A 144,179-nucleotide genomic window follows, 5' to 3' on the forward strand; every position below is an offset into this window, starting at 1 on the left:
GACGATGAAGACGATGGTGTGGTGATGGCTGTGGGCGATGAGATGAGCTTTAAGCAAATAAGCGCCCAACACCACCCCCCGGGATGAAACTATCCAAACCGATGTAGGGGGCAGTGCGGTTTATGAACGGGGGTATATTGAAAGCTCGTTGGATGGTATATGAGGAGCAAATTAGTTTCGTTGAAGCAGTTTGGTGTTGTATGTTTAGATAACGACTTATTTTACACAATTTTAATTCATAGAAAAAAGAAATATGCGAGAATCATTGGTTGAGTCATATGCTTGCAAAATATGTTTATATTTTGCATCGATTTTTATACCTCGTTTCGATTCAACCCCAGTTTACGGAAAATTCATGTACATTAGGGTGGTCCAAATCCGGACTTTCTCGGGGCTACCGCCTGAAATCAAAGATTAATCCATCACTAGGCTAAATTCCACATTTGAGCTCATTCTGACCACGGAAACCCCTCTCTCTAAGTCGTTGAAGTTTGTATGGGAAAAATCGTCAAAATGTACTCCAGTGCGCATATCACATATTAAAAAAGCAAGTCTGAAATTTTGATATAATGTTAAAAAAAAGGTGAAGCATTTGAGAAAAAGTTTTTACATTATAAATCCTATTCAAAATTCATAGTGGAAAAGCCAGTTTCGACAGTAACCAAACAAGCCCTTGGATATATTATGACTTGACCGGAAACTAAAAATAACTGACTGCTCTCGCTTGATTCTTTGTAGTCTTAGTATTGATATTTTCTTTTATGTTTTTGCTTATAATAATCACATAAATCATTTATTCCTGTAGTTTTCGACACTAAATCAAAAATTTGAATATAAGGTAGATGGATTTATAAGTGAAACTCACTGATACTCATGCATAATTTTATATCTGGAGCTTTTGTTTAAAATTTCCCATGTTTTTTTTTTTTTGCTTTTAGTATTTTTTAATTGGCTTTGAGTCAGGGATATTCAAAAACATCCAAAATGCAAAAAAATAAAAGTTTGTTTATTTTACTTGAGATATATTGGTGTTGGTGTAATTAACAATAATTAATTTTAACAAAAAGTGATTTGTTTGAAAAATTACGATGATCTTATAAAGGGGTTACACAAAAGTTAATTTGACCAAAAATTCAAATTTCTGAAGTTTGATTATAAATGTGTATTATACACTGTATATCTACTACTCTAAAAGTAGTTACAGGTGCTACGATGTCTCACGACAATATTGACCGAAATATGTAATATTTGCAGTTTTTTAAGAAAAAAAAATCTGACCTAGTGCTAGTAATCTTTAAATTGTCGCATCTCAGTTAGATTTTGACCAAATAACCCAACATTTATATCTTCAATTGGACTGGCGGCATATGCTTTTTTCGACTTGGTTTAGCCTGCACTGCTTTATTTAGGATGAAAAATTAAATTTATAGTTTTGGTGAGTTGATATCGGATATTTTTATTCGCTTCCAAAACATGTCATGACTAATGTCAGCACATTAACAATATCAACAAGGGTTTAAAATCTAGAGTTTTTAAAGGGTTTTAAAGATGATACTTTGTAAAATCATTTTTATTAAATTATTTTTATCATGAACGAAATGTGCACAAAAAGTATAAATTTGATAAAACTGTATACATTAGAGTAGTTCGAAATTTGAGTTTTCATCTTCCATTACTGTAACAGGGCTGTATTGTCTGTGTGTACTGATATGTTTTGATTTATCTCAAGCTCGGCCCTTTGAGGATAACAAGTACGGCCCCAGCATTGTTGTTTAAAAAAAGTTACTTTCCACATATAAAATCGCATGGAAAATTGTTTTTTACTTGGGTCGCTCGAGTTTTCGTCAAATCGAGCTCATAATTGGGATTTTTGAAGCTTAGGTTCAGCCCTGTAATGTAAATCTTTTCGTCCCAAGTAAAGGCCTATTAAGGCGCGACTATTCGGCACAAATAAAACTCACCGTTAAGTACTCTACTGTATCTTTATTTGTAATATATATATATGCTTTATATACGTGCTAGATGCTATCCGTGATTAAAAACTTTTAGAAACTCAGCTAAAATGGGGATTATTAGTTTATGTTGATCATAACAAATAAAATAAATATTACGCTAAGGGGGTAGCTAGTAGTGTTGAGTTTTCTTGTGCACCGACAAATTGCTCGCATGCAGGAAGGATTTAGTACACATGTTACATTTGTATGGCCGCACCTTTTGAGTGGCATGGATTCGCATGTGGACCTTCAAATTTCCACTGGTGGCAAACGCACTGGTACAGAATTTGCATTGGTACGGACGTTCTCCGGTGTGGACCCGGTAGTGGATCGTTAGATACGAGGGGTGGCTGAACGTTTTGTTGCAAATTTTGCACGTGCTAGAGAGCTCACTTCCGCTGGCTTCGTTCGACATGCTGCCCATCGGATAGGAGTGGGATTCGACGTGGGACCGGAGGCGGGTTTCACTATTGAAACTCTTGTGACAAAGATGACATTTAAAGGGACGATCCTGCGAGTGGACCACATTCATGTGAGTTTTCATATTGCTTGAGGTGGAAAACGCTCTTCCACAAATGTTGCAAGGATAAGGACGCTCGCCAGTGTGGCTACGACGGTGAATAATCAAGTTTCCGTACAGTTTAAATGTAGCATCGCACAAATCACATCTGAACCGACCGTCTGGAAGAGTATTTTTGATCTTGTGTTGATCCATGTGGTGTTTTAATGTACGCGGGCAAGTAAAGTTTTGGAGACAAAAATTGCACTTTAAGGAAGCATTGGAATGTAGCGATTCGTGATATTTTAGTTCTTGAACATTGTTGAAACTCTTCTGACAAATGTAGCAGTTCAAATCCGCTGAATTTGATGCCAGTGAGGTAACGTTCGACATTTGGAAGTTGAACGGATTCGGTTTCATTCGTGCTGGACAGTACTCCATGTGTTGGTTTAGTTCAAATGAGGATGAGCACTCGGTACCACAAGCAGCGCATCGGGCCGAACTGGAACTCACGGCTTCTTCGGAAACCATTTGCTGTTCCGCCTCATAACCTAGACTGATCTTTAGCAGATCCTCTGGCTTTACTTCACTTCCAAATGTATCATCGAATGCGGATGGATCAATGTCCCCATCCTTTCCCTCCAACGCTCGCAGCAGCGTTTCGTCCAGTTTATCCAAGTTAATTTCATCGCTGTCGGGTATTGTGGAATTATCCTGCTCGGATTTAGCACTTTCTGCTACCGGTTGCTTCCGCTTACAGTATAGTAAATTGTTCTTCTTACATCTAACACGAAACTGGAAGAATTCGTCTAATTTTGTAGTACAATCTTTGCAAACCTGCGAGGCTAAATCATCATCGTCGACCGGCAACTGTAAGGGAAACAGATAATTGTACCATAAATAGGTCACACTAAAACACATCACATAGGCAGCATTCCCAAGCCACAAACGAATCTTACCTGCAACGAGGTGCATTTGAAGATTTTTATTGCCATCTGGGACTCGTAGTCAATGTCATCTTCATCGTCGTTGTCCGGAAAAATTCGCTCCATCTCGGAACGCTCCTCGAAACACAGTCTGCAGCGCGCCTCCATTTTGTATCAAAAGTTCAATTAATTTTAATTTATTATTATTATATTCGACGCCAACTGGAATGGCAAGAAACGTAGAAGAGAAAATGTGTATAAAAATCCGAAAGCAGCAAAGTCATTATACGAATGGAAGTTTCGCTCCCTTCTTTGTTCGAATAACATGAAAAAGTGATTAATTATCTTGTGATTATAATTCCAATGATCAAGATACAGCTAAAGCAGCATACCGAGGCAAAGTTCGGGCACTTTTTTCACTGAAACTTACCACTTTACGTAGCCAGCAATCGGATCGATGCGCCCGTAATCCCGTAGTCCCGTTACATTGGGCAGCTATTGATTTCCAGATTAATGGTAATAAATTGAATTAAATTGTAAATTATACGACCGAGGGTCTCCAACACTACGATCTTTGCTGCTGCTGGCGCTGCTGTTATATACAATCCGTACCCAGCGCTGTCCGATGACAGAATGAAGTGAAAAAAGAGAAACTTCAAACTACCATCACTGAACGCCATGAATGGAGGAAGGCAGAAAAAAGGGCGAAAAAGACTATGAAGCCAGTGTGGTAGCAAGAAAGTTGTGAATGGAAGGAGAGCTGGGGTCAGGGTTATTTCTTTATTTTAAAATTCACATACATTTATTTGAAAAAAAAAAATATTCTCACATCAAATTTGGCATCATTTCAAACCAATTTAACCACCCCTCAACCACAAGGAACCTCCGAATACATCATCGGATCAACGGAACAACATGCCTGCCCGGAACCGTTGTTGCAGGCAGCAGCATTGGCGGCACACATCATCTCCTGGCAACGGCGCCTGGCCTTCAGGTCGATTCCGCAATGGTCCACCTTGGCCGGAATGCAACGGAACTGCTTCAGAATGAACCGGGGCTTGGGAGGTTGCTCCGAACATTTGCAGTAGGTGCCCCGTATTGGGCACCTTCGATAGGGCGAGAATTTCTTCTTCGGTGGCCTAACCTGCGACGCCTTCCAGCATTGAAACCGCTGGTGTTCCTGCTGCCAAATGCGCAAATAGTCGTACCGGAGCAGACACGGCAGGTACGGAGCACCTTGCTGTAATTGGTAGGGTTGTTGAGGATTTTGGAAATTTTGATTTGTTTAAATTGTTGTACCAATTCATACGAAGGTTTGAATGGTCGCTTTCGGAGCGCATCCGGATGGGATATGATGTTGTCGATCGGGCGGAGAAGATAGGCCTTGGTCCATTTGTACTTGGGAGGGAAAAGCTGGAACGGACGTCGGTTTTTGCAGCACATTTTAATGATTTTGATTTTTTACAAATGCCATTGAGAAGTTTCAAGTTTACATAACTTTCAAAAGGTTCCTTCGATTAGCACGTGTTTTTCTCATAAACCGTGTAAAATGCACTTTTTTGACGATACAATCGCATATCTCTGATACAACCCATCCTCGTTATAAAGATTTGCCGAGCTTCCGTGGCCGTGAGGTTACGGGTTTCGCCTTGTAAGCGGAAGGTGATGGGTTCGATTCCTGTCTGGCTCGGCAAAGTCAGATCCCTTAAAAAGAGTAAATATGCTCACTGGGAATACTGACCGGTAGGGGATGGGTTTCGACTAGCGGCGTGCTGGGTTTCCAATCCAGAGGTCGTGAGTTCGATTCTCGTACCGGGATGATGAAGTTTAATAAATGTATAATCGAAATTGATATTCTAAACCAAAATTGTCTAATCCAAATTTCATGTACAAATGCCCTTAGAAATTTTAATAGTTTTCGAGTCATCGAATGTAGAAGATCTTTTTTGTCTAACAGTTCCGGATAGTTTTTTTTTTTTTTGAAATTAAATATGTCTTTATTAAACATTCTTATAATAATTACATTTCTTTTACATGATAAATGGTATGGCCTAATGCTCTTCATCTTTGTTGTATTTTTCGTTTTATTATTACCTGATAACATTTATTTATTTGCTTCAAATTGTTTTACATTATTGCATTATTATTGAATTGAATACATTTGGGTAAAAAAGAAAAAAAATCACTTTAACAACTAATCCTAACCTAAAACTAAAAAAATATGAATCCATTGAAATATTCAAAATCACTAGAACGAGTAAACTACGAACTGTATTTTAAGATGAATGCTCCAAGAGTTCTTACTTGTTCCTGGCGAGTTTTGCACCCACGCAGAGTTGTTGTCATCTCGATGAAAATGTTCAGAAGTTCTTGTGGTGATAACAGGTCACTACTGCCTTCACCCGTTGATGTTGGTTGGTTTTCCCTCGGTTGCTGACTGAAGCCTGGAGGTGTTGTATGCTCTGCAACTCTTTGCCGCTGATTCAACGGCAATGGCTGCAGATTTGGAACCACTCGAGTAGATCCTGCTCCTGGTGACGCCAAAGCCGGAAAATCCACGTCCGTGTATGCTGGTGGTGTTTTGCGACGATTTGGTTGGTGCCTCGTCGTCGCTTGCTGCCGAATTTTCACAAACTCAGCACGTTTTGGGCAGCTTCGATTCTTGGTCGAATGGTCGCCGCCGCAATTGAAGCATTTGGCTTCAATGTTCTCGTTGATTGTGTTGCAAGCTTGAGTTTTGTGCTCACCTCCGCAGGTTGCACAACGACTCTTGATGAAACAGTTCCTTCCACCATGTCCAAACTGCAAGCAGTTCGAACATTGCGTCACGTCACGGTGCACTGAACGATAACGTTCCCAAGTCACGATGATGTTGAAAATTGCCCGAACTGGTTTCAGCTCAGACGGCGTTGTCGATCCTTTCACGAGATGAACCAGGTACAGTTGATCACGATACTTGATGTCCTTGTTGTGTCTCGTCATCTTGAAGACTTCGATCACGTTCAACTTAAGAGTTTTGAGCTCTTCTTTCAGCACACTCACATCCATGTCGTACAGGCCTCGGAGGACCTGTTTCATGGGGCGTTTACCTGGATCGTCATGGCTGTAGTATTCAATCTTTGTGTTGTTCAAGAAATCCCGAACGTAGTTGTAATCCTTTCTGCCAGGTAGCAGAATTTTGAGTCCATCAGCACACAAGCGAATGGAAGCTCGTAAAGCACCAGATTTGATAAATCCGGTCAGCCACTTTCGCACCGAATCCGATGACGATGTTTTCACAAAAATGGGTGGCAACTTTTCCCGTCGTTCAAATTCTTCCTTCTCGCTCACGTCCACAGGGAGGGTAGCGAACTGGTTTCCAGACAATTTTTGAGCGTCCTTGCTCAAACTGCCTGGCTTTGCAGGTAGCGCTTCGGCATTCTTTAGCTTCTTCAAATCTGCCGATCCTGCTGGTGAGGACCGCCTCTTTTTCTTGCCCTGAGGCATTTTTGCACCTTTGAAGCACTTTTCAGGAGCTAAAATCCAGGAGTACCTCACTGAATGATGGTCCACAAAGGAATGCGTTCCGGATAGTTATTTTTCTTGCACAGCTCTCACTAGATTGCTGCTGGTTACTTTTTATAAATATAAACCATTTAAACTACCATGCGTCTCCATTGAATTCCGTATTTCAAGAAAAAAACGTTACATAATCCACCTTTAGGTGGTTGGTGCCTTCCTCTCATTTATAGAGTGATTCCAACCCGCCTAAAGTGTCCACATGGTTTATGGATCTCCCCTAACGTGATCGCAGCACCTAAGAGGTCCTAATAAAAATAACAGACTACCTACATACTTTTCGTCAAGATTATATAGACACGGCCTTTGAGGAAAATGGCATCCCTCTACGCGGCTTTTTCGTGGCGATCAGACCCGACCAGTTGAAGTTATGTAAATTCAGACCATTTTTTAAACTGCTTGTAATTTTTGATAGGTAAGTCAGATCTTGAAAATTCTTACTCCACCTAAAATGTCTTCTCATATGCTTTCTAAAAATATATAACGTGTGATGGTTTCATGAAAAAACCACCCTTTTTACCATAATTTTAATTTAATATGTAACAATTTTTTAACATAACTTTTTAAATACATGATAAAACTGCATGAATCAAAATAGCAACTTAGGGGACGTTAAGACGGATCGATTAAAACCATTCCGGCCAAAATCGGTTGAGCCTGTGGCGAGATATTCCAGTGACATTGATTTGGTACACATGTCTACATACAGCCAAACACACAGACATTTGTTCAGCTGGTGATTCTGAGTCGATATGTACAAATGAAGGTATGTCTAGGAGGTCTAATTAAAAAGTTCATTTTCCGAGCCTTTCTTCAGTAAGGTGAGGAAGGCAAAAATGAAGGAATTGAAATTTATATTTAAAATGGCACATTCTGAAGGAAAAGCACGCCTTTTATTTTGTTTCCTCAATCCAAGTTAAATTTAGGTTTGTTCGGTAAATGTCTAGCATAATTCTCTTAAATGCTTTTTTCCATTTCAAATTGAACATTAAAATATTTATTTTTAAAATCTTAAAAACAAATTTTATTTAGCATCCTTAAATGATTATATGATTATAACAGCTGCCTCGAATCTCCACGTCACCTTCCCCAATTCTCCCTGTTGGCGGTACATTTGTGTTTGTCACATAATAATGGAGACGCATGGTTTTCCTAAAAAAGACATTTTAATATAACATCCAAAGTCATTTAATGATCGTTTAAAGGTATATTTTCAATCGGTTTATTATGTTATTCTAATACCCTGCGTCTCCATAATTATCTCCATAATTATCAGAAATTCAGAACTGTTGTTCAACAAGTTTGCTTACCTTTTTCCTCGTCGTGGGCCTATTTTAAGATTCATATGAGATTAACAGCTATATAGCTGTTTCAAAAGTGGATTTTATGAATAATTTTTCAATCACAACTTGAGGTTGTTTTTTTTATAAAATTTTATCAAAATGAAGAATTGAAACCCAACCTCCAACTTGAATACGGGTACATGCTGAAATGTGCACAACCCAAAAGGACATGCGCGAATCCTGCGAAGCTTTTTTAACTAGTGTCAGACGATATACACAACATACAACATATCTTCACAAATTAGTCAATCTGTTGGTTCTTAATAATTGCTCTTCTACACATACACTATCATCAATGGTTAGAAGAAAAGTAACGAAATTAGAGCCCGAGCATCGTAGATAACTCGTCCTCTGGACCAATTGCTGTGAAAATCTTTAGTATTTAAGTAGTTAATCGAAATATTTTGAGGATCAACACCAATAGTTTGGAATTATTTAAAAACCGATGGCTAAAATACGAAATGTGTTCAAGTTAGAATTTTCTGCTACTGGCACTGATTGGAAGCGATTTGCATTATTCATTCGTAACTATTTTGCAGAAAGCACCTCATTCCGAATCTGGAGAGCAAATGTCGGCTGTGCCTGTCGGACAAGGCGATCGTCCAGTCCATTTTCCAGTGCGAAAGCAAGGAGACAACCGATACGTTGGTGGAGAAAATCTTCGAATGTACCGCAATCATGGCAAGTCGTTCTGTCGTGTGAGTGTTAATGAGTGGTATGCTAATTAGCAAAGCTTTTCAATTACAGCTCTCCAAGGACTTTGACTTTCCGTCTCCGATCTGCGAGGACTGTGCGATCAAGCTGGACGAGTTCTTGCTGTTTAGAGCGAAATGTCTGAGAAGCAACGAGATTTACAGGTTCAACAAGTTGCACAAAGCCAGACTGTTCAGCGCGGGCCCGAAAGCTCCGCAGCAAAGTAATGGCAGTGTTGGGGGTCTCGATGGAGACGGTGAAGGTCCGAAGGAGCACAAGCCACCGGACGAATCGCCCAAGGACCAGCAGAGGCATTCGTTGCCTGTGACTCCACAGCTGGTAATACCGGAGGAGCAGCAGGTCGATAAGGAAGCCGTCGTCATCACCACAAGCAGTAGTAGCGAAGGTGCTAACGTAACCGTTGTTACCGATGTGATACAGGAGGAATTCAACGGAAAGGACGAAGAAACTGTCACACTCGACGGAAGAAAATCTACCGATTTATCCGTTATTGACGATGCGGATGGTAACACTGGACTCTAGAATAATAGCCCTAATTTTAAGCAACTGACCAACTTCGCACTTTCAGTAACAACCGTGAGTGAACCACTGCCCTCGAGAAGCACGCCGCGACCAATTACGGATGCCGTCGCAGGATTTACGTTCCCGCTGGCATCGGTCGAGGACATGGACGCACTGGAACGTCGCGTACGCACGTGTCCCCCCAGCAGAGATCGATTCGTAAAGCACCCCCACCGCGTGGATCACGTCTTAGCCCAACCGTACTTATTTGATACCCTTTTTCCAGATAACACTGCTTAAAACGTTGAAAACGCACGATACCTCACTGAGCGATACATATCAGCGAATCTTCACGGACGCGCTCCTGATACACTACAATTACGACGGAATTTCGCCCAAGTACAACAAGCGACCGCTCAAGAATCTTGCCATCTTCACCGACTGCATGCTGGGTGAGTAAGTTGAAGAGCTTAATTCGATTAAAGGAGACGCATGGTACTTCAAAGTATCGTAAAGAGGACGCCCAGTCAACGATTAATATTTAGGAATTCCGGAAATGAATGATATTTGTATTTTATGGTTTAGCCCAGACGGTCCCGGTGGCATTTTTCGAGACGAAATTTATCTGACCACGCCTTCCGTCGCACGGGGAAGTAAATGTTGGCCCCGGTCTAACCTAGAGGGTTAGGTCGTTAGCTCAATCCAGGTGTAGGAGTCGTCTCCCTGGGTCCTGCCTCGATGGAGTCGCTGGTAGGCAGTTAGATTCACAATCTAAAGGTCGTCAGTTCGAATCCCGGGGTGGATGGAAGCTGAGGTGTAAAAAGAGGTTTGCAATTGCCTCAACAATCAAGCCTACGGACACCTAGTTTCGAGTAGGAATCTCGCAATCGAGAACGCCAAGGCAATGGTGTTGAGCGAATAATTTGATTATTTTTTTGGTTTAGCTAAAAAATATGTAGGGGCCTTCCATAAGATCAAAATAGTAGTTTATGCAACAAGTTGCAAAAAGAGGATTTTTTCAGCACGAGTCGTACATTTATCCAACGAGGTTCACCGAGTAGGATAAATACGAAGAGTGCTGAAAAAATCAAGTTTTGCAACGAGTTCCATACAACATTTTTTGCAATTCCAAAAAACACACTCTGAGTGAAATTTTATGTCAAATTTTCATGTTTTTTGTCAATAAATCGTTCACATCAAAAAAATGTTGAAAAGTGTTACTTTTCGAAACAAGTGCTGAAAAGTTCAACTTTTCAGCACTCATTTGAGTGCTGAAAAATAGAACTTTTCAGCATTTATTTTGAAAAGTGTTGCTATTCGATTCTGTTATTTTTGGTACAGAAAAGTAGGCTATTTCGTCGTTCAAGAATGACAGGAAAAGTAAGTAGTTTCACGACGGAATTGCAAAAAGGCCATTTGTGCCATTGGTTCGCCCATACAAGGCTCCAACAAATTTTGGATGGATGGATACGTAAGCAATAATGGACTATTCGACTTATAAACGTGTATCCCAGGAAATATTCAATTTACTCCAAAACAGTACCAAAAGTATTATTATGCAACTAATTTGAGTTGCAAAAAGTTCAACTCATCAAGCTAAAAAAACAATAGAGCATGCTATGTGTGTATGTATTGCGTGTACCTACACGAAAATAAAGTGAGGTTAAATTTTGTCAGCCAGCAAAACCAAATGGTGCGCTAGTGTGCGTACGCGAAACGTCATAATGCTCTATTGTAAACTTTCAAAACAATCAATCCGCCATGGGTGACATATGACATTTTGATAAAGTAAGCGAGAATTGTAAAGCGTTGAACTTTTCACTATAATACATTGCCAAGACTCTTGAAAAATATTTTTTTCACTGAAAAATCACATTCAAAGGGTGTTTTCGGGGTTGCAATAAAATTATTCGGTAGAGACTCGTTGTTAAAATGTACAACTCGTGCTGAAAAAATCTTCATTTTGCAATTCCTTACATAAATTCAACGGTCCTGATTGCTCAAAATCAACCACTCCATTCGCAAGCACAAACAGCAGGCGACGCGATACTGCCCTGATGAATTCCCACTGTTTGTCACTTTCACACCATTCGTTCCCGAACACTCTCTCTTCTACTCTCCTTCTCTCTCTGATCGGCTCAGTCTCCGAACGGCTCAGGCAGGCCGAACGTCACCGATCACTCTGAACTGAAAACATTTTTTTCTCTGATGCGCTACGTTACACTCATTGATTTCGGTTGCCTAAAATCAATGTTATCAATCAATTTGTGCATTTATTTTGATTTTATAACATTATAGACACCATTCAAAGAAACTTCCACCAAGAAAAAATCAAATTGTACAAACTGGGGGCGTGCAGACAAAAAGACTGCCGCGCTGGCATTTTGTGAGAATGGCTCTTCGCTGAGCATGGTAGTGGGTGAGTGTCGTCGAGCGACGGAGTAGACAAAAAATTTCACGATGTATTTGTTCGCTGAGTGAACAGTTCGGGTCACTCCAGAGTCTCGGCCCGAAACTTCAAACACGAACAAAAGCAGCGAATCGAAGATTGGCAATGACGTTTTGGAATTTTGACAATTTGGAACGCATGAATTACTCCTAGAGAGCCTATATCTGGAGTTTTTTTTGAAAAGGTCCAATAAACCAAATTTCCAGTTTTTGCGTTTTGGGTGTTTTTGAAACCGCCTTGAGTCAAGGGTATTAAATTTGAATGACTTTGGGTGTTTGAAATTTCTCCCAGAACATTTCGTTTCCCTATGTAGGTCCCTAATTACTCCACTATCGGTTTCCCGCATGGGTGATGTGGAAATTGTTGCACATGGCTGAAGTAGAGAATTTTGCAACTAATTTTAAATTATGCTAAATTTCAAAATTTAACTCGAATCTACAGCGAATCGATGTGAAAACTAAAGATACACTTAAGGCACGATGATTTGATGTGCATTCTTGATCAGAATCGCGATAAAAGCGGTTTAAATTGAAAAATAATAATAAAACAAATTGTGGTCTAGAATTTAACGAAATTGTGTCTGTTTTGTAAGACTTAATGTTATTGCACAATGGTAATAGAATTTTTTTATAAAAAAGTAAATTTTTCGGTTCGTCCACAAACATTCTCATGTTTGTAAACAAACGACGCCATATTGCCCATGTTGTTCGGTAGCTCATATCAGGCCATCGCCGGGGCCCTGGGTCACTCGCTGGCTGCTTGCGAGTATCATTCGCTTATGAATGCTAGCGGATTAGAATAGGCGACGATTGGATAGGCGATGAGTGAGTGGATTCTGTTCATTGAACCGAACATCAGGACCCTTGCATAAATTACTAAATTATTGTTTTCAACTTATTCGTGTGACGTAAATTTTGAAGTTTTTAAATCTATTTCAAAACATGGCTGAAACTTGACGCTCCCGATTAAAACAAACAAATTAGTTCAAAAACACCTTCAAGTGAGATCGAGTTTTGGTGACCACTGACCAAATTCAACAATCCTTTCAGCTGCTTGGGACGACCACATGGATGCTGCCATGGTACGCGAAGCAATAATCGAGGCTGTGAAAAAATCCCACAATCGGTACAACCAATGTTACCATCGCAAGGTAGGAAATTTGAAATAAATTTCGAAGTGCTTCAAATATTTTAAAAATCTTCCATTTCAGCGCGCCAGGCAGGTATACCTCTGAGGGAAACAATCATTTACTGTTTAGATAAAATAATTCTTATCGAATTGCCATTATTAAAGAACATAATATAGACTTCCAGCTATGAATGGTTATAGCTGGTTGGTTCAATTACAAACAGTACACAAAGTATTGCTGAAAGCAATCAGATAGTGATCAGTTGGCGTGTTTAGAATTAAAAAAAAAACATTCATGCATCAGTACTATAGATTAGAACATGATACGAATAAACAAAAAGAAAATAGATTAGAAAATGAAACCCTACTTTAAATTGAACTATTGACCCAGAGTTTTAAGCAACAGAAATAACTACCAAATAAAACGATTACAACCCAGCAATTGAAATGATAGCAAAACTAACGATACGAACCGCGAAGAACCAAAAAGTAAGTAAAATTTTCTCATCGAACAAACAAAGAAACGGAAAAAACGTAGCGTCACAAATTAAGCAACACACAGCTAGTGCACACTAGAATTACCGGCACAAGATTGTCATAGAAAACTTTTAAGAATTGTTGTGAATTGATTTTTTTATCGTATTTAAAGAGCATAAGCGAGCCGGTAGCTTCTTTCGAATTCGACTATTTCTTATCGAACGTTTTCCATCTATAAAAGCAGAGACACTGGAGAGAACTGAAACGGGCCACAGAAAACATATGAGAGAGAAAATTTGCCAGCAAACAAATCGGTTGAAACGCTTTAAAGAAACATTGAAATAAATAATCACGTTTACTAAAAATAAACAAGTTGGGTTGCGTTTCGGATCAAGTGATATCACCCATCAATTTCCTGCTGCTTGTAAACTGTTTTCCCCTTTTTTTTATTTTTCAAATCGACAGTAATGTTTAAGTAGTTTGAGAATGTTACTATTCTTTGACATAGGAATCTACACTTTCCATTACTATAACAATTTTGTTTATGTTTATTATGTTTATTTTGTTTTATTTTTTGCTTATCTGATGTGACAAATACATTTTTTAAGAAGTTGATTTTTTATATTGAAAAAGTGTAAGCACTGTTTTTTACACAAACATCTTGATCAAGTTGAGTTTAGTTTTATCTCAGCGATTGGCATTGGGATTGTAAAAATAAAGACTCACGTAAAAAAAACTAAAAAAAAAATCTGAAAAATCCTGTTTCTCATTTATACCATTCCACAGGTTTTAAGTCTTGCCCGTTTCCTTACCGTCCATGTTCCAAAATAAAACATTTGATGCGCGACGACGTTTCTGTCGCCGCGACCATTTTTGTTTGCTATCGCTCAGTATGTTTTTGTTTTGTTTTGTTTTGCTTGCTGAATTATACTGCTCCATAGCTGGGGTGTGTGTGACGTGGGAGTGCCTCTCGCGCGTGTCTTCCATGCTCTCATGCTTAACCGAAGCGGAATGTAAAGTTGTTGCCGCCGCCGCCACCGCCACAGCCGCCGGCACCTCCAAAGCCACCGCCAAAACCGCCGTCCGCGCCCTGGAACTGGAAGAACTGGCGGAACATCTGCTGCGGGTCAATGTCGCCTGTAATATGAAGCAATCGTTAGAGAAAAGTTGGTCATCTTCGATGGTCTTCAATCTATCTTACCCGACTGCTCCAGATCCTCAATGTCGCATCCGTTGTCGTAGCGTGACTTCTTGTTGGCATCCGACAGAACCGTGTACGCCTCGCCGACCTCCTTGAACTTCTTCTCCTGTTCCTTCTTTTCCGCCTCGGTGGCGTTTGCGTGACGATCGGGGTGGTGGACCAGCGCTCGCTTGCGGTACGCCTTCTTGATTTCGTCCTCGGTGGCACTCTTGGGCACGCCCAGGATCTTGTAGTAATCCTTACGCTTTGACTTTTTCAACTGGAGCTTAGCGTCCTTAAGCAGGTTTTTGATCTCCATGGTTTTCTCGTACTTGAGTGCTTTTTCGTAGTCCTTGACGGACTCTTCAAAGTTCTCCAAACTGTAGTGCAACTTGGCGCGCTGCAACAGCGGCTTCATGTACTTATCGTTAATTTCCAACGCGCACGTACAGTCGGTGATCGCATCGCGAATGTTGCCCAATCTCGAGTTGACCAGTGCGCGGTTGTAGTACAGTTTGCTGTTGATGTCCTTGTTCAGCGGGTCCAGGGCAAGGGCCTCTGAGTACACTGCGTGGGCTTCCCGGAATTTGCCTCCCTTGAACATCTCGTTGCCCTTCTCTTTGCGCTCCTTCAGCTGTTTGGCCTTCACCCGCATTTCCTTGGCCTTTTTGTGGTCGGGATCCAACTGAAGGGCTCGCTCAAAGTGAAGCAGACCCTTGTCCAGATTATCACTGTAGTATAGCGTCAGACCGCGCACGTAGATGGCGTCCGCGTTGGTCGAATTACTCTGCATAATGCTGATCGCGATGTCGCCGGCCTCTTCGAACCGTTCCAGCATGGCCAAACACTCGGCCTTCAGCAGCTTGTAGTGTATGCTGGCGGGGGCGATCTTGATGGCGTTATCACAGTGGTACAGACACGTCCGGTAGTCCTTTTTGTCGTAGCAAGAGGCTGCCTTCTCGTTCAGCTCGCGCAGCTGCTTCAGACCGAGCAGCTCCGGCCGGAGGGCCTGGTTGGCCGGGTCCAGCTCGATGAACTTCTTGATGGCCTGCTCGGTAGCAATCAGGTCGCCTGCAATGGGATTTAAACGTGGTTGTTATATTATTTTAATTTCTTTATAAATTTTAGCTTGAGAGAGATTTATTTTCATCGATTTGATGCTTTGCAAAAAAAAGTAGGAACACGTGAGTGGCCAAGATATGTATTAAGATTTTTGAATTCACAGTTTTTTTAGAGTTTCTGTTGAGGCCCAAAAAAGTCAGGAAAATTGTCTCTTCAAATTAAAAAGTTTTTAGAATCTGAGTATCAAAATGACTTTAAAGATTAAATGGGATTTAAACCGTGGCTGTTTTTGCCAGTTAAGAGCCCCTTATTTTTTGCATTTTCAAAAACCTCACAAGCTCAAAGTTCGTGTCCCAGGGAACAACTATGCTGTAAAGTGCAAAAAGACTCGTCCACTATTGAAAATGTTACAGAATTATAACTCCATCGCTGAAAACTTCATCTTTTTTTCACTCTCTTCTGGCAGCACTTGCTGCTACTGCAGAAAAGAATGAGGAGGGCCTCGCGACGCTTAAGCAACCAAGCAAGCTGATGGTTGCCAGAAGAGCGGAAAGTTGAAGTTTTCAGCGGTGGAGTTATAAATTCTGTAACATTCTTAATATTTGACGAATACTTTTGCACTATACGGCAAAGTTGTTCCCTGGGACACGAACTTTGAGCTCGTGAGGTTTTTGAAAAATGCAAAATGCATTAAGTCGCTCAAAACTGGTAAAAACTGGTTAATTCGCATTTAAAATTCAAAGTCAAAGCGCGAGGTTCTGTCGCAACCAATCAAGCTAATATTTGGGAATTGGGCTCAGTACTCTGCTAGGGGATCATGCCCAGAAATGCTAGCAAAATTGACCTAATCGTTAGCGAGTGTATGAATCCAGACAACACTTATATAGGACAAACAAGAAGACTTGGGAAACCAAAGAGATATGTATAGAAACTATTTGAGTGATGAAAACGCTTCAGTACCAGATGGTGTAAACAGACAAAGTTTTAAATGCTGACTTGTCTGTTTACATAACAAAATACGATTGTTTCAAACAACGTCTACTTCAAGCAACAACATCCTTAGTCTGCAAGGTAATATGAAGCAGCTTTATTTCTTTTTGGCTAGAAATTGTTTAACAAGCTGGCATTGTTATACACAAACTTTTAGGAATGACACTTAGAAAGACAACCTAAAATTAAGTTTTTCTAGATTTTTCTCAAAAATTATGTTAATTCAGACCAAAGCATAGCACGTGCTTTGGCTAGCTCCCATTTTTAAATAGCATCAAATTAGCATTCTTCCCCCAATTCCAGCTAATAAGCCCACCACCATCCATATTCCACCTGCCGCTAGAAGAGCAGTAATTGGCCACATATCTTGAGACTCCCGTCCTCACACATATGTGCGATACCCGCGCTCCAGATCAATAAACCCAACTGGGTTAAGTGACCCTCGGAGGGGTGTTCGATTAATAAGCGAGACTCTTCTTCAGCTTACGAATTGCTCGTACCACCACCATGCATGTGCACAGGTGTAGATGCAAGAGGAAAACGCAAACATTAATTGTGCTGGCAAAAAGAAGACGAAAGCTCGTGTGTAGGCAAATAAAACCAACGATAGCGCAGCTACCACAACTGCTGGCGGCTGCTGTTTTGGTGGTTATTTTTAGTTCCCTTCCCAAAAAAAAGCACGACCTGATGGTCGGTCGGTCACACATACAAACTCGGAAGTGCAAACAGAAAACGACGGCTTTTGATTAGGCATGAAAAGTTATCTTGAAAATAGAGATTTTTTGTAATGCGCATTTTGATTTCAAGAATTTGCATTTTCCAGTGGTGCATTTTCTGTTTTACATAAGAGTTGGCTGGGTTTGTGCATGCCTTGGCGATGGAACTTACCCAACAGCAGCGAGCATTTGGCGATCCGGATGTAGCCCTTCTCGAACTGTGGATCCAGCTGGATGGCCTGCTTGGCGTCGCGAATCGCGGACCGGTAGTCGCTGAGCATCATGTAGGTGGCCGCCCGGTTTCCGTAGTAGGCCGGAACGTCCGGGCAGAGGTTGATCGCTTCCGAATACGAGTTGAGCGCCGCATCGTACCGTTTGATCTTGTACAGTTCATTGCCAGTGTTCTTCTTCTCCTCGGCGAGACTGCAAAACAAGGAAAAGAAAAGACATAACAGGAATCAGAGCTATGATAAAGAGCGCGACCGCAAACAACTCGCAAACAGTTATCTTTGGCTCAACTTATGGATATTTTCGCCACCAGTCTCCGGCAAGATCCGGAGAAATTCAAGTCCAATAAAAAAACACGTCGGTCGCCATATCAAAGCAACCACAGCAACAACACAAAACCTGCAGTACCAGAAAAACCCAACTTTTTTCTCCTTCCTTTTTTAAATGTCGTCTCATGTCTCATGTGGTCGACTTTCTCGAATGACCCCGATCGGAACCGGGGCCCACCAACCTTATTCTTATCGAACACCTACCTGACGTTCTCAATCTCCATTGCGATGTGATGTGGGAAATAATGAGATCACACTTTGCGTAGTACGGTTCTCCGGCCAAGGGCACGCACCGAATTTTAAGCAGTGGAAATGGCCACACGCAAATGGTGGGTGACGAAATTCCCCTTGCGCGAGCAGCAACAGCAGCAGAGAAGGAAGAAAAACACAGTCTGCCTGCGGTCAATCCTAGCAACCAACAGCCGAGCACGGGGTGGAATCTATGCTCTTCACCACAGAGCGCAGGGGCCACAGTCAGCAACGCAGAGAGGGAGTAATTTATATGCTCTCTGTTCTGGGTTTTGGCAGTGGTGCCGGTGTGGACAATATTATTGATAATAAATACATAAATTGCGATCAAATATAAATTAAATTTTCAAAACAACCTATCCGTCATGGGTTTCCTATGCAGATAGGACCTTTTGAAAATTTAAGAGCGAGTACACGAGCAAAGCATACTCATCTCGCATTGACCTCAGCAATCTGCCTGAAATTTTCAGGGATTGTTTGTAATATAAAACTAGCACCTGGCCATAATATGAGCAATCTTAGTCAACGGAAAGTAGAGCAAATCGGGACACAAAGACATAAAATTCAAAATTCGCGCTTAAAAAATGCAACAAAATGCAGGGAGAAGCTTCCCAATTGGTTAAATCTAAAGGGAGTTATTGGCATTTTAGTGAAAAAATAACAAAATTTTCAAACTTAAATTAAAAAGTGTTCCATCCAGATATCAACTCGGTTCGACCTGCAGCTTGTAGGGGACATTTGAGACTACCATCTGAGACAGAGAACGCTTTGGGTAAGGCAGTTTAACATATTAAATAGACACTTTTACTTTTAGTGATTTTTTTAGTTGTAAATTTTTGCTCGGAGGGCCCCTTAGATCCCATTTTCTGGTGATAATTTAATAATAATAATGAGCCCTTTCAGATGCATTTTGAATTTTTTGATCATTGGTGCGCTGGAAGTGGGGACGCGAAGTCGTGATTATTCAGGTAAATTTTTTGGTGTGCTTTTGCGTCGCTATTCTTATGGAGTGAGTGATTGTGGTAATCGAATAATAGCATCATTGGTGCGCTGGAAGTGGGAACGCGAAGTCGTGATTATTCAGGTTAATTTTTTGGTGTGCTTTTGTGTCGCTATTCTTATGGAGTGAGTGATTGTGGTAATCGAATAATAGCATGACTTACTGAATAGTTTGTGTCTTGAGCGTAATTTTCGTTGAGTAGGGGAAAAGCACCTAATTCCAGCGTGCCTCTAATGTTGGCAGGTCAGAACTTTGACACTCAATTAATGCTAATTAAAAGCGTTTTCAACTGAAATCGAGTGATAAATAGATCAATAAGAAGTGAGCAAGCAAGTTTCTATCAAAAGTTTTGCAAAATTAGCTGTTTAAATAGTGAAAATCAGCAAATTGGATGGAGTTAGGAGCGAGTGCTTAACCTGCCAAACATACGAGAATTTCCCCTAATTGGTGTGTTTTGTGATTTTTTTGTGATCTTAATTAATTGTTTTGTGATTTTCAAAGCCCTTCCTATATCATCGTTGATCGGAAGGCGCGGCGTCGGGTAAATTGTGTATATTTTTTCGAATAAGGATTTATTTTTTATGGTAAAAAAGTCATTTCTATATAATGATCGAAAGACGCACTGACATTTTGGATTAATTAATAGTGGAGTGAAATAATTGTGTGTGAGTGACTTTGTTTGTTAACCAAAAAGACCTTCCCATAGCATAGTTGCTCGGAAGGCTCGCCGACGGGTTTGTTATGAAAGTCTTCCCCATAGCATCGTAGCTCGGGAGGCATCGAAAAGCCAATACCTTATCCTACTAACCCAAAAAAATAATAATCATGTGATGCTTGAAGGAGATGCTGTGGATTCAACGGTCTCAAGCGGTGTCAACAAGTATATAGCGAAAAACTGTGTGCTTGATGAGTCTGCAACTTCAACTATCGGACTAACATTCCTCCCTTTCGTTGAACTGCAGGCTTCTTGGGAGGGCGCCGGTATTGACTAATAAAGTAGGGATTTTCAGAGGTTAAACAGTGAACGGATGGTTGGCTCCCACTGATCATTTTTGATTCATTGTTTAACTTCAGCTGATCCGTCAATAACGGAGTAGCAGCTCATTGGCAGTCAACCATGCTCATGCTCATGCTCATGCTCATGCTCATGCTCAATTTTTGCTCGGAGGGCCCCTTAGATCCCATTTTCTGGTGATAATTTAATAATAATAATAAGCCCTTTCAGATGCATTTTGAATTTTTAAATTTAATTGAATTTTGCCAAAGTAATAGCCTTTTTTAAGATTTTTGACGTTAGGCCAGATGCTAGTTTTATATGTACAAACCATCCCTGAAAATTTCAGGTAGATTGGTGAGGTCCAAACGACATCCCATACAAAGGGGTATGACCTGTTCATGGACTCGCCCTTCATAAAATACAAAAAAAAAACATACGTTTCAAAGCATTAAAGTGCATCCATAGCATCAAGAGACGGTGTTTTTTTAGATATCTTAAAATTTAATACTCAAACAATTTATTTTAATAAAGAGTTTTGCAAATCAGCAACAGTGCAACTAGCAGCACTGACACAGGGTGAGAGCAGAACACGTGAGAGTGGTGAAATTGTAGACTGGTTGACGTTTAGCAAAGACACATGAAACCTACCATGACGTAGGGTCGATGTCCCTTTTTTGTCACTGAGGCATAAAAAACAGATTTCTACTCTTTAAATTCGGTAGAATGTGTTTGGCTCAATTTTCACATTTTTTACCGTCTGAGCGAGTTGTGGCGCTATAACCACGGCAAATAGTGTCCAGGGCATTTGTGGAAATACAATGTCCCATCCCCGAGGGTCCCGGAGCACGCCTACACTTCTTAGCATAATGGCTTCCGAATTGTATTGCTGTTTGAACATTCGTGTTCAGATCGTCGAATCACGAATCATCTTTGCGGTTAACTTTACGCAGTTGCCTTTAACGTTTGTGCTGTTTCAAAGCAATTTATTGCATTGAGGCAGCTAATGTTTTTCATATGTTATTAGGACCTTTTCAAAAAAATCTCTAGAAATGTTAATAATGACAAGAGCTAGGCGGGCAAGGACAAAGCGTTACTCAACCTAAGGCATTTTCCAGGATGCCCTCGACAGACTACCTGCGGTATGGTTAGATTAGATGAGATTTTCTCATTTTTGACCGTCTTAATGATAGTAGAGCTTTATGACGTTTCGTGTACGCACGAATATATTCGTGTACGTACACGCAATACATACGCACGTAGAATGCTCTACACTGAGCAAAATCACACAGCTCATCGAAGTGTTTCGCACATGATCTGACCCTGCAGTACAGAGCACTCAAATATCAATCGCAAAACACTCGAAATTGCGGTGATTGGTCATGAAATAATTTCAATAGCCAAACACTTGAATTTTAAATGGTGTTGAAAAATAATAGTACGTACAAGCGATATACAGGTTCTCGCTTGCTAGTCGTGCACGCTACCACTGCGCCGGTTGGCCAGTTGAAAACGGGAGAGATTTTTGTGCTACTCGTTCTAGCCTCGCTTCTAGCCATCGATAAAAGTCGCGCTAAAATCAATCAGTGAAACACATTAAATTCAAGTGGAAAATCACGTTGACTTTGAAAAGTGCTTGTTTTGTGTAGATCTTAAGATCAATTTCAAGTGTTTTCCTCATCACTTTGAATAGTTCAAGACAGTAGGACAAATTCATGAGCAAAACACTTGAAAAGCTTGAGCCACCCGAATGACAATAACGTGTCAAAAAATACCAAAAAGTTAATCGCCCAAACACTTGCATTTGATAGTGATTTGGATTGATGTTGAAACACAAACCAATTAGATCTATGATGTGGCTTTATTCAATCATTCATGTGTTTGGGCACTTGATTAAAAAGTGTGGCGTATTTTCAATGTATGGCTTACCCGATTCTAGTGGTAGTTTAACAGTTTGCTCCATTAGAAATACTTTTTTCATCGCGTCGGGTACTCCATTGCCCATTTCTTGACTTTTTTTTTGTAAGGTCCTATAAACAAATGTAAACAATGTCGTTGTCCATCAATGTTATCGGAATACATTCCAAGTTTACATTTGTTTATAGGAACTAATAAAAAAAAACCTTTAAGGCTAGTACAATTTCGGAAAGAACGCAAAACTCCATAAAAATGGTGAAGAAACGGGTCACGAAAAGATTTTTACTAAGCAGTAGGGCCAATACGCACCTCCCAAGAAAAGGGGTCAAAAAATGGCTTTACGAACAGCAGAACAAAGAAGACGGAACAATTTCTTGGCTTGCCGTGAATTGAAAAGATAATTTACTGGCAAAAAAAAACTTTTTTTTTTTTTTGGAAATTGGGTATTAAAGCCCTTGTTAATTTTTATATACAACGGTAAAAAAATATGATCAAAAACCATTTCTGATTACTTTTTTCATTTTAATGCAAAAAATAGGAATATAAAATAAAAATATCCAACAAATCCAAAATTGAAAAAATATATTTAAAAATTTTAGAATTGTAAACTCAGATTAAGAATTTAAGATTTGGTTATGGAAAGGTTTTTGAAACGAAAGCTATTATGTTTCATATGTTTCTAGGACCTTTAAAAAAACTATAGAATTCAAGAGTTAAAAACGCATTCTGAAACATTCTAAATCAAATTAATTTTCAACAGGGACCTACGGGACCCAAGACGAATCGAACAAGACCAAAACGGTTAAAATCGGTTAAGCCAGTGCTGAGATATTCGAGTGTATATTTTTAGTGCACAGACCAACTTCCCACAGAGACATTTGGTCAGAATTTGATTCTGAGTCGATAGATATCGGCCAATATGCGGCTCCAAAGGAAAGGGGTCAAGAAACAGCTTTACGAACGGCAGAACAAAGGAAAGGAAGCGATTTCTTGGGTCTTTTCTTCACCCTCTCTGGCTTGCTCACTCTGCCGCTGCTGCCCATTTGAAATATTCCTTGACCGGTTCCAAATTTCAAATGGGCAGCAGCGGCAGCGAAAGCAAGCCAGAGAGGGTGAAGAAAAGCCCCAAGAAAACGCTCCCTCTCCTTTGTTCTGTTGTTCGTAAAGCTGTTTCTTGACCCCATTCCTTCCGATCTCCATACTAGCCTTAAGGTGAGGATGGCAAAAAATTAGGGTTTTTAAAAGTTCAATTACAGTTCGTACTCGATTATCCGAAGTTCTTTTATATATTTTTTTTAATGTTTAGGTCTCTAACCAAAAAAACAACTCCAAAAATAAGGCTTTCTAGGCCCAGTGAAAAAAATATAATTTAACTCAAAAATGACGAACTCCTCGTCACAGTGTCCTGATGCAAACAAAGATCGAGCTGTAGCTGTCACAGCCCAGCGAAGTATGTTGGCTGACATATCGGGCAGTCAGTCAAAAAACCCAGCTAGAAGTCGCCTGACAAAAAAAATTGCTAGAAAGAGATAGGAAACCTGATGCAAACAAACGTCCAGCTGTCATGTTAACATACTTTGAATGTGTTGGTAAATTTCTGACTAGAAAGCCTTATGCTCCAAATTTATCTGATTTTCTGAAATCTGATTTTCATTTTTTTATTCATTTTTAGTTAAGATTTTCATAATTTAAGAACTTTGGAATTATAGAACTTTAGAAAAATTGTTGTTATATCGACGGTAACATTTCAAAAGGCATCATGTACATTTTGACACTTTCTGGGTTATTGTATATTCTGAAAGTACTTCTAATAAGCTACCTCTCCACCAAAAATGAGCAAAAGTTACTTCAGTAAAGTCTGTTTAATCATGATTTTAAATAAAGTAACATAAACAAAATCTCTGCCATCAGCAGTCCCTGTTTATATAGCCCTGTCAACCTGTCAAACAAAAGGCTACATAAACCTCGTGACGAAAAAAAAGCAACATGAAAAAAGCGCCATGTACATTCGACGAAGAAAAACGAATCATAACAAAGCGCCCCCCTCAGTGACAGCAGGGTTATATCGACGTTGGTGATTTCAAAAGAAGTTATGTTTGTTTTTCTCAAATAAAATTATGGAAATAATGTTTTATTGAATATGGATGATCAAGTATCAACAAAAGCAACGTTTTTCATCGTTTGTTATCATTAGAACAACTTATTTTGCTTTTATATAAAAATGGTAATCATCTTATTTTGCTTTTATATAAAAATGGTAATTGAAAATGGATGCTCAACATTCAAATGCGTTTTTCTCAAAACGCATGGTTTGTACATGATGCTTTTTGAAATGTCGGCATCGATATTTGAATTCATAAATATTTCCTTCAAAAAGTTAAAGGTTTCTGAACTAAAAAACAAAATTCAATGTTCAAACTACCCCACCTTGCGTTCACCACCACCTTGCTCCTTTCCACACACAAGAAAAAAGTGTGGTGAATTCACCACAGTGCTCTGGCGAACCCTCTCGCTCCGTCTCTTTCGCTCCCTTCCCGACGAGTCGAAAGCTGGCTGTCATTTCGCGCAGTGGAAAAATTTCGTGGTTATGTTCATCTAAATAAAGGAAGAAAAAAACACAACCAGTGACCGAAAGTGGCAAAAGTCGATCGCCGTACCGTGGGAGCTCGAAACTTCACAAGTGGCCGGAAGGGACTCGGCCCGGATCGTCGGAACCTGTTCCAAGGCTCGAAAAACGTGGTGATGTAACGTCATTCGTGTTAGTGAGGCGCTCTCGCAAAAACAACACCAAGAAAAAGAAGTGTTCGCTCTGGCTGCTGCTCGGTTCGTTTTGTACGTTTCAGAGGGGCCTCTTTTGCCTGCTCAAGTCTGTGCGGCTCCTTTTTTCCATCGATTCGCCGTCTCCTCTAATATGGCGCAGTAAATTCTTAGCGCGGTGATTTTGCGATTTTTTCACGGTAAGATGTTTGTTTCTTTTCCAGCGCTAAAGTTGGCTCCCTCCAACAGCGGGTTTTGTTTACAATCAGCTGATGCGGGGCTGTTTGTTTTGATTCTGCAGTGCAACTGGCACTAACCTCATTCTTGGACCATAACCTCAGAAAAATGTTCCTCCGAGTCGAGAGAGTGAGCCTATCGGGAAGGCAGAAATGCATCGGAACGTCCACCATCACCACACCGATGCTGGTTGCTGCTGCAAGTGTGTTAAAGCATATTTACCCACACAACTTCACCTCAAAACACGTGTACGATACGAAACAGATGGGTTCACACCACTAAACCACGGCTCAGTCTCCTCGGATGGCGTAGCGCTAGAATCAACGCAAATATAAATCTGAGGCAGTAATTTTATTTTGGTGCGAATTTGGACGAAAATAATAAAACTGCACAGACAACAACCCCCTCCCCAAAACGGGTAGGATATTTTTGGGGATTGTGCATTGTTCAACTTTGTTTGAAAAATTTAGCGGTTTGGAAAATTTGTTCACTAGTCATTTTCATAAATAAACAAATTTTGTGAAGAAAGCGTGTCAAGAACTTTTCACAAACCATCCAAATTTTAATACAAAAAGGAGAATATTTTTAAAATGAAATAAAACTAGCCTTCTCTGCTCTTTTTTTTTTTTTTTTTTTTTAAAAGGCTTAGTCTCACAAGAAGGTTTTGCCTTCCTCACCTTACTGAGGAAAGGCTCGAAAAACGAAATTCTCAATTAAATTTTGACCTCCTAGACCCAGCCTAATGTATACATATCGACTCAGAATCAAATTTTGAGCAAATGTCTGTGTGTGTGGTGGGATGTTGATAATAAAAAATTGCACTGGATTATCTCGGCACTGGCTGAACCATTTTGAATCAATCAAGCTATTCGAAAGAACTTTTCAACGAGTTCAAAAAATTGAAGATCTGCCGACCCTATCAAAAAGTTATAAGCACTTAAGCGTTATTTATGAACTTTTTGGAGGCCGGATCTCAGATGTTTTAACAGAAACGTTGTCCGGATCTATCATGCGACCTGTCGTTGGATAGGTTATCAAAAGACCTTTCCGACGAGTTCAAAAGATTGAAGATCTGAACACCCTTTTATATCTATTTTGGATAGCATTACCCTCTAAATGTGAGGAAGGCACCAACAACCTAAGGGTGGATTAAGTAACGTTTTTTAAATGTCTTCAAATCAAACATATTTTTCCCTGCATTGTTTAGAGCACATTTTACCATACCGTTGCAAATATTTTGAAAAACTTATGTCTTCTCCAAACAACCTCAATCAAGCCAAGAAACAAAATTTCAATAAGCGTGCAACGTTCACTTAAATTTTCAAATTAAAAACAACTTTAAGACCAAAATCACCAAATACACAGAAATGAAAACATACCTATGATCCACAGCTCAAAACCTCAACCGCCATGGACCACACGACGTTCACGATATGGGATCCAACGCAGCCGAACGCCAAGATGAAGATCATCAACATTGCCGGCGAGGCGTCTCAATCTCAGTACATAGAAACTGTCACCACGGCCTCAGCCCAAACCGAACAGATCATTCTGCAGACGCACGACGGCCGGGGCTTTCTGATGAACGAAAACGAAATCAGTCGGATCGATCAGATCCCACCCGAAAACCTGATCTACATGGCCGCCGACGACGGGTCGCTCATCCAGGGCGAGGTGGTCCACGTCCAGCCGGAGGAACAGCACCAAACGACCGAAGAGTACATGGAGTGTGAGGTCACCGAGGAGGTCATCACGGACGACTGGGTGCAAACAGATGGCCAGGAGTGCGTCCAGGTAACGGTCGATCAGCTGGGAGCGACGGCCGTTGTAGGAGCAGAGGACGACATGACGGTTCCGCTGCCCACCGACCAGGACGAATACACGGCTTCGCGACCCTATCCGTGCGATTTCTGCAGCCGACGGTTTCGCAAAAAGGTCAACCTAATGAACCACATGGTGGCCCACTCGAACGATCGGCCGCACATGTGCAACCTGTGCGGAGCCCGCTACTTGCGACGCTGTGACCTGCTCAACCACCTGAAGCTGCACGCGTACGTTCCCGACGACAGCGAGGAACCGATTCGGAGCGATCCGGAGGACGATTGTGAGTTGGCTGATTTGCAACACTCTTAACTTTTACTTACTGCAACGTATTTTCTTTTGCTTTAGACCAGTACGACATGGTGGAACAGCAACCTGGGCCCATCAAGAGGCGGTCGCCTTCCGTGGACGACGAGCCGGGAAGCCTCCTGATTCCGGCACCAGCCCCGTACAAACCACCCAAACCGGCTCGCGCCAAAGCACGACCGAAAGCTTCCCAAAGCAAATCCCACAAGAAATCATCTACCTCTTCAGCGGCCCGTGCTCGCCAGGCTCCACCCCAAACGGAGTCCAAGTTCAACGCGTCAATCGAACCGTTCGTCAACCTTCCGCCCCGGTACCCGGTGATGGACGATCGCAAGCCATTCGTGTGTCAAAAGTGTGGAGTTTCGTTTGCGCGCGAAAAAGCTCTAGCGTCCCACTACCGAATACACGGCGGCGATTCTCAGTACGAGTGTGAAACGTGCGGCGATCGGTTCTGGGATCGTTCACTGCTGCAGGATCACATCCGGCAACGTCATGCGGCCTCGTTGGTGGCAGTTGAACCACCTACGCTGGACAATAGTGTCGTCGGTGGTGGCGGTACAACGATAGTGGAGGAAGTGGCCGCGGATGTTCACGAGGGAGAATTAGTTCAGGAGTCAACGGACGATGGCAAGTGGCACCCGTTTTGTGACAGCTGTGGGATGGTGTTTCAACGCCAGGAACAACTGAAGCGACACATCAAGCAAGCCCACGCAGTTGTCGAGCAGAAGCACGAGCCAATCAGCCAGATTGTCCGCCAGCGGCAGTTGAACCAGCAGAAGCGACTTGCCGAGCAGGACGAGGAAGACGAGAAAACGGAGGACTCCGACAGTGAAACCGACGACGGTGACGAGCAGTACGTGGACGACGCGGAAACTCAGTCGCTGTCGTGTAACGTTTGCGGGGAAAAGTTCGCAGAAGCGCTGGATTTGCTTGCGCACGCGGAAATTCACACCCGATTTGAGCCGCACAAGTGCAACCTGTGCAAGCGATCCTTCCTGGACGAAATCACCATCAAGGAGCACGTCCAGCAGTTTCACAGTCTCGAACTTACCGAAACGTCGTGCGTCGTGTGCGGGAAGCTCTGCAAGAGCCACAACGCACTGCTCAAACACGCCTGGGAACACTCGCGGGAACGGGCCAGCTACGGAACGCACTGCTGCTCCAAGTGTGGCAAATCGTTTCACAACAAGGCACGTCTCAAGCGGCACATGGTCTCACACCGGAACAAAACCGTGAGGTGCGAGGTCTGCTCGGAAGAGTTTCCCGACGGGCGCAGTCTCATGAACCATCGGCACTCGCACACCAAATCGCGCCAGTTCCCGTGTCACGAGTGCGGCAAAACGTTCGGCTCGCGCTCGTCCCAGCAGATCCATCTGAGAATTCACTCCGGCGAGCGACCTTACGGATGCAGGTTTGTACTACGATTTCGTTGGTGGGTTATCAACACGATTCTAACTTTTTCCCCTGCTTCTTGTAGATTCTGCTGGAAGGCATTCGCCGACGGGGGGACGCTGCGGAAGCACGAACGTGTCCACACGGGCGAGAAGCCGTACGGATGTTCCGTATGTCCTCGTGCCTTCAACCAACGAGTTGTTCTACGAGAGCACATCCGGTCGCATCACTCGGCGCCCGATCTCAAGCGGGGAACTCAGGCCGAGCCTTACTACTGTTCGGTATGCACCGCCCTGTTTGCCACATCCATGGACCTCATCCAGCACTTGATTCAGCACAGTGACGCGAATACGGCCATGAAGCGCCAGCCGCCAACGTTCCCACGGAAGTACAAACGCCGGAAGAAGATCAAGCAGGACGAGTTGGACAAAGCGGAGCACACTGGCAGCAGCAGGGGCAAGAAGAAGACGTCTGCCAACGAGACGTACGCCGATAGTGATGATCAAGGCGGGGAGGACGATGAAGATTTGCTGAAGAACCCGGCCGAGATTCTGCTCGAGTACGGCGCCGGCAACTCCAACAGGAAGCTGATCGCTTCACCCAAGTTTATCGACTCGTACGAACTGCTCGCCTCAACCGCTCGCGGCAAACCACCCGGGCTGGACGACAGCGGAATCAACCTGTTGAGTAACGTGGTCCTGGTGAACAGCTCCGAGAGCAACAACGTAGAGAAAAAATATAAACCCATCAAGACGGAATCTCCGAAGCGGCGCCACGGAAAACAAACCTCACCAACGGCTGGCCCCGCCCAGTCCGGATCGCGACCACGGATGATACACACGCAGAAAACACGCGTGGCAGCGACGGACGGGAAGCGCAAAACCAAAACCGTCATAACCAAGGACATCAAGAGTCAACCCCTCAACAGTTCCGCCGAGGCGTACCCGGCGTTGGAGTTCAAGCGATCGCGCAATCGTACGGTGCCGACGTACCGGGAAATTCCCTCGGACAAGATTTCCTCCGAAAGCTTCCCCCTGCTGGACGACGGCCAGGACGAAGACGAAGATCCGCAAGATCAGGCTGCGCTGGACGCCCTGTCGAATAGCACCACCCAACGGAACCAGCAGGAGGTTCCTTCGTACGAAGATTTACTCAACCAAAACCTGCTGATGGAGATTTCGCGCAAGGACCGCTACATGGACAAGTTCAACAGCGACATCGTCAACGACCTCGAGGAGATTCTCCGCTCGCCGGTCAAGTCCTCCAACAGCCACGTGCCACCCGCGGACATAATGGCCACACCACGAGCCACTAGTCAATACGACGACGACGCCGCCGCTAGTTCCTACAGCAAATCAAGTCGCAAGTCGTCCCGCAAGCAACAGTTCAAAAAGACCATCAAAGATGCCTCTCTCACGACGGAACTGCGCAGCCAACGGCTCACCCGCCGCCAGCTGGAGCGCGAAGTCAACTTCCTGCGCGAAGCGTACAACCCGCAGGACTACTCCCAGGTCACCGTCAAGCAGGAAAAGGGCAGCCCGGACAAGCTGTCCGCTATGCTGCTGAACGACATTCAACCGGCGGCTTCGACGTACGTGCCGCCGCTGATTAATCCCAAGCTGGAAAGGGAAACTACACCGGAGCCGGAATCTGAACCGGTGCTGCTGCTGCCACCGCCGCCGCCGCAGCTGTTCCAGTGTGAAATGTGCTCGGCCGTGTTTCCAGATCGTTCCCAGCTGTTGCTCCACGTGCCGATACACATTTGAGGGCGACACAGAATAAGAAAACACGTTAATTTGTTATACTTTTTTGCAATAGAAAAAAAAAGTTTCACCTTCTAAACTGGCTAGCGATAAACGTTTGGAATAAAGTTTAGTTATGATTATTTTGTTGTATTTTGAGTGCTCCGAACAAAAGGTTGTTTAGTAATTAGGAGCGCTAAATTGGATTGAAATGAAGAAACGTGTTTCCAGAAGAATACATTGTGTATGTATGTTACAATTAAAGAAATCAATAAAATTATTAATTTTCAAAAAATTTCAGTTTTCATTACTAGTGGTTTTCTTAATTTTCTTAACGTAACATCATAGTTTCATAGGCCAAATGCAATTTAAAAATCAAGCGAAAATTAACGGTTTAAACAGTTTGGACAAAATTCATAAAAGAGAGTATTTATATTATGCGATAACATTGCGAAGCACTTTTTAGATAAGTACGCTTCAGATAAGATTTGAGAAGTGCGCCAATTTTTGAATTTGTAATTCTGCGAACTGATAAGACGTTCGGGATTCCAAGATGGCACAGTTCTTGTACCAGCTAATCAATTGTAGAAAGCCATAACTACAGACAATTATATGCCAAATCGGTTAAGGTTTTGGGGTCGCTATTGATCCTTGAAGTTTTCATGAGAAAATTCGCAAAAATGTATGAGGAAAAACATCGCTTCAAAATTTAGCCGCAAGTCTCGCCCAAAACTGTAGTATGAGATTCTTGTAGAAAATTCAATTTTGAAAAAAAAAGTTTTTACGGAGCTGTACATCAGAATCTATTCTATTTTCTTGGATTAGGTTATGAAAACATGAACAAAAAAATAGAAATTGCAAAAAACCAAGAAATGCTGAGTTATTGATAAGTCAACATTGATTCAAAAAATTAATATCAAAATTTACAAAATCCAAAAGTATTTTCTTATAAACTTCCCACGGTGGCCACTCAAGTTGGGAAAAAGTCAAAAATTCGACAAAAATCGGGAAAAGGTCGGGAATTTGTAATATATTTGTATATTTATCATAAAGTCTAGAAAATTCCAATCATATTTGTTTGAAAATAATGTTTAACTCTTGAAAAATTTTGCAATATTTTTTTACAATTTCCATATTAAATTCACTCAATGCTGCTAAAGTAATTTACTTTAAATTAAATGGTCTTTTCACTATTTCAATATATTTGAGAATGAAAAGGCTATTAAATAGCATAATAGCATAATGCCTTTTTTCTTCAATTTTAATTTTTGTATTTTTTAATCCGACTGAAACTTTTTTGGTGCTTTCGGTATGCCCAAAGAAGCCATTTTGCATCATTAGTTTGTCCATATAATTTTCCATACAAATTTGGCAGCTGTCCATACAAAAATGATGTATGAAAATTAAAAAATCTGTATCTTTTTAAGGCATTTTTTGATCGATTTGGTGTCTTCGGCAAAGTTGTAGGTATGGATATGGACTACACTGAAAAAAAATGATACACGGTAAAAAAAATGGGTGATTTTTTTATTTAACTTTTTATCACTAAAACTTGATTTGCAAAAAAATACTATTTTTATTTTTTTTTTCATTTTTTGATATGTTTTAGAGGACATAAAATCTGGAGCAACATTTGAAAGGGGCGGTACGACATTGCTCTTACGGCCTTTCATTACACGCGTTTAAATGGGACGAAAGGCCGTAAGAGCAATGTCGTACCGCCCCTTTCAAATGTTGCTCTGGAAATGCCAACTTTTCAGAAATTTCCAGGTTGTGCAAAAAATCTTTGACCAAATGAATTTATGAATCAATACTGATTTTTTCAAAAAATCGAAATATAAATATATACAAATTTTCAACTTCATTTTTCGATGTAAAATTGAATTTGCAATCAAAAAGTACTTTAGTGAAATTTTGATAGAGTGCACCGTTTTCAAGTTATAGCCATTTTTATGTAACTTTTTTCAAAATAGTCGCAGTTTTTCATTTTTAAAATTAGTGCACAAGTTTGCCCACTTTTGAAAAAAATATTTTTGAAAAGCTGATAAAATTCTCTATATTTTGCTTCTTCGGACTTTGTTGATACGACCTTTAGTTGCTGAGATATTGCAATGCAAATGTTTAAAAACAGGAAAATTGTTGTTTTCTAAGTCTCACCCAAACAGCCCACCATTTTTCAATGTCGATATCTCAGCAACTAATGGTCCGATTTTCAATGTTAAAATATGAAACATTTGTGAAATTTTCCGATCTTTTCGAAAACAATATTTTCAAAATTTTCAAATCAAGACTTACATTTCAAAAAGGCCAAACATTCAATATTACGCCCTTTTAAAATGTTAGTATTGATTTGAAAATTTTGAAAATATAGTTTTCGAAAAGATCGGAAAATTTCACAAATGTTTCATATTTTAAATATCAATAAATAAAAAAATTAAAAATAGTGTTATTTTGCAAATCAAGTTTTAGTGATAAAAAGTTAAATAAAAAAATCACCCATTTTTTTTACCGTGTATTATTTTTTTCCAGTGTAGTCCGTATCCATACCTACAACTTTGCCGAAGACACCAAATCGATCAAAAAATGCCTTAAAAAGATACAGATTTTTGAATTTTTATACATCATTTTTGTATGGACAGCTGCCAAATTTGTATGGAAAATTATATGGACAAACTAATGATGCAAAATGGCTTCTTTGGGCATACCGAAGGCACCAAAAAGTTTCAGTCGGATTAAAAAATACAAAAAAAATCGAATGACCGAAATCCTAGAGAACTGCTCTGAGTCAATTATTATTATTATTTTTGTTTATCAAATACGAGGTACAGTTAATGAAAACCTAATAGAGCCTAATTTAAAAAATGGTCAACGTAAATAATCTTATAATTATTCTGTTTCATTTTGACACATTGACTGAAATTTAAAAAAAGTAGATTCAAATTGTTTTTTTTATACATATTTTCAATTGTTCAACTAAGGCCGTTGCAAATATTTTTTGAAGTTAATGTCCCACGACTCTGACTAATGTCGAGGAGGGGGGAAGGGGCGAAAAAAAATAAAAATATAAAAATTGATATAAGGAGCCATGGTTTCAACATTTTAAGTGTTTTTAGTGTTTAAAAATACATTATACACCTGTACAGTTGTTTTGCAATCATTAGTTGCCAAAATATCTAAGTAGGGGAATAGCATCGAGCATTTTCGACTGAAATTGAGTGATGAATAACTCAATAAGAAGTGAGCATGCTAGTTTCTATCACAAGTTTTGCAAAATCAGTTGTTTAAATAGTGAAAATCAGCAAATTGGATGAAAAAAAGAAATTGCAAAAAAACCAAAAAGTGCTGAGTTATTGATAAGTCAACATTGATTCAAAAAATGAATATCAAAATTTACAAAATTAAAAGGGTAATGGGAAATCATACATATTCTTAATCAGAAAAAATAACCTGAGTCAAATTTTATTACTCGGTGGTTACTACACCTAACTACTGAATGGCTCAACAGATGCGAGTTTTGTCCCCTAACACATATCAAAAATAAAACTTTATACAATGTATTTTAAAAAGTTTACAATTCATTATAAAAGTTTTTCAATTAATTAATTATACAAATTTTTCAATTAAAATTAAATTGTTAAAATCGATAAAAACATAAACTGAAGATAACACTTGCACTGGCTATTTTATATATTATCTTTTGAATAACTCTCATCAATACTAACAACTTTGCCGAAGACACCAAATCGGACAGAAAATACCTCCACAGTATAAAACTTACATTCTTTTCAGGACAGCTGCCACTTATATGGAGCCTTAAATGGGTGAATCAATGACACAAAATGGCTTCTTTGGCCAAAGGCTCATAGGAAAGCCCCAACAAACTTTGAACCAAATATAAAAATACAAGGAACCCGGTATGGTGGAAGATTGCTCAAATAGTTGTACATATTAAGACTTTTTGCAAACTTTGAATTTTAGGACCACAGATCGAAAAAGGACTTTTTGCTTAAGTGATCATTCCAACATCCTTCCTTAAGCTGATACAATGTGTTATACTAACAGACTATTTTTCCAATAAATTAAATATTAAATCCAAATTATTAAAAACAAAAACAGTTCAAATATCCAAGCTTCGATAATATAAAGTTAGATGCGTTTCAAAAGATTTTATCATAAAATTTGCAGTTCATATCGTCAGCTTTTGGAGGTCCATGACGTGAGCCATGAAACGTGACTAAACCAAAATTCTTCACGTTAAAACTCGTTTCAACATGTACCAAGTGAAGCGAAGATCCTCCGACACATGTTTTCTGCAAAATAGTATTCTATTTTTAGATGGAATCAAATTTACAATCTTTTCAAAATGTAATGCATTATAATTCTTAATCCTCCAGCAAATTAAATTCTAGTAGGAGTTTTAACCGCACCTAGTTTTCCAATTTGATTCGACTTCTGATTGCAATGCAATCAGCTGGATTCCGCTCAGAACAGCTGAGACCGATGTCGAACAAAAGAAGGGGTGTGCTCGTTCATTCACTATTTAATGCCTTATATGCCAATTGGAAGGTATAGTAGCATAATGTTGTGGGCGAACGGTGCATTAAAGCATAAGTCCGGATAAACGCAAGAGAAAACGGTGCTCGTATTAGTGTGTTATTAAGGTTAACTGTTTGTGCGGGAAGTTTTGCGTGTCTTAACCTCTTAGTCCGATGGGTTGCTTCTTTTAGGTTATTTGGCCTGTACCAAAATCATCAGAAGCATTTTTACCAAATTGCGTCACAATGTTCGATCGATTGAACCGTCGCCTTTAGTATTTTTTCCCCAGGATTATGGGTACTCACGTTTGATTGCTAATCGGAATAACTTCGTCAATGTCCATGTCCACGACCATAATCGGTACCTCGTCCGCCGCCGCAGGCACTTCCTCCTGCTTTACGGGTGAATCTTCGGAACAACTGGTCTTGGGACTATCGTCTATGACGATAACCTCCTCCTGATCCTGGTCTCCGTCACTAATCAGATCGATCACTTCCGACGCCATTTCGTACCGCAACTACAGAGACCTCACGGGAACCGATAACGACACAATGCACTCGCGGCCACCTGGATTGCAGAGACGGAAAAAACTTGACGGAATTCCGATTCCAACCTCTATTTTTTTCCTCTTCAGCGCCTGCTGATCCGAGCGACACAAACAGAAAGAGTAAAGGAGAGCTTTGTGTATGTGTTTATATTGCGCGGATCTACTGACAGGTTTGCGGCAGAGCTGTGCTGTGGTGAATATTGCACAAAAGCTCTCAAAGTTCTCTGATGGAAGATGTTTACAGGCAAACCCCGATACTTAAACAGTGGGAAAATCGGAATACTCTACCGATACTTAAACAGTGGGAAAATCGGAATACTCTGTGAATCAAACTTGGAATCAAGTCGACCTAAACAATATAATACCAGATATTTTTTTAAAGGTTCTATAAACTATGAGGTTACCCAAGAAGTATCTTTAAATAACTTTTTTAAAACAAACTTTAGAATAAACCTATTCCCGTACCTGAATAATTGGGTCCTATACTTAAGCTTAAATTTATGATTCTATCGTTTTTGTGCAAGTAGTAACATAATCAAACTTTCGGCATCCTCAGCAAACGTCAAAACCATACAATTTGATGCCGGATCTTTTCCGGAAAAGGTTACTTTTATCTGACACTGGCAATCGGCATTATACATTATCAGTTCAGTTTTATACATTCGCATGGGGTTTTCAAGCTTGACTAGTGTAGTTTGGGCAGAACTTTGTCAAAGAAAGAGGCAGTAGCTGCTGCAAATCAATTCAACTGAAAATTTAAACAAAATTATAAAAATTCAAAAATACAAAAAAAAAACTAAAATACAAAAATACAAAAATACAAAAATACAAAAATACAAAAATACAAAAATACAAAAATACAAAAATACAAAAATACAAAAATACAAAAATACAAAAATACAAAAATACAAAAATACAAAAATACAAAAATACAAAAATACAAAAATACAAAAATACAAAAATACAAAAATACATAAATACAAAAATACAAAAATACAAAAAAAAACATACAAAAATACAAAAATACAAAAATACAAAAATACAAAAATACAAAAATACAAAAATACAAAAATACAAAAATTACAAAAATACAAAAATACAAAAATACAAAAATACAAAAATACAAAAATACAAAAATACAAAAATACAAAAATACAAAAATACAAAAATACAAAAATACAAAAATACAAAAATACAAAAATACAAAAATACAAAAATACAAACATACAAAAATACAAAAATACAAAAATACAAAAATACAAAAATACAAAAATACAAAAATACAAAAATACAAAAATACAAAAATACAAAAATACAAAAATACAAAATACAAAATACAAAAATACAAAAATACAAAAATACAAAAATACAAAAATACAAAAATACAAAAATACAAAATACAAAAATACAAAAATACAAAAATACAAAAATACAAAATACAAAAATACAAAATACAAAAATACAAAAATACAAAAATACAAAAATACAAAAATACAAAAATACAAAAATACAAAAATACAAAAATACAAAAATACAAAAATACAAAAATACAAAAATACAAAAATACAAAAATACAAAAATACAAAAAATACAAAAATACAAAAATACAAAAATACAAAAATACAAAAAAACAAAAAAACATGTACATGTGAAAAAAACAGCTAGAAGTTAAATGGCAAAAAAACTTTTGCCTGAAAGAGATAGCAGATATGATGCAAATAAACCCATAGCTGCTATGTAAACATACTTTGAACAAGGGGAAAACCACTCTGCTCATTGCCCGCGGGTAGGCTGTGCCCGAAAATTGCCCAAACGTGCCCGAGGGTGCCCGATTGAGCGATGAAGCCAAGATAAAAAAAAACATAGCTTAGCAACCGTGTTAAAATGTTTGTTTGTAAATTTTGTCAATCCTGTCAGTGTTGAGTTATTGGTTTGGCTTAGATTAAATTAATTTCCAGTTTAAAATCACTGAAATAATTCTAGTATTGCAAACATTTCTTATTTCTTAATTGGTAAGAAGCATTATGTGAGCTAAAGAATTTATTTGATCGGAAACTTTGTCTTTCCAGGAAAAAAAAATGAAGCAAGTCATTCTACTACTATTAAGAACTGATCCCAGCCAGCTCACCCTTTTACTAAATATCTTGGTGATGACCAAAAGCTGGTTTCAGATCTGTTCCGCGCGGCCGAAAAGCCCTAGACAGATCCTGGACATGGTCGAGTTCGGCATCAAGCAGTACAAAAGCCTGCAGGACTTTAAAAGCGAGAAAATCTCAGCCTTCGTCAAACCCGTGATCGTGTACAAGTGGAAAATCACCGAGGAATTGCGCCGAATTCGGAGACTGCTCCTGGTTCCACATTGACAACGTGTCCACGATACGGCTGCTGGGCCTGGAACACGTGCCAAGAAAAAAAAAACAAAATCACCATCATCGATACTATCAATAAAATTTTAAGAAAAAACTCGTGTTTATTAGAAATAACAAGAATATTGAAATTTTACTTGAATCAAAGGGCCGATTTTACAATATATGGCAATGTTCTAATGATCAACAAGGTTACATCTATTTCATCATATTCAACACAATGTAATTAAATCGACGATCTCCAAAATTAAAATTTGAAGTCGATATAAGATCATTTTGACCGAAACCCGTGGTGTAGGAATAAGCGTGGTTGCCTCTTAACCAGTCGGTCTGGGTTCGATCGCAGAAGGTCCCGGTGGCAAATTTCGAGACGAGATTTGTCTGATCACGCCTTCCGTCGGACGGGGAAGTAAATGTTGGCCCCGGCCTAACCTAGAAGTTAGATGATTTTAGCTCAGTCCAGGTGTAGGAGTCTAGGTAGGAGTCGTCTCTATTGAGTCGCTGGTAGGCAGTCTGACTTACAATCCAAAGATCGTCAGTTAAAATCCTGGTGAGGATGGAAGCTTAGGTGTAAAAAGAGATTTGCAATTGCCTCAACAATCAAGCCTTCGGACACCTAGTTTCGAGTAGGAATCTCGCAATCGAGAACGCCAAGGCAATGCTGTAGAGCGAATAATTTGATTTTATATGATCATTTGCTGGACTATGAAACGATTCGCACAGACAAAGCCAGTTTCAAAACCATAAACCTCGTTCTGACTCTTTTTCAGTTTTCGTTAATGGTACACCTGAAGCTTGCCATTGATATATTTATGTTTGTACAATTTAAATACATTATAAAATATTAAAGATTAAGCTCTTCCGCAGCCGGATTTTGAATTTTGAAGTTTTGCTTCAATCGAACTCATCCTTAGGCACGAGTTTTTCTTCCTGCATCTAGAAAACAAAGATGGGTTTAACAAGTGTAAAGTCATGATTAAGAAATTATTTTCCTTTGGCCTATAAACAGAATGTCCACATTAGCAATTTATCTCAAATCTGTATGAAATTTTCTTCTTTCGAAGAATACTAATTTTCACTACACAGGATTTCACAACAAACTCAAATGTTATTGCTCACAAATCAGTTTAATTGAACAAAATGCACTTGAACCAGTTTAATTGAACAAAATGCACTTGAAACAGTTCTCCGGATAATTTGTAATGTTTGGGACAGAATCCTGATTACTTTGATATTTCGAAAAGATTTTTTCGAATGTCAAAGTCAGTGTGAAAGGTGCCCGAGCTTGTGCCTGAAGGTGCCGAGAACGTGCCTGAAGGTGCCGAGAACGTGCCCGATGGTGCCCAGGGCTCTTTGATCAGAGTGGTTTTCCCCTTGACTTTGAATGTGTTGGTAAATTTTTAACTTGAAAGCCTCATAAGGGTTTGTTCAAATATTACGTCCAATGATTTTGGGAATTTTTACAATAACACAAAAGCGTAAAAGTTTTATTTTTCTGCGTGTTCCATATTTTAGAAACAAGTAATCATTCTGATTCTTTTGATTTCCTTAACGTGAAGACTTCCATCATTGCAAAGATTTTTCGTTCAATGATATCGAGGTTTTTAAGCGAAGATGGCGTTCGAATGGTGAACGCCCGAAATGTCAAAATCACGCAGTGGTACCAACATTACGGAACAAGTGTGCCATGTCATGCCAGGCACACTTGTTCCTAATGTTGGTGCTACTGCGCGATTTTGACATTTCGGGCGTTCACCATTCGAACGCCATCTTCGCTTAAAAACCTGGATAAATTTTGCGTCGCTATCAATATTTTGACAAAATTCCTTCTACAAGTTGTTTAGAATAGTGCCCTACACATGCTGATTCCTTGCGAAGTTATGGAAATCGTCATTAATCAATGATTGCCAACTAGGACGTCAATGTTTGTTCCACAAAATTATATAAATTTTGAGACACATTTGAATTAGATCAAAAATTCCTTCAGTGGCTTCAAGAAGGCAACAACCGGCGCATGCTGATTCATTTTGGTGCAGAAATTCGTTAAATTGAATTTTGTTCAGAATATTTTCGGTTGATGATCAATTATCTCCGAAAATGATCAACGGCTTCACGCTGTTGGAAGAATTATTGTTCAATCGAGATCGTGAATTAAAATGAATGAATCTGAAACGTGCCCAAACCACCGAGCTTCTGCTGTACTGCTGGAAACTCACCACAACTGCCGTACGGATACCTCCCAGCCCTACAGCGCGAGCTTTTTCCCTGCCCGCGAATGGTTTCGCTTTGCTACCGCTGGCTCGCTTTGTTCAGAAATCTTTTAGCGCTTGGTGAGTTATGACGTGTTTTTTCTCCGCCGTGAACATTTTTCCTGCAAAACAGAAGTAGATTTTTGCACTGCGCTGACACCGTCGTCCATCTTGAATATTGGGTTCGCTCTCAGCGACGGTTCAGCTTGCTAGGACTTTTTCCGAGCATATTTTCCGCTCTGCATTTTCCTGCGAGTGACCTCCCAGTATTCGTGTGGTTTTTCCTGCAGATTGCGACTGCGACGACACCCGCGGGGGCGCCACGATCGATTTTTCTGCTGGTTGGTCCGTCGTCACTGCAGCCGCCGCCATCTTGGAAGAGCGTGGAATAAAAAAATCGCACGATATTTGGCCGAGAGACAGTTTTGGAAGGAAAATACGATTTGAAGCGTCGCGTGGCTGTAAAGAACAAGTTTAGAAGCTGGAAGCTGGCGGATTGTTACGTAGGGCATGTGTCCGGGGAGTAGTTGAAGGCATATTTTTTCTTACCACGCCCTGGTTCGGCGCTGAATTGAGCGCGCTCCGCTGAGAAGAATTAAAAAGGATTTCGAGTGAGTTGCATTTTAATTAGTTCGTAAGGATAAGTGAATGGTTGGTTTAGTTTTAAGACGATAAATCGAAGGTTTTCTATGAGGGGTGGGGGACGCTGAAAATTTTCTTTTGAGAAAAACGACCTTGGGAAGGGGACCCAGGGCGTAGCGCTAAAGCATTTTTCATGAGGGCACGCTTGGATCAAACGGATATGACAACCCTGCTGTAAACATTTGACAGCTGACAGTTGCGTACCTGGGGGAGGCAAAGCTTCTGCGGAAAGCTTTAGTTCACTTTCCGTTTCATTTTTAATTCGAGCGCGCTAGAGTGCAGATCGGAATCGGATGATAATCTGTTATTTTACTTTATTTTTTACCTGTTAAGCGTTAAATTTAGTTTTACCCGATAAGCAAACAATTGACACGGTTGTTGTAGCATTTCGAGTAGGTAGATTAAACTCAGTGGACGGTTTAGACACGTTTAAGTAATTCCAACGTGGCAAATTATTACTGCGCAGTATCCTTTCGAGGTCATTTGAGCATAAACAAGGTGAACTGCTAGTAGTTTTCTAGAAGCCTTCGATTTACCGTTTTAGCTAACATGATTTAAGTGAATAAGTGAGACCGTAGAAAAATTGCGGGTGTGATAATCCTTAATTAATCATGGTTTCGTCTCTCTCTGATTAGTTAAGATGAAAATGAAAGCATACGCTAAGAAGAAACCGTAAGGAAGAAGAAAACAAAGTCGTCGCTCCGCGTGAACAAAAAGAGAAATCGTGAGCGCAAACAGCGCGAAAGCTCTCGCGAAGAAGCATAACAAAATCGTCGATAAAGTAGACTAGCAGTTTGACAGTCAAAATGGTGAGTTTGTTTGGCACCGTGTGCGTGTCTCAAGGACTGTTTTCTAATCGTTGTTCGTTTCTTAATTTGTTTACGAAACAGCCACGGATTGACCCACTGAAGCTGCTCACGTGTCTCAGCGTGTTGCTGGCACCGAACGGCGGAATACGCAGTGCCAACGAGGTGAAGCGGCTTGCAAAGTAAGTAGCTAGCGATTTATCTAGGTTTATGTTTTCAAATAAAAAAAAAACAGTGGTCGTGTTTTTTTGCAAGAAAGATCCCAACTCACCACCCCATTCATCATCAAACCCCTTCATCCAAACATGCCATCGCCCAAATTCACCACGGAACGTTACAAATGTTTTTCTTTCTCTTCCCCTCCCCACACAGTCTGATGGCCAAGTTCTCCAAAAAGCTCGTGTCCAAGTGTATCTACATCCAGATACTCAAGTGCACCGAAACGGACCTGCTCGGGCAGTTTATGGCCGCGGGCGGGTGGTCGCTGGTGCACATGTGGCTGGCCGACGGCATCACCACCAAGAACTGGCCCCTCATTCAGGAGCTGCTCGAGCTGCTGCTGTGCTGCCCGGTGGACGTGGAGCGGCTCAAGAGCAACACCGCGCCGAAGCTGGTCAAGTCGCTGTCCAAGGACAGCAGCCACGAGGGTGAGTACAACGGGATAGAGAGTGTTGCTGTTTTCGAACAGTTTGGTTCATTCTGTTTTCACCACACAACAGGGAGCTTTCGTGGAGGGGGGAAGCTTTTATGCTTTGTTCCGTTACTCTTAGCTGTTATACATACTTCGTGAAGGGAATTTCATGAATGGAATGAACGCGTAGTAATTTCTTTTAGAACTGACGATTCATTCGAGATGAACATTTTTGGCTGCTTTTTCGAACTCCGCCAGCTAACGTCAAACCATACAGAATGGTAGCAGCAATTTTGTACTGTTATTTTGTGAAATTTTGTATTATTGTACGGTCATTCCCTTACTGGACCGGTGGAAACTAGAGAGCCTATAGGTCCCTAGTCGAAACAGTTGGCGGGTCAGATGCGGAATCAAGCTGGACTTTCGTTGATAAACAAAAGGAGCACGTGGTCGCAAAATGGCGGCATCGTGCTAGGAGCCTTTTTTCAAAATTAAAAAAGGTTTTTTTTCATTTGATTTTTATTATTATAATTTTTTTTTGCAAAGTTGTTCGTACAATTATACTTGATATTGAAAAGTATTACAGTTACTGATATCTTTTATAATTTTAATACCAAAGAGTTAAAGACAAAACCATTTAAAAAGATGTCAAGTAAGAAACATGCTGTCATGAAAGTATTTCTGGAGTTTTTTTTTTTGAAAAGGTCCAATAAACCAAAATTTCAGTTTTTGCTTTTTGGTTTTTTTTTAATACCCATGACTCAAGGCGGTTTCAAAAAACACCAAAAACGCAAAAACTGGAAATTTGGTTCATTGGACCTTTAAAAAAAACTCCAGATTTGAAGAAAATTATTAAAAATCGATTTTTAAACTCTTTATGTTTATAAAAAATGGCACTGTGTTGATAAGAATAATTTTTATTTATGTGAACAATAATATCAAAGCGTTCCTTTACTGCCCATGATTGCCCAATATTTGTACTTAGTTTTAAGCACACCATTTGGGCATGTGGTGCCTGTTGGTGTTAAACAAATAAACAAACAAATAAATTTCCCAATGCAAAAACTGCAAACTGAGAAAAACGAAAGGAAAGTTTTTCACACTATGACGGCAACGCGATAAAAACTGGATTTCCTCCAGACTTTGTAATTGTAACGACAGCCTGTTAGTTTACCTCCCCGTAAACTTGGCAGTTTGAAATTTTCGTATGTTTGGCAGGTTAAGCACTCGCTCCTAACTCCATCCAATTTGCTGATATTCACTATTTTAACAACTAATTTTGCCAAAAAAATTGATAGAAACTTGCTCGCTCACTTCTCATTGAGCTATTTATCACTCGATTTCAGTTGAAAACGCTTTTAATTAGATTTAATTGAATGTCAAATTTCTGACCTGCCAACATTAGAGGCACGCTGGAATTAGATGCTGTTCCTCTATAAACCCTATTCAAGAAATTAACAAATGATGCCATAAATCGCGTAGTTTCAACTCCGGATATTCGAATCATGAAACCGTGGAGAGATCTGGAGAAAAAAAAAATTTTTTTTGCAGAATTCGGTAAAGTTTACCGAATTTTCAACTTTGGAACAGTGGTATTCGGTAAAATTTTGTTATTTTTGACAGTTGGTTTACCGAACTAAACTTTACCGATTTTTCAACTACCGAATTCGGTAAAAACGTCTAAGCGTGTAGAAAACAATAAAATTCGGGAAAAAGTCGGAAATTTGTAGGCTATTTCAGAAATTATTAAGGCCGTTGTAAATATTTTTTAAGGTGTAAATCGTCGACACTTTCAGGATCAAATCGAAAAATTTAGCGAAACATTTTTTTTTTCGAAATATTTCAAAATTATATTGTATTAAGAAGTCTATTCAACTGAATTCTCCCCTCTTTGATCAGAGTCGAAAATCTCCAATTTCTTTCCAAAGATTAAAATTTTATTTTGATTTTTTTGAACATCTCTGATTGGAAGTTATTGGAGCTTAATTTTCCAGCCTTCTTTCCGAAATATTTTCTCAAGCTTTGTTTTTACCAGTAGTGTCAAAATTTTGACTGTTTTTATTTAGCCCAATATTGTATCTAACACAAACATGTTGTTCAACTGAGAACATCCGTCAAAGTATTACAATAATCAAAGCGGCCAGCCCTACTGCGTTATATTTACTGCAGAGAGGATTATTTGAACGGATCACATTTTACAGATCCTACGGGGGAGGAGGGATGCGTGGACATACCGTATCGTTTTTTTGCATTATTTGTTGTGTGCATTGTGAATGTTGCGTTTAGTGTAATAATATATGACTGAACATAATATAAATATTAAATTATTATAATCAACAAAATAACCTTCATTACCATCTAAAAACACAAAAATTTTATAGTTTATATTTAGAAAAAAAGAGTGTGCTGGTTGGTATTTGAATAAATAGTTTTTAATGATTTGCCACCATCCTTTGGGTAAGAATGACCTATTATTATTTGGAATTATTTAGCCTCCCTGTACCAAATGATTGTCACTTTGGGCTATTTTTGGGGTCATGTTTGCACTCAAAAACACAAAATAACACCACAAAAATGTGTTTTTTGTGTTTCGAATATCCGAAAGGAAGTTTTCTAAAAAAAAATTACATATATTATAACACACAACCATTTTGTTAAAATCGGAAACAGTTTCTGAGTGTTTCTTTAACCTTAGAAAAATAAATCGCTTAGAGCTTTTAATGCCACTAAAAGTGGGGTATTCTTGAATAAATCACTAAATTGTATTATTTTCTGTTTTCTTGTTAAATCATAAAATTAATCAATGCGTAAATTCCTTATACTATTTTTAAAAGGTATCTTAAGCTTTCTCAAAGGCAGGCTAAAACAAGTATATATTCGCACAATCCCAAGAAACTAAAAGAACACTAAAACATATTTTTAATGCGATCGCATTGAGTAATATGAAAAGTTAAGTTATTTTGCCTCCAATATATACATTTTCCGACACAAAAACAAAACAAACTCATTTCATTTGTAGAAATTTTCTATGAAAGGGTGGTGTGTTTTGAATTATGAAAAATGTTTTGCTGTGTACCTATTGAAACTTAATTTTATTTATTCACTATAAAAAATCACACCATAATCACTTGAAAACATCAACTAATAACTCCCATTCGCTTCTCATTTGTTCACAGGAGTGCGACTGCTGGCCACCAAACTCGTCGAGCAGTGGCTGAAAATCGCCCGCAACGATATCCGTTCGGGACAGGTTACCGTGCCAGCTTCGGCCACGGTCGCACCGCCCGCATCGGCGGAGGCCGAAAGTTCCAACGACGAACCGGCCGAAGAGCAAGCAATCGCCGACCAAAGCCAGGAGGAGATCGTTAGCGAGACCGTGGTTGACGAGGAGGAGGAGGAGGAGGAGGAGGGCGGGGAAACAATAGTTCCGGACGTGGTGCCGGCTGAAAACGGCGGAGATGATGTGTCCGAGGAGGTTGACGAAAGCGTGCGCGAGGATGATGACGGTGATCACGAGGAGGAGGAAGATGTCGAGGGTGCGAAAGATGATTTCAATAAAGCCGTTGCAGACAGCAACGCTAAAAAGGCGCCCCTGTTGTTTAAAATAACGATGAAAAATGGAAAGCAGGTGCTGGCAAAGGTTGAGTCGCCAACAAAGAAAAGCGCGGCGGAGCTCGAGGACGTTGCCACTAAGGGTGAGGAAGATGCGGCTGAAGACGTTTCGAAAGTAGAGGATGCAAAGAAGGAGGTGGCGGATGGACAGCTGGACCAAACAGATTCCGTTGAAAGCGTAGACAGTGTTGAGGCCCAGAAGGTAAAGGACGAGAAGAGCGAGAAGAGTAAGGATAAGGATCGTCGAAAGAGTGACGAGAAGGACCGAAGCCGTGATAAGGACAAGAGCTCTTCAAAGGATAAAGATAAACACCGAGACAAGGACAAAAAGTCCAGCAGCAGCAGCAGTCACAGGTCATCGTCTAAGTCATCTTCGTCGTCATCTTCAAAGCATAACAGCAGCAGTGGCAGCAGCAGTAAAACAAGCAAAAGCTCAAGCAGCAAGAGTTCAAGTAGCTCTAGTTCAAAGGACAAGGACAAAGATCGCCACAACAGCAGCATCGGCAGCAACCACAGCAGCAGTAGCAAACACAAGAGCTCGTCGTCGAAGTCATCCAGCAGCTCGAAGAGCAGCAGTAGCAGTTCCAGCGACAAGCATCGGGATCACAAGGATAAAGACAAGTCGAGCAGTTCCTCGAGCAAGGACAAGGAGAAGGAAAAGGACGGTCAGTCGAAGGGTTCTTCGCCCTCGGTTAATAAACTGCCAAAAATTCCGAAAAAGCCGCGAAACGATAGTGTGGATGAAAAGTCCGATTCTTCTGCCCAGAAAATGTCACCATTGGCCAGCAAGAAAGCTTCCATCTCCATTGAGATGCGCAACCTTGACAACAGACCAAAAACGGTGAAAACGTACAACGCGAACTTCCGATCGCACGGTTTGACTGAGGAAGCTCCGCCTCCACCCTCGCGTAAAGGTCTGAAGAAGCCATCGTCGGGGACCACGACTGCCCCAGTGCAAGCTGTGGGTTCGACCGCTACGGGCACCGTTCCGACAAAACGCTCATCGCCTACGCGTTCCTCGAAGGATGGTCCACCGGAGAAGAAAACGCGCGAAGAGCCCACCGAACGGCCGGGTGCCATTAAGCTGATACCGGCTAAGCGACAACGTAAGTACCAAACACTGCACAGCGCTATTAATGGAGTTCTGCTGAGTTTCGTTTCAGATCGTTGGAATAGTGCATTCGGAGCTGCGGCTGGGTAGAATCTGTGCGTGTGTTATTTGTTTGCGTGACGATTTGTTATGCAATATTTTTGTATGTTGAATTATGGCGCGCTCAGCGGGTTGAATTATATTCCCATGTTTTACGGGTCTCTCGGCGGCGGGAGCTCGTAAAATTAGGACGAAATTTTTCAACTTCATCTGACCGCCCAGTCATACAGGTTTGCTGCCAGGCTTTACCGAGGACATCGTGGGATTGTGCTTCCGATGGAGACAAAACTATCCGCGCCGATGACGAGTAAGATTGACCCATTCTTTCATTACACAAACCGAACACTGACAGTGAACCTGCGTCGTGTCATGGGGATCAACGGGCGAGAAGCCAGGAGTGCGATTCCCCTTCCCTGAGTAGCATTTAAGTGCCTTGCGTGTGTGTGTGTATGCGTACTCGCGTCTCCACTTTTGTAACCAAATGCCCCTAAATTGACAGGTACGTGTGTGCGTGTGTAACATAACCGGCGATTTCTTGTGCTTCTTGTACCCATTGTAACTCTCGAATTGGTGAACTTTTTTGATTAACCTGAGAAAGAAAGAAAAAAACGTTCCACCTTCGAGAGCCACAAGACACATGAATGAAAGCCGGCAAATAAATGGTTTATTGTGAAAAGAAAACAAAAAAACAATTCGAGCAATAAAAAGAAATCGAAAAACCATAAACCGCACGGAGTCCTCCAAATCCATGGCCGAACTAGCAAGCAAGGGTGCATCTTCCGGGAGAGGGTTATTCCTGTTTGGTGTAGCTACTAATCGGCAACACATCTCTTTTTATTTATTGTTAATTTTTGATAATGTTCAAGTATTGTTTCTTTATTTTTGTTTTTGTCTGACTAGTTAAAATATTTCACGATATAAATAATTTTGCTTGAAAAAGCTTGAGCGCGATTAAAAATCATCCGCGATTAAAAATCATCCTTTGTAAATTTACACAAAATGAGATGATTTGATAAAATTTAAAAAATGCTTATGTCAGCGTTCAAAATATTTCCAATTGTTAAACACGCAGATATCATTCCCTGCACGAATTAATTACAATACAAAAAATGTCGAGCTTGGTATTAAAAAGTCAGTTATTTTAAAGTAAATTATCGGTCATAAGCTTATTAAAATTTAAACTTATATTTCACTCTCGCAACAAAGTTATTACCGATCACCATTTTAAAATTCCTCTCGTTACTTGCAAATTACACTTCCAGATCAAACAAATCGTGTGGGAATATTTTAATGTCCTTCTAATTAAATAGGAGAAACTCCCATATGTTCGGCATGTTTAAAATTCGGGCCTATTTCTATCAAAATCACAGACTTTACGCACCTCTAAAGAAAAGGGGTAAAGAGATGGCTTTACGAAAAGCAGATAAAAGTTGAGGGAACGATTTCTTGAGGTTTTTCTTCACTCTCTCTCTGGCTTGCTTTCGCTGCCAGTATGCTGACATTATATGATCGATGGAAAGACATTTCGATAATTTTGGTTTTTTATGATGTTTTCACGTGACGACATCCGTCATTACCATGATTTTTCGTTAGACGATATATTTTTTCACAGTATTTTCTCAAATTGGGTTCTATAATGAAGCTTAGATTGCCGATATTATTGTTTACAACGATAAAGCTTATTTTTCTGAGGACAATGACCCTTTGTACAAACACAAAGAGTTTAAAATGGATTTTTAATTTTGAAAAATTAACCTCGCGGTCCTTTTTGACAGAAAAGGTCCTTTTTGACAGCTCGTTGCAAGGGGATCATAGTTGATCCATCGAAAAAATGGTGTCTTGACAATTTTTTTTTGCATTGAAATGAAAAAAAGTGATCAGAAATGGTTTTTAATCATGTTTTTTTACCGTTGTAGATAAAAATTGACATAGGGCTTTAGCACCCAATTCCTTCTACAAGTTGTTTAGAAAAGTACCCCGCACGATTGTCCTCGTTCTGAAATAATAAAAATCATTATTTAATTGCTTTTAAAAATTATAATTTTTGAGATTCATATGATTCAAAAATGCTTCTGGGTACAACCAGCATATCGATGCCTCTGTACTCTCTTATGCTGACTAGATAGGAATCCCAGCAAACTTAGTACAAGAGAGCACGAAGGCATCGATGTGCTGATTGATTTTGGTGCTAAAATTCTTAAAATTGAACTAATTACAGAGCATTATAGAGTGATGATCAATTTTCGTTAAAAGTAATTGGCGACTTTACATTAAATGCGTAATGTTGAAAAACTGAAACATAATTTATATAAGCTCTATGTTTTAACGTATATTGAACATTATAATATTATAACAAAGTTATCAAACAAAAAAGGTTAAATCTGTCTGCTTTTCATGAGCACAAATTCACAGAAAATTCATGTTTCATTAAGAAGGGTCTACATGGGGCATGGTTTACCCACCCACTCTCAAAGTTTTACCATTTTTGTGAAATATCAAATAATATAATCATCCGAGGCTAACAGTTTGTCCGAAACTTTTGATCAAAATTAGAAAAAAGCTAGTTCAATGTATGCTCAAATTATTTTTCTTCAGAATAAACGCTAGAAAGTTTTTGACAATTAGTTCATTGCTGGCAACACGACTACGGTTTACTCCGGGAGCATTTTTAAATTTGGTCGTTTTTGTAAGGGTAAAGGCATTTGTATTTAGTAAGCTATGAATTTGGCCCTACATGTCTCTACCCTTTTTTGTGGTTTTTTTTTGCATCATGTTAAATATTGCGTCCAACATAAATTGCAGAAGCAAAGTACATTTACTGAACCTTTTCCAATGAAATGAACATCTAGTTCCTTTTTTTTTCCATATTTGTAGGGTTTATTTGAGAACAAGCATGATTTCGTTACTGCTACCGCGCAATTTTGTGGAAGCATGGTACATTTTACCATATTTGTGTTTACTTTTATCGAAAAGCCACAGTTAATTCAATTAGGCAGCACTTTTAGCAAACATTTTTAAAATTACCATGTTATTCACAGAACTTTCACAGACAAAGAGATATCGTTTTTTGTGTATTGTAAATAATTGTCTAGTTGCTGTGAAATTTACACTTTTAATTTTGCGATATTCAAATTAAATTTTAAAGGGATACGTGAGAATGAAAGGGACCCTTTACAGTCCAGACCCGATTATACGAAGTCTCGATTATACGAAGTGAAATTTTGCCAAGGCCTTCGGATAATCGAGCCTGGACTGTATAAGAAGCCTGGGCAATTTGAATTTAACGTGACCAGCTTCTGAAGTATGAAGCCTTTAAGCCCAGCAAAACATGACAAAATTGCCACACTCAATACATGGTTGCCAGCTGTTTTCAGCCAATTCTGTTTAGTATTGGGTCTCTCGAGAGGGATTGTATGAAAGTCACACGCTTCGTTATAAATGAATGTTCCCTAATTGAAGAATTATTTCGATATGTTTGTTTTTGCAACAGATTTGGCTAGTTTTTGGTCGAAATTGAATGCCCGATGCTTGTTTTCATAATTTGGTACAAGATTTTTACCTCTGTTTGTCCAAGAAGTTTCTTCAGACTGTAAAAAAAAGCTTCATGTTTCGATGTTAAAGTACGTTCAATACAGTTTCTCAAAAAGTAAACCGTCAATGCAGTGTGCGCAAAGTATGCCACCATCCGCCGTGTGTTATCTCTTGACGCGCAAGCGCACTTCTTGCTGGTTCGGCCTTCGATGAGGCATTTTTTATTTCCCCTTCTCGCGCCCATCCCTGTTGGACTAGATTAATACCACGAGTATCCGAAAGGGGAGACGGGGTTGACTAGCGCGGTTTCAATCAATGAAGATGACAGTTGAATAGATAACGTTGCTCTAATTTGTAGACTCATTAAAGTTCAACGTAAGCAAATCGAATAGACGACAATCCATTTCAATTAAGGGCCATACGCACCTCCCAAAAAAAGGGGTCATGAAATAGCTTTACGAACAACAGAACAAAGGAGAGGGAAAACATTATTGGGGCTTTTCACCAACCTCTCTGGCTTGATTTCGCTACCGTTACTGCCCATTTGATTTTTTTTTCTTGACCGATTCCTTACCAAGTGTAAAGCTGCCTGAAATAAATCAACCACCACCACCTTACCAAGTGCGTACACTATTTAACTCGGTAAAGTTGAAGTCAGTTGTGACAAAACAACTATAGTACCGTCTGGGGGTGAGATTAGGTCATACAAAAATACTGAAATTTGTATGACCCAATCTCACCTCCCCGACCCAATGTCACCCCTGATGACGGTAATTCAATTTAATTAAGCGTTAAAGCTCGTTCAATTTAAAACTTTTTGTTATTATTTTTTTTTTAAATTGATTTGGGCCATCTCAAATTGTAACTCAATTATTTTCTAGTTATTTATTTTAACGGAGTTGTTTCAAATTGTTTTTTTTTTACTTTTGGGCAGTCCAAAACATAATTTTTATGTTCAATTAACGAGTATGACGTATGCGACTTACAAAGATAAAACAAGGGCTGATAGTTTTATTTATTTTATTTTATTTTATTGATCTTGCGTTTATAAAAACTAAAGAGCTTTTGCATGTTAGTCGAAAAAGTTTAATTTCATTTGCATTCTAAAAGCATACAGTCTGTTCTCGGTTGTCCGAAGCCAAAAATTAAATTTAGGCTAATCGAGTCACGAAATTTTATTAAATATTTTATAGCATACTATGACATTTTATTTTGTTATGCATCAGGCAACCATCAAGTCAAATTCAAATGATTTTTATATCGCTGTATTCAAATTATAAAAAATAGATATTTTTTTCATTGGTTGATATTTCCATGTATTCACGTGATTCTAGAGTAAATGTTCAAGACAACCTATGAGTCATGGGTTTCTTATGCAGATAGGACGTTTTGAAAATTTAATCTGGAATTCTTCGGATAATCTGGCTTTTGGATAATCGAGAATGGACTGTTTTGAATGTTCAACCTCACGGTGATTGGAAGTTACTAGTTAGTTTAAGGGTGCAAACAAGCAAGGAAATTGTAGTATTTTTGTTCCAAAATTGTAAAACGATTTTAAAAATAGTCTAAATCCCTTGTAAATATTTTTGTATGCACTACTTTTTGGGTTAAATGCAAAATTATATGGATTGTATTCGCAAATTTAGTAAAAATCGCGGTGCAAAATGCTCTGGTTAATTAGTAATAATTCGTTATTTGGCAAAACATTTGGTTTGGATGAGAACATTAAATTCATAATTGCACTAGTTTATTTTGAGCTGAAAATACTAGTAGTGTATTCCTTGTTAAACTGTACTTGTAGCCTATTTACAACAAATGAAAACGCAATTTTTGCATGGTTATTAAGGTTATTCTGCAATAAAACCGCACTCCTAAAATTGAAAAAAAAAAAACTCAAAATTCATATTCCGAGCCATGTTTTCAACATATGAATGAATTTTTTTGTTAATGCATTATTCATCAATCCAGTTGTTTTGAAATCATTAGTTTTCAACATAACTAAGTTTGATTGAACTTCTATTTCTTTAAGTCGATTGAACTTCTATTTCTTTAACATATTGATGTTTTTTCAACAGAAAATCTTGAAAATATATGCAACAGACTAAATAATTTAGCATTTTAGCAAGTTGGAATCAAAACTTTGAAATGTTCAAACTGAAATTGCGTATGGTTCTCACAGTTTTTATCTTGCCGTTGTTTAGAAATATAATCATTCCATTTCGCTTCGCTTCGCTAATCATTTCATCTCAAATATGAAAACACTAAATTTCAAAAACGGAATTTATCATGCTTTCAAAAATTTAATGATATCGCGTTCGTCATGCGTCAAATATACCAACCGGACTGCTAAAGGTTCGATATATTAAGATTTTTAAAGGATGCATAAAACAGATTCATTCTAATACAGTCTAGGTTTGATTATCCGAAATTTAAATTATCTTGAAAGAGACTTTAGATACTCAAAGTTCAGTGATCTGAAAATCAAATTTAGTTGATTGATTGCTTGTTAGATTATCAATATTCGTTTCTCAAATCTCACTAGTATAGTTCTGGGGCATATTTTAGTTTAACGATCCAAATTAGGACGATTTAAAAATTACGATTCGGTTATCCAAAGTGACATTTTAGAATGAGTTCTGGGAATCGAGTCCGGACTGGAACTGGAAGAGATTTTCCATGCGATCTTTTTTGTCTCTAGTTTTCATTCAAAAACAAAACAAAATCGTCTTCTGTTTATCGAACGTGTGCTGTGTTGATCTTTTTGAATCAAATTATTGAATTATTAGTTATAATGTGCACATTTGTTTCAATTGATATTTGCTCTGCGCTGTTGCTGTTATTCTATCTTGGTACACGTCTGAATAAACTTGTATGTGCAAATGTCAGAGAGCACTACGACGATGATTTGCCAATGTTTAATTGTTATTTTTCAAGGTTTAGTGCAAATCATTCAAATAAAATTCATTCCAAAATAATTGTTATAAAAAAGATTATAATATTTTTTCTCTGTTAACAAAATCAAGCAAAACAATGTTAATGGTCCTAAGGTTCCTCTGATCATTCGAAAGGGGATTTTCTAAGAAAACCGTTTAACGTCTGGCCCGATTTTTGTAAGAGAAACCGAAAAACAACAGTATGTATGTAGGTAGCGTAATGCTAGATGAATTTTAAATCTTTAAAAAGCCACGTGTCATTTAACAATTGATACACGTGTCATTTAACAAGTGATACAATTCTATTGTGATCCATAAGTTTTGCTGTTTTCCCTCTATCTATTCGGATTTTTTTTTATCTATTAACATGCTATCGTTTCAGATCACAACAAGCCGCACACTAGAAATGCACTATTCCAGCGATCTTACTTTTTGTTTTTTTTTTTTTAATAAATATGAAAGTTTCTATCCTATCTTACTTATGATATATTTTTGTTTTCTTCACTTCAGCCTCGCTCGTAGAATCGGACATGTTCATGGACGCGCTGTCTGCTACACTCAAAAAGGACGTTAAAAAGCGAAAACGACGCCACAGCGGGTCGGAGGGAGGTGCCAAAGGGACAGAAAAACCTGCGTCCACCGCTACCACTCCGACAACTGAACTGGACAAGAGCATTACTGAGCCGGCGTCGCCGGAGAAAACCGAAAAAGCAACACCTCCTGCCAGTCCAACGTCCGACCGGCCCGAATCACCCGTCGTCGCTCCGGCAGTAACCGCCGCTGTAAAAGAAACACCCTCCCCGGCTGTCCCAGCTCCGGCGTCACCGGAAAAGGTCACCGTGGCGCCGATGTCTTTCTATCGGGATACCTTGGCCGATTCCGACGAGCCGTCCGAAGCGAAGAAGGAAGACGGTGAGGACGGCGATGCCAAGGTTAAGGAAGAAAAGGCTGCAACCGATGAAACGGCGGCATCGGAGGACGTTGAGATGAAGGCTGAAGAGATCCCGGACACTCCAGCCGAGCCGGAGGATGATGACGAAGAGGTCATCAAGAAGCCCAAACGGCTCAAGTCGGAACTGAACGATGACGAAGATGTCGATGACAAGAGCAGTCTGCTGGATGCTGTTAGTGATGATCTGTCGAAAAAGATGGCGAACATCGAGGATGGAATTGCTGACGTGCCTGAAATACCGGTCAAGAAACCTCCGGGTCCAGGCTGTGGTCCAGACGGTCCGCCGGGAGTGTTGGTGATTCACCGACGGAAGGGACCGAAGAAACAGCTCAAATGGAAAGCTCAAGATGATCTGGAGGAAGTTCGGTACTTTGAGCTGGACGTTACGGAACGATGCAACGTGACGAAAACGTTCACCGACCTGAAGCACATGGAACGCGTGGACGAACGTAACAAGTACATGTTGTCGCGCAAGCTCCCGTCCGAGGATATCATGATGGAGAGAACGGCTTGGCTGCCGCTGATCGAGGTAGACAATGTTCCGCCTCATCCCGATGGCGTCAACAGTCAGGAGAGAAACCTTCAGCGCAATCGGGAACGAAGTGTGCTGCAAGCGTTGTACTTCAACCGTCACATGATCCCGGACTCACCAGCCGAGCCAGACGTTGAGGTTTACTCCATTTCTGAACCGATTCACATTCCTATGGATGATGTTACCGGCAATCCCGACTCGGTTAACGATTTCACCAGCATGCCATGGCCGGAACCAAAGTCAACGCCACCTCACGAATCGGCTGGATTCAATTCGCCATTCTTCCCTGGTTCTGGAAATGATTTCCCACCATTCGGCAACGCTGGTAGCTGGGACATGCCTGGATCGAGCACTGGGCCGTTTACGGGAATGTTCCCCACAGGTCGGATGCCTCCTGGAGTGCCACCACCAAATGTCGGCGGGCACGGACCACCGAACGGTAATCCCAACATGATGCGTCCGATGAACATGCCTCCCAACATGCCGCCAATGGTTCCTCCAAATATGCCTCCTCACCCCAACATGTTCCCGAACAACTTTGCTGCACGTGGACCACCACCACCGATTCAGCAGCACATGAACGATCGTGACATGGACGACAACTTCCGGAATGGACCTCCACCGCCGCCAGCATGGATGAACAATAGCAACGGTGGACCAGATCGCAACCGAGGACCTCCGCCAGGCCATCAAGGCAATTTCAACAACAACAACCGGGGCAACTTCGGTGGCGGACGAGGTGGAGGTGGGGGCAACTGGAACAACAACCGAGACAACGATCGGAGTGGACCACGTGGGGGCAACTATCGTCCACCGTGGCTGCAGAACAATCGTGGAAATAACCAGAATCACGGCAGCAGGGGCCGAAAGTGGTAAATTTTGATGCGAGTTGTTTTTTTTTCCTCCGACACAGTGACATGGCAGTGCCTAGTGATACCTAGCAATAAGTGTGGCATTAACTAAATGACTGAAGCTTGTTTCAAAGCCCACAATGTTTGAGTTTATTGTGTGCAGATCTGCATTCTTAAGCATTTTGATTCGTTTTACTTACCATTAAGAGTGAAAAGCTTAAAGCCTTGAAGGTACAAATATCTTAAAGAAACCCCTAGTTCATAGTTTTTAATTTCACATGCATTATTTTATGTTTTGCGAATTGGATTAATACTTACTGTAAATTTGTGTAAATAGTATGAACTTACCGTGTGTGACTAAAATAAAGTCGGTTATGTTATAAAAACACTTGTATTTTGTATGCCTGAAAGAAACATGTCCATTGAAACTTCTCTCTGTAAATCACAAAAAAATATGCGTCGGAAGGTTAGTATTTCTTAAAAGTATCTATTGCTAAATTTCTTTCTTGTGTGTAAAAGTTAGTGGGAGGGGAGCTGATTACGCGCGGATTACTCGGGGTTAGTAGGGTTGAGGGACAAGACGTGTAAAATAAGGGGGTTGTGTTGCAGGTTGTTGTTTCATTTGGTTGGCTTTGCTAGCCTCTATGGTTGTCTTCTGCTGAAACTGTCCAGGTGCTGGGGCGTAAAATAATTTCTAAAGAACATTTGTTCGTTGGACATTTTTTATTTTACCCAAAAAAACTATTAAAATGTGAGGAAGGCATCACATTAGGAAGGATTAAGTATTTTTTTTAATAGTACCCTACACGTCGTGATGATTTTTGGAGATGCTTTTCCTATTCTTTGTATTTAATCATTAATCAATGATTTCACATTTGATTTAGATTGATTTTTTTTTTCACCTGTTTCAAAAAGGCGACAACCGGCAGATGCTGGTGCAATAAATTATTTTTGGTGCAATGAAACGAAATCAATTAAGCAATTTGGAGCATTTTAGAGTGATAATCAGATTTCAATTGAAATGCTAAACGGGTTCAGCTTAACCCTCTACAACCCAACCCTGCCTCTAGACTGGTAAAAAAAGCAAAGCAATCCACTTTAACGACCCCCGGGTCTTTTGTGGGCTCTGTTGCAAGTTTCTGCTCATTTCTAGGCGTCCGAAGGTTATGTGTGGTGAGTCACCCAAAACCTCTTTTACGCAAATGGACCGACGTTTTACTTCCCCATCCAATAGAAGGCCAGGAGGATACGGCGGGAATCGAACCCGCGCCCCAAAGCAACTTGGGGATCGGCAGCCGAAGCCGCTAACCACCGCGCCAAGAGGCCCCTAGACTGGTATCGATCTAAAAAATCGCAAAAAACATGTTTCAACCAATTTTTGATCTTTAAAATGCATTTTAACGAAGAAATCTTAAAATTAGAGAAAGTTTTAGGGTAGTTTCAACATTTGCATGGAAAAAGTGTTTTAAAAAGCATATTACACAAGTTCAGTTGTTTTGCAATCATTAGTTTTCAAAAACTGTAAGATTTGACGATAACAAAAATTTCAGCGAAAAAAGATTTTGCAATAATATATTAAGTTTTAGCTGTTTTTGGCGTGGCGTACTTTATTGACTTAGATCTAGAAATTTCATCCAATACAATTTCACAAATAATTATGTGGATAATATGATCTTTAAAAAGCATTGGTAAAAATAACTCTTTAAATTTGAGAAAGTTTAAGGTTTGGAAGTTTGTTTTGCCAATGTTTTTTTCAAAAGATATTTTTTAGGGATCAACTGTAGCGGTGTCTTTTACTAACATTTTCTATATTTTAAGCAAAAAAAGTACCTATGCAATAGTGTTTTGACTATGCCTCTTCGCCTTTTTATATCTTTATAGTAGAACTAGAGCGCCTAATTTCTCGGGATTACAAATTTCTCGGGAAACGGGAAATTTTCAACAAATTTCCCGGGAAATCACAGAAATTCCCGGAAAATTAGAAAACTTACAACAAAAACTTAAAACAACAAAATTGCTATTTTAAACACTTAATTGGTCAAATTAAATGTGAGGATCCATGAGTGCCTTGACTGCTTGTAAAAAAAACGTACCTATACAGCTTCAGGAAAATTTATAATTTTTCTAAATTTATAAGATGTCTTTCAATTCGTTCAAAATATAAAAAAGTGATTATTATTTTTGTTAAGAAGTAGCTATTAACACCATTAAATTGCTTTTAAATTTGTCAGTTGGAGAGAAAAGAATGATTTTAAAGAATAATTTTGATAATTAAGTTGAAATTCGAAAAAAATAATGCAGTTAATATGTTTTTCATGGCAAATATTTTTTCTAGAACAATTCTTACTGGTTTGAGCTCATGAATTAATAGATAGACATTGAATATAAGTTAAAAATCTGCTTTTTAATTAAAATACCATTTTATGCAATTACAACTCACAGTTTTCAAATATTTGGAGCGATTTAAAAAAAAATATGTTTGCCGTTTTCGGACGCCCTGCATATAATACGAAGTAGATTTTTATTGATTTTTTAATGATTCAGCCTTATAAATGACTTCGGTTAAAATAATTTTTGTTGCAAAAAATGTTTTTGAACTAATTAACGTAATTCTTCTCTTTATTCATTGGTACTTATTCAATTTTCATCCATAGTAAAAAAAAAACAATTTTTAAACTTTATTTTGATCATGGCGGAAAGAGGTACCTTATTTTCAAATGATTGATAACATCAATTTTGGTTTAAACAGCTTACCAAAATTACAATAGCTTATTTTCATTCAATAATATCGTAACTTGTGATGCCCCGCAAATGAACATGATCTATTGCCAGTTGTGAACGCCTCTAATAAATATCATCTGAAATAAACCATGAAATAATGTAACAGTAAATTGAATTTAAAAAAAATAAAGTTGAATTCTTTCTTTATTCTTTTTGTATTTAAAAAAAATTCCAAATAGATACAAAAATGTTCATTTCCGCTTGAATTTCGGAAATTCCCGGGAAATTTACAAATTTCCCAAGAAACGAGAAATATATTTTTTGCGAATTCCCGGGACGGGAAATTGGACGCTCTAAATAGAACATGTGAAAACAAGCAAAAAATTGAAAGAGTGGCTTTAGAGGACCTTAGGACCTTAAGAAGAGGAGACATGAAGAACCCAAAAAGCAATGTTAGCTATAGGAGGTGGTAGATTAAAAAATTGAAAGAATTATTAATAAGTAATTAATAGCAATTTATATTGACTACCATTTTGTAATAGTTATTTAACTTAAATAAGTTTAGTATGGATCAAATATCAATTACTTTGTGGAATACTTACAACTGTTTGAACAAGCTTTACAAATCTGCTAGTAAAAATTTAATTCAAGGGTTTGTACTTATATTTTTTTCGAATGTAGATTCTCACTGAATGATTTATCCTGAGTTTAATGAAACTGTATATGTTGTACTTGTTCGTTGTAGACATCAACTCAATATTTATTTTCCAAAACTTTAACAATAGTTTAAATATTTGCAAGATCGGGATTTTTACCATATTACAAATAAGTATTCTTTGCTGAATTTGAATGTTTTTTAACTTACTTTGTCATTTAGTGGTGTTCTTTTTTATATACATAGTGGAGCTGGGGGTCAGACGGCCAGGCGGGGTAAGACGGCCACCCCACTGTTTTACTAAGTATACTAATTAATATTACACTCAACCCCCGGTGGTTGGTCACTTTTTCGTTTGACACTTTTCTAGTTTGTACCCCGTTGGTTGGTCTAAGTCAAACTAAAAAGTGACGAACTGTCACTTTTTACACGGCGCTCACGCACACTATCAAAACAAACGTTTGGTAGTGTGTGTGAACCTCGTGTAGAAGGGGTGTCAAACTAAAAAGTGACCCCGTTCGTTTGACAACAGTTGGTGTCAAACCATCGGGGTTTGAGTGTACTAAAATGTTTAGCAATACTGTTCCTCATGCTTAATAATGCATATTGAGTCACCTTTGCCAAACATATTGCTTGAAATAGTATAAAAATAGCTCAAAATAAGCAAATAATGTTTGAACCTGAAGCTGGATGTAATTTGTTTGAATTATAACTTAGGCATTTTTGTTATATAACAATATGTATTCCTGTCTTCAAATATTTTTTCATGTTAAATTGAAGTTTTCCCTAGATTATGCCCCTCGGAAAAGTTTAAAAAATGCGATGAGCTATTTGCAGAAAATGTTTTAAAAAATAAGTTATTTAGGGGCAAGACGGCCACCTCCTCCGGGGGTAAGACGGCCACCAGTAATTTGTAAATTTTATTTGATATAGGTTATATTTTTGAAGGTTTTTTTTACTATTAAGGCATATTTGTAGATAAAGAAAAGCATTTGGGTCATTCCATCTCAACTGTGCACGAAATAGTGCAAATTTGAAAATTACCCTCTCCGATCCTACTCAAATTTGGCAGGGTTGTTGATACTATCAAAACATGCAAGAATCCCAAATTTCATCCAAATCGGACCACCCCCTCCATTTTTGTACCTCCCCAAAAAATCGACTTTTTGGCGATTTTTGTGCGAAACCCCTATTTTCAAACGGTGATAGCTCAGGAACCACAAATCTTAGAAGGTCGGTCTTAGACTCAATTTTGAAGGAAATTGGACGTAGAATCCATTTCCGAGATCAAAATTTGGATTAATTTATTTTTTCTACCTGTATTGCGCAATTGAAAACTTTAAACGGCCGTATCTCAAAACACCCCATCTTATTTTTTTGATTTGACCTCACCATCGTGTTCCCCGGCCAATTTTACATAAGAATCACTTATCGACAGAAAGGAATATGTTTCGTTCCAGAGATATCGAATTTTAAAGTTTTGAGTATTTGAGATTACCTACATTAGCTTCATTCGCCGCATATACTAGAAGCACTCAGGAGCACTTTTTAATAGTTACTACCTGATGTTGTGAAAAATGATTAATTTATTTTTTATTTTTATAATTTCACGCAATTTTCAAATAGCTAATACCTTAATCATTTTTTTGTTCAAGGAATATTTATTGGGTTATTTTGAATGTACCGTTTTTTTACGAGTTGCTAACCGTTTTAGAGCACCCCGAGGCCATGACTAGGGCCTTTGTCATGAGCGGTAGCATAATAGTGCCATTCAGCAAAAACTCCAAAATCTGCTTTATGGTTCAAAAGATGGATTATATTAAATCGATTTTTATATTGTGAGCCAGCTCCATTTCATTAATGGATGGTTTTGGTCAAAGTACACTTAGTAGCCGTATTGTGTTCCAAGAATCCGAAATGATAGAAGAAAAAAAAAACATTATTGTTCGGACGGTGTCTAAATCATCGCTACTAAATTTTGGGAACTAGCTGAACTTTGTGATTTTCTTACATTTTTCAGTTTTATACTTTCCAGAAATCCTTTTCCTACTCCTTGTGATCGTTCTTCACGAGAATACAACGTATCAACAAATTTTATTCATTTTAATTCATATTTTTTACTCAATAATGTATCGTGCACTTATTGTTCAGTAAATCTTGCAAGTAACAAGATCAATTGCATTTTTCTGCTCGCTGCATCTGAATCCAATTCTGCCCTGTACTGTGTGTCGTTATTGCTCTATCCTGTGGGTTAGCACAGAAATTCAGCTCATTTTTTTAAGCGGAAGCCTTTGATAATTTTCGAAGAAAATTGATCATCACTCTAAATTGTTCTGTACTGAATTCAATTTAACGAATTTCTGCACCAAATGTAGGGGAGAGTGGGGAGACTTGATCCCCGGGGACACTTGATCCCAAGCCTGTATCTCGTCAGCATGTGGGTAAAACAATTAGCTTTGTTCTAGAAAGTTGTGCGAAATTAACTATAACTCATTGTAGAAAACACAGAAAAAAAATAAAAAATGTTTATATTGAGTTACACACATTTTTCTGAAACGAGCTGCAAAAAACTTCCAAGAGATCTTTTTTTCTTTGTTTTGATATGTATAGTAAACACTCAAAAATTATTCAAAAAAATATTTTTCATACATGAATTGTTTGATAAACTTATCAACTCCAAAACCCTTACGCATTTGATGTTAAATTTATCGTCATACTATTTTTACAATCAATTGTTTAAAAAAGTGAGTTTAGGGAGACTTGATCCCTGCATTTTTATAGTCACTGGAATCTGCCTCAAGATTAAATAATTGGGCTGGGTTTTCATACATGGTTTCCTTTAGTATAGTTGTACATAACTTACTGCAGTTTGTACCTTTTTTCAAAAAAATTGTAAACAAAAATTTCCAGCTTTTGTTAACATGCTTAATTTTGGTCGAAAAAATAATATTTTAAGTTTTTAAATATTTTACATACTAAACTTGTTATATTTTGAACATAAACGTACAGGTTTTATGTGAAATTGCTGTAACTTATAGAGAATTAAAAGTTTGGATGAATAAGAAACATTTTGCTTAAGATTTCTTCAGAATGTTGAAAGGGGGATCATGTTACCCCTAACATTTTTAAAATGCCCGTTTAAAATATTTTTTTAAAACGCTTGGCATGATTCAAAGAGTTAATCTGATGAAATACCCTCATTAGCCAAACATAGATGAATGTTTAAGCTTTCAACTCATGCAAAAAGTTTATAGTTTTGTGAGAAATTGACAGAGTTATGTGCGATACAAAAAAAGGGGATCAAGTCTCCCCACTCTCCCCTAATCAGCATGTGCCGGTTGTTGCCTTCTTAAAGCGACTGAAAGAATTGTTGGTCTAAATCAAATGTGTTTCAAAAGTTACATAATTTTGAGGTACAATCATTGACATCCTAGTTTGCAATCATTGATCAATGGCGATTTCCATAACTTTGCAATTATTGGGATAATCGTTACCAAAAGGAATCAGCTTGTTTAGGGCACTATTCTAAACAACTTGTAAAAGAAATATTGTCAAAATATTAATAGCGACGCACAATTTATATCCAGAACGAAAAATCATGGCAAAGATGGAAGTCTTCACGTTAACGCCAGATGCCTACAGTGTTATACAGTTATTTTGCCCAATTTGCTAAAGATTATTTAATATGAAATCTTATTCCAATAAATGACCAGGTAGCAGTTATTGAACAGCGCTTATGAGTGCTTCTAGCAGATGCGGCGAATGAAGCTAATGTAGGTAATCTCAAATACTCAAAACTTTAAAATTCGATATCTCTGGAACGAAACATATTCCTTTCTGTCGATAAGTGATTCTTATGTAAAATTGGCCGGGGAACACGATGGTGAGGTCAAATCAAAAAAATAAGATGGGGTGTTTTGAGATACGGCCCTTTAAAGTTTTCAATTGCTCAATACAGGTAGAAAAAATAAATAAATCCAAATTTTGATCTCGGAAATGGATTCTAAGTCCAATTTCCTTCAAAATTGAGTCTAAGACCGACCTTCTAAGATTTGTGGTTCCTGAGCTATCGCCGTTTGAAAATAGGGGTTTCGCACAAAAATCGCCAAAAAGTCGATTTTTTGGGGAGGTACAAAAATGGAGGGGTGGTCCGATTTGGATGAAATTTGGGATTCTTGCATGTTTTGATAGTATCAACAACCCTGCCAAATTTGAGCAGGATCGGAGAGGGTAATTTTCAAATGCTGTTCCGCTTCAGCTGGAATGACCCATTTTCAATAAAACTATCAATTTTTAATCAAAATGCTTTAAACTACCGACAACATTCCTTACTGTGATATAGCAATACTCATTGAATAGTATGAAATCCTATCAAACTTTTCATAAAAATCGCTAATTTAATACTGTTTACATAATTTTGGTTTACTTATTCTAATCGAAATACACAAACTAATTATTTTGGAACAAATTTGTGTTTGTCACAGTTTTTCATCAAATGTTGTCGCAATAATATGAAATTCACAGAGCCAAAATATGAAATTTTTGAAAATGCATGTTTCTTCATCTAATCTAATCTAATCTAATCTAATCAAACACAAGCGCAGCCAGTCCGAAGAAAGCATCCGGGAAGAACTTATGGTTAGATTACGCCTCAAGTTCCTTCTTGTCATTACTAACGATTTTAATTTTTTTTTGCCGAGCTTCCGTGGCCGTGAGGTTATGGGTTTCGCCTTGTAAGCGGAAGGTGATGGGTTCGATTCCTGTCTGGCTCGGCAAAGTCAGATCCCTTCAAAGAGTTAATCTGCTCACTGGGAATACTGACCGGTAGGGGATGGGTTTCGATTAACGGCGTGCTGGATTTCCAATCCAGAGGTCGTGAGTTCGATTCTCGTACCGGGATGATGAAGTTAACGATTGCAGTACTTTCGAGAACCCGCGAAATGTATTACACTCATTAAAGCGGCACGGCCTACTGCGTTGCATTAACCGCATGAGACAGATTCTATGAACGGATCCCACATTTCATAGAACCATCAGGGGAAGAAGGAGCCGGGTACATACCGTACCAACTGGTTCGAGTTATTTATAGATTTTAATGGTGTGTGGTGTGTAGGGGATCGTTGGGGAAAAGATTGTTGTATTATATAGTAAATGACCTTGTGACATTATTTCACCACTACGGATTAATTCACTCATGGAGTATTAATCCCTCGGTGGCCAAATGGTCAGAGTGCACCCGACTTCCAGACTTCCAATCCAAAGGTGTGATGAGTTCAAGCCCCACCTGATTCTATGCGTTTTTTGTTCATAGTGAAAATTCAATTACAGTCGAAAATTTTCAAGGAGACCAGTCAAGAGTCGAACTCTGAACCTTCCGCTTATGAGGCGGGAGCCGTAGCCATTAAGCCGGTCTTTACAGGTACCGCACTACTGATACCATTATTTAATTATAATGGCCAATCACCCCATGCACTCGAACAGCGACACAAAAGAGAAGGAAAATAACATGAAAAAAACAGGACTGCGCGTCCCCACAGGCACCGCACTACGGATCTTTGAAAATGCATGTTTCTTCACATTTGAAACTTGTTTTTCTTCAACCAAAATAGTTATTATGTTCAGAGAAATCTTTTCAACCAACCATGTAGGTTTTTGGATGGATTTAGCGAATTTATTAAGTTAATTTATAGCACTGACCGTCTTACCTCACATGGGTGGCCGTCCTACCCCGCGTAATTTATATATATATTAGGGTGGGTCATTTTTTTTCGAAAGTGCTCGGATCCGGCTGGAATAAAGACCATCTTGTAGAGGGAGCCCATAGGGACTCTCACACCAAATTTGAGCTCATTTGGTTAAAAACTGGCTTGTCGCTCGGAGATTAAAGTTTACATGGAAATTACTATGGGAAATGCGCGATTTTACTTCAAACGCTCCTACAAGCTAAGCGACAAACTTTAACCCACACTTACACTAGGTAGCCGTGTCGGGGGTGGTCCTAGAAACATTTTTCTCTAAGGGTTCATGGTCATCCGTTCAACCCTGAGCTATATATACTATATATAGCTATATATATTATAAATAAAAATTGCTGAAAAGTAATGAAAATTGTTTTTTTGACCATCTAATTTATGTCATTTTTATAATGGACTTCTAGTCGGGTCCGGTGGTTTAGTGGTTAGCGTGGTAGCCTCCAAACCCCAGTATGGCCTGGGTTTAATCCCAGACGGACCCGGTGGCATTTTTCGAGACGAGATTTGCCTGACCACGCCTTCGATCGGATGGCGAAGTAAAGCGTCGGTCCATTCGCGAAAAAGAGGTTTTGAGTGACTCACCACACATAACGTTCGGACGCCTAGAAATGAGCAGAAACTTGCAACAGAGCCCACAAAAGACCCGGGGGTCGTTAAAGTGGATTGCTTTTTACTAGTAGAACAATATGTACGTAATTAGAGATCAAAATAATCTGTTGTGTAAATTTTATGAGACTTCTTCCTTAGGGTGGCCGTCTTACCCCCATCTCCCCTACATTCATTCATGCTAGATATGTTTGAGTGTCCATTCACAATCCGAGATTTCTCAGCACAAAATATTTGAAAGATGCCTTTTCGTTCTCAGCTGTTAATTAAAAGGTGATTAATGTTTAAAATTGATTTCCTAAAATTTTTAAACCAATTTCAGAGTTTCTCTAAAATAACATGATCCTTGGTGCCTTTTCGAAATTGAAAATTACTTCGGTCTTACTCAGGACAAAGATGTAAATATTCATCAAGATTTCAATTTTTAGATCCTAAAATATATTCCTGACACAGCACACCTTAAACCGATCCATAACTTTAGCCCCAAAGTTAACTACGCATAGGCTTTTGCATCTATCTTCGGGTTCAAACCAGCGAACCCTGAATTGAAAGTCTCGTTAGTTTGAAGCCAGAGTTCAAAAGGGTTCGTAACGTTTATTTCAGAGTATAAAATATAACAAGCTGCAGATAAAATAAAATAAAACACTAATAAATGCTTTATTTAATTTAAAGATTGACGCTTTCGTCACTTACCACAATAATTCAAGAAATGTGCACATTTTATGTTTTTCTTTTATTGTTTTCTCTAGGAAGCCATTAAATATTAGTTTATGCAACAAGTTGGAAAAAGAAGATTTGTTTAGCACGAGTTGTACATTTATCCAACGAGGTTTACCGAGTTGGATAAATACGACGAGTGCTGAAAAAATCAAGTTTTGCAACGAGTTGCTTGCAATATTTTTTTTTTGCAATTTCGAAAAACTCTACTTGAATGGAATTATAAGTCAAACATTCATGTGTTTAGTCAATTCACCGTTCAGAACACAAAAATATTGAAAATTATTACTTTTCGGTACTAGTGTGGAAAATTTCAACTTTTCAGCACCCATGTCAGTGCTAAAAAGTAGAACTTTTCAGCACTGGTCTGCCGTTCTACGCATAATTGTCCCATGTCATTTTTGGACGATTCTTTTAATCATTTGTAAGTTTAGTTTTACGTATATTTTCAGAAAAACACATAAAATCTAGTACTTTGTTCAGAAAATCATTGAAAACAACACCAAGTCTGTTTGTCCCATCGTTGAACTTCTACGCATAATTGTCCCACGAAGTATTTTCTATCACGAAATCTTGAGTTTTACGAAGCATTTTATCTTGTTTACCTGTTTATCTGCAAGAGGATTACAAATAAGGGCGATTAAATGTTAACCGGGGTCATAAGGGACATATAGGGCGAATAGGGACCCACGGGACAATTATGCGTAGAAACCAAGGGGCTGGAAACTCTAATATTACTTAGGAATACTGAGTATACTAACGATATTCCAGTATACTTGTTAGTATACTAACCGAAAAGCAATAAACTGTTAGTATATTAAAGATACTCTCAGTATATTGGTAAGTATACTGGCGATATGTAAAGGAAATAATAAGTATACTAACATATATTTTGATATACTGGTGAACATAATAAATATAGCTCTAAGAGTTTCCAACCCCTTGGTAGAAACACAGAAAACGATCGAAAAATTTCAATCGCGTTTTTCTCAGTTGCCCTTTTTTGAACATGGGACAATTATGCGTAGAACGGCAGTGGTATTGAAGGGTATTAATTTTCCGTTCAGTTATTTTTAGCAGGGAAAAGAAGGCCGTTTTATTTCTCCAGAAGGACAGGAAAAATTGACAGTTTCACAGCGGAATTGAAAAATAGCAGTTTATGCAACAAGTTGCAAAATGAAGATTTTTTCAGCACGTGTCGTACATTTATCCAACGAGGTTCACCGAGTTGGATAAATACGACAAGTGCTGAAAAAATCAAGGTTTGCAACGAGTTCCATACAACATTTTTTGCATTTCTGAAAAACACCCATTGAGTGAAATTATAAGTCGAATGAATGTTCATGTATTTTGTCAATAAATCGTTTAAATAAAAAAAAAATGTTGAAAAGTATTACTTTTCAAAACTAGTGCTGAAAAGTTCAACTTTTCAGCATTTGTTTTGCAATGTGTCTCTATTCGATTCTGTTATTTTAAGTAGATAAAAGAAGACGGGTTCGTCACGCGAGAATGGCAGGAAATGTAAGAAGTTTCAAGACGGAATTGCAAAAACATTTATTTGAGATAATTTTCTCAAATATTAAACTTGTCAGTTTTCCTTACTCCTTCTAAGATTTTCATCTAATAATCAACTTATTAATTTGACTTATTATTTTGCTTCTTAAGTACCGAAGTTAAGAATTAATTGATTTGATTAATTATGGTTTCTTTAGTATTAATAATTGTCCAAAAACACCACTCAGAATGCGTCCAAGCCATTGCAAGAGAGCCGATCTTCAGCAGTAGAGCGGTCCGTTCATTCAAACGAACCAGATCTCCACCAAGTTTCACGCTCCAGGCTAGACACTCCTTCTCATCATCGTGGGTGGGAAATCTTTTCCTTTCGGAAAAAACTTGTGGTGAAAACTTGCCTACAGAAATGATCCTGTGAAGCACAGTCTTAACTTGGATTAGGTTTCTCCCAGCATATGAGCTCACGGCACTGTGTTCCGATAGTGATGAGTATGACTCATACAAAACGTCTCTGTTCATGAATTGAGAGAAGCTTTTTGTCGTTTCTATGCGCGGGTACGGGTAGGACAGTTTACGAGCACGTGCTCGCCGTGAAGACGGATGAACGCAAACCGGTTCATTTGGCTGTCAGCTCGAAAGAAGTGAATGTTGTTTTGAATGAGTGAATTTTCGGTAACAGTATTGAACAGCCACGTTTTTTTTTGTTTTGGTTGATAAAGTTAGTTAATGCTGTGTAATTACGTTGTTATTTCATGTATTAATTTATGAATACCTTGTATTTTTAGGTAGTCATCAGTTTGCATCATCATGGTTTCATAAATTCCGTGTGCTATATGTCTACGACTAACCGTAAAAATGGAGTCATCTCCAGTAGGCACTTCGGCCACGACTTGCCGATTCAGGAAAACAACTTCAAATTTAAATGACAAGTAGTTGGCATTTTTATGACTTTTTTTTATTATGTCCTTTTCAGTGCTGGGACCTGTTTAGGATCGAGTCGGCTTTTGTAATTACATTTTTATTTAAATTATTAGAATAAACGCTGGATCGATTCCTGAAGTCTTGTTCTTCCTCTAGGTTCAAAAATCAACTTAACTGGCCAGTGGTTACTTACTGGTTTGGTTAGTTGATCATCTTTTAACTTAAACATTTATCACCAAGCCCGTTTATTTTATAAAAATATATATTATGTTTAAAGGGAATGCTTATTAGTCATCAGATAGGATTCCAGCATATGTCATTTGAGAAAAACTGAAGTCTCAGGCTTGTCTGTAACTTTTTCTACATTATTGTTTAATTAGTTAATACAATGAGATCACAAGTTATTCAGGGGTTTTCGAATGATATGTTTAAATAAACATTAAATAGATAGTTTTAGTCTGACTTTGGTAATGATTTATTCTTGACATTCCCTTCAAATCACTATGTATGTGCTGTGTAGTATTCCTATAAAAATATGTTCTTTGTTTGTTTCGAAATTTGTTACAAACAGTTCATTTACATGCACTTTAAAAAGATGATAAACAATGTTCATTATTTACGATGTGAGAGAGCCAAAACACAGCCAAAACGTAAAAAAACTTTACGTACATTTGGCACCAAACAAAGAATTTGTTATATTCTGCCTGATAAACTTGTTTGAAATGTCTGTTGCCCGTTCGAATGATCGACTGTTTGGCCAACGAAAAGTTGTTTGCATTTTTTGTGGGGTTCATTTATTAGGCCAACGTTGAGTTTTTGCCAAATTGATAATGCTATCAGTCTAGAATAGGAAGTTGAACTATTCATACCATACTTACTCCGTAAAAAATGGCAAATTTAGGCGAAGAACAAGATTTGCTCTCTAAAATATTTGATATTCTAAAATCAGAACGAGTGTTCGACCCAAAAGCTGGAGATTTGGTGTTTCCTTTCAAGCATCCGCAAGAATTGAAAGTAAGACTGATTGTAATATTGGCTCTAGCGTGCAAATTGATATTCTAGAAATTTTAGAGTTTGCTTTGTCTGGATTTATCAACCGCCGTACCGTGTGCTGGTTCTGCGGAGCGAGAAAACATAGTTCGTATGGTGATTCAATATTCTATCAAAACTGCTCATCCGAATTACCACAATGAGATGTACGCTGCACCGGATCTATACGGGCTAGCTGCTTCGTGGGTAACCGATGCGCTGAACGCTTGTCAGTAAGTGTTTTGGGGTTTGTTTAGTAAGCAACTAATAAACAGTTTATACATTTAAAATTACTTCACAGATTTACATTTGAAGCCGCCCCGGTGTTTTCGCTAATTGAATCGATGGTTTTGGAATATTTTCTGAAGCTTTGCGGCTTTGAAGATGGTGAAGGTGTTTTTACTCCGGGTGGATCGATGGCCAATATGTATGAAGATTTTCTCATTTGAACAAAAACTACATCACTTTAACAAATTGACAAATTTTATATGCTGCTTCAGGTATGCGATTTCGATGGCAAGGCACAAAATGCAGCCAGATATTAAAATACAAGGAATGTATGGGCAGCAATGCTTGAAAATATACACCTCAGAAGATGTAAGTAATAGGTTCATATATAAAATGGGATAGTAACTAAGACAATAATACTTTCAAGACTTGACTATCCAAAATTTCACGTTTAGAAGTTTTATCAAACCACTAAACATGTTGATTAGAACAAATTAATCGTACTAAACATACCGAAAAGGACTGAAAATCAGGTTGTACCATGCGTTTCCATCTACTTACTCGTTAAGTTTTAGCTCTTTTTTCCTTGCAGCAATAACTTTCACCGTTATATCATTATAATTATTTATTAATTATTCAACTATTCAACGCGATGTCTTTCAAATGAGAGATACATTTTTAGATTTTTCCAATACACATTTTTTTTGGCTTTCCTTTTCCACCCAGGCTCATTACAGCGTCACCAAGAGTGCCAACTGGTTGGGGCTGGGCGAGGCAAACGTGCTGAAAATCAGCACGGACCATTTGTCCCGTATTGATCCGGGTGCGCTGGAGGCCGCACTCCAGACGGCAACGGTTGGCCAGGACGGATCGAGGCCTCTCATCGTATCGGTTACGGCCGGGACCACGGTGTTTGGGGCGTTCGACGAGCTCGACAAGATTGCCGACATTTGTGCTCGGTTCGGCACGTGGATGCACGTTGATGTAAGAAGATATACCGCGATACGGCACGTGACTGCACGAAAACGTCGTCCATTTTGTGGGTTATCCTGGGTGGTTGGGTAATTTATGTCTTGCATTTTTTTTTGTTTTCGTCAGGCCGCATGGGGTGGGGCAGCGCTGTTTTCCGACCACTATAGAAAGTTGTTGCTGAACGGATTGGAACGGGCAGATTCAGTTGCTTTGTGTCCCCAAAAATTACTTGGTGCCCCTCTTCAATGTGCCATGTTTTTGTCACGGCACAAGGGTTTGCTGACTAGCTGTAATGCGGCATGTGCCGAGTATCTGTTCCAGACCGATAAGTACTACGACATTTCCTACGACACGGGTGACATGAGCGTCCAGTGTGGCAGAAAGGTGATAATTGGTAATTTAATTAATCAGATTTAATGTTGTCGTTTGTGTGTTTTTTTTTTCGTTACGCCTCATAGGTCGACTCATTTAAGCTCTGGTTCATGTTGCGTGCCCGAGGCCCCGAATGGTTCCAGCTGGCCGTCGAGAATGCCTTAAGCTGTGCACAGTATTTTCTGCGGGCAATAACCGAAAATGCCTTCTTCAAGCTCGTTCGGACAAAGTTTGAGTTTACCAATGTTTGCTTCTGGTTTGTTCCAAAAAGACTACAGCTGGCTTCCCGCAGCGGCCAGGATGAAACCGACGATTGGTGGGCCGAGGTTCAGAAGGTGGGTGTGGGTGGGTTCGTAGGCTGGCCAATTCCGAGTTGATTAGTTTTGCTCTTTATCTGTTTCAGGTCACACTTATACTGAAGGAGCGAATGGTCAAAAAGGGCAGTCTGATGGTCAGTTATGCTTCCCATCCCTGCAAAAAATTGGGCTATTTCTTTCGGTTGGTGGTCAAGTGTGTGCCACCCCCGACTACGGAAAGGATGGATTATATCATTCAGGAAATGGTGGCAATTGGCGGCGAGCTTTGAGGGTTTGCTTGCGTCATTTGATTGTACGATTGTTTGTGCCATTTTTAAAAGCTAGAAGATACGTTATATTTTTGCATGGATAAAATATTTTACAAACTATTACGTGTTACATTATTCTTCCTAAGAAACCCTCAAAACCCCACGTTTGCCCACGTAAATTTGTGCAGCAAGCTTGACCATTTTTAAAAGGAAGTCATATCACCCAATGTCTTTCTCAAATTAACATTATTCGAGGTGCTTTTAAAAGATTTGCTGCACAGAAAAAACTGATGGTAATAATATTCATCAGGAAATGGTGACAGATTTTGTGGCATAAGAATGATCAGTTTTACTCCAGAAAATGAAGAATTTTCAACAGTTTTTGATGAATATTCATCAGGATCACATTTTTACACATTTTTTATGTAATATTACTCAAAAAACGTTACATAATCCACCTTTAGGTGGATGGTGCCTTCCTCTCATTTATAGAGTGATTCCAACCCGCCTTAAGTATCCACATGGTTTATGGATCTCCCCTAACGTGATCGCAGCACCTAACAGGTCCTAATAAAAATAACAGACTACCTACAGACTTTTTGTCAAGATTATACAGACACGGCCATTGAGGAAAATGGCATCCCTCTACCTACACGGCTTTTTCGTGGCGATCAGACCCGACCAGTTGAGGTTATGTAAATTCAGACCATTTTTTAAACTGCTTGTAATTTTTGATAGGTAAGTCAGATCTTGAAAATTCTTACTCCACCTGAAAGGTCTTCTCATATGCTTTCTAAAAATATATAACATGTGAAGGTTTCATGCCAAAACCACCCTTTATACCATAATTTCAATTTAATATGAAACAGTTTTTTTGACATAACTTTTTAAATACATGATAAAACTGCATGAATTTAAATAGCAATTTAGGGGACGTTAAGACGGATCGATTAAAACCTTTCCGGCCAAAATAGGTTGAGCCTGTGACGAGATATTCCAGTGACATTGATTTGGTACACATGTCTACATACAGCCAAACACACAGACATTTGCTCAGCTGGTGATTCTGAGTCGATATGTACAAATGAAGGTAGGTCTTGGAGGTCTAACTAAAAAGTTCATTTTTCGAGTGATTTTATAGCCTTTCCTCAGTAAGGTCAGGAAGGCAAAAGAGGTAATATTCAACCTACCAAATTTTCAACATTTCAAAATTCAATTTTTTTTCTGTGTGCAATAGGTTATTAACCTCATGACATCAACTCAACTTTCGAAGAGTTTCAATCTAAAATTTCGACAACAACCCTTCTACAACTTTAGTATTATGTATTATATCCAATTTTTCAACTTTAATATTTAATAATATATAATATTAAAGTTGAAAAAAAGGATTGTTGTCGAAATTTTCGATTGAATCAGATTGAATTATTATCTATTATGATTTTTTATGGTGATATTTTATTCTTTAAATAATGAGAAGTTTTTTTAATGTAATAAATATATTTTATTTTATTTCTATCTTCTACATTATTTTCATTTCAACATGACTTTTCGAATGGAGTTTAATTTACTCGATTTTTTTGGTAATGTTTGTTTAAACCAGGGTGTTTTTCTAGTTAAAATATTTTGATTTAGTTTTTATTGTTTCAAGTTTCTGCATTCTTCAAACCATGAGCAGTTCTCTTGTATTGTTTTTTTGTGAGGTTCTGCATTCATGCGCATAAACAGTTCTTTTTCACTTTTTTCATTAAATCATCATCCTTTCATTGTATTTGTTTATTCTTTTGTGAGTGTTTACATCTATGAAAATAGAACTGCTATTCTAATTTTATGTGATTCAATTAAATTGTTATTTGTTATTTGAGTGTGAAATAAAATAATTTTTAGAAATAAATTTAAGTTGACTTTTTACTGCTTGCTTCTTATTCATCATTAAACTTTAATTTAATTTAGTTCAAATCGATATCCTGAGCAAGATATGAATAAAATCTAATCGAAAAAAACGTAAAACAATTCTGTTCTACTTTTGTCCGCATTCCTCAGAAGAGCTCCCGGGAACTCTCCCAGATGACGCCTACCTACTCTCCCTCTCTTAGAATTACCAGATGAGACTAAAAGAATATGAAACTCTGTTTTGAATGAAGGATTGGCGGTCAAGGATTTGTTTTTCAAATTTTTCTCCAGACGATTATTGTTTTTTTTTCTATCTCGCGGGGTCACAATATAACTTCATCTTGAAAAATTATATGCATGATTGAATATACGATGCATTCTCTGTTTATTATTGTTTTATGCTTATGTTTAGTTTTTAACAATTTATGCATGATCATTTCCGTAGTAAAAACGAAGACAAGTTCAACTGACAAAATTAACACAGTTTTAAGTATTTCTGAGCGAATTAGTCCCATCATATCTGCCCAATTCAACCCACTCACTTAGTTACAGTCTTCAAAGCGTCGTCGTTGTTTTCGTTTGCCAAAATACCAAAACAGCTCGAATCGCACAACGCTGCTAATCAGCCGGCGAGTCCGGAGGGGTATCAGATTCTCACACTCTCCCCTTGTCGGTTAATATTTTTTTCGGATGTTTATTGAACAGGTCGCCAGATGAGTACAGTGTGTGGCGAACTTTGAGTCACTCTATATAATGGCATTATTTAACAGTTCTCGCAAAAACACATTCAAATAAAATCATGTATCTTAACGGCTGAATCAATTTCAGCTCGCCACATTTCTAGAGAAAAGTCATGCTGTGATGTTAATGAAGACATTTTAAAAATATAGCTGAATACTCTTACAGAACAAATTATAACCTTGTTTGCTAGTTTGAAAGTCTTGCTACCAAAGGGCTCACAGCTGAACTTATTTTTGTATGATTTTGCAGGATGTTTATGGAATCGGATTTCGGTATATCCATTGAACTTAATGTACCATGCTTCTCCATCAAATTAAGTTCTTTTTTTGGAGACGCATGGTGTTTTATGCTCAATTAATGTTCCGAAAGTATTTTTATTACAGGCAGACCTATAGAAGTGACAACCACCAGGCTGCTCAAAGGTTTATTTATATTTTTCCACACGCAGAAAAATAAGCCATATTTGAATCAACAAAACGTTTTGTTGTTTTGAAAATCAAGATTTTTATTGAATCAACGCTAAACGTCAAAGCCACTTTTTCAAAACAACAAAAGATTTTTGAGGAATTGAAAAAATCAAGGTTTGTTTCAACGCAAAATCGGCGTTGATTATATTCAACAAAAAAATTGTTGAATCAAGCCTCGTTCAGGCTGATAATACAAAATATTTTTCTGCGTGCACAATCCACATTATTTACAAATCGGGAACCGTGATGTAGGGGTAAGCGTGATTGTCTCTCACCCAGTCGGCTTTGGTTTGATCCCAGACGGTCTCGGTGGCGTTTTTCGAGACGAGATTTGTCTGACCACGCCTTCCGTCGGATGGGGAAGTAAATGTTGGCCCCGGTCTAACCTAGAGGTTAGGTCGTTAGCTCAATCCAGGTGTAGGAGTCGTCTCCCTGGGTCCTGCCTCGGTGGAGTCGCTGGTAGGCAGTTGGACTAATAATGCAAAGATCGTCAGTTCGAATCCCGGGGTGGATGGAAGCTATGGTGCAATTGCCTCAACAATCAAGCCTTCGGACACTTAGTTTCGAGTAGGAATCTCGCAATCGAGAACGCCAAGGCAATGCTGTAGAGCGAATAATTTTATTTTGATTTGACATAATTTACAAGTGCGAAAGTTTTTCAGTGAATGCTTTCAACAGTGTGTACCTATTTTTCCGAAAAGTCCTAATCATAATTTACTACTTTGCGCAAGCCACCAAATCGATCAGAAAATCTCTTCTCAAGATAAATATTTTCACATGCCCGTTTTGTATGACCAGCCGCTACCTTGTATAGAAAAACTAGTGATGCAAAACAATACCAGAGGAAACCCCATTTTGTATTAAAAAGGATTCCTTATTTTGACTGCTTCATGTTCCATGCTGCACTATACAAACGACGCTCTTGTTATGCTCTCACACTCCACACTCTGCTTGTGTGTTCCAAGTCGCCGCGCGCGGATTCTCTTTGCTCAGTCTCCTTGCCGTTGCCTCGTTGAGTTCTATCAGCGCGTTGATACACAGAGGTTTAGTTACCGGTGAGAGTTCGTAGCGAACGGTTGACGCTTTGTGAGGTCCCGCGATTTTGCTCTGCCCTGCCCCAAAATTTGCTGCCTAAATTTTGGTCAATTTGCGCCTTTTGAACAAGTGGACATTTTAAGGATTCCTCAGGGATTACCGCCAGGATTGCTGTTTTGTTTGTGAAGGGGAAGTGAACTCAACACCAAATCAGGAGTCGTAGCAACACCTCAGCACATGGTTGAGCAGTCAGGCTGCTGATTGCCGCCACAATCCCGTGTGACGAAGACCCGTGAAGGGAAGTGTGACATCGAATCAAAACAAAATTGATGATTCGGCCAATGCAGTCAAGTGGCTTCCATCGACGGGCATAACCAGTGCCAGAGTGGCGGTCTGGAAAAGGGCGGCAATTTTTGAAAAATCTACGAAATTTCGCTCTATTTCTGGGTGCAGGATAAATTGAAACGGCGCGCGCGATGGGATAGAAAAGGCGACATTTTTTTTTGCGTTCGTCTGTGTCTGGCTCCTGAAATATCATCTGATATTCCGCCACATATTTACAGTCGACGGGCGGGCAGACGTTGATATAAAAATGTGTGTTTAAAAAATTGTCTGTGACCAGAAATTATCGGAGGGGCCGCCGCTGTGAGAAGAAAATAATAAAACAAATACAACAACGGCGTCAAGTTAAAGCGAAAACCCAACGGCTCAGAAGAGTACTACAGCTGTACTGTGTACCACATAACAGCACAAGAGTGATAAGTGTAAACCAGAAAAAAATTGATTCAGGAATATAAAAAAATACCCCATTTGAGCGTATCCCGAATTTGCCAGTCGAAAAAAAAAAAACGAGCGAGGATGTTTTTCCCTGTTCCTTCTCTACTAAGTTTAAGAGAAAGTCAGTGAAGCAAAACAAACGACGGGAAGCCTGATAAAAAAGGTGTCTCTGATACTGATATCGTCGTGGGAGTTTGTGATTGTGCTGTGCTGAGCTGTGGATTGTGACAAACAAGCCAAGCGAGAGAGGTAGATAGAGAGAGAGAGGGTTCATTTGAAGTGCGTTTATTTACTCATATGTTTGATTGGTGGTGAGGCAGGAAGAAAAAACCCGTGTTTATTGGATTGGATTAAAGTACTTGGATTTCATGATAACAGAGCCACTGGTAGGTTATAATGTAATATAGTTTTTGTTTTTAAGAGAATTAATCATCAACCAAATGAAATTGTGTTTAGTTTCCATTCAACTGCTTAAAAACCTGGGTGCGGAATAGTGGTTTGCAAAACGGCCTCAATTTGGAACTGTCAAAGTGGAACCAATTTACTGTTCGCCAAAAGTAGAGAGTATTGTTATCGATCATTAAAAATTGTTTGTTTTTTTTTAAGAATGAAAAAATGTGTGGCTTTTGAGGACCTGGAGTTTAAGTCAAGAAATCTTAAGAAAGTTACAGGCGAGATCGTCATTTTTTATAATTATGAATGGAAGTTGTTAAAGGAGTCGATGCAGTTTTATCCATCCAAAAGTTGTCTTTATTGCTTGATTCCGTTTGAAAACCTGGTTTACTGAAAATCTTCTCTGTTTGTTGGAACAGTTTCGCTAGAATTAGCGATGTTTTTTCGCTGGATCAGAAAGAGCTGCAGGATTAAAAAATCAACCAGGGAATTTATCTGCAACATCGCAGAATGACACTCTCGCCGCAGTTCTTCGTCACCCGTAAAAAAAAGAAAACTCTTCTAACCGATCGATTTTTGAAAACACACACAATTTTCCAGCAAAATATGTAAAATACTAGAAAAAATGAAACACAAGCTATCGATTATAAAACAGTTCATTTTCCAGTAAGAAAAAAGTCTTGCTTGTGCTTGAACAGCCTCCTACTTTGTGGATGTAAACAAAGTAAGACCATTCGAAAATCACGTTACGCATTCTCTCTATTCATCACCCAGTTAAAAACTAGAGATATAAAAAAATATCTGAACATTTGAGATTATTGCAAATTTTCAAAACTTGCTGCATGCATTTTTTGTGGAAATTTCGTAATACTTAACTTTCTTAACATTACGCTAGATGTTGAGGGATAAGATTGGGTCATACAAAAATGCTGAAATTTGTATGACCCAATCTCACCCTATAGATCGGGATGCATCTCGAGAGTTTCAACATTTTAATCAAGCAATTTTGGTCCATCAAGTATTGAGATATCAAAACATGCGCGCAAGGATTTGGTAGATTAGCCTATTTCAAGAAAAATGCCCGTAGACACGAAAGCTTGTAATTATATTTTAAGTAGCAATAGAAAGTCAGAATAATAATCAAATAAAGCAATATGTTTATAGGCTTAAAAAAAACTCGAGAATTTAAAAATAAAATAGGCCGTTTGAACTTTAAGGTCATCAATTCGACAATCTCCTTTCATGGGAACTAAGTTAAAAAGTATAGGTTCAGAATTACGGGATTGACTGAAAATCGATATTTAAGTTTAAATTGGTCAAATTTGATTAAAAATATTCATGGCACCTTCAAAGAAACATCACAAAAACATTTGATTTGCTTACATAGTAATAACTTGCAAAAAGTTCATTGCTTCATAACTGTCACATCGTTTCTGTCAAGTGCACTAGCGCGCCCAGCTCTTTGAGGAAGGTGGGGCAATAATATGCACTAGCGTGCACAGGGTGGAGCAACATGGGGCAACTGCCCCACCATCCTCAGAAATTTGTTCTGAATTTGGTCAGGGGGGTCCGCAAATGATGTATTTTTCAAAACGTTCATATTATCACTAGCGTGCCCAACTCTTTGAGGAAGGTGGGGCAATAATATGAACGTTTTTAAAAACACATCATTTGCGGACACCTCCTGACCAAATTCAGAACAAATTTCTGAGGATGGTGGGGTAGTTGCCCCATGTTGCCCCACCCTGTGCACGCTAGTGGTCAAGTGGGTTTAGAATGAGACAGTGAAATAACTATGGCAGTGAAGGTTGGATCGATCTCATATATTGGTTAATATCAGGACACTTTTCAAGAAAGTATCATGGAGTCCATGAAACAAATGCCTGTGTGAACATTTATTTAGATAAGAATACCAGCATGCTTAGAACAAGAGAGCATACGATCGTCGAAATTCTGAAAGGAAATTAAAACAATCTTTAAATATTTAAAACTCATAGTGTCTCTTTGATGACTGTTCGACCAAACGACCAAACATTTCAACTGCTAAGGATTTTTATCTGAATTACTTTTTGTGCTAATCTACTTGAGTTTGGCATTTGTTGGGTCTATGACAGAGCAATTTACCTTCATCATCTAATATTTTTTACTCAACTTATTCTACATTTTCCAACCCTCAGAGCGGTAGTCGCATCAAATTTCAGCCTCCTTTGCTTCCACATATCGTCACTTCTGTGCTATCTTGTGACAAACGCCATTTAGTACTTTTCGAGTAAATCGATTTTTAAAGTTTAAAGTTGAATATTTTCACATCAGTTACTGATAGAATCATTCTGAATGAAGCGATCGGTTCGTACACTATCACTCAACAAACGCTCCAAGTATGAACTCATTTAGTAACACCTACTAAAAGATATAGTACAGAAAGTATACAAAAATCAGAAAAGCACGTGTCACAAGTGTGCCCTGAAAGTAAAAAATGTACTACGTGTCACAAGTGTGCCCCAAATTCCCATACAAACTAAGTTAACATTAAATTGATGTTTTTATGAACTTAAACAATATTATTTTTAAATCCAATGTTGTCATTCATCAGAAACTATTTAAATTTTTATTATTTGGAATAAAAGGTTAAAATTTTCCCGATTTTCTTGGATTTTCCAGCTATTTTCGTGATTGCTGGTAAAATGGCTCTATAAGCAATTTTAATCAACTAAATTAATACAAAAATTATTGAAAAGTACAAAAAATCAAACCATTAACACGCTTTAAACAAATACAATCAAAAGAAAGTTGGAAAAATCAAGAAAACCCCTGAAAATCAAAGGTTTTCCCCCATATCCGAAAAGCACAGACAATAACCCCGGATGGAAAATTATTTCATTCTAGACACGAACCTTTTATGATTTATGGCAGATCAACGTGTAACAAGATAGCACAAAATTTTCGAATTGAAAATGTACTACGTGTTACAAGTGTGTTCCTAAGAATTAATTAAAGGGCTCGTTGAATGTTGATGGCGATTTGTATGGCGGTTGTCACAAGTGTGCCACCAATATTTTGATGGTGATTTGTATGGCGGTTGTCACAAGTGTGCCACCAATATTTTGATGGAGTTTTGTATGGCGGTTGTCACAAGTGTGCCACCAATATTTTGATGGAGTTTTGTATGGCGGTTGTCACAAGTGTGCCACCAATATTTTGATGGAGTTTTGTATGGCGGTTGTCACAAGTGTGCCACCAATATTTTGATGGTGATTTGTATGGCGGTTGTCACAAGTGTGCCACCAATATTTTGATGGTGATTTGTATGGCGGTTGTCACAAGTGTGCCACCAATATTTTGATGGAGTTTTGTATGGCGGTTGTCACAAGTGTGCCACCAATATTTTGATGGTGATTTGTATGGCGGTTGTCACAAGTGTGCCACCAATATTTTGATGGAGTTTTGTATGGCGGTTGTCACAAGTGTGCCACCAATATTTTGATGGTGATTTGTATGGCGGTTGTCACAAGTGTGCCACCAATATTTTGATGGTGATTTGTATGGCGGTTGTCACAAGTGTGCCACCAATATTTTGATGGAGTTTTGTATGGCGGTTGTCACAAGTGTGCCACCAATATTTTGATGGTGATTTGTATGGCGGTTGTCACAAGTGTGCCACCAATATTTTGATGGAGTTTTGTATGGCGGTTGTCACAAGTGTGCCACCAATATTTTGATGGAGTTTTGTATGGCGGTTGTCACAAGTGTGCCACCAATATTTTGATGGAGTTTTGTATGGCGGTTGTCACAAGTGTGCCACCAATATTTTGATGGTGATTTGTATGGCGGTTGTCACAAGTGTGCCACCAATATTTTGATGGTGATTTGTATGGCGGTTGTCACAAGTGTGCCACCAATATTTTGATGGTGATTTGTATGGCGGTTGTCACAAGTGTGCCACCAATATTTTGATGGAGTTTTGTATGGCGGTTGTCACAAGTGTGCCACCAATATTTTGATGGTGATTTGTATGGCGGTTGTCACAAGTGTGCCACCAATATTTTGATGGAGTTTTGTATGGCGGTTGTCACAAGTGTGCCACCAATATTTTGATGGTGATTTGTATGGCGGTTGTCACAAGTGTGCCACCAATATAACATTCATTACACCGTAACATTCGTTACACCGTTACATTCGTTACACCGTAACATTCGTTACACCGTAGTATGGTTACACCGTAACATTGTTACACCGCAATATTCGTTACACCGCAGTATGGTTACACCGCAGTATGGTTACACCGTAACATAGTAACACCGTAGTATGATTACACCGTAACATTGTTACACCGCAACAATCGTTACTTCGTAGTATGACTACACCGTACACTTGTTACACCACAACATTCGTTACACCGTTACATTCGTTACACCGTAACATTGTTACACCGTAATTAAAGGGCTCGTTGAATGTTGATGGCGATTTGTATGGCGGTTGTCACAAGTGTGCCACCAATATTTTGATGGTGATTTGTATGGCGGTTGTCACAAGTGTGCCACCAATATTTTGATGGAGTTTTGTATGGCGGTTGTCACAAGTGTGCCACCAATATTTTGATGGTGATTTGTATGGCGGTTGTCACAAGTGTGCCACCAATATTTTGATGGAGTTTTGTATGGCGGTTGTCACAAGTGTGCCACCAATATTTTGATGGAGTTTTGTATGGCGGTTGTCACAAGTGTGCCACCAATATTTTGATGGTGATTTGTATGGCGGTTGTCACAAGTGTGCCACCAATATTTTGATGGAGTTTTGTATGGCGGTTGTCACAAGTGTGCCACCAATATTTTGATGGCGATTTGTATGGCGGTTGTCACAAGTGTGCCACCAATATTTTGATGGTGATTTGTATGGCGGTTGTCACAAGTGTGCCACCAATATTTTGATGGTGATTTGTATGGCGGTTGTCACAAGTGTGCCACCAATATTTTGATGGAGTTTTGTATGGCGGTTATCACAAGTGTGCCACCAATATTTTGATGGCGATTTGTATGGCGGTTGTCACAAGTGTGCCACCAATATTTTGATGGTGATTTGTATGGCGGTTGTCACAAGTGTGCCACCAATATTTTGATGGAGTTTTGTATGGCGGTTGTCACAAGTGTGCCACCAATATTTTGATGGCGATTTGTATGGCGGTTGTCACAAGTGTGCCACCAATATTTTGATGGAGTTTTGTATGGCGGTTGTCACAAGTGTGCCACCAATATTTTGATGAAGTTTTGTATGGCGGTTGTCACAAGTGTGCCACCAATATTTTGATGGCGATTTGTATGGCGGTTGTCACAAGTGTGCCACCAATATTTTGATGAAGTTTTGTATGGCGGTTGTCACAAGTGTGCCACCAATATTTTGATGGCGATTTGTATGGCGGTTGTCACAAGTGTGCCACCAATATTTTGATGGAGTTTTGTATGGCGGTTGTCACAAGAGTGCCACCAATATTTTGATGGCGATTTGCATGGCGGTTGTCACAAGTGTGCCACCAATATTTTGATGAAGTTTTGTATGGCGGTTGTCACAAGTGTGCCACCAATATTTTGATGGAGTTTTGTATGGCGGTTGTCACAAGTGTGCCACCAATATTTTGATGGAGTTTTGTATGGCGGTTGTCACAAGTGTGCCACCAATATTTTGATGGTGATTTGTATGGCGGTTGTCACAAGTGTGCCACCAATATTTTGATGGAGTTTTGTATGGCGGTTGTCACAAGTGTGCCACCAATATTTTGATGGAGTTTTGTATGGCGGTTGTCACAAGTGTGCCACCAATATTTTGATGGAGTTTTGTATGGCGGTTGTCACAAGTGTGCCACCAATATTTTGATGGTGATTTGTATGGCGGTTGTCACAAGTGTGCCACCAATATTTTGATGGAGTTTTGTATGGCGGTTGTCACAAGTGTGCCACCAATATTTTGATGGTGATTTGTATGGCGGTTGTCACAAGTGTGCCACCAATATTTTGATGGAGTTTTGTATGGCGGTTGTCACAAGTGTGCCACCAATATTTTGATGGAGTTTTGTATGGCGGTTGTCACAAGTGTGCCACCAATATTTTGATGGAGTTTTGTATGGCGGTTGTCACAAGTGTGCCACCAATATTTTGATGGTGATTTGTATGGCGGTTGTCACAAGTGTGCCACCAATATTTTGATGGTGATTTGTATGGCGGTTGTCACAAGTGTGCCACCAATATTTTGATGGTGATTTGTATGGCGGTTGTCACAAGTGTGCCACCAATATTTTGATGGAGTTTTGTATGGCGGTTGTCACAAGTGTGCCACCAATATTTTGATGGTGATTTGTATGGCGGTTGTCACAAGTGTGCCACCAATATTTTGATGGAGTTTTGTATGGCGGTTGTCACAAGTGTGCCACCAATATTTTGATGGAGTTTTGTATGGCGGTTGTCACAAGTGTGCCACCAATATTTTGATGGTGATTTGTATGGCGGTTGTCACAAGTGTGCCACCAATATTTTGATGGTGATTTGTATGGCGGTTGTCACAAGTGTGCCACCAATATTTTGATGGTGATTTGTATGGCGGTTGTCACAAGTGTGCCACCAATATTTTGATGGAGTTTTGTATGGCGGTTGTCACAAGTGTGCCACCAATATTTTGATGGTGATTTGTATGGCGGTTGTCACAAGTGTGCCACCAATATTTTGATGGAGTTTTGTATGGCGGTTGTCACAAGTGTGCCACCAATATTTTGATGGTGATTTGTATGGCGGTTGTCACAAGTGTGCCACCAATATTTTGATGGAGTTTTGTATGGCGGTTGTCACAAGTGTGCCACCAATATTTTGATGGAGTTTTGTATGGCGGTTGTCACAAGTGTGCCACCAATATTTTGATGGTGATTTGTATGGCGGTTGTCACAAGTGTGCCACCAATATTTTGATGGTGATTTGTATGGCGGTTGTCACAAGTGTGCCACCAATATTTTGATGGTGATTTGTATGGCGGTTGTCACAAGTGTGCCACCAATATTTTGATGGAGTTTTGTATGGCGGTTGTCACAAGTGTGCCACCAATATTTTGATGGTGATTTGTATGGCGGTTGTCACAAGTGTGCCACCAATATTTTGATGGAGTTTTGTATGGCGGTTGTCACAAGTGTGCCACCAATATTTTGATGGAGTTTTGTATGGCGGTTGTCACAAGTGTGCCACCAATATTTTGATGGAGTTTTGTATGGCGGTTGTCACAAGTGTGCCACCAATATTTTGATGGTGATTTGTATGGCGGTTGTCACAAGTGTGCCACCAATATTTTGATGGTGATTTGTATGGCGGTTGTCACAAGTGTGCCACCAATATTTTGATGGAGTTTTGTATGGCGGTTGTCACAAGTGTGCCACCAATATTTTGATGGTGATTTGTATGGCGGTTGTCACAAGTGTGCCACCAATATTTTGATGGTGATTTGTATGGCGGTTGTCACAAGTGTGCCACCAATATTTTGATGGAGTTTTGTATGGCGGTTGTCACAAGTGTGCCACCAATATTTTGATTGAGTTTTGTATGGCGGTTGTCACAAGTGTGCCACCAATATTTTGATGGTGATTTGTATGGCGGTTGTCACAAGTGTGCCACCAATATTTTGATGGTGATTTGTATGGCGGTTGTCACAAGTGTGCCACCAATATTTTGATGGTGATTTGTATGGCGGTTGTCACAAGTGTGCCACCAATATTTTGATGGAGTTTTGTATGGCGGTTGTCACAAGTGTGCCACCAATATTTTGATGGAGTTTTGTATGGCGGTTGTCACAAGTGTGCCACCAATATTTTGATGGTGATTTGTATGGCGGTTGTCACAAGTGTGCCACCAATATTTTGATGGTGATTTGTATGGCGGTTGTCACAAGTGTGCCACCAATATTTTGATGGTGATTTGTATGGCGGTTGTCACAAGTGTGCCACCAATATTTTGATGGAGTTTTGTATGGCGGTTGTCACAAGTGTGCCACCAATATTTTGATGGTGATTTGTATGGCGGTTGTCACAAGTGTGCCACCAATATTTTGATGGAGTTTTGTATGGCGGTTGTCACAAGTGTGCCACCAATATTTTGATGGAGTTTTGTATGGCGGTTGTCACAAGTGTGCCACCAATATTTTGATGGTGATTTGTATGGCGGTTGTCACAAGTGTGCCACCAATATTTTGATGGAGTTTTGTATGGCGGTTGTCACAAGTGTGCCACCCATATTTTGATGGTGATTTGTATGGCGGTTGTCACAAGTGTGCCACCAATATTTTGATGGTGATTTGTATGGCGGTTGTCACAAGTGTGCCACCAATATTTTGATGGCGGTTTGTATGGCGGTTGTCACAAGTGTACCACCAATATAACATTCATTACACCGTCACATTCGTTACACCGCAGTATGGTTACACCGCAGTATGGTTACACCGTAACATAGTTACACCGTTATATGATTACACCGTAACATTGTTACACCACAACATTCGTTACACCGTTACATTCGTTACACAGTTACATTCGTTACACCGTAATATTGTTACACCGCAACATTCGTTACACCACAACATTCGTTACACCGTAACATTCGTTACACCTTAACAATCGTTACATCGTAACATTCGTTGCACCGTAACATTCGTTACACCGTAACATTCGTTACACCGTAACATTCGTTACACCGTAACATTCGTTACACCGTAACATTCGTTACACCGTAACATTCGTTACACCTTAGTTTGGTTACACCGTAACATTGTTACACTGCAACATCCGTTGCTTCGTAGCATTCATTACACCGTGGCATTTGTTACACCGTAATAATGTTACGGTGTAAGACTATTACGGTGTAACACTGTTACGGTGTAATCATATTATGGTGTAACTTTGTTACGGTGTAACGAATGTTACGGTGTAACGAATGATGCGATGTAACGGTGTAACGAATGTAACGGTGTATTGAATGTAACAGTGTAACGAATGTAACGGTGTAACGAATGTTGCGGTGTAACAATGTTACGATGTTACAATGTTACGGTATAACAATGTTACGGTATAACAATGTTACGGTGTAACAATGTTACGGTGTAACGAATGTAACGGTGTAACGAATGTTGTGGTGTAACAAGTGTACGGTGTAGTCATACTACGAAGTAACGATTGTTGCGGTGTAACAATGTTACGGTGTAATCATACTACGGTGTTACTATGTTACGGTGTAACCATACTGCGGTGTAACCATACTGCGGTGTAACGAATATTGCGGTGTAACAATGTTACGGTGTAACCATACTACGGTGTAACGAATGTTACGGTGTAACGAATGTAACGGTGTAACGAATGTTACGGTGTAATGAATGTTATATTGGTGGCACACTTGTGACAACCGCCATACAAATCACCATCAAAATATTGGTGGCACACTTGTGACAACCGCCATACAAATCGCCATCAAAATATTGGTGGCACACTTGTGACAACCGCCATACAAATCACCATCAAAATATTGGTGGCACACTTGTGACAACCGCCATCAAAATATTGGTGGCACACTTGTGACAACCGCCATACAAAACTCCATCAAAATATTGGTGGCACACTTGTGACAACCGCCATACAAATCGCCATCAAAATATTGGTGGCACACTTGTGACAACCGCCATACAAACTCCATCAAAATATTGGTGGCACACTTGTGACAACCGCCATACAAATCACCATCAAAATATTGGTGGCACACTTGTGACAACCGCCATACAAATCGCCATCAAAATATTGGTGGCACACTTGTGACAACCGCCATACAAAACTCCATCAAAATATTGGTGGCACACTTGTGACAACCGCCATACAAAACTCCATCAAAATATTGGTGGCACACTTGTGACAACCGCCATACAAATCACCATCAAAATATTGGTGGCACACTTGTGACAACCGCCATACAAAACTCCATCAAAATATTGGTGGCACACTTGTGACAACCGCCATACAAAACTCCATCAAAATATTGGTGGCACACTTGTGACAACCGCCATACAAATCGCCATCAAAATATTGGTGGCACACTTGTGACAACCGCCATACAAAACTTCATCAAAATATTGGTGGCACACTTGTGACAACCGCCATACAAAACTCCATCAAAATATTGGTGGCACACTTGTGACAACCGCCATACAAACTCCATCAAAATATTGGTGGCACACTTGTGACAACCGCCATACAAAACTTCATCAAAATATTGGTGGCACACTTGTGACAACCGCCATGCAAATCGCCATCAAAATATTGGTGGCACTTGTGACAACCGCCATACAAACTCCATCAAAATATTGGTGGCACACTTGTGACAACCGCCATACAAATCGCCATCAAAATATTGGTGGCACACTTGTGACAACCGCCATACAAAACTTCATCAAAATATTGGTGGCACACTTGTGACAACCGCCATACAAATCGCCATCAAAATATTGGTGGCACACTTGTGACAACCGCCATACAAAACTTCATCAAAATATTGGTGGCACACTTGTGACAACCGCCATACAAAACTCCATCAAAATATTGGTGGCACACTTGTGACAACCGCCATACAAATCGCCATCAAAATATTGGTGGCACACTTGTGACAACCGCCATACAAAACTCCATCAAAATATTGGTGGCACACTTGTGACAACCGCCATACAAATCACCATCAAAATATTGGTGGCACACTTGTGACAACCGCCATACAAATCGCCATCAAAATATTGGTGGCACACTTGTGACAACCGCCATACAAAACTCCATCAAAATATTGGTGGCACACTTGTGACAACCGCCATACAAATCACCATCAAAATATTGGTGGCACACTTGTGACAACCGCCATACAAATCGCCATCAAAATATTGGTGGCACACTTGTGACAACCGCCATACAAAACTTCATCAAAATATTGGTGGCACACTTGTGACAACCGCCATACAAAACTCCATCAAAATATTGGTGGCACACTTGTGACAACCGCCATACAAATCGCCATCAAAATATTGGTGGCACACTTGTGACAACCGCCATACAAACTCCATCAAAATATTGGTGGCACACTTGTGACAACCGCCATACAAATCACCATCAAAATATTGGTGGCACACTTGTGACAACCGCCATACAAATCGCCATCAAAATATTGGTGGCACACTTGTGACAACCGCCATACAAAACTCCATCAAAATATTGGTGGCACACTTGTGACAACCGCCATACAAATCACCATCAAAATATTGGTGGCACACTTGTGACAACCGCCATACAAAACTCCATCAAAATATTGGTGGCACACTTGTGACAACCGCCATACAAATCACCATCAAAATATTGGTGGCACACTTGTGACAACCGCCATACAAATCGCCATCAAAATATTGGTGGCACACTTGTGACAACCGCCATACAAAACTCCATCAAAATATTGGTGGCACACTTGTGACAACCGCCATACAAATCGCCATCAAAATATTGGTGGCACACTTGTGACAACCGCCATACAAAACTTCATCAAAATATTGGTGGCACACTTGTGACAACCGCCATACAAAACTCCATCAAAATATTGGTGGCACACTTGTGACAACCGCCATACAAATCACCATCAAAATATTGGTGGCACACTTGTGACAACCGCCATACAAATCGCCATCAAAATATTGGTGGCACACTTGTGACAACCGCCATACAAATCACCATCAAAATATTGGTGGCACACTTGTGACAACCGCCATACAAATCGCCATCAAAATATTGGTGGCACACTTGTGACAACCGCCATACAAAACTCCATCAACATTCAAATAGCCCTTTAATTAATTCGTAAGAACACACTTGTGACACGTAGTACATTTTCAATTCAAAAATGTTGTGCTCTCTTGTGATACGTGGTGTTATAAAATTAGACATAAATGTGTAGTGACATCTGTTGGTACCATACAGTTTTATAGCTTGCTTTTGCCTCTGCACGTGTCACAAGATAGCACAGAAAATTTGTTGAGAAACTGGTCTATGTCACAAGTGTGCCCAACGATATCCCGGAAACGGAAATGAATTTCAAAAATTGGGTGATGGCATCTTGTAGCGTTTGTTAAGTTTAATGAAACGCCATCATTAACTCATTTTCGACCAAAATGGCGTTTGTCACAAGATAGCACAGAAGCGACGATATTTTGGTTTACATAAAATCTCCTGCCAACATCGTCACACTCGTTTTCGCATAGCCTCAAGTGTGGTGGTGGTACGGGTGGTTTACCCTGCAGCAGGTCTTACGTGAGCATTGCGATGAAAACAAAACCCACAACAAATGAGCCTCCTCCAACTTCAACCACCTTCGCGGGCAGGCAGGCAAGGGCAAGTTATTACGCATTTTTGCGTGCTTACTTTGAGCACAACGGCAGCAGTCGAAAAATGTCATGAAAAACAGCAAAAAAAAAAGCTCACCAAACGTTCCCTTCCGGAAGAACCCTTAAGAAGAGAGGAGGCCCCCTACAAAAAAGGGAAAGAACCAAAAAATCGATTCTGCGCCAAGGTCATTTCTGTTCTGCAAAAGTTTTTCGAGAAGCCTAAGGAAGGGCCCCAATTTTGTGCGTCGGTATGTGTTGGGTTGAGGAGGTGAGCTTTTGCTCTGCTGCGCTGGAAGGGGAGAAGACGCTGTGCTACGCACTTTTTGGACGACTTCTGGTCACATCTGGTGACGTCTGACGGTGGTCGGTATGTTGTCGGTTGGCCAGGAGAAACAAAAAAAAAAACGTGAAGATTTGCTGGAATGAAGCCAACACCGGCAGGTTGAAACTTGATATCATTATTCCTGTTTGTTTTGGTCGTGTATTCTTGCTTTGAAGATCCGCCATCATTTGCATGAAATGTGCGTAAATTCGCTAAATATCGCCTATAACATATTAAAAACTTTGGCTGCCTCCTGACGATTGACAAAGCCTACATAAGGCGATAGCGGGCCCGATTTGTATTCGTGTTTTGCCAAAATAAACAGACAAGTGGATTCTGGCCGGTGAAACAAGGTTGGCATATATTTTAGCTAACCGAAACTTTGTGAAGATTCCACTGAAGAAAGTTTAATTCAGTTAACAATACGCATTGATGAAGTTTTTTTTTAAGTCAGCAATACAAGTTGAATCCAAATCAGTGCTCCGATTTGGTTTAAATTGAAAAGGCTGGGAAATGTCCAGGCTGAAACATTTTGTTTAGACATAAGGGTGGTGCTAGCAGAGTTTCGTAACCAGGTACATCATACAAACTTGAATAATCATGCGTTGGAGACGCATGGTTATTTTGGGTTCGATGATTTTTTTTAAAAGGTCCTTCTGAATATTTTCAGCCTGTCTGGCCTCGAGAAATACGAGTTAACAAATTGAGATTCCATTTTTTTCAAACTTCTCCATTAGAAATTTTTAAGTCTTTTTTCTAAGCCTTTTTTTAAAGCTAACTTATGTCAGTAGAAAAAATGTATTTTTTTCTAAAATTTTGGTTATTGCAAAAACTGTTAAGCAAATGGTTACTCAAAGTGCTTATCTAATAGTCTCATCACTTTTGCAGTTTTCCGTTATTAAATCAGCATTTTCAGATACATCAACAATGGAGAGTTGCTTCCTCACTTTTATTTGAGCTATTTATTACTTTGGAACAGTCAAAAACACTGTATGAAAGCTGTAATTTATGATCAAAGTGCTGATAGGCCGATCCCATCCTCGAGGGTCCCGGGGCACCAAAACTTCTTAGCGTGGTGCTCCCAACGATTCATTGCTTTAATAACCAGGAACGTGAGCGGGGGATCCCCACGTTTCTTCCTCCCGTGTAGATTCATTAAATGTTTTGTTGTTTGAACATTCGTGCTCAAACGCAATACATTTTAGCGAATCATCTTTGCGGTTAACTTTACGCAGTTGGCCTGGCCGCTTCAACGTTTGTGATGGTTCAATGCATTCTAATGCATTGGCGCACTGCAAACATTGATAATGACAAGAAGATGCTAGGCGTCAATCAACCTAAGGCATTCTCCAGGATGCCCTCGAAAGACTGGCTGCAATAGGGTTAGATTAGATTAGATTAGATTAGAAAGTGCTGATAGGCCGATATTAGAAATAGGCTGAGAAAGGGTAAGTTCCCATGCAAGGTCAGTTCCGTTTTTGATTAACCCTCTATAACCCAATTCCGCCTCTTCTTTAGGCGGGTTTTGAATTTTTTTAAATCATCAAAAATCTATTTTTAACCAATTCTTGATGTTTGAAAAGCATTGGAAACAAAAAATCTTTAGGTTTAAGAAAATTTTAGAGTTGGTAGTTTCACAGTTTTATGTGACTTTGCCAATGTTTAAAAAAAATGTATTTTTTTTTCTAGGGTCAAATTTGGCTCAATTTTTTACTAACATTTTCCATATGTTTTATAAAAATAAGTACTTTTTGTAATGTCTCAGACGGTGCCTCCACGATTTTTTTTGAACAATTTAATATACAATCGTTTTGTTCTATAACAGATAATGTGGAAAACAAAGCAAAAATAAACTAAACATGAATGCTAATACAAATACTAAAAATGAAACAAGAAAATCGAAAAAAAAAAACAAAAGAGATAAAGTTTTTCGTAGTGCTCAAAATAGGGAACTCCTGAACATGGGAAAAATAAAAAAAAATAAGAAAAATAATGAGGGCTAAAATCATACCAATTTTATTTTGCAAAAAAAACATCTGATGATAAAATTTCCTGGAGATTTATCCGCCAACTGCGATTAAGGCTAGAAAAATCAAAAACTTCAATTCGGTCGAACGGACAATAGAAACTATTTGAACTTTGAGCAAAAAAATATTCAAAAGCAGTAAAGGAAAACTGGTCAAAAATCCTTTTTTCGAAAAATTTATATACCTCGTAAAGGATGAAAGCAAATCTGATATGTTTAGACGGCATTTTTTGTTTCTGTCTGCTCAACAACTATGTTTAACATATGTATTACTCTGCAAAATAACCTTCAACAATATAATAAAAAACACGTAAGGCCGTTGCAAATATTTTTTCAAGTTAATGTCCCTCGAACAAAGTCGAGGGGAGTGGCAAAAAATAAATGTTTAAAAATGTTATTTACAGGTCATGGTTTCAACATTTGAATGAAAAAAAAAAATGTTTTAAAATGCACCTTTCCAGTTGTTTTGCAATCATTAGTTTCCAAAATATCTAAATGTTGACGAAAATATTATTTTTTGCAATTCCGTCGTGAAACTACTTACTTTTCCTGTCATTCTTGAACGACGAAATGGCCTTCTTTTCTGTACCAAAAATAACAGAATCGAATAGCAACACTTTTCAAAATAAATGCTGAAAAGTTCTACTTTTCAGCACTGAAATGGGTGCTGAAAAGTTGAACTTTTCAGCACTTGTTTCGAAAAATAACACTTTTCAACTCGTTGCAAAACTTGATTTTTTCAGCACTCTTCGTATTTATCCAACTCTGTGAATTTCGTTGGATATATGTACGACTCGTGCTGAAAAATCCTTTTTTGCAACTTGTTGCGTAAACTACTATTTTGCGATGCTGTGCATTGGAATTTCATGAAAATTCAAAATATTTTTAATCCAGCCCAAACATACTAAATAAGATTATTAATGCAGAAAAGCGCAGTTGAATTAACTTCTATTTTCATTAATAATTTAAAGTTTTTTGAAAACATTTTATTGCCCCGTGATTTTTCGGACCAATTTTGAAGGGGGGACATAAACTTTTAAAATATTTGCAACGGCTTAAACAGAAAAAAAAATCGGTTTAGTGAAAAAAAAAAATAAGTTGACACATAATATCATTATGAAAATGAAAAATACTACATGCGTTGTAGGAATAGATTGCACTTCTTTTTTTATGAACATTGTAAAGTTTTTTGAACATTTGTTAATAATGTTTTAAAGCCTGATAATGTATATTAAGTATGTACTTGAATTTATTAATATTAATGTTATAATATTGTAGGAAATAATAACATTTTATTTCCAAAAGCAACTGGTTTTTGAAGATTTTGTGAGAAAACGTGAATTAGCGGAAAAATCCACTAAGATTTTGGTATCTGAGATACGAAAAACTTTAATTTCTGATGATTTGTGTTGTTAAAAAACCTCATATTAACTTAAACTGTTCATCGCTATCACATTCATAAAGATGCAAAATGCTTAAAAACCGTTTGATGTTTTTACATAAACATAAGAAAACAAAAAAAAAAAACAAAGAGCAAGTAGCAAGAAATTGCGTTTTATCAAAATACTGATACACCGACAGTTGATTGATAAGCCATGTAATGCATGCTCAAATTTTCCACCAAACAACGCTTTTCAATGGGAAGATACTTCCTCATTCCTGGAAGAGCCATAACAAAAAAAAACCCAATCATCGTTTACAAGAACCTACCACAAAACCGTTATCTCCTCCAGCCGGGGTCACAGGAGTACGTTACGTATCGCCCGACGACGGCAGCTATTTTCATTACGCATTTTTTCCCACGTTTTTCCCCGCCCTCGATCAAAATTTGCCTTCTGGCCGTAGATTTAGGGTGGCCATTCATTTTTTAAAATGATGTATTTTTTTTGCTTATTTTGAGTTTGGATATTTTAATAACGCTGGCCGCACTTATTTTTGTTTTTTGAAAATGTGTTGAATTGATATACCCTATTGCAACATATTTTCCAAAGCATGGGAGGAAGCAAATTCAATCTGAAGGACGACTGGAAACCAAGTTTAGGCAAGAAGTTGCCACTCACTCTTGCGTTGTTATTTGGTCGTGGAATCGGGAACATCTTTTTGTCAGTATCGTTTATTTTTAATGTGTTTGCTTTAGCAAGCCAGGACCGCATTTTCAAAGCATTTTTTGTTATGCTTGGTTGATTTGGTATATTTTTTCCCAATACTGACTATTATTGCACTCTACTTTTTATCACAGTTGTTTGTTTTGTTGTTAAAGTAAATACACAACAGTATAAATCGACTGCGTTTGAAATCAAGTTACTTATCGAGCCAGTAAATCTTATTATTGCAGACGACTTTCAAAAGTTCTTGAACTGTTATTAGTTTGTTTGTTGCTTGTTAGAACTGGAATTGTATCTCGTGTGTTGCTCACGTAGCAGCCTCACATTAATCGCACTTGTGTTTTCGTGGAAATCTCGAAAATGATTTGCTTTGACCTAATGCTAAGGTACACTTTCAACATTCTTACTAAAAGATTCATGATGTGCGTTTTTCAACGGTCAACGATCAGCCCAGTGTTATTCTAGCCCCAATTTGGAGATGTCAAATGTAGTAAATTAGTTCGGCATTTATTGAGCCAAACCAATGATTAGCAGAGGTCACCGTGAGGGTATCGAACCGTATTCCGGCTACTCTCACAATGGGAACGGCAAAAAAAAACAAATCTTCAAACAAACAGCGCAGTCCATCCAATTGGTTTGCCAAATTTCCGCCTTAAACGGTGTTTGCAAAAATTTCTACCCATGGGGCGGAATGGGATCTTTGGTGCGTCAGAAATGCCGATGGAATATTTTTATTAACATCGGTAACCTCTTTCCTAATTCAATCAAGTTTAAGTTGTTTTGCTTCTGCTGCTGCAGATATGCCGTCCATGGAAGCAGTTCGGGCACACAACGACGTTTGCCAGCGTACAACGTAATTCACAGCTTTAAATGATTTGAATATTTATTGATATTTTATTAAATTATGTCACTAATTTGAACCAAGTGAACAAATAACTACAGGCAGCGGTTTACTTCAATTAAAAATTCGGCATTACCTTGACATGCGTAATCTAGAAACAATTCAAAACAGATATCGATTGAAAATATAGCTTCTTAACAAGCCGTTGATTGGGGACTCACTTTTTATATTTATACTTTGGTTTCTCAAGAGGTGGAATCATCTCAAAGCAACATTTTTCACTTACTTCTCTCAGTCACTTAAGTAATACTCAAAGTTAAAAGTTATTCCACTGCGTAAAGTAACAGTGAATTGGAGCTGATGAGACTAATTTTTTCGGTTTTTTTTTCTCTAAATGAGTGTCAAATGATACCTTTTAGATAGAGATTTTTAACATACGCAATTCTGACTGAACGGTCAAAGCAAACCACTTCACTGAATATCATAAGTCGATGCCCCACGCAGAAAAATATTTTGTAGAGTTAGCCTGTACGAGGTTTGATTCAACAAAAATTTTGTTGAATATAATCAACGCCGATTTTGATTTTTTTTTATTCGATTTTGCGTTGAAACAAACCTTGATTTTCTCAATTCTACAAAAATCTTTTGTTGTTTTGAAAAAGTTGCATTGACGTTTAGCGTTGATTCAACAAAATTCTTGATTTTCAAATCAACAAAACGTTTTGTTGATTCAAATATGCCTTATTTTTCTGCGTGTGCAAAAGTATATTCCGATTGGGAACTGCCAGTTATTTCTATAATAAAACAACATAAAAACCGTTGGAATATCTATAGCTTTTTTCTAAAAGTTCTTATATACCAAATTTATTTTTACTCCAGGTGGTTTCAAAAATACCCAGAATGCATAATACGAAAATTTTGTTTTTGAAAGGTCAGGTGTTTAGTCAGATGTAGTCGGTTACTACACTCAAACCCCGATGGTTTGACACCAACTGTTGTCAAACGAACGGGGTCACGTTTTAGTTTGACACACCTTTTACACGGAGTTCACACACACTACCAAGCGTTTGTTTTAATAGTGTGCGTGAGCGCCGTGTAAAAAGTGACAGTTCGTCACTTTTTAGTTTGACTTTGACCAACCAACGGGGTACAAACTAAAAAAGTGTCAAACGAAAAAGTGACCAACCACCGGGGGTTGAGTGTATTGCATTCTCTTGAAACCATGCATAAACCACGTGGACCATTTTTTTGGAATCTCAACAGAAAACTAACAAAAACTGTTCCAACTTATTATGTCATTTACAGGGGACCTTGTCCAACGTATCAAATGATATTTTGCTTAACTTCATCATCCCGGTACGAGAATCGAACTCACGACCTCTGGATTGGAAATCCAGCACACCGTTAGTCGAAACCCATCCCCTACCGGTCAGTATTCCCAGTGAGCAAATTTACTCTTTGAAGGGATCTGACTTTGCCGAGCCAGACAGGAATCGAACCCATCACCTTCCGCTTACAAGGCGAAACCCGTAACCTCACGGCCACGGAAGCTCGGCTTAAAAAAATGATATTGGTAATTCTTGGTAAAAATTACCGAAAATTTGCCTAGTTGCGTTTACATTTCGTCCTGTAACTTTGCTTTTGCTATACCAAATTTGATGAAATTTGGGAAGATGTTAGTACAATTCAAGATATACATTCTACATGAAAACCTGCTGCATAAAAACGTTTCCCAGTTCCAAGAAATTTGTATTCAATGTTTTGGAGCTTGGGATTAAAAAAAAAAAAAGAATTGCAGAACTCGATATTGTCAAATCTGCAATTTCTTGCGTTCTTACCTTTTTTTTCACGTTTGCCTCCGCGGAATTTTGGGTGAATTTTTGTTTGCACGCTCACGTTTAAACGATGTTTTGATCGCAATATTACAGATTTGATCAAATCGAGTTCTGCAAAGCTCTAGGAACATCTAGAAATCCTTACAATGTATCAAGAAAAAGAGTCGTCCCGATTGGTCGAGTTCTGCCATTAACTGACGTGTACCTGGAAAGAACAATCTCAATCTCAATGTAACGTCACAGGCCTGGCGCAAAAAGGTAAAAAACCATTAAAGGTTCTAGTATCAAACACAACAAATCACTCATCATCGCTTTAAAATGTATATTATCCCTGATTACATTCTGTTGTTTAAATAATCCTACCAGGTAGCGACCGACGGTGATAAAAAAAAGTTTGTGGATCAAGTTCGCTCAGCTTTACTGTTCTGATGCTCGGAATAACCTGTTGATGTGGATGGATGCAAAGTGTTGTGGAGCAGCAGCAACAGCACTCAGACCCCACATAGAGCGCCTGTATCGTTTTTGTGTATTTTTAGGATCGCTAAGGCGTTTGTAAAACCTGTTGGAATGGGTGTAGTCTGCACAAAAGGTTGGTAAATAATCTCTGATCGTAAAAAAAGTTACCGGATTGAGCACTGATGCCAACCGTCTTTTTTACGAGATTTGTAAACTGATTTCTTGTTTATGACTTCGTTAGTATGTGTTTTTTTTTCAACGGACATGTGTTGAAAATCTTATGTAGAAATCAACTCAATATAAAGTATTGTTTTCTTTTAATTATATTACCTATTCAACATTCTCTAAATCTTATCATGGGAAGATCCCAAAACCACCGATAAACACTGCCTGTCTCTTATCAACTGAAAACTGTCGCATGACGAACCTTATCACGCGTTTTCTTCGTAAATTTACTAGTCGGGGGTTAAGTTTACGCCGTCGGTGTATAGGTCCAACGGGCTATTTATTTCTGGGTGAGATGAAATCTCTAACCCCCTGACATATTTGGATTGGATTATGGTCGTAAATTTCCGGCGTGCGCGATGGAGCGTCCATTTCTATACGATGAAAGTTTTACGAGATTCGCAGATTTTGGGGCACCGCAATAATAATCTTATCAAAGAAAGAGTTGTACGGTTTTGACCTTTCTGGCGCTTGCTAGGAACTTTTGCTAATGTGTTTGGGGTGAAATTTTACGAAATTGACAAATTTGGCAGCCGGCTGAGACTATAGCAGCATCGCATTTAGAGATAGAATAACTATAATTGCGAGAGGATAATGCTGTCAAATTATCGATTATGTACGCACATCAACTAAAATGGTGTTTCTTTGTTCACCGAAATAGTTTATTCCACTGAGCGTCATGTGTCGGTCTTTGGCCGTCCGTTGTTAAGATAATGGTCTCGGGATTGATTCCCGTTAGAGATGGGCTTTTTTGAGCGAACCGTTCTTATGAACCGGCTCAAGCTAAAGAACGAATGAGCGACCGCTCAGAAAAAATGAGCGGCGGTTCATTTTGTGAACCGGTTCTTTTCAAAGAACCGTCAAATCAAAGAGCGAGTCGAAGAACGAACCGAACGAGAGCGAATGAGCGAGAGCGAATGAACGGAAAGAACGAACGGAGCGCTTGATAAGCGTCGCTCGCGCCGTCGCCGACGTCGTCGAACGGCGTCGTTTTCGCTCACTATTTCGTTATTTCGCTCTCGCTCATTCGCTCTCGTTCGGTTCGTTCTTCCACGCGCTGGTGGTGACGGTGCTGTGGAGAAAAGAGGGGAAACTAGGTTCTCACCGGTCGCCTCATATTCCAACATTTTGACGCACTTTATGCTTGTTGCTAGCCTGTGTCGGAGCGCCTGTGATTTTGAATCAGCTGACTGTCGCCCGATGTTGCATGATCATGAAAATATAAAAATATCGATACATTTCTCAAATGTTATGTACATGAAGTTGTTACACGCATTCGAACATAGTTCGTATGCTAGTTTGCGGTTTTAATCCATGTATTGGACCGTTTATGATTTAAAATGTAATTTACCACAGCACATCACACAAACTTGGTACTCTTTTGTGGTAATTGTTCAATAGATTTATTAAGGCATTTTTTCAGATCTTCTTTTTTTACGCTTGTTTTGATCATTCATTTGTTGTCATGAATAAAAGTTGTTCTTATTAAACAAAAAAAACTGCATTTCAAGACTAATTTATTAAGTGCAGCAAAACGCTACCTCAAATATGCATGTTAATGAGCACCAAATTAAATCTTTTGTTTCACAAAACAATGGGAAGATAATTATCAAAACGATAATTCAGCTAACTTTTCATTACTTTTTACTTTTTACAATTGAAAGCAATAATTTGGTTGAAAATATTCACTTCTGAAAAAAAACTCAAGTTTGTTTACCTCTCTATGAAAAAAGTTTTCGATATTTGTGGATTTCAGAGATCAATGTTTTTCTTTTTTTCATATAAAACGTTTATATTTGAAATGCTTTCCAAAAAAGGATAAAGCAAATCGACGGTTTTCTATGTTTTATGGACGATCTCCAATCTGTTCAGAATAAGTGCGATGAAAACATGTATTTTTGAATTATCAATCAACAAAAATCATACGAAGTGTGACACTCATGGACACTCCATTGGTCGTTTGAAAAAAAATCTAAATATCTTGAGCACATGTTTCAGTTCATTCCAGTCTATTTTCTGACTTTGAGCGAAATGAGCGGATGAGCCGTTCAAAAGAGCCGCTCATTTAAATGAGCGAACGAAAATGAGCGGCTCACAGAAATGAGCGGTTGTGCCCACCACTAATTCCCGTTATCGATTTTTGGCTGTGTCGTGCCTTAATACTCAACTCTATAGTAATTTATGATTTCATAAAGGGACATTTTTTATAGTTTTGAAAAAAAACGGAACTTTTCCAATATTTTTACATTTTGTGTATGAAATAAAGTAACAAAATGGAAAGGGGTTTGACTCAAATCTATGTCTTCCCAGGTCAGTGAATTGCTCTTATCAGTAAAGCTTTGAAATGTTTTAGTAACAATTTGACTTATTAACTTCACGCGATCTGGTATGTGCTTCCTATGTTGCAACGCAAAATGAACTGATCAGTTGTCACATACCTGTAACCTGCCAAACTTCTTTTGCGTGAAACTTGAGTCGATTTGGGAAACCTTTCTCGTTGCCTCCAGTACGCAATAAATTAACAATTTCAAGGATATAAATGCCCAAAAAAAGCAAACTTTTAGCGGTGACAGTACGTTCAATTAACACATTTTTTTTTTCTTTTATTTTTACAGGTTTGACAAAATGGCAGTTAACCCCAAGTTCGTACGGCTGAGATCCGTGCGGTGGGTGCTGTTCATCCTGCTGTTGCTGAAAATGTCAACCAGCACCGCGGCTTACATGCTCCCTGAGACGCTCGGCACTGGACCGTTGTCCGAGCAGTACGAGTACGATTGCTTCCCGGCATCGATGAAAGGTAAGCCGTCATCGCGTGGTGGCCTTCGTAACAAGTCGAGCACGTCGACAGAACCGGGAGCCTTTCACTTTTTGCCATGATTTTGATGTTCGATGTACTTTCAATCGATCAGCTGATGTACTTTATTTCAAGCCGTTCAAAGTGTGTCACCATCAGAATGATGGATTATTCTATCGAGTTCTTTAAGATGGAATTCTAATTGACTCCAACATCTAAACTAAACTTCCCTCGCATTCAGTGATGAACGAGTTTTTGACACCTGTTGTTAGCTCTTTTGCAAATCACTGGCGTAATCATTTCGTCATCCATGTTCTCTCAAGTGCCCCAAGTGCATTCTCAATGTAAACAGCGCAGGAGATGATCGCGTTCTGACTCTCCGTTGCCAACAAGAACTCGTGGTGTAGTTGTAACGAGGTAGATTCTCTTCAAAAAAGCAGCGTTTTGAGTCTTGGTGTGAGCATCATTTTTTTTTTATATAAATATGAGAAAAAATAAAACATGTTTTGGAAAGTGAACACGTGTGTCCAAAGTTTGTAAATTTAGCACAGTGAAACTGAATTATGTTTTCGCATGAATGTTTTGTAGTTTTTTTTAACAGGGCTGTTATTCTATCCTAAAGTAAATATAAATAAAATTATAACTTGGCTTCCCAATTTCCGTTTCTATTAAATCAGAACCGTAGACTTCGTCACCGAATACGATACGCCCAGAAACGGTTACAATGTATGCAAAACTATCGAGGAAAAGCTACTAAAATTTTATAGTCATCTACGACGCAGCTCACACCAGAAAATGTATTCAAACTCCACGACTTCCTTCTAGTCCTACTGTTGCTCCTCCGTGTGTGAGTTTAATATATGGACCCACTTTTCGCACGTGCGCGAGTAATAAGGTCAAAAAGCAAATAGAGAAACGGATTGCAGTGTGTACGGTGTGCAATATATCACGGCGCTGGCAATAACAATAATATTTTGCTTTCGCGAATGAGCCCGAGGGCCGACCTGAAGCTTAAATCTGTCAGTGAGCGTTTGTCGGGTAGGGTTTCAATCAGTAAAAGTGATTAATCCTTTTAATGATATTTTCACAATATCATTTCGTCGAAAAAATGCCCTGGTCGTAACTGTTTTATGGCTCCTTTTTTTAAGTGTTTTTTTTTCTAGAAAGTTGTTTGTTAAATTCTTTTTGAACAGTTGAGTCAAATCTACCTAGTATCACCAAAACTAATTTTAAATACCATTAAACTCCATAACATTGAAAGAATACAAATTCATGGAGGCGCATGGTGTTTGAAGTCTGATTGAGCTACGCATATACCAAATATTGTTTAAACCTGTGGTTCTCAACGTTTTTGATCCATTTCCCTCATGACTAATTTTTGAAGAACTTTATTCCTCCCTTTTAATTTTCAACTAATTTGTATCAATGCATACACGTTGTTGTTATATAAATTTTAATTTAACTAGACAAATTTAATTTGTCATAACAAAACTCCGAATGATTAACATAAACTTTTAAGGCATTTTCGAACCTTCATAGCAGATAATATTTAATAGAATGCAAAACCTCACAAAATAAAGCACAAAAAAGTACTCTAAACTTTTTATCAGGCGAAGTCACGAATGTTGTCCAATGAATTTGTTTGTTTGTTATTCTATTAATGCTTAAAAAATTGCAAAACGTTTTGAAAAAGTTTGTCGTCATCGATCATGGCCGTTCATCGTCAACCGCGACAGACAAGGACGATAAAACACAGGAAAATGCAAAAAGATACTTTTCCAAAACTTTTTTTTTTCGTAAATTCGCGATAACTCGTGATAACTCGGTTATGAGCAAACCCCTTATGTTTAAATTTCGTTTCAATTAACAAAAATAAGATAAATATTATCTTTAAGAAAGCCTGTTCAATGAAATGCAAAATAAAACTCTAGAAAAAATATCAAATTCAATCATCTGATTTATCTATGTTGAACATGTATAAAATATGAACCCATATTTTAAGTTTTGATCAGCTGTATTCTCAAACACTTTCAAAGATGAAATCTAAGGATATAAAAACTTTTTGTTTCCAAGAAATTCAAATTTGCACAACATTTGTTAGCAAGAACATTACATACAAGGATTATTTTTTTCTGTAAAAAAGTTCAACTTTCGATTGGATCCTCATTCCTCCCCAAGGATGGCAAAATTCCCCCAGGGGAGAAAACACCATGAGCTCAATTGCAACAAATGATCTTTGTTTGCATCAGGCCACTGTGATGATAAGTTCGCAATTTTCGAATTATTTTTTTTTTCACTTGGTTTACTGCCCATAATTGAAAAATCGGCTATTATGCCAAATCAAGTATTCCGAGAAAAACGCGTTTCAGTGTTTGTCACAAAATCTCCGTCAAGGCAATTTCCCATAAGAGTGGCATATTAGCCGTTTGGTTTTTCGCATCGGCAGCCAAGTCTAAACACTATTTCAGTGAAATTCAAGTTCCAGGAGATGCGTTGGAACATCCTCTACCGCCTGGTGCTAATATCCGTTTTTTCAATGGTGGGCAGTTTAGAAAGCCTTATAAGCAAACGCTTGTAGAGTGTTGATTAGGCATTAAATAACAATAAAAAATTAACTTATTTATGATAGGTGGATATAGCAATTATAAAAGTGAAAGGGAAAAAGTTAAACTAAGCGTCTAAACTCGAGCTGCCAAATCCACAACCAATTTAGTCAGATGCTCTGCAGCTTGATGTCAGAAAATGACGCTCTGACATCCGACGTCGACGTCGGTCTGACCAAGTTTGCAGTAATTATAATTTGAACTTATAAATACCACGAGGATTTGTTGATTGCATTTCAAACTCATCGCCTTGAGATTACATAGCATTGTTACAGCAATCAAAGTATTCGCAAACAAAATGTATTTTAAATGACCTTCCGAACACGAAAAAATAAATGTCAATTGGTGGTCAAACCATATATTTTTTGGAGAGTTATAAATTCGACTTTTTAGCACCACTCACTTAATTTATCCGTAGAATACTGTTATAAAAGGAACCACTTAAGACAAACCGTCTTACTTTTTCAGTTTTTTTTCGCAAAAAACATTTATGCTAACTTGTTTTTATGATAAATATAAATCACAGCTACGTGCTATTCGCGGACTACTCCACCTGTTATCAAACCCACATCTTGGAAACATGTTGGGCAGGTTTCCCCTCCCCCAGCTAATATATGCAACACATTTAAGGTTAGTTATACTTTCAGACTGTATAATATAATCAAACCGTTGAGCATACATATTATCAAAAATTCAGCGTCAAAACAACACACAGAGCGCCCCTCTCTCCAAAACAGGCGATCAGAACACAAAGCAGAACCGGTTTCCCTCGCGCGGAAGGGCAGCAGCGGGATTCTTTCGTCTTCGGTCAATGAATCCTGATGCCCGCGGAGGAGCGGTCAAAGTCAACAAACGCCACACCACGACTCTCCGCTGCTTGAAAGCTGTTGTTCGACCGTGGACACCACATAATCCGCCGACCCGTGTAGCGCGATTAGCAACGAAAAGCTTTTGCGGGAAATCAGTGCAATCGTTTTCCGTTCCGTTGGGCACCGAAAACCGAAAGGTCCATACGACCATTAACAGTAACATCATCGGTCGTGTGCCGTGTTGGTACATGTGGCCAGGGCTGTGAAGTTGGATGTATTTTGTTGGGACCTTGAAGTCGCAATTGGAGCAGGTTACTTTTCAACAACTTTGTATGGGAGTCGTTGTTGGAGCCGGAGTCGGTGGCTAAGAAACTTTTTGGAGAGCTGGAGTCGGAGTCGCTAAAATGCTTTAAGCGGAGTCAGACTCTTCAAATCATTAACCAGATGCGTATGAAACTAAAGAGTTGTCCAAAAGACTAATAAAGACAGCTTACATAACGAATCAAAGTGCAACAATTAATCATGATTGGTTTTGATATCTTATTCAAATTTGAATAAATGATTACATTCAAAAAGACGGATGTTCTAAGATAGCACTCGGGTAACGATCGGCTGTGTTGCTTGTGATGAAATGCTGGCCAATCGCGGGGAACCCAATCGTTGTGATCGCACGATTTTTTCTTTTTTCAAACCTTCCAGGAATGGCTTGGAACCTTAACTTTTTTTTCTGTTCGCTTGATTTTGATAGCTCACCGTTAAATGCTTAAAACACTGATTTGGCCCGACGCCGACAGTTTATATACTTGAGTGAGGTGTAGGAAATTCGGCACTTAAAACTTAAAAATCATCCATACCGTGCGCCGCCGTGGAGAATTTATGATGGGAAGCGAACGTTGATTGATTTGTTACGAAGCCGTAAAATATAGCTTTATTAGTTTAGAAAGCAAACCACACCGAATTAAAAATTTGCTCAAGTGCCCAGCACATGGTTTTGAACACGAAAGCCAGTGTTCAACAAATTAGCGACATGCAATTAAGCGTTGTTCGGCGAGCAGCAATACCTGGCGTGAGACTTCTTCATTATCTTCATCTTTCACACTGTAAATTTGCTCTTTTTGGTAGAGTGAAACACACCTTCACACAACAGCAGTCCCTTTTACATGAATTTTTAAAATTCAATTTAATTGGGGATTACAGTTTGAGCAAGGGTTGTTAAACAATTAAGACAAGTCGAATTTCAATGTTCTTCCCGTGAAGGGAAAATAAAATCGGATCCAACAAGTTGTCACAAAATTCTAAGGAATGATGATGATGTTTGCAGTTATATTGAACGAAACTTTAATTTTAAACTGAGGGGATCACGGGACCCGTGATTGCTTCTCACCCAGTCGGTTTGGGTTCGATCCCAAAAGGTCCCGGTGCCATTTTTCGAGACGAGATTTGTCTGCTCACGCCTTCCGTCAGACGGAGAAGTAAATGTTGGCCCCAGTTAGGTCGTTAGCTCAATCCAGGTGTAGCAGTCGTCTCCCTGGGTCCTGTCTCGGTGGAGTCGCTGGTAGGCAGTTGGACTCACAATTCGTCAGTTCGGATCCCGGGGTGGATGGAATCTTAGGGCTAAAAAGCGGTTTGCAATTGCCTCAACAATCAAGCCTTCGGACACCTAGTTTCTAGTAGGAATCTTGCAATTGAGCACGCCAAGGTAATGCTATAGACTAGAGCGCACAATTTATTTACTTTTTTTTAAGTTTTTGCACATGTTTAATCTTTATGTTTATTTTTTCCATCCAAATTTTAATGTTTAGTATCTATTTGTATCTTATATATCGACGTCGTCGTGCTATCTTGTCGCACCCGCCATTTTGACGTTCCGAGAAAAACGCGTTTTAATGTTTGACCTTGAATATTCAAAAACGAGAGCACGCAATGTAAACAATAACAAACACGTTTTGTTTGGCTCACCATTCTGTGCATTGTCCCAAAGTTTGGTTGAAGTTGGTTGCTGGAGTCCCGAGTTATAATTACAAATGTTTACGGTAGTCTAGCTTGTACGTGCGACAAACGCATCCTGACTTTCCTGGCCTAAAATCCCTTTGGCCTTTTGTCGCACTTACATCAATTTTCATGGAGTGACAAGATAGCACGACAAGATTGAAACTACTTTCATATGTAAAGTGACAAAAATGCACGGAGTTTTTTCGGATTTTGTTGAATATCTCAGGATTGAAATCGAATTTTGGGGATCTGTGAAGGTCAAAAGGTGAGGCATTGTGAGCTGCACAAAATGGCGTTCTTAACTCAATTTGGCCCAAAATGCACGATGGCGACGATATGTTAAGTTTCTCAATCTATTTTTATTTAATTTAATTTACAAGTATGTTGTGTAAAGTTTTCAAGAGATCAAGTTAGTACATTTATTTAAATAATCGAATAGTAACAAAAGATACAGTTGACTTTCTCTTTGTCGATATTACAGGTTGAAAGAATAATGCAGGATTTGTAATATATTAGTCTCTTCTTATCTAGAATTGAAGTGAGCTATTAGAAGGAACTGAAAATTCCAGGGCCTCGTGGCGCGGTGGTTAGCGGCTTCGGCTGCCGGCCCCTAAGTTGCTATGCGGCGTCGGTTCGATTCCCGCCTTATCCTCCGGATGGGGAAGTAAAACGTCGGTCCATTTGCGTAAAAGAGGTTTTGGGTGACTCACCACACATAACCTTCGGACGCCTAAATATGAGCAGAAACTTGCAATATAGAGCACACAAAAGACCCGAGGGTTTTCTAAAGTGCTTTGCTTTTTTTTGAAAATTCCATTGGAGCAGGGAAAAAGTTGTGGTGTGTTTGGTTTTGGGGCCAGTTTTGAGCAACTCCTGTTTAAATAAGTTTCTGAACTCGATATACTGCTTTTTATAGTTATGTTTATCGTTTGCAACACACACTTGTTTTTGTTACACACCATTTACCTTCAAACTGCGCTCAAACACTACAGTCGTGGTGTCAATATGGTGCTGCTTTCCCGTTTCACCTTATTTTTTTCTGAGTCCGGTTAAATTTTCACGAAAATTGATAATTTATTGTATTGGTCCCCCGGGAAATTGATAATTTTCAAGTTTTTTCTAATTTTAAAGATATTGTTACAAATTATATTTCTGCTTATTGATTTTTAAATTACACTCTTGAAGGGAGTGATGGAAACTTATAAGAATATTTTTTTGATGTACATTATAAATCATTTTGGCTCGAAAGTACTGCTTTGATTTGAGATTCAATTATATGTAAAATAGATACAACAGAAGCGAATCAGAGAAAACAAGTTTGCTAAATAATTTTGTAATATATTGGTTTATAAATCGATTATGTTATGGTCCTAGAAAAATTGAAATTTTTGATCGTGAAAAATCACTAAGCCAAGTTAAAAATAAATAGCGTTGCTCGAACAAAAGTAAGGGTTAAAACGTAACACTGAATTCTTGTAGCATTCAGTAACGTATAAAAGTGTAATGTAATCTAAGCACGTATAGAATCACAGTAAAAAATCTATTTTTTTTTTAAATTGACGTTCTCTGTTTTCATTGGCAATTTTGAAGTTGTAGTTTTTTTGTGTGATTTTTAACAGTGTCCATCAAGTGCACATCAAAGGGTACCAAATTGCGGACACTCGCAGATGGCACGAATGTGTGAACAAAACACTCGGGCACTGATTCACCACCAGAAGCAGCTTCCAACCACAGTCGGCGGAAGGCTCACACGGCACTAGAAGCTGTCAGCATACGCACCAGCCAGCCAGCAAGCACGGAACGACCAAACAGAATAAATCGTTAGAGAATGCGCAACGAGCGATGCGTAGTAGCAAGTGTTGTTGCTGGAGAGGTCTCTGCTTCTTATCTACGCTGTCGCTTCCCAGTTGTGCGTATATTATGATTAAAATCGATGCGTCATAACTAAACGGCCTGCCCACCCAGTTGTGCGTTGTGCTACGAGCAAATGTCACTTAATGGGCAGATTTCAATAAACTGACAATTTATAAACAGTCTGTAGTTTTATGAGCCGCGAGAAAGTTTTAATTATAAATTTAGAAGAGCTTGCAACATTGTAGACTTGATTTTTTGCTTCGCTGTATGAATCACAAAAGGCTAACTCTAGCAGGTATTACCCTTCTACAGCCCATTTTAATCGGATTTTTTTATTTTCTCGTGTTCAGGAGGTCATTTTGAGCAACTTTTGTCAACGAAAAATTTGACTTCTCTTGTTTTATGTTTTTCTTGTTTCATTTTAAGTATTTATATTTGCATTTATCCTGTTTAGTTTATGTTTATTTTAACATTTGGCTAATACTACCACCTCCTATTATTCTTTTTTGTTTATTTGGTTTTTCCATGTTTTTACAGACACTTTTTATTTTATTGCATGTTTTTCACATGTTTTACTCTAGAATGAAACCAGTATAAAAAATGTTTAAAAATGCTTAGAGACATAGTCTGGAACAATACAAAGATTACTACATACTTATTTTTACATATAATATAGAAAATATAAGTGAAAAGCACAGCCAAAGTTGACTCCAGAAAAAATACACCTTTTCAAACATTGCCAAAGTCACGTAATACAAATCACACTTCCAACCAGACATGCATCGGCACTATGAGCTCTTTTTAACGGCACTCAGCTTGTTCTAGATGGCATTTTCGTTTAAAGCAATGTTATGCTTGTTGCTAGGTAAAAATCTCTTGGTTTTGGCTTGAATAATGTGTAGAACATATTGGTTCATTGGAAAACCCGTTTTTCATGTAAATGTTCTCTTAAGCTCTCAAGAAGAACTTCTTAAAAGCTCTTTGAGTGCAATTAAGAGTTCTTAACCTATATCTCGGTTGGGTTTCAAAATAATCTCTCAGGGTCTTCGGGAGCCTAAAAGACAAGCGTAATTAGCGTATTCTAATCACTGGCACAACATGCTGGGTATCTTCTACGTGAAATGCCAAACAAGTTCTTCTAAAAGAGGAGTTAGAGCGGATGCATGTCTGCTTCCAACCTTAAAGTTTTCTTGAATTTTAAGAGTTTTTCTTTAGATCGAAAATTGGTTTAAATTGGATTTTGGCGAATTTTTCGATCGAAGCTCGCCTAGAGGCGGGTTGGGTCAGGCGGTAGCCAAATAAACATTTCAATGCACAATTCATCTTTGAAAAACAAAATCAGTTTCAATTAAGAGTTGAATTAAAAACTTTGTTAAACCACGCTGAATAAAAAAAAATTAAAATGATTATGTGTCGGGGAACGATAAATTCCTGCAACATGTAAATAAATCAGAATTATACTCTTATTTTTGACTCATTTTTTGTTCATTCTTGACATTAATCTTGACTTCGTCTGAATTCAAAAAAAAAAAAATTAAAAAATTCTAACGCGTTATTACGTTGCCAGAACTTTATTCAGAATTAAGGACTTCTAGATGCGTAACACCGTTAAGGGACCATCCATAAACCACGTGGACACTTTTTTTTGGAAATGTCCAACCGCCCCCCCCCCTCCCCATGGTGGACAATTTCCATACAAAAGAAATATTTTTTGTATGGATATGGATCGTGGACAACCAACAACACCCCCCCCCCCCTCCTAGTGTCCACGTGGTTTATGGATGGTCCCTAAACAGAAACACACTATTTTTGTTTTAAGTTCCAATGGCCTCCAATTCAAGTATATTGCATCGAAAAGTAGAGTTCTAAGTTAAATCAGATAGGTCCCCTTTTGTTTTCTTAAATTTTTTTATACAACGATTCCACATCAAACCAGCAGGATTCAGGTCAAAAGTGCTTCGATTTGTCTCAAATTTTGCATGGGAGTCCCTTGAAAAATTAATAATATGGATCAACTGTAGTCCCCTTGGAACGAGCTGTCAAGTAGAATGCTTTCTGTATAAAATGGCGGCCCTTATTTTTTTTATTTTTTTAAAATGAATAAAATATCAATTTTAGATCCTTTGCAGTCCTATATATTTGCTGATTTGATGGTATCAGGGCCAAAGAGCTCATATTCGCACCATGCGTCTACAGAAAAATATACTGGGATCTCATTTCGATGGAGAAGCATGGTACTTTGGGCTCAATTTGGTCCTTAAGGGGAAGTTGAACGCGCCAGAATCCGTTTTTTTCCTGCCACTGCGCAACGACATGCGGGAACGTGCGCATAAAGCGGATGAGCGAAAAAGTGTCCAGCGCAGTTAAAAATATAAAAGTAGATTTGCTGCTTGTTTGACTTAGCGCGCACTCACAGCAGCAAGTTAGCGTTGATACTATCTGCTTAATAAATATGGAAACCACTTTTTGAACTTATGATAATATGATAATTTTTTGGAGGTCATCCATAAAAACTGGGTGGTCGATAAACGACGTACTTTTGGTATTTTGATATAAACCCGTACCTAATCCAATCAAGCAAAGGCGAAATGGGTATCAAACTTCATTATTTTGAATGGCTAACTAAAAAAAGACAATTTGAGGTAAATTCTTAGACCCTGGTCACTCCGGAACCGGTTCTGGGTACCCCCGGGGAACCTATGAAGTGGTCAACAATATATAAAAGCAAAGCCCATCGATATGAGTATCAAATTTCTACTTTTCTAATCTAATCTAATCTAATCAGACCCTAGCGCAGCCAATCTTTCGAAGGGATCCTGGAGAGTGCCTTAGGTTAGATGACGCCTAGCACTCTTCTTGTCATTTATTAACATTTGTAGTGCGCCATTGCATCGGAATGCATTGAAACATCACAAGCGTTAAAGCGGCCAGGCCTACTGCGTAAAGCCGTATCGCAGAGATGATTCGTAATTGGGTTGAGTTTGAGCACAGAGTGTTCGAACAACAACACAATTCTGAATCGACAGGGGTGGAAGAAGCGTGGGGACACACCACCATACGCTCCGAGATTTTTGGTTGTATTTGTTGGGAGCACCATCCCAGTCACGAAATATTCTAGCCGAGCTGGTTCTGTCAGAATCCTGCTAGAACAGTGGAACATTTCTGCTAGAATGCTGTAAGAATATCCAGCTCTGTAAGAACTCTGCTAGAATCCTGCTAGAACGTCGTGACTGGGATGCTAAGAATGTTTGGTACTCCGGGACCCTCTGGGATGGGACATTGTATTTCCACGAATGCCCTGGACACTATTTGCCGTGGTTATAGCGCCACAACTCGCTCTCTGTAACAGTATTCCTAATTCCAGTCCAAGTTCACCAAGTCGACATGGCCTAGTGGTTAGCATTTTTGCTTAGCAATCCAAAGAACGGGGGATCGAACCCTGTCTCGAGAGACTTTGATTTTTCGTTCATATTCAATCATTTCTAATTTCTGTGTTCTAAACTTTCTCGTTGGGAGCAGATGGGCATCGAACCCAGAACCATTCGCTTACAAAGCGAGCACCGTAACCAGTCAGCCACGGCCGCTCCCTCAGAGTATCAAATTTCTACTTTTATCACATAAATTCATGGCCTTTCCATGGCCACTGGCCACTCCGGAACCGGTTCCGGGTTTCCCCCGGGGAACCATTGAAGTGGCTTATGTCATAATGGCTAATGTCTCTAAAGCAAAGCCCATTAATATCATATCATAATTCTTCATTATACTAGAACATTTCAAAAATGGTTTTCCAAAATATTTTTCTGGCCACTGGCCACTTTTGGACCGATTATGGATTCCCCCCGAGGAACCATTGAAATGGCTAATATTATATTATAGAGCAAAGCCCATCAATGTGGGTATCAAATGCTTCATTTTGTTAGAACATTTCAAAAATGGTTTTTCAATATAATTGTCTGGTCACTGGCCAATCCGGAACCGGTTCCAGTTATCCCTTGGGTAACCTGTGAATTGGCCAGTATCGGCCAAAATTATATCAGAGCAAAACCCCTCAATTTGGGTATCAAAATTCTTCATTTTGTCGTAACATTTCAAAAAAGGTCTTCAAAAAAATTCCCGGCGCTGCCTACTCTAGAACCAGTTCTGGGTTTCCCCCGGAGAACTTTCAAAATAGTCAATATCATATTAGGGCAAAATCCATCAATATTGGTATCAAAATTCTTCTTTTTGTCAGAACATTTCAATAATGGTCTTCTAATATATTTTTTGGCCTCTGGCCACTCCAGTCCCGGATTTCCCCCGAGGAACCTATGAAGTGGCAAAAATAATAATATGATATTATCTGAACAATGCCCATCAATAAAAAAATCAAATTACTCGCTCTACAGAATTGCTTTGGCGTTCTCAATTGCGAGATTCCTACCCGAAACTAGGTGGTCCGATGGTTTGAAACGGTGAGACAATCCAAACCTCTTTTTATACCTGAGCTCCCATGCACCCCGGGATTCGAACTGACGATCTTTGTATTGTGAGTCCAACTGCCTACCAGCGACTCCATCAGGACAGGACCCAGGGAGACGACTCATACACCTGGACTGAGCTAACGACCTAACCTTTAAGTTAAACTGGAGCCAACATTTACTTCCTCGTCCGACGGAAGGCGTGATCAGACAAATCTCGTCTCGAAAAATGCCACCGGGGCCGACTGGGACCGAACCCAGGCCAATTGGGATGAGACGCAACCACGCTTATCATTACACCACCGAACCCGGCTAGCACGAAGCCCATCAGTATAGATATCAAACATTTTCCATTTGTCAGATCATTTTACAAATTGCTTTCCAATATATTTTTCTGCCGGTTATTTCCCGAAGACCTATGATATGGCCATAACAAAGCAAAGCAAAGCTCTTCAATACGGGTATCATTTTTTTTTCCTTTTCAGTAACATTTCTTGTAAAGTATTCGTATAAATAGTGGCCAGAAACCCCCATATTGATTAGAACATTACAAAAAAATAAAAGCTTCTCAAAAGAGGATTTAGAAAGAAATAAATATAACTCAATAAGAAAAGAGCAAGCATCAAAAGGTTTGAAAATTAATTTTAAGCAAGACTGGATAATTTTTGAGATTTTTTATCTTGTTATAAAACGAGGTAAAAAAAAGTCTTGGATAATATTTTTCTAAGATATGCTACCTCTGTTAAAAACCGCTTAGTAATTGAAAATTTTGTTGATGCAAAAGAATCTTTTCTTTAATTACAATTTGAATTACATATGACAGAATCTCGATCAGTTTGTTATTGTTAATTTTTCTTTCTTACTTTTGGTAACCACTTAGTAACAACACAGAAAAAAAACGATGGTAATATTCATCAGACACATTCTCCGGCAACACCTTGGGATGAAATTTTGAAAAGCGTGTATGAGCTATTTGGATATTTTTCCTCGATTCTAGACTACTTGAAGCTTCAAAAATCATGGTTTTCATTAAATGATCATTTGAATATCATTTTGTACAAGTTGGTTAGGTTATGCATCAATTCGTGATAAAATCATCGTTTTAAAACATTTTTCTAAAAACTCCTGGTTTTCAGCGAAATAAAATCCAAAAAATATTCTTTTGATTGCATTTTGTAGGTTTTTAGTTGTACTAAACGGAAATGTCATGGGTTTGCAGTTTATCTTAAGTTAAGTATTTTTTCAAACTAGTGTAACTTTACCATTTTATTGCGTTGCAACGTCACGAAAAAGGGACATTTGTTTATGTCAACAAAAAACTAAACATTCAATCATTTTGATATTTCGGATGCTCTTTGTACTTAGAAAGAGCTTTCAAATGCAATCTAGAGCGACTTAATTGGTTGTCTAGATCCAAAGTTACAACAGGTTTAAGTTTGCGTTGCAACGTCACGAAATTTTAAATCATATTGGTCACATGGCAAAAAGGGTGTATGCGTAGTTGGTTGTTGAAGATAAAAGGGTATTAAATATTATATATTTGTTATATAATGTTTCCGAGCATATTTACAGAAGAATTGTACATGGGTCATTCACAAATTCCGTCATTTAAGTTTGATGCAACTCGAAAAAAAAGTATTTTATGAAACTTGTTGAACAAATCAAAATAGACCGATGTTCACAAGGGGAAAAAAATCTAAAACTTTCAAAAAAGTAATCACGTGGTTACTGGATTGCCCCTTTATGATAAACTGATTTACGTGAGGGTTCATTCTAATACAACGCAATGATTTTTTTTTATCCCACACCCTTATGTAAGTCAAATTACAGTGAAATTCATTAAACAATAAAAATCACGTGATTCGATTGTTTTTTTCACAAACTTTTGTCACTCTGTTGTTGGACGAACCCTTACTTAAATAAGTTGTATGCAACAAATGTTCACAATTAAAAATGTTATGTTGCGCAGTTAAACAGTTATATTATTTCCTCAAATTTAATTTAAAAAGCACAAAAGTCAACAAAATAAGTTACGTTGTTTGCAGATCACCCCTTAGGGGCCATGAACAAACGATATGGGCACTTTATTTATAAATTCAAAATAAGCTCTCCTTAAAACTTGAAGCTCCTCACCTCCCTTCTAAAACTTCCACGTGTTTTGTAAGTTGCCCAAAACCATTAAAATATTAAGGGAACTAATCACTTTTTGATTTTTGATTGATTCACAAATAAACTTGTTATGTGGATAAGTTACGCAAAAGAATGTTTAAAATAATTGAACTCAAACATTTCAATCGAGAAACCGTTTTGAAATCTCTTGCTTTGTAAGAAGTATCCCCAGTAAATTATAGAAACAATTTGATTTATATATTGTAATGATAAAAATCAAAATTCAATTACTTTACTATGTTTTTTAAGAGATTTTTTTTAACAAATGGTTCTAACGTCACCTTCAGTCAACTTTTGCTTTTGTTTTCTTAAAAAGTATATGAAATAATGTAGGTTGGTTTGAAATGTATACATACACGTTTTTCAAATCAACTAATATGTTTGTATTGTTCCCAATAAACTTTTGAAACAGTTTGTTCTAAATATTGGTAATGTAATAATTGTTAAACCAATAACTTGTAAACAATTGATTCTATAAATTGACCAAGTAACAAGCCCAAACCGCGCTTGAAGTGCAATTAAAAAAAACATATTGACAGCAAAATAATTGTCAAATTAAATTCTGCTTGCAATATATCTCCGGCAAACCATTGAAACAATTACTACAAAATAGTGACGGAAATTGGTTTCTCTCCGTTTTCTATTAAAACAATTGAATTCAATTAACTTATATTAAAAGAAAAAATTGTTTTAATCATTTATGACATGAAAAGTACTCTCTGAAAACTATTAAAAAAATTACAAATTATTCGAACAAAATATTTTTGGAAAAAACTCATTTTTTTTAATATTACCAAGGATTTTTTTTTCGTTTGTGGCATGACAAATAAATTTTGAAAATTATTAAAACAACTGGTTCAACAAATTTATGCAAAAAAAAAAAAACAATCTTCATATAAATTTATCTTTGTAAAGTGGAGCTTCGCAGACTAAAAGAAATAAAAAAAATATGAAAATTGAAATTACAAGCCAAGGTTTCAACATTTGGATAAAAAAAAGTGTTTTTGGATGAAAAAAGTGCGAGAAATGCATTTAAACTGGTTTTCAGTTGATTAAACTTTAATTTTATTAAAAATTAGAAGTTTTTCGAAAAAATATTTTTCTGCCCCCTGATTATTCAGGCCAACTTTGAAGAAAGGGGGATGGGGCGACATAAACTTTGAAAAATATTTGCAAAGGCCTTATGGAATGGCAAATAAATTTTGCAAATGATTGAAACAACTGGTTCCACAAATTTATGCAAAAAAAAAAAAAAAACAAAGACAATCTTTATATAAATTACAGGGTAGTTACAATTTTCCCAAAATCAAATCCGCGAAAACCGCGCCGAGCTTTTTCAAATCCGCGAAATCCACGCCATACATTTTTTCGCGAAATTTCAAAACAATTCAGGGTTTTTTTAAATACCCATTAACTCAAAAAAAATCAAACCATCCACATTAACGACCCCCGGGTCTTTTGTGGTCTCTATTGCAAGTTTCTGCTCGAACCTAGGAGTCCGAAAGCTTGAATGGACCGACATTTTACTTCCTCATCCGATGGAAGGTTGCAGCAGATGGGAATCGAACCCAGAATAATCCGCTTAGTACCCATTAACTATAAGATACAAAAGAAAAACTTTTATCAAACAAGTTAGAAAAAGTATTTCTTAATTGTTCCATTTTTAAGAACTATTTCAAAAATCTTTATAAATTATGTTTCACCAACAGAAACTGAAATTTGTGAAATAGATTTGGGGTTTACATAGAATACTGCAAAAAAAACAAAGTTCTTCAAAAATCATAAGAAAAAATCTATTCGACTATATTAAACTGCAGTGCAATTAAATTTCATACCAAAAATCAAGAAATAAACATTCGGTATATAAAATGAATATTTGGGTGAATCAAACTTTTTTTTATTCTTATATATTTTATTTTTAATTAAAATTCCATCTTGCATTTAACTTGCCAGCAATGATAATACTGGAGGTTAAAAAAAAATTCTGGAGGTTAATTCTACATCATAATTTGAAACGTATTGTTAATACTTTCAAATTCTATTTTTTACAAATTAGCTTAACCAGCTCTCAATGGAAAAAATAATATCGCTAGTGATTTACGCGCAAATGAAAGCAAATCATGTAAATGCTCAAAAATCAGAACATATTAAAAATCAAAAAAAAAAAATGCCTGACATAAATAAATGAATACCGCCTAACAGCGGTGACATTATTAATATTTCGCATACAAATATTTTTCAATTGGTTAAGTTTGTCTTAACATTCATATTTAAAAAAAAAAATGCACTGAGTTGGTCAGTAATGTTTTTTCCAAAAAGTTTATTTATGATTTAAACTAACAGAGATTCCTAAAAAAAATCAGATTGAAATTGTGTAAAATAAATAACGTCAAATTGTTTTTTTCACTTTTGAAAAACGAAAATCAATTTGTATCTTTGGACATTTTGTTTTAACTTTAAATATAATTGATTTAAAATTGAGTTTCAGAATGTTAAAATTTAGCTGAAATTTTATCTGATAAAAGATTTTTTGATTATCGCCTATTGCTATTTAAACAATTTTTTAAGCATATATCGAAACTTTTAACTTAAACAGTTGTTCTCCTGAAAACGCATAGAAACACACATGTATTGAAATTTAAAAAAACAAAATGTCACAAAGAATTCGAAAATGTAGTCTGCTTTCTGGTTCAATCTGATTTTAATTTCAAATATAATCATAATCCTTTTATTCAATTCGAATAAGCTTGGAAAGACTTGACTTCCATTACTATTATTAAAAAAAACTATTTACTTACTATTACTATTTTATCAAATTTAAATAATTTTTATTTATGACATATTTTTTCAAAAAAAAATTAATAATTAATTAGAATTATCCATTTTATGGCTGGAATCAGAGTGAGTTCATTTTAAATAACTATTTTTGAATAATAAATACACATTATGTCCAAAATCAAAATAAAATTTTCAAGATCGCTTCAGAAGGTTCGATTAAAATCAGTTTATTTTATATATCTTTCAAATAAAAAAAATAGTCAGTTCATTTTAATAATCGGTAGAATTCTAAAAAATTAAAACATATTTAATTTTCCTGGAAGGCCGACAAATTGCAAAACCAAGTGCAAGTTGTTCCTTTTAGCGGGATGTCAAACAAAATATTCAGTTAGGCCGTTGCAAATATTTTTCAAAGTTTATGTCCCCCCCCCCTTCAAAATTGGTCCGAAAAATCAGGGGGCAAAAAAAATATCAAAATTTCAATGGAAATAGAAGTCTAATCAACTGAGAACAATCCAAAATGCCTTTTTCTGCATTGATAATCATATTTAACATGTTTGGACGCATTTAAAAATATTTTAAAGTTTAATCAGAACAAAGTTTGTTGATTCAATTTTTTTCACAACCAACAACCAGCCTTTAGCAAAAATTGAAAAAAAAGTTTATGAGAGCTGTAAAGATTTGACTTTGTTGTAGACTTAAAATTTTGTTTATAATTTTTATGTAATTGTTCATTTTGCTTTTTACCAAAGATTTTTTTAATTTAGTTTGAGCCAAATAAGATTAAGTCGAATAAGATACACAAAAAAATTAGATGCATTATTAAGATAATTTTTCATGAACATTGATTATAATTTTCAAATAACATTTTTGAAGCGATTTGTCAAATATTTAATAACACATGAGCAATTCTCTACGAAATCGGTATTTTTTCTTCAATTTTTATTTTTGTATTTTTTAATCCAATTGAAACTTTTTTGGTGCCTTCGGTATGCCCGAAGAAGCCATTTTGCATCATTAGTTTGTCCATATAATTTTCCATACAAATTTGGCAGCTGTCCATACAAAAATGGTGTATGAAAATTCAAAAATCTGTTTCTTCTGAAGGAATTTTTTGATCGATTTGGTGTCTTCGGCAAAGTTGTAGGTATGGATACTAGGATGTAACAAAAATGACTTTTTGGCGGGCATTCAGGGGTTTGTTCTGGTGGGCATACTGAGCCTAAATCCCAAATATGAGCTTGATTGGACGTAACAGGAGCTGGCGCTCTGCCCTTCAATTTTAAATGGGATTTAACACGTAAAAAAAGATTTTTTTCAAAAATGTCACTTTTTGAGGCATTTTGGCCACCAATGCGTTTACCAAAAACATCACTGGCGTGTAGGCCAGATCCTTGCGCATCTTTTGGTTTATATAACATTGAAGTTTGGAGCATCCTGGAGCTCGGTACAGACCTTCAAAGTTTGGCATATTTTCGAAAAATCGGTCCCAGCAAAATCAAATGGCGTTTCGGGCGTCGCGAGGTGCGACGCATATCTTTTTTGCCGGGCCGATTTTTCGAAAAAATGCCAAACTTTGAAGGTCTGTACCGAGCTCCAGGATGCTCCAAACTTCAATGTTATATATACCAAAAGATGCGCAAGGATCTGGCCTACACGCCAGTGATGTTTTTGGTAAACGCATTGGTGGCCAAAATGCCTCAAAAAGTGATATTTTTGAAAAAATCTTTTTTTACGTGTTAAATCCCATTTAAAATTGAAGGGCGGAGCGCCAGCTCCTGTTACGTCCAATCAAGCTCATATTTGGGATTTAGGCTCAGTATGCCCACCAGAACAAACCCCTGAATGCCCGCCAAAAAGTCATTTTTGTTACACTCTAATGGATACGGACTACACTGGAAAAAAATGATACACGGTATGATATGTATGGTGATATGTTTTAGAGGACATCAAATGCCAACTTTTCAGAAATTTCCAGGTTGTGCAAAAAATCTTTGAGCGAGTTATGAATTTTTTAATCAATACTGTTTTTTTTTTTTCAAAAAATCGAAATATTGGTCGCAAAAATGTTTCAACTTAATTTTTCGATGTAAAATCAAATTTTCAATCAAAAAGAACTTTAGTAAAATTTTGATAAAGCGCACCGTTTTCAAGTTAAATTCATTTTTAGATAACTTTTTTGAAAATAGTCGAATTTTTTCATTTTTTAAAATTAATGCACATGTTTGCCTACTTTAAAAAAATATTTTTGAAAAGCTGAGAAAATTCTCTATATTTTGCTGTTTGAACTTTGTTGATCAGTGTTGAAAATCCGACGACAATGTTGATACGACGCTTAGTTGCTGAGATATTGCCATGCAGAAGTTCAAAAACAGGAAAATTGATGTTTTTTAAGTCTCACCCAAAAAATCCATCATTTTCTAATGTCGAGATCTCAGCAACTAATGGTCAGATTTTCAATGTTATGACATGAAATATTTGTAAAATTTTCCGATCTTTTCGAAAACAATATTTTCAAAACATTCAAGTCAAGACTAATATTTCAATGTCAAACTAATATTTATGTCGGCCACCATTGCTAGTACCAACCACTAGTGTCTTCCTTTTATCTACAAGGACTTTGCCGCCCTGGGCTCCTAAGTGCATGAAAGTATGGCACGGAGCGACGGCGCCATTCAATATTACGCCCTTTTAAAATGTTAGTCTTGGTTTAAAAATTTTGAAAATATTTTTTTCGAAAAGATCGGAAAATTTCACGAATGTTTCATATTTTAACATTGAAAATCGGACCATTAGTTGTTGAGATATCGACATTGAAAAATGGTGGCTTGTTTGTGTGAGACTTAGTATCAACAAAGTTTCAAAAGTGGGCAAAACACAGTAGTAACAGTATTGATTAAAAAATTCACAACTCGCTCAAAGATTTTTTACACAACTTGGAAATTTCTGAAAAGTTGGCATTTTATTTCCTCTTAAACATAAATAAAAAAAATAAAAATAGTGTTTTTTGCAAATTAAGTTTTAGTGATAAAAAGTTAAATAAAACGTCACAAAATTTTTTTTTACCGTGTATCATTTTTTTCAGTGTAGTCCATATCCATACTTACAACTTTGTCGAAGACACCAAATCGATCAAAAAAATCCTTCAAATGATACAGATTTTTGAATTTTCATACATCATTTTTGTATGGACAGCTGCCAAATTTGTATGGAAAATTATACTAATGATGCAAAATTGCTTTTTTGGGCATACCGAAGGTGCCAACAAAGTTTCAGCCTGATTAAAATATACAAAAAAAATCGAATGACCGAAATCTGAGAGAACTGCTCACATGACAAAAATTCTTGCAAAATTTTTAAAAAATATTTTTGAAATTGTCACAAGCACTCATTTCCAAGTCAAGACATGATTAGATTTTTTATATGAATTAAATTTAACAAAAAAATGATTGAAATCGCAAAATTCGCTAAATCTGCGAAAATTGCGAAAGTGTAACCACCCTGAAATTAATCTTTGGAAAGAAGCTCCAGGCAGACTATTGAAACAATTAGTTCAACATCTTGAAAAAAACAACTATTCTCAAATCACTTACTGTGTGACAAACATTCTCAGTCAACTATTGAAGCAAATTGTTGAATGTATTCCTGAAGATTTTTTTTTAAATCATTTTCTGTGTGGAAGGTACTCGTAGTCACCTATTGAAATAATTGTTTTTTACATATTACCAAGAATTTTTTTATCGTTTATAGCATGAACAATTTTTATGCTAATTATTGAAACAATTGGTTCCATATATTCATGAAAAAAAATCTTCATATATTTTAATCTGTGGAATGAAACTCCGGCAGAATAATGAATAAAAATGGTTCAACATCTTGACGAAAAACAATTCTCAAATTACATAATGCGTGGAAATGTCTCTCAGATCACTACTCGAACAATTGATTCCACATATTTACGAAGAAATAATTCTCTAATCTGTTATGGCATGTACAGAACTCTAGGAACTATACTGCCGCTCTAATCTAGTCCGTTCCATATGTAAAAACAGCAAGCCGAGAAAAACGCAAGACAAATTTGTCCCGCACATAAGGCTACGTGTTAGGATTTACGAAAAAATGAAATTTACAAGTTTCTCTGGAATAAACTAAGTAATTTTATAGGTTTTTCTGATAGTTCACATGATTTTTAATCAAACTGCAACATTAACTCAAAATTGACGAAATTACATATGGGACGGACTCGATTTGAGCGGCAGTATAGAAACAATTGATTCAGAATATTCGCGAATTGAGCTAGGGACCATCCATAAACCACGTTTTTTTAATCTCAACCTCACCCCCATCCCCCCCCCCCTTCGTGGGCAATCGTCCATACAAAAAAAATCTTTTTAAATGGAGCGGGGACAATCGCAAAAACACCACAACCGACCCCCAAGTACCCACGTGGTTTATGGATGGTCCCCTGTTCAATATAAATCAATAATAATTATGGCAAGTGCACATGCACTCACGCCACGCGGTTCTACATGTTCTTCAACATCACAAGCAAGGCAAATCATATTTTACTGAGTCCCGCTATTTCTCCCTTTTCGTTCTTCCATCCGTCTCAAGGTCATCGCGTGTGTTGATTGATTGCTGCTGTTGGGCGCGTTTTTTTCCAAAACATTTTCAAAACTCGAAATCCAGCTCATTTATTTTTCACAGAAAGTATCGATGTTATGGTATCATTTTACTCGTAAGAAAATTTGCTACAACCTTGCAAGATTCCTTTAGGCGATAAGTCGAATTTTACGGGAGTTATCCTGGGTGGAAGAAAAAATTTTCGATTTTTTTAAGCGTACCGCATTTTTATTGTCCGAAATCCAGCTACACATAAAATCAATAAAACTTCAATGTTCTATAGTGTTTCGGAAAGCTGAGAATCTCCTCTATTGCACTACAAGATTAGTTTTTCAAAATAATTAAAAACCGATTTTTGCCAGAGCTGAGAAAATAAAAAAAACTGGAAATCCGATCCAGCGGAGACCACTTCCCCTTAAGATATGCTTTAAATTGTGATATTATTGTTCACAACGATAAAAATTATTTTTCTGATTACAATGACCTTTTGCATTGTAATCAGAAATATAAGCTTTATCGTTGTGATCAATAAGGGCTTCTCTGCTTCATGTTCAATTAATTTACCGTATACCGAATATGAGCTCTTTGGCCCTGAGACCATCAAATCAGCAAACAATGTTTTCAATTGATCTATAAGTGTATTCGGCTATGTTTTTAAAATGTAGAGTATTTTCCATTAAAAGCAAGGGAAAGTTAATCAGATTTCGTTTGAAACGCGACGACTGACGATCTAAAGTTGGTTCAACCGTTCCGGAGAAAATGTGATATTTGCAAAAATCTACAGAAATCTCAATTTTTTAGACCACTCTGTTTCGGAAACAACCACCCTAGGAACTCACATGCCAAATTTGAGCTAGACCCTACTGGTTTGAAGTGGAATCGCTTTATATTTTGGAATAATATCTAATTTGTTTGATTACATTGATTTTTAACAAAAAAGTTGTCAATAAGAAAAAATAATTACAGTACACCCCTCGTGGGCAAATGTCCATACAAAAAATATTGCGACTGGCGGTCAAGCATCAACCATTTGAGCATTTTAAACAAATTTGGACTCCAGTTCGTTTTCAGCAATAAAATATTCGTGTGTTAAAAACACTTAAGAAATTGTAAAACGTAGCAATTAAAAAAAAACTATGAATGATCTGGTAATCATGATCTATTTTCTTTTTTGCTCACTCTTTTGTGGTCTTTTACACATTTTTATACAACTTTAACCAATATTTCTGAAGGCTATCATACAATATTTCATAGTCATTGTTCGTGGTTGTTGTCGAGTTTAATATTGTACTTCCATATACAGCAATTCCCCACGAAAACAGCATGATTTGAAAAAAAGTTTTCCGATCGAGCTCAATTTTTTTCTGAGAGATCCTTGGCCGAAATAATTAGACCCGTATTTTTTTGTTTGGCCATTAGGGTGACCTACGCCGTGTTAGGGTGGTTCGAAAAATGGCAATTTTCGTCGATTTTCGCAAAAACCACTTTTTTCATGACCTATATAAGTTAGGGTACCAAAACATTCGTAATTAAAAGATGCAACTATTGGTACCCTAACATGTATAGGTCATCGCTGAAATTTTAAAGTTATCGCAGTTTTAGTGAATAAAGTCGTTTTTTTCCCGTTTTCGTCATTTTCCCATTTTTGAGCGTGGCGCGTCGAAAAATCCAGTTTTTATTTTCAAAAAATCGTATCTCAGAGTATCGATGACAAACTAATCACCTTTCTTTTGCGTCTAGGACAGCTAAAATCGGATGAAATGGCGCGGAGATAGGATTTTTTGAAAAAAGGGGTTTTTGCGAAAATCGACGAAAATTGCCATTTTTCAAACCACCCTAACACGGCGTAGGTCACCCTAATGGCCAAACAAAAAATACGGGTCTAATTATTTCGGCCAAGGATCCCCCAGAAAAAAATTGAGCTCGATTGGAGAACTTTTTTTTCGAATCATGCTGTTTTCGTGGGGAATTGCTGTATAATCTTAACCCTCTACTGCCCCAATTTTTTTGACCTAATTTTTCACGTTTTTAAAGTCACTTTTTCAATTTTTTGCTTGTTTTTCACATTTTCTGCTATCAAAAGGCACCATTATCATTTAAATTCGTAGAGACATAGTCTGGGACACTAGAAAAATTACTGCATACTTCTTTTTACTTAAAATATAGGAAATGATAGTGAAAAACACAGCCAAAGTTGACCCCTAAAAAAATACATTTTTAAAAAGATTGGAAAAATTACATCAAACAAGTAAAACTTTCAACCCATAAATTTTCTTAAATTTTAACAGTTCTTCTTTCCAATGCTTTTTAAAGATCAAAAATTGGTTGATAAATGGATTTCCAGTGCTTTTTAAAGATCAAAAATTGGTTGATAAATGGATTTTTGGTGATTTTTTAATTCGAAGCCCGTCTTAAGGCGGGGTTTTGTTATAGAGGGTTAAGTTATCAGTCGTTTGACATTTCTTCGTTTATCTCATTTGTTTTCTACTATCTCATTTGTCAATCTGAGACTTGACTGGAGCTTACCAAAACCCTAAAGCAGGATTAGCGCAGATTACAAGCTAACCCGAAAACCGTTAACACAGCACATTTGCTCCTTTATTTCGGTTAGTTACAAATCCCCCCACGGTCGTCGTCCGGATATGGCTAATTTCAACAGCTTATTTTCATAAAAGATAAACGGCTTGCCTCCAAAAGAAATTACGACGATGGGGCGATGTCGGTAGAATTTAATTTCCGCGCACTTGGCCCATTTATGCTGATGATATGAATATGTCCCAGAATCTGCCCAGAACGTTTTTTTTTTTTTGAAAATCCGACAGCACACAAACACATGCGTGTCGATTGTTGTTTTGTCGCGTCAAAACGGCAGCATATATCACACACAGCCACACACGCACACACACACACACACACACACACTTCTGGTGGAAGGGGGAAAAAAGTGGCCAATTCTAAAAAACCCAACCCATGCTAATAAATCTCGTCGTCCGAGCGTTTGTGCTGGTAGCCGATTGCGTTGGTTGTGTGTTTCGTGGCCTGCCTGCCGCCGCCAGTCGCAATAAAAACAATTTTAGACTGGTGTCGCAGCAAACCCAAAACATCATCGAAATATTTCTCGGCTCAGATCAATCGTGGCCCCTGCTGATGGTGGTGGTGGTGGTGGTGTTGGTGCCCCAAATAGTGTCCATCCGTGGAAGCTATCGGGCCAAATGTCAGAATCGAAGTATCGAACGATTTTTGTGATTTAAAAGTGGCTACGGAGACGTTTTTATGACCGGTAGCCGGATGCTTTCAAAAGTGGTCAAAATTGGCTGAGAATTGCCTTCACGCGCAGCTTTGGAAATTCGTCATCCAGCGGATTGGTTTGGAACGATTTTTTTTCTTTATACAACTTTAGTACAATAAAAGCTTGTTTTATAAACGAGCCATAGTTTTATACAACTTCGTTTACCTTCGCCACTCACTTTGCGAAAAAAACCTCCATATAACGCTCCTTCGCCTTGCGCCATCGTTGGTTTAATGTAAGTTTAGGCTGATTCAATATTGTAGTGTTGCAATCTTGTAGTCCAGTTCTCAATCTCACCCCCAGACCCCATGTCACCCCTGATGACTCTAGTATTCAAAATATTCTATTTTCTTTTTCTATTCTATCTTCAATTTTTTAAATTTTGATTTAAAACAACTGTTTTCCACAGTTATACAAATATGTACAATCACATCATCTTCACGGACTAAATATCAGTAAAAAGAGGGGCAAACATTGAACGAAAATTTCCAGGAGGAGGAGGCGGCAATCGACTTTAAGGCCGTAGTTGCCATCCAACGTGCCACGGAGTCTTCCAGTTTATATTGATTTCAGCTTAAAGAATTGCACAATATTATGAAATACGATATTTAAAACCAGGAATTCGTTAAAAAAAATTATCTTGAGCCACAATGCGCTTCCAAGCATGGTTATTGGCATGGTGAACACAATTTGTCTCACATTTTTTTTAAATTTTTGTGGTATCCCCAAATTTTACCGATAGAATAAATTGATTTCCTCAAATTAATAAAGAGGTAGGTTAACACTCAAACGCTCGGGTAGTCATTTGACCAATATTTTTTCTTAAAAATCTTAGAACTTTTGTAGAATTGGCCTAATTTGTTAATTGGTATTTGTCCCCCATCTGACAATTCAAAATATTAACAAATCTGGATCTTTTGCCACTGGAGGCTTCCAATTTCTTCAATTCTATCAAAAGTTATAAGGCAATGCAAATATTTTTCAAAGTTTTTGTCCCTCGACTCTGAAAGGAGCAAAAAAAAAAGAATATAAATGTTGGCATAACAAGCCATAGTCTCAACATTTGAATGCAAAAAGTGTTTTAAAATGCATTTTCCATAGTTGTTTTAAAATTATTAGTTTTCAAAAAATGTAACATTTGACGAAAACAAACATTTTAGCAAATAAAAAAACTTTTTGCGATACTAAAAATCGAAAATTTTCAAAAATTAAAAGGATTTTTAAATCAACCCAAACATGCAAAAAAATGATTCTTAACGAAGGGGAATGGATTTTAAATTGATTTCAGCTGATTGCACTTAAATTCCCATTGAAATTTTGGAGTTATGACAAAAACTTTAAATAAAATTTGCACCAGCCTAAGATTGTTAAGAAGACGGTCAAATGACTACCCGAGCGTTTAAGTGTTAAACAAAACACAATTTTTTGAAAGATCTGTTTTTTGCAAAATGTAGCTAAATTTAAAAAAAAAACTGCCGTATGTTTTTGAAAGAAGAGGTATGAGTGGTAAAGTTACATTAATAGATTATTGACAAGGTGAATATTGCTGTTTTGGATAAAATTACTTCATAAATGTGGGGAAGGCATTAATTGAGTTGGCTTGAAAAGTTCCTTCCAAGCATAATAAAGATAATAAATCTAATAAACTTCAAATTATAGCACCAGCTCTAAATCATCACCGTTGATCTTTCAATGTTTTTACCGTTCCTTGGAACCAACACACAGCACGCCAACTTTGAAAGAAAAAATAAACACACACAGACCAAAACTTGTTTTGTCGAAAATGCGTTCACGTTGGTGTATTTTAGCACGCCACAAAACGTCAACATTAATAACATTAATTAACAGAAACGGTTAAAATGAGATCGACAAGCTCGGGCAGCTCGAAACAACCCGGGGAGACCTGATACTCACACCGTTGCCGACCTCCTACTTGAAGTAAAGTGGAGGGAAGTGTCCAGAAACGCGAGAGCGGCTAAAAACCAAACAGCAAAAGGGTTGTCGTGCGGCTTGGTGGAAATAGAAAACCCTGATTGGAAGGAAGAGAGAGGAGAGTCGACAATGGCTTTGAATCACGACATAGCTGGGGGGAGGTAAAGTTTTCCTGAATACACTTATAGACTCCGCCAATATTATTGGTGCAAAAGGGAGGAAGGTTCTCGTATCAAGATAAAACTGCTTAGGTTCAACTTTGCTAGGGACACCGGATAATAGGCAGCACTGATCAAAGTATTATAAATAGTCATAAAAGATTTTCAAAAAAATTTAAAACCTCTGAGGTTTTTTTATACCATTTGATTTGGACTCGGATATCTGAAAGACTATCAGAATTATACTATTTTTATTCCTAAATCTAGTTTGGCTTCTCATCACTAGCGTGCCCAGCTCTTTGAGGAATGTGGGGCTACTACTATGAACGTTTTGAAAAAATACGTCATTTGTGGACACCCCCTGACCAAATTTAGAACAAATTTCTGAGGATGGTGGGGCAGTTTCCCCACCCTGTGCACGCTAGTGCGTTCTCATAATGTAAATTATCAGGCTGTCCCAGTTCACCTCTTTATTATTTGAGTTTTAAGTATATTTTTCGCTATTCTTGTATTCTCGGCTTTTATTATTATTTTCAAAATCACCTTTAAAACTAATAAAATCGTACTCAGATTTAAAAAATATTTTTTCAATATATCAACAAGCATCACAAAATCTCTAAAACCTGAATATCGCAACACTAATGCCAAAAGTTTGTAGAAAGTTAAATATTTTTTCCTAAAATGCATGTCGATACTCGGTTGGCGATTTGAAATATCAAAAAAATATCAAGAAAAATAAGACAGTAATGGGCAAATTATAAATTTTAAATCGAAAAAAAAAACAGGGAAATCTATTTTATGACACATAAATCATATTCTTCCCGTATCATTGCTTCTAGCCACAAGCTATTTTGAAAACCAAGTCATTGACCGACATCCGGAAGCGTTGTTTCTTTTTCGCTAAAAAAGGTTATTTCCACTGGAGTCACATTCACCCAACGGGTTACAACCACAAATGTTATGACATTGAACACCGAAAATGTTCATTCTTGGCAGCAACAAAACTCAAAGCCCAACCGCGGCTTAAACACAGCAGGAGGAAGTGCAAATTTGTGAATGAAAACCTGCCGGTTTCGGACCACTCTACTTTTGGGCGTTGTTTACGTGCGTGAGACGATCGACGGTCAACGTTTTTCATTTGGATCGTCCGTCGAAAACGTAAATAAACGACGACCCCACGGAAATGAGCTGCGGCGCAAAACTTTCTCAGACTCTTCGCCTGAGACACGCGGGAGATTTTGTTATGGTTGGTTCCTTGGTTGGTTCTCAAGTCCGCACCACTTTATTCAAAACTTTGCACGGGATGGCCACGACGATACAAAGTCGGTGGGCCGTTGGTGGACCTTCGGACCTGCGAGACCATTGCAGCTTTTGGCGGACCTGTGATTCGGTGCGGTGTTCGCTCGATAACATGAATTATGAATGAGGGACGACGAGAGGGGGAGCTAATTAGGAATTCGAAAATTTATTGCCATCATCGAGCCTATTTTTATATTACCCAAGTAGAGAGATGTGGTCGCCGAGCAATTAGGAGCGCCATTTTGTGTAACACTTGTTGCGTATTAGATATATGCCGTATCAGATCCCGAAATAAATTTCATCAAAAATTCAACCAGCGATATCAAAGTGACTGAAACTATACTTAATGAAATAATCAGTTGAATTACGTCGTAAATCAGGTAATCACGATATTTCTCTCTCCCTTTTATCGTTTTCCAGAGAACCTTCTGCCCCGGTTCGCGTCCCGCAACCAGAACGATTCGATCGCAATCCAGGTGAGCCGCCGGTACACCCATCAAGTCATCTCCCGGATCTACAGCATATTCCTGCGTGAGATCCTCGGCTACCGGAACGTGAAGCTGGTCGACCTGTACGAGCGCATGCACGAAATCGAACGAGAACGTCTGTTTGTCACGCTGGAGAACCTTGTGTCGTGAGTATACTTGAATGTTTACTTCCCACTCTCGAGAGTAGTGCCGTTTTGTTACAACACTATATCGTCGTTGTCGTGCTATCTTGTCGCATGTGCATTTTGGTCCAAATTGTGTTAAGACCGCCACCTTTTGACTTTCATAGATCCCCAAAATTCGATTTTAATCCAGAGATATAAAAAACGGAAAAAAACTCCTTGCATTGTTGTCACTCATATTATTATATAAGCTTCAATCTTACCGTGCTTTCTCGACACACCCTGCGACAACAGGCCAAAGGGATTTCAGGTCAGAACGCGTTTGACACACGTATATGCAAAGAATAGTTACCGTCATCTGGGGCGAATCGGGACTACAGTCTGAATAGAGACAGTAGTAGTAAGAGCACTTAAAGGATTTAAATTTGGAAATGGATGTACACATTTTGTTGGTCTGAGTGTGTTCTATCCGAAACCAACGAGAAAAATCAAAATATTGTGCTCTAACATGATTAAAACTGCTGTCCCAATTCGCCCCATGTGTCCCAATTCACCCCAGTTGACGGTACATTGCGTGCTCTAGTTTTTGTTTATTGAAGGTCAATCCTCGAGGGTCAAACATAAAAACGCGGTTTTCTCGGAAAGTCAAAGAGCGATGTGCGACAAGATAGCACGACAACGTCGATATGGTGGATGGGGAGCACGTGCAGATATGGAGCAGTTTTTTTTTAAATATGTTGCTACAGGTGGTAAACACTTGGCAGAAATAACCGCCTGTTCGTTTTCCAAGTTGCGTTCAGTAGTCAGTTGTCAAACAATGGATCTAGAGGGTGACGAGCGGGAATTCCCGGGAAATCGACCATTTTTGAACGTCTCGATTCCCGGGAAATTCAGTCTAAACTCCCGGGAATTTTTTAACTTCTAAATATCGATGCAAAATTATATAAACTAATCAAAAAATTATTTGGAAAATTCTAAATTGCTTAGAACATTGGATGTTCAATGTTCAAGTTCGAATAGACCAATTTTTCTCTGATCTTCTTATGCAGAAAGTGTAAACTTTAAATTCCAAAAATTATAATTGGGAGAAGCCAAAAAAATTTGGACCCCAAAATTAACCATAAAGTATACTTAGCAGTTACACTCCTCAAATAAAATCTGTTTTTTTTTTAATATTATTTTTATTTATTACTTCTAAGATGGTACAGCTTTTTCAAAATAATTTCAGTTTTCACATCTCCCGACTATAGCAATCCTTATATTTTTTTCCCTTACTTGGTTAATTTCGCTGTATAAAGGTAATTTCCTTTTTTGACGTCCATAAGTCATTTTGTGTTTCACGGCAACCTCAATATTAAATTATATTTTGGTAAAAAAAACTCTGGCAATCTTTAAAAGTTATTTTCCGCCAATTGGGAACATTCGGGGTTTCCTGATAACTAACCTGAAATAAAAAAGTATAGAAATTGAAATTACGTGCCATGGTTTCAACATTTCATTCAAAAAAGTATTTTAAAATGCATTATATACCTGCCCAGTTGTTTTTCCATCATTAGTTCCCAAAATTTATAAGTATTGAGGAAAATTTTATTTTTTCGAAAAATATTTTTTTTGCTGTCCTATACATTGGAATTTCATAAAAATTCTAAACATTTTTAAACAAGCCCAAACATGCTAAACATGATTATCAATGCAGAAAAATGCTTTTTAGATTGTTTTCAGTTGATTAGACTTATACTTTCATGGAAATTTTGAAGTTTCTTGGAAAAAAAATTTTACCCCTGATTTTCGGACCAATTTTAAAGGGGGTGACATAAACTTATCAAAATATTTGCAACGGCCTAAATTTATAGTAAAGAAAAAAACAAAAAAACAAAATCTGGAAAACCGTCACCCTGTAATTGGAACAATTAGAAGCACATGTTATTTAGAAAAATCATCATAACAATAGACAACAGACAATAGACAAAAGACAACAGAAAACCCTGGTTTCAAGGGTTTCAAAAGAACACAACTATTCAAACATAAATAACAGATTATTATTTACGTACGCTCAACAATTTTAAGATTTACGTCAATTCATAACACCTGGAAAAGTGCGTCAACAACTGGCGCCAGACTAGAAAAAAAAAAACAAATTGTCTAAGTTTCCCGAAACCAGAATAATCTGCCCCGACCCCTCTTCGATTTGCGTGAAACTTTGTCCTAAGGGGTTTTTTCCCTAATCACGAATCCGAGGTCCTTTTTTGATATCCCGTGATGGAATAGCGGTACGATCCCTTTTATTTATGAACATGGAGCAATTCCAGCCCAAAGCAGGAATTTTTTAGGTACTTTATTTCTCGACCCTTTCCGATTTCAATGAAACTTTGTAGACATGTTATCCTAGGCATATACATGCCATTTTTGTGTATATGGAGCCAGTTAAACTCGATAATGACATTTGAAAAGGGCGTAAGTGTTTTAAATATTTTTGTATTTCGTAATTTAAATATTGCTGTATCTCGAAGCCATTGCATGCTTTCCGAAAAAAACACTGCACTTTTTTTGATTTTTTTGATTTTTAAGTTTAAAAGTCAAATTTGAAAGTAAGCCCACGATTTTTTTTTCGTTCAATTTATTTGTGAAGATGTTACAAAAAAAAAAAATGAAAAATGCAGGATGGAGAAACTCACCTAAAAAAATACAAAAATCATTTACTGAAACTGTGTTTTTGAAAAGTGCTCTAAACGTCAAAATTTTCAAAAACCAAACTCGAGAGTCGATTTTACAGACAATTTTACATAAAAGGCTCTATATTGACTATTGTGCTAAGTCCAATCCTTGTGAATTTACAGGGGTTTTTTTTTAAATAAAAATGTTGAAAAAATAGGTTTTTTTTTATGGGTTTTGGCAATTTCTATATGACAGACTTAATTTTTCAGTCTCAAAAATATTTTTAACTGAAAAGCTCGTCCAATTTCCCATAAGTTTGTCTTTGACCACATTTCAATTGGATGTATGAGCTTACAGATTAAGCTGATCACATTGCTCATAACTGAAAACATAATATTTTTTCAGTGTAGTATAGTAACCAGGATAGTGAATTGACCGATTTTTGCGTGACATACTTTATGGATGAAGTCAAATTGGACGAGCTTTCCGGCAAAAATATTATTTAGTTAGACAAAGTCACTTTTTAGTTTGACTTTGACTAACCAACGGGGTACAAACTAAAACAGTGTCAAACGAAAAAGTGACCAACCATCGGGGGTTGATTGTAACCCAGAAGGGTATTTTTTTTAATTAAGAGCAACATTTTTGATTTTAAAATTTCGTGCTTTTTGTAATTTTATTTGCAATATTATGTTTTTATTTATCCATTACTAAGTGCTTCAGTTATCTTGTTTAAAGTGTAAAACAATGAAAATAAAAAATAAAAATAAAATATTTGAATTTGCATGCATCCAATCCCACTCCCAGACGCAATGACACCCCTTTGGACGGTAGTCTTAAATGACAACGGTTAACTAAGGTTAATTTTATGATTGAAATAAATCTATAAAATTATAGAATCACCTAATCATTAACGTTGTTTTGACTTCAAGTACATTTGAATTTATTATCAAATTGCAAAAAATATGAATAATATTTACAAAAAAAAATCCTCACTATAATCAAGTTGGCTGAAAAAAATACATCGAGGTTATGACATAGTCTTGTAACGTCATGATTCGAAATCCGGACACTTAGTAGCATATCATTTTTGTTATAGCTGGCAAAAAATCATGTAATAAGTTGGAAATGTAGAAATATCATCAGTTAGTTTCAAGAAAATGCATGCAAAATATGTCTTTTCAAACAATTTTTCATCAGAATTTCAAAATTAAGATGACTTGTTGTGCTTCGAATCCCGGATACTGATAAAAGCTGATTCGAAATCCGGACACTTTTGCTTCGAATTCCGGACACTCGATTTTAGTGATGAATCGCACAAATTTGGACTGAAATGTTAGTGAATGGCATTCTTTAGGTCTCAAATAAGCTGTTAACATCAAAACAATCGATAGTTTATATAAAAAAATGCTAGAATTTAAGGAAATCGAAACCATAAATTTCTGCTTTGCCTTCCCGGTGCTTCGAACGCCTATGAAATATTTCAAGTGAAATGTTTCGCATTTTTGGTAAACTTATAATTTTATTGTATTTAATTGTTTTGGCATTAACTACAGCGTTCAAAAAAACTTTAAATGAAAGTTGATGTTGGAGTTCATCAAATAACACAGTTTTGGCATTTATAATGCGAACTTATATTCAAATAATTGATAAAACAAAATGAAGTGTCCGGGTTTCGAAGCGTCCGGGAATTCGAATCATGACGTTATTCCAAACTATTTAAGGGTGCACAGCAACCAAAAATGTCGTTGTCTTCTTATTCCAAAATAGTAAATCATTACATAGACAGTAGTTTTGGGGACCGAAGATTACACTGATAATTCCCTTAGCTAAAAAAATATATAAGTATTAGTTTAGCTTAGCTGGGTTGACCGTACTCTAGCCGAGCATAAAGCTCGCAATAGCTAGGTTGGCGCCGATAAGGAAAATAAATGCGTCAGGAATGTGCCGAATGACACATTACCGCCCATTTGTCCTTCTGGTCGACTACTCACGATCAAAGGGGGAAGTTGGGGATGATTGGATATCCTATAGAGATGCCTAAGAACTTAGACGACCTCCAAGATATCCGGATTTGGAAGTTGAAAGGGTTTGATGGGATACTTCACCGACGAATGAAGTAGTAGGCATTGGTTGGTAAATTTAATAAAAAATAAAGTGCAGTAAAATAATCAGGGACAAAACAAGACCGCTCTGCTGTGCTCTTGAAAATAGAGCTGCGCCAGCTTTTTGAGTCTATGTTTTATTACTGAAATTGAGCATTGTTTCATTACGTTTATGCCTTTTTATTTCACCAATTTGCCGGCAATCATTTCAACGAGACATGATTGATGAGTGCAAAAAAATAAAAAATAAATCAAAATAATGAAAACCAGTTCAAATAATTGCGGCAGCAAACTTAATATTCCATTTCCTAGTGTTGCCCGTTTTATGCAACCATCCAAAAATAGCTAATGTACGGGCAAAAATGTCTTGCGACTGGACGGACATGCCCTGCTGAGCATGGATACAGTTGTCCGGAGAGGAAAATTGAATTTGTAGCTTGAAACAATACTGCAGTGCGGTTCCAGCGTAGCTGGAGTCGTTTCCGCCATAAATCCTTCAACGCACACACTACAACGGGTGCGCATAAAATTTGCTGTGCCAAAAATGAAAATATCTATATTTTTCTTCACGCAGCGATGGCACAAGCTGGCCGGAACCGACCATTGACCTGGAGGTGTGGATGCTGTCGGACTACCACATAATCCCACCGGAAATCGAGGAGGCCGGCTCGATTACACATCCGGGCCGGTTTGGGCTGTTTATTCCGAAGCCGTTGATTCGGAAGGAGGATGTGTTTCCGAAGCTGTACCCTTACACCATGTTCCAGGAGGACGTCAACGATGTAAAGTATTACGAGCTGATAAAGAAGTTCGAGGTGGCGGACAGCATGCTGGAGGTGCTGAAGGGCTGGGCGGAGAAAAGGTGCCGCGATAATTGTGATATGGATGGGATGTACGTGCCGGAGCAGTGCAAACAGGGACGAAAATGTGCCCTGGTGTTGGCACCCCACTTCGAGGACACCAAATTCATCGTGAAGCATATTGATGAGCTCAAGTTTCAGCTGAAAGTCATCTGGCTGGGTGGTAAAATTAAGCTCGGTATTAATTATCTGATGAAGGCATACGGGGAGGACCGGCGGGGCGGGAAAAAGTTCCTGGTGCTCCACTGGACCCCGTCGGAGGTAATCGATAGCAAAACGATGGAGTACGTGTCGGTGACGATGCCGAGATGTGAGGAAATCGTCGCTAGCAACAACACGGGCTGCAAGTACGAGCTGACGCCACTGCTCAAGTATCATGCCCACGAGTTTGAGAGCTCCCAGCATGCGCTCCAATCGTTGATCAGGGTCTATTTTGACCGGCACGACATTCATGCGTTAATTAGTTTGTACGATAAATACGAAGAGCAGATCCTGCGAGCCCGAGACGAGACCAATCTGGAGTACGACGAGCATGCTGTCCCAATGTACTACAACCAAATTGCGTGCGAGTGGCTCAAGACGAACGAAGCGACGTGGCACCAGTGGAAACCACGTGGGGAACAGAAGGAGGACATCTACATTGGCGGCATCTTTCCGCTGTCTGGGCTGGGAAAAGCATACTTGGGAATTATGCCGGCGGCCGTTATGGCCCAGCAAACGATTAATCTCAACGACACAATTTTGCCCAATCATCGGCTCATCATACTGAAAAGCGATGGTCAATGCCGTGCCGACACCGTTATGAAAACCTTCATCAACTATTACATCAGGAAGGAGCGAATGATTGGCGTCCTGGGACCGGCGTGCAGCGATACCGTCGAACCAATCGCCGGTAGGTGGTCCCCCCCCTCCCAAAACCCATAGCGACACGTAATTAATTAACCTCCCCCCCCTCTCTCCCCCTCTCTCCCCCTCGCAGGCGTCTCCAAGCACTTCCGGATGGCGGTCATCTCGTACTCGGCGGAGGGGGCCTTCCTTTCCGACCGGGAAACGTATCCGTACTTTTTCCGCACCATCGGCGAGAACCGCCAGTACGAGCACGTGTACGCCCGGCTCCTCAAGCAGCTCAACTGGAACCGGGTGGCGGCGCTGACGGAGGACGGCCAAAAGTCAACCGAGTACATCTCGCACATGGAGTCACTGCTGAAGGAGAACCACATCGAGCTGATTTCGAACAAGAAGTTCCCCCGTGACCGCGGTGAAAAGGAGATGAATCAGGTATAGGAAGTTTGCTACCTTCGAGCGGGAATTCGGCGAATTGATGTATATATTTTGCGTTATTTTTCATCTATTCTCTCCCTCTCTCTCTCTCGTCCGCAGTATCTGCTGGATTTGAAAACGAAAAACGCCCGCATTATTATTGCCGACGTCGATGACAAGGTGGCCCAGGTGATCATGTGTGAAGCGTATAAGCTTGAGGTGAGTGGCGCGCGCGCGGAGGGGTTCAAATTTCCCAACGGTCGTGGGGTTTCACAATCGATGGGGCATAAACGAGTTTGTCACAAAAGGCGAAAAAAAAATATATACGGGGGTCTTTTTTTTTTGAAGAAGTGTGTCAATTTGCTATTGGCTATTCAACGGAAGCAAAAAGCCTAAGGTAAAGTGCACGAGAAAAAAAGATTAATTTTAGAAAGGAGACACGCGCACCGCACAGTTGAATGCATTTTGAATTATGTAAAACCTCATGTTATATTTTAGCTGTAGCGTGACAGAAACTTTTGAAAATTAATAAGGCCATAACAATTTTGTTTCGGTTTTGTAACCGCAGGAGAAACGATAGACAGCAGAACTGCATTTGCATTAAAGATAACAAACATCAGCCCCACAAAAGCGCGAAGTGTAAATTGAATGAAAAAAAAAAAATCTTAACAACCCGCATGAGCGTAAACAATCCCATTCAACGCTGCACACGCCCATTTTACATGCAAATTTTTGTCTTTATCACATTGAAGCAAGGCTGCTTGGAAATTCAAGACCTACTTTCGGATAAGATGCATTTTCGATTGCTTTAAAGCAAATTGATTTGTTTAAAAAATGGTACATGGAACTGACCAAGTCAAGATTTTCTATTCCGACATGATGGTGTGAAAAATGGAAGTTTATAAAAAAAATTCAAAAAAATAATACCATGCTTCTCCTTCGAAATGGGTTTCTTGTACATTTTGCTGGAGACGCAGCTCCATGCGTGTTCTTTCAATTTACAAAAATCTGATAATGTTTTTTCGAACAATCCAATTTCAGAATCTTGATTGATATGCACCATTTATTTATTAGTTATTTATTTTTTATAAATCATAGACACTGTCAGTACCAAGTGGATGAGGGGGCTATGTTAGGGGGCACGTGCCCCCCCGCCCCTTCCTCCACTTTTGCCTAAATTTGTTCTTGATTTGGCCGAGGGTCATCCACAAATACCGTAAGTTGAAATTTCCCCAAACTAAGTCCTTTCTCCCTCTTCTGTCTGGTCTGGTTGCGCTACTGATCATAGACAATTATTTTCAACTGTGAGCTTTTTGGTTCTAAGACCTCAACAAACAAACCTTTCATTTGTTCTGTATAAATGTAATCAGCTATGTTTTTGAAATATCTTAGTATGTTTCGGGGTTCGGTTGGTTAGCGTGGTAGCCTCTCACCCCAGTCTGGGTTCAATCCCAGACGGACCCGGTGGCATTTTTCCGAGATGAGATTTGCCTGATCACGCCTTCTATCGGATGGGGAAGTAAAACGTCGGTCCATTTGCGTAAAAGAGGTTTTGGGTGACTCACACCACATAACCTTCGGACCCCTAGAAATGAGCAGAATCTTGCAATAGAGACCACAAAAGACCCGGGGGTCGTCAAAGAAGATTGCTTTACATTTGCTTTTTTTGTATTTTTGATTAACCTGGCCATGGTCTTCGTTTCGTACATACACTTATGGTACTCGGGTCTATATGACCCAGAAATGTTTTTGGCTGCCAAAATTCGGAATCTTGACCGATTTTGGATGTCATGGCCGCAAATGAATGGTTAGAATGTCTACTTTGCGATTCCGACTAGCAGAACCGGTTTTGGGCGCTGTGGCCACCGGGAACCTGCTACAATCGAAAAAAGTCCTTTTTGAGGCCCCGACTTTGAGGACCTGTATCTCCGGAAAGATAACACATAGCGGGTTGCTTCCAGTTGCATTTGACGGGTAATAACCTCAACTTTAAACTTCCCTAGAGATTATTTGTCAAAAGTGGACACCGGTTCCGTTAACCCGGAACATCCGAAAAACATGATTTTTTCAGCTTTTGTTATAAAATCAACACATTAGTCAATTTGTTCAACCAGATTTTTTGTAAAACATTACATACGCACACTACATACTACCCCTGACTGTTTGGGATCGTTCCGGCCAACTGTGGCCAATCCGGAACCGGTTCCAGGGTACCACCAAAACGGTTCCAATAATGGTATCGCTAGAAACCCGTCATGTTGCATATCAAACTTAATGAAATTGAAAATTATGACCATCTGAGGTCATGCCGATATCCTCTGACTCAACCTGGTCATGCTGGAACCGGTTACCGGTGGCCAGTGGGGGACACTTCCGGAGTATGCAAAGAACCCTACCATGCGACGTATCAAACTTCAGGAATTTGAAAATTATGACCATCTGAGGTCATGTCAATATCCTTTGACTCACCCTGGTCACGCCGGAACCGGTTACCGGTGGCCAATGGGGGACACTTCCGGAGTATGCAGGGAAGCATATCATGCGACATATCAAACTTCATGAAATTGAAAATTATGACCATCTGAGGTCATGCCGATATCCTATGACTCAACCTGGTCACTCCGGAACCGGTTACCGGTAGCCACTGCGGGACACTGTCGGAGTATGCAAAGAACCCTACCATGCGACGTATTAAACTGCATGAAATAGAAAATTATGACCATCTGAGGTCATGCCAATACCCAATGACCCAACCTGGTCACTCGGAACCGGTTACCGGTGGCCACTGCGGGACACTTCCGGAGTATGCAGGGAAGCATATCATGCGACATATCAAACTTCATGAAATTGAAAATTACGATTATCTGAGGTCAAGCCGATATCCTATGACCCAACCTGGTCACGCCGGAATCGGTTACCGGTGGCCACTGCGGGACACTGCCGGAGTATGCAAAGAACCCTACCATGCGACATATCAAACTTCATGAAATTGAAAATTATGACCATCTGAGGTCATGCCAATATCTTATGACCCAACCTGGTCACGCCAGAACCGGTTACCGGTAGCCACTGGGGGACACTTCCGGAGTATGCAGGGAAGCAAATCATGCGACATATCAAACTTCATGAAATAGCAAATAATGACCATCTAAGGACATGTCGCTATTCTTTGACCCAACCTGGTTACGCCAGATCCGGTTGCCGCTGGCCACTAGGGAACAATTCCGGAGTATGCAAGGAAGCATATCATGTGACATATCAAACCTCATGAAATTGCAAATTATGACCACCAAAGGTCTTGCCCACGTTTTTTAATCCAACCTGGCCACTGGGAGACAATTTCTGATGGCGATGTCCTCCGGCCCATCCTGATTAATTTGGAACCGAAAATGGGTTGGGAATGGAGGAAATTTGTGAAACATGCAAAGAACCAACTTTGAAATTTCTTCTCGAACCTAAGATTTAAAAGGTTTTAATGGGGAGAGCACCAAATCCTTTTTATTTTCCAAGGAACCTTCCATCCCAGGGTTCGGACTGACGACCTTTGGATTGGGAGTCCAACCGCCGCCAGCGACTCCACCGGAGCAGGCTTGGTTTGGAGTGTTGATTGTACTTATAGCAGCGAGAAAACTGGAATGATCAAATGACCGTACAACAACCGAGGCTGGAACCGACGTTCTACTTCCCCATCCGATAGAAGGCGTGATGACACTTTACTCGTCACAAGAAATGTGGACGCATTCACACTAGCAGCTACATAACCGAGCCCGATTACCATTCCGGAACCATTTAATTGATGGCGGTTTGAATTTTCTGTAGTAGATAAATTTAGTTGAACCTTCCAAAATTACCTAACTTACAGACCCTCCGGAAGTGTCCCCCAGTGGCACCGGTATCCGGTTCCGGAGTGACCAAGTTGGGTCATAGGATATCGGCATAACCTTAGATGGTGATAATTTTTAATTTCATGATGTTTGATACGTCGCGTGATATGTTTCCTTGAATTCTCCGGAAGTTTCCCTCACTGGGACCGGTATCCGGTTCCTGAGTGACCAAGTTGGGTCATAGGATATCGGCATGGCCTAGATCAGTGGTCCTCAGCCAGCTGATCATCGCGGACTAATTTGGAAATTTGCTCCAGAGTCGCGGGGTAAATAAAAAATAAGTTGTAGAGTAGAATAGTTTGAAATTGAATTTTTGACAAACAACTAAATTTTTGACAACTTAGAAATTGTCACCAATTATACATAATCAATTGAAAAAAAATCAACATTCTTCATAAATTTTTCTCATCATATTTCATGTTTTAAAATATAATTTTTGTACAATTCGACAATATTTCACTTAAAAAAATTATATTTTTTTGTTATATTAATAATAATTTTTTTTTGTTGATAATTATTTTCTTGGTTTTGCGAACACATTTGGTTTGATTGTTCTATTTAAGCTTTGAATGTTTTGCTATTTTTTTCAATGATTTTTTGAGTGAATTTTGAAGAAACAGTAATAAGTTTTGAATTAGGCTTCATCCATAAAGTACGCTAAAATCAGCCAAAATTTACCCCCCCCCCCCCCCTCCCCCCCTTTGTCACGCTTTTCCTATACTTATAACACGCAATGTCACATTTGCTCAGACCCCTCCCCTAGAGCGTGACATACTTCATGGATGACGCCTTATTCGTATGTTATAGGAAAAAACATATTTATTGAAATTTAGAAGTTTATTTTGTTTCGAAAAATTTGTATTATTGAACAAGATAAAAAAGTGTTTTTTTCAAAGATTTTGAAATTTTTTAAGGTCTTTTCGTACGAAGTATAATCTTCTCGTTTCATTTTGAATCAAAGATTAGGGCACAAAAAACAAAAAAAAAATCAAAAATATAATCAAATAGAATTTTTAAGTTCTGTCGATTTTTTAGGATAACAAAATTGAACCAAAAAATATTAGCTCGGAATAATATTTTATAATTTCTTAATTCAATATTTCTAACAAGTTTTAGTCAGAAAGTGATCTGATGTTTAGAACTGTTGGATATTTATTTATTCTTAGTATTTTTAGCAACGTGATTCCCAGATAATACAAAGTTTTTGTCACACTATCACATTCATGTTTCATATTCATTATTTCCAAATTTAGAAATTTAATCGTTTTATAAATTCTTCGGGAAAATAAAGCACCACTAGTTTATTACTTCCCACGACCTTATAAATATTGTAGAAACCTGAAATCAATTATGGTTATTTCGTCAAAAAAAAACATATTTTTTTCTTTTTAAAGAAACTTAGTTCATGATTTCTCTAGCGGACTTCATATGAGAACGCAAAGTGGGCCGGATTCCAAAATAATTTCAAAACCATCCCGAAGGCCGTACAAAAGACCTCGGTAAGCCACATACGGCCCGCTGGTCGCATTTTGGTGACCACCACCGCCTTAGATGGTTATAATTTTCAAATTCATGAAGTTTGATACGTCGCTTGATATGCTTCTCTGCATACTCCGTAAGTGTCCCCAGTGGCCACAGGTTCCGGCGTGACCAGGTTGGGTCAGAGGATATCCGCGTGACCTTAGATGGTCATAATTTTCTATTTCATGAAGTTTGATATGTCGCATGATATGCTTCCTTGCATACTCCGTAAGTGTCCCCCCGTGTCCACCAGTAACTGGTTCCGGCGTGACCAGGTTGGGTCATAGGATATTGGCATGACCTTAGATGGTCATAATTTTCTATTTCATGAAGTTTGATACGTCGCATGGCAGGGTTCTTTGCATACTCCGGAAGTGTCCCCCCGTGTCCACCATTAACCGGTTCCGGCGTGACCAGGTTGGGTCAGAGGATATTGGCAAGATTTTAGGTGGTCATAATTTTCTATTTCATGACGTTTGATATGTCGCATGATATGCTTCCTTGCATACTCCGGAATTGTCCTTCAGTGGCCACTGGTAACCGGTTCCGGAGTGACCAGGTTGGGTCAGAGGATATCTGCATGACCTCAGATGGTCATAATTTTCAATTTCATGAAGTTTGATATGTCGCATGATATGCTTCCCTGCATACTCCGGAAGTGTCCCCCACTGGCCACCGGTAACCGGTTCCAGCATGACCAGGTTGAGTCAGAGGATATCGGCATGACCTCAGATGGTCATAATTTTCAATTTCATGAAGTTTGATATGCAACATGACAGGTTTCTAGCGATACCATTATTGGAACCGTTTTGGTGGTACCCTGGAACCGGTTCCGGATTGGCCACAGTTGGCGGGGACGATCCCAAACAGTCAGGGGTAGTATGTAGTGTGCGTATGTAATGTTTTACAAAAAATCTGGTTGAAAAAATTGACTAATGTGTTGATTTTATAACAAAAGCTGAAAAAATCTTGTTTTTCGGATGTTCCGGGTTAACGGAACCGGTGTCCACTTTTGACAAATCATCTCTACGGGAGCTTAAAGTTGAGGTTATTACCCGTCAAATGCAACTGGAAGCAACCCGCTATGTGTTATCGTTCCGGAGATACAGGTCCTCAAAGTTGGGGCCTCAAAAAGGACTTGTTTCGGTTGTAGCAGGTTCCCGGTGGCCACAGTGCCCAAAACCGGTTCTGCTAGTCGGAATCGCAAAGTAGACATTCTAACCTTTCATTTGCGGCCTTGACATCCAAAATCGGTCAAGGTTCCGAATTTTGGCAGCCAAAAACATTTCTGGGTCATATAGACCCGAGTACCATAAGTGTGACTTTTTTTCTGGGGGGCACTTCCGGTGGCCACCGGAAGTCCATTATTGGCTCAAATGTGTGTCTTGGTAAGATACACAAAGTCATAAAATTTCAGCTCTGTAAGTGTCAAAGGTCAAAAGTTACGATAACTTTTATCATGCTCTTGGGTCATATAGACCCGAAGACCATGCTCGGGTTAAATTGGCGTGCTGAAATTGGTTCAGCCGGTCCGAAATACTTTTTTCTTTGTATCAAAAATGTGTTTTTTGCTAAAAAAAAAATGCTTAGAAGCCATTTTGGGCCACCCTATTTTGGAGGAAACTCCCATGCATTTTTTTAATTATGGTTATCTATACACAGAAAAAAAATTATGGTAATATTCATCAGGAAATGGTGACAGATTTTGAGGCAAAAAAAATGATTAATTTTACCCCAGAAAATGATGAATTTTCATCAGTTTTTGATGAATATTCATCAGGTTCACATTTTTACACATTTTGTATGTAATCTTACTCAAAAAAGAGGTAATATTCAACCTACCAAATTTTCAACATTCCCAAATTCAACTTTTTTTTTCTGTGTACACAACAAATTCCAGCAAAATAAATAACTGAACGCGTTTCAGTAAACATTCAAAAAATCAAACCATTCACATTAACGACCCCCGGGTCTTTTGTGGTCTCTATTGCAAGTTTCTGCTCGAACCTAAGAGTTTAAAGGCTTGAATTGGGAGAGCACCCAAACCTCTCTCTACTCCAAGGAACCTTCCACCCCAGTGTTTGAACTGACGACCTTTGGATTGCGAGTCCAACCGCCGCCAGCGATTCCACCGGAGTAGGCTTGGTTTGGTGTGTTGTTTGTACTTATGGCATGGAGACGACTCCTACACCTGGAATGACTTAACGGCCTAACAACCAAGGCCGGGACCGACATTTTACTTCCTCATCCGATGGAAGGTTGCAGCAGATGGGAATCAGAAAAAAATATTACATTTGCTGAAATTCGGCATTGAAACAAAATCATTGCTGAAAAATTAGTAAACAGTAAATAATGTACCTAGTTCTCTACAATTGCGTCACTTTTTTCGTAGTTTTTGAATTTTCTTTTTTTTTTTTTTCTTTGAATGAAACCTTTTTCATACTTTCCTTATTGTCTAAGAAGTAATTTTGCATTATTAGATTTTTCATACAAGTCTTCATGCAATTTTCGAGGCTGGTTGGTCATTAGGATGTAACAAAAATGACTTTTTTGCGGCGTTCAGGGGCTGGTTCTTGTGGGAGTACTGAGCCCAAATCCCAAATATGAGCTTGATTGAACGTAACAGGAGCTGGCGCTCCGCCCTTCAATTTTAAATGAAATTTAACCCGTAAAAAAGATTTTTTCAAAAATGTCAATTTTTGAGGCACTTCGGCCACTGGCGTGTAGGCCAGATCCTTGCGCATCTATTGGTATACATAACATTGAAGTTTTGAGCTTTCTAGAGCTCGGTACAGGCCTTCAAAGTTTGGCATTTTTTCGAAAAATCGGCCCCAGCAAAACAAATATTGTCCGTTTTTTTTCAAAGGTACACGCCGCGCGGCATTTCAGAATATGCCATAGACATTGTTGCCAGCGATTTTCTGCACTTTTGTTTCAATATAAAACATACCTGGCAAAAATGCCGGGCGATTCGAAGAAGAAGATCAATAAAAACAAAACGCGCAGTATAGAATTTGACAGCACGCATTTGCCGAAAGTGCGGCGCGTCGTTTCGAGGCAGTTGACATTTTTAAAAAAAATATTTTTTTTGCGGGTTAA

At 38.3% G+C, this 144,179-nt stretch overlaps 8 protein-coding genes, 1 long non-coding RNA gene and 1 other non-coding gene across 13 annotated transcripts in view; 6 read left to right on the plus strand and 4 right to left on the minus strand.

Annotated features, from left to right (window-relative positions):
* Positions 1–1,963: 1,963 nt before the first annotated feature.
* LOC6044247 (zinc finger protein 879) lies at positions 1,964–4,041 on the minus strand. The gene is made up of 3 exons (XM_001861751.2): positions 3,850–4,041; positions 3,453–3,641; positions 1,964–3,363 (listed from the first exon to the last, which is right to left on the minus strand). The coding sequence occupies exons 2-3, from the start codon at positions 3,585–3,587 to the stop codon at positions 2,125–2,127; spliced, it is 1,374 nt and encodes a 457-aa protein (XP_001861786.2). The 5' UTR covers positions 3,588–3,641; positions 3,850–4,041; the 3' UTR covers positions 1,964–2,124.
* A 225-nt stretch (positions 4,042–4,266) lies between these two features.
* Positions 4,267–4,868, minus strand: LOC6044246. Its single transcript, XM_038257136.1, has 2 exons — positions 4,719–4,868; positions 4,267–4,659 (listed from the first exon to the last, which is right to left on the minus strand). The coding sequence occupies exons 1-2, from the start codon at positions 4,860–4,862 to the stop codon at positions 4,288–4,290; spliced, it is 516 nt and encodes a 171-aa protein (XP_038113064.1). The 5' UTR covers positions 4,863–4,868; the 3' UTR covers positions 4,267–4,287.
* Positions 4,869–8,539: 3,671 nt separating this feature from the next.
* Positions 8,540–13,958, plus strand: LOC6044244. Its single transcript, XM_038258408.1, has 7 exons — positions 8,540–8,791; positions 8,860–9,001; positions 9,068–9,539; positions 9,603–9,754; positions 9,822–9,987; positions 13,034–13,134; positions 13,195–13,958. Exons 1-7 carry the CDS (start codon positions 8,766–8,768, stop codon positions 13,216–13,218), a joined length of 1,083 nt encoding a protein of 360 aa, XP_038114336.1. The 5' UTR covers positions 8,540–8,765; the 3' UTR covers positions 13,219–13,958.
* Positions 13,959–14,000: 42 nt separating this feature from the next.
* Positions 14,001–35,721, minus strand: LOC6044243 (dnaJ homolog subfamily C member 7). 2 transcript variants are annotated; one of them, XM_038258407.1, is made up of 4 exons: positions 35,351–35,721; positions 17,710–17,960; positions 14,791–15,840; positions 14,001–14,726 (listed from the first exon to the last, which is right to left on the minus strand). In XM_038258407.1, exons 1-4 carry the CDS (start codon positions 35,548–35,550, stop codon positions 14,587–14,589), a joined length of 1,641 nt encoding a protein of 546 aa, XP_038114335.1. In that variant the 5' UTR covers positions 35,551–35,721; the 3' UTR covers positions 14,001–14,586. The 2 variants fall into 2 exon arrangements, with proteins under 2 accessions (XP_038114335.1, XP_001861782.1); XM_001861747.2 differs by lacking the exon at positions 35,351–35,721 and adding an exon at positions 18,299–18,530.
* Positions 24,764–30,804, plus strand: LOC6044241 (zinc finger protein 850). The gene is made up of 4 exons (XM_001861745.2): positions 24,764–25,211; positions 26,641–27,352; positions 27,418–28,786; positions 28,853–30,804. Exons 2-4 carry the CDS (start codon positions 26,659–26,661, stop codon positions 30,531–30,533), a joined length of 3,744 nt encoding a protein of 1,247 aa, XP_001861780.2. The 5' UTR covers positions 24,764–25,211; positions 26,641–26,658; the 3' UTR covers positions 30,534–30,804.
* A 4,542-nt stretch (positions 35,722–40,263) lies between the features above and the next one.
* Positions 40,264–56,228, plus strand: LOC6044240 (uncharacterized protein DDB_G0284459). Of its 3 annotated transcripts, none has more exons than XM_038251853.1 (6): positions 40,264–40,818; positions 41,485–41,658; positions 41,740–41,837; positions 42,028–42,302; positions 45,463–47,004; positions 54,023–56,228. In XM_038251853.1, exons 2-6 carry the CDS (start codon positions 41,656–41,658, stop codon positions 55,870–55,872), a joined length of 3,768 nt encoding a protein of 1,255 aa, XP_038107781.1. In that variant the 5' UTR covers positions 40,264–40,818; positions 41,485–41,655; the 3' UTR covers positions 55,873–56,228. The 3 variants fall into 3 exon arrangements, with proteins under 3 accessions (XP_038107781.1, XP_038107782.1, XP_038107783.1); XM_038251854.1 differs by lacking the exon at positions 40,264–40,818 and adding an exon at positions 40,867–41,347 and having other exon boundaries at positions 54,023–56,227; XM_038251855.1 differs by lacking the exon at positions 40,264–40,818 and adding an exon at positions 40,867–41,241 and having other exon boundaries at positions 54,023–56,227.
* An 11,804-nt stretch (positions 56,229–68,032) lies between these two features.
* LOC119768199 lies at positions 68,033–68,240 on the minus strand. Its single transcript, XR_005278011.1, has one exon. It is a non-coding gene; the product is annotated as a small nucleolar RNA U3 (small nucleolar RNA).
* A 244-nt stretch (positions 68,241–68,484) lies between these two features.
* On the plus strand, positions 68,485–69,188 carry LOC119767541. The gene is made up of 2 exons (XR_005277581.1): positions 68,485–68,529; positions 68,597–69,188. It is a non-coding gene; the product is annotated as an uncharacterized LOC119767541 (long non-coding RNA).
* A 397-nt stretch (positions 69,189–69,585) lies between these two features.
* Positions 69,586–71,987, plus strand: LOC6044239 (cysteine sulfinic acid decarboxylase). The gene is made up of 8 exons (XM_001861743.2): positions 69,586–69,746; positions 69,804–69,994; positions 70,063–70,188; positions 70,262–70,358; positions 70,716–70,973; positions 71,088–71,345; positions 71,420–71,668; positions 71,737–71,987. Exons 1-8 carry the CDS (start codon positions 69,621–69,623, stop codon positions 71,917–71,919), a joined length of 1,488 nt encoding a protein of 495 aa, XP_001861778.2. The 5' UTR covers positions 69,586–69,620; the 3' UTR covers positions 71,920–71,987.
* A 4,070-nt stretch (positions 71,988–76,057) lies between these two features.
* The window catches only part of LOC6044238, a 75,949-nt gene continuing 7,827 nt past the window's right edge, over positions 76,058–144,179 (plus strand). Inside the window, exons 1-6 of the mRNA XM_038253581.1 lie at positions 76,058–77,194; positions 100,044–100,225; positions 128,606–128,819; positions 134,130–135,307; positions 135,395–135,693; positions 135,796–135,894. Of these exons, the coding sequence (XP_038109509.1) occupies positions 100,054–100,225; positions 128,606–128,819; positions 134,130–135,307; positions 135,395–135,693; positions 135,796–135,894 (1,962 nt within the window). The 5' untranslated portion in view covers positions 76,058–77,194; positions 100,044–100,053. The remainder of the gene's footprint in view (positions 77,195–100,043; positions 100,226–128,605; positions 128,820–134,129; positions 135,308–135,394; positions 135,694–135,795; positions 135,895–144,179) is intronic.

Source organism: Culex quinquefasciatus, chromosome 2, assembly GCF_015732765.1.
Source record: "Culex quinquefasciatus strain JHB chromosome 2, VPISU_Cqui_1.0_pri_paternal, whole genome shotgun sequence".
Taxonomy (NCBI): domain Eukaryota; kingdom Metazoa; phylum Arthropoda; class Insecta; order Diptera; family Culicidae; genus Culex; species Culex quinquefasciatus.

Bases quoted from the DNA above. Each gene is read 5' to 3' on its own strand.
- LOC6044247 (XM_001861751.2), bottom strand. From the start codon at position 3,587: ATGGAGGCGCGCTGCAGACTGTGTTTCGAGGAGCGTTCCGAGATGGAG. The intron at 3,364-3,452 runs GTAAGATTCGTT...TTTCCCTTACAG, and splicing joins TCAAATGCACCTCGTTGCAG to TTGCCGGTCGACGATGATGA.
- LOC6044240 (XM_038251853.1), top strand. The intron at 41,838-42,027 runs GTAAGTAGCTAG...CTCCCCACACAG, and splicing joins GAGGTGAAGCGGCTTGCAAA to TCTGATGGCCAAGTTCTCCA. The intron at 42,303-45,462 runs GTGAGTACAACG...ATTTGTTCACAG, and splicing joins CAAGGACAGCAGCCACGAGG to GAGTGCGACTGCTGGCCACC.
- LOC6044239 (XM_001861743.2), top strand. From the start codon at position 69,621: ATGGCAAATTTAGGCGAAGAACAAGATTTGCTCTCTAAAATATTTGAT. The intron at 70,359-70,715 runs GTAAGTAATAGG...TTTTCCACCCAG, and splicing joins AAATATACACCTCAGAAGAT to GCTCATTACAGCGTCACCAA. The intron at 71,346-71,419 runs GTGATAATTGGT...TACGCCTCATAG, and splicing joins GCGTCCAGTGTGGCAGAAAG to GTCGACTCATTTAAGCTCTG.
- LOC6044243 (XM_038258407.1), bottom strand. From the start codon at position 35,550: ATGGCGTCGGAAGTGATCGATCTGATTAGTGACGGAGACCAGGATCAG. The intron at 17,961-35,350 runs GTGAGTACCCAT...CTTGTTTTGCAG, and splicing joins ATTCCGATTAGCAATCAAAC to TCTCGCCGAGGAGAAGAAGA. The intron at 14,727-14,790 runs GTAAGATAGATT...TTCATATTACAG, and splicing joins TGAGGATCTGGAGCAGTCGG to GCGACATTGACCCGCAGCAG.
- LOC6044241 (XM_001861745.2), top strand. From the start codon at position 26,659: ATGGACCACACGACGTTCACGATATGGGATCCAACGCAGCCGAACGCC. The intron at 27,353-27,417 runs GTGAGTTGGCTG...CTTTTGCTTTAG, and splicing joins GAGCGATCCGGAGGACGATT to ACCAGTACGACATGGTGGAA. The intron at 28,787-28,852 runs GTTTGTACTACG...TGCTTCTTGTAG, and splicing joins GAGCGACCTTACGGATGCAG to ATTCTGCTGGAAGGCATTCG.
- LOC6044246 (XM_038257136.1), bottom strand. From the start codon at position 4,862: ATGTGCTGCAAAAACCGACGTCCGTTCCAGCTTTTCCCTCCCAAGTAC. The intron at 4,660-4,718 runs GTACAACAATTT...TACCAATTACAG, and splicing joins TCAAACCTTCGTATGAATTG to CAAGGTGCTCCGTACCTGCC.
- LOC6044244 (XM_038258408.1), top strand. From the start codon at position 8,766: ATGGCTAAAATACGAAATGTGTTCAA. The intron at 9,540-9,602 runs GTAACACTGGAC...TCGCACTTTCAG, and splicing joins CGTTATTGACGATGCGGATG to TAACAACCGTGAGTGAACCA. The intron at 9,755-9,821 runs GTAAAGCACCCC...CCCTTTTTCCAG, and splicing joins CCCCCAGCAGAGATCGATTC to ATAACACTGCTTAAAACGTT.